Source organism: Lepidochelys olivacea (assembly GCF_965140295.1).
Source record: "Lepidochelys olivacea isolate rLepOli2 genome assembly, chromosome: 27".
NCBI classification, from domain to species: Eukaryota; Metazoa; Chordata; order Testudines; family Cheloniidae; genus Lepidochelys; species Lepidochelys olivacea.
In genome coordinates this window covers 12,624,859-12,767,693 of record NC_140437.1, presented here as the reverse complement: position 1 = coordinate 12,767,693, position 142,835 = coordinate 12,624,859, and the positions used below count along the sequence as shown (strand labels likewise).

Sequence of the window (142,835 nt, the reverse complement as noted above, 5' to 3'; positions counted from 1 at the left end):
AAATTCCCAGTTGACGTCAGTCTGTTGTATGGGCCGGCACCAGCCAGTCACGGGGGCATGTGGCACTGGCCTGGACACACTCCAGTTTTACGCCAGCGTAACTCCATTGGCGGGAGCGATGTTCCTCCAGGTTTACACCCCTGCACGTCAGAGCTGAATCAGGCTCTGCGGGAGTGGAAGAGAGAGAGGTGACCACTTCACTCCTGGCCTTTGCTTGCTCTTACTCACCTTTCATTGCAGGGTTGGCCCCTGTTTTGTCGGGTGCACTCGCGTGGGTGGCACTGCGGGCGGGCAGCCCTGCGCACAATGAGGATCGGTGGTAGGGTGAGCCAGCCCAACAACGGGCGTTATTTACAAACAGCCAGAGAGCCTGCGTGTGGCCCCAACCCAGTGAAGAACAGCTGGGCCTGACGTACTGGCTGCCAACTCCTCCTCCGCAACCTGTAGCATCCAGGGAGAGCAAAGCAGATGTGGAGGCTCTGAACTGCAGGGGGTCCTGCGAGTCTGAAAGCGCAACGTAATCAGGATCCCCTCAGCCTCCATCCCCAGAGCTCCAAGAGCGGGTTCACGACAGATCCCGCTTCCGGCCATACATCTATTTCTGTTTCCTTTACAAAAACACATACGCACGCCCCAGAAACCCCCGCAAAGTCCCTTGCGGAGCCCAGCTGCACGGAGCAGATGTTTGGGAAATGTGTCCTTGTGTCTGGCAGCCCTTCTCCCGAGCTCAAAAAGGCTCTTTTTTGCCTCGACAGTGCTGGGAAGCGGAAACGTCGGCGGAATAAGAGGACGCAACGGTGTTTATAGGCGCACAGGATCATTGTGGTGTCTCATCCACCAGGCTGGAGAGAGCAAGGCCCTTGCACAAGGGATTGAAATTCCTTCTAGGTTTCCAACAACCCAGCCATTGGGGAAACTGAGTGATGGGGCCAGCCAGAGGCCCAGGGAGCGGAGGCTGCAGTGTAGTGCATGTCTGTTCTCATGACCATGAAAAGATTGGCCGCGGGGAGCTCGTGATCAGCTTGTTGAAGGGAATGGGGAGGGGGGCCCTGAAACGACTTTTACAGCCACATAGGACTGGTCTTGTCCCGATCAAATTATATAAAGGGGAAAGGGCCAAGGGGCTAAACCAAGATCACCTGGCTTGGAACTCTGGAGGCCTTGTTCTGATCTCATGCTGGTGAAAATCATTGATGTCAGTGGAGGGTTGCCAGTGGACCCGAACTACCAGCTTAGAAACCCCCAGGAAATGAATAATTGTGGGCTCTCCTGTGGTACCAACTACGGTCCCAGAACAGCTGGGATACCCAGGCTCCTTAAACAATGGGATACAGGGAATTTCTACCTAGCTGTTTCCCCAACAATAGCAACTCATATCCGGGAGATTTCTCTTCACCCATCTATCCTAAGCAGGGACAGAACCAACAGATGCCCAATTCATTCTTGGTGTAACTTCGTACAGCTCAGTGGCGTTTCCCCAGGGATGCATTTGGCCCCGGGCGGTTTCTATCCCAATGTGTCTAATATCGACATCCGTTATGGCGAGAGAGCCAAGGCAATAAACACCAGGAGAGATGCACCCTTTCAGAGGTCTGCAAGATTCACACAGGGCGGAATTCAACCAGTAAGTCGACCTCTTCACTGGGGTGAATTTCAGCCTTTTGCAGTGCAGACCCAAGCGTGGATGTGCTTGTTGGTTCATTTTGTGCGTTTTCACAACCTTTCCAGCTTCCTACGAACCAACGTTTCTTGTTCATGCAGAAATGGCTGTTGTCTCATGGAAAGCCTGGTGTTTTCATGCTTTTTTTTTTTTTTTTTTTTTTGATGCAAAGCCAGCGCTGCTTGGGAACGGGCTTGGGACATGTGCAAAACTCACGGAGCCAGGCAAAAATGTTTGCCTGATTGTCCCATTTTGGAGACATATACAAGGGATGGAATGTGACCTCTTCCGTCATTTTTGTTTATACCCACACGTGTCCATCTCCATTAAACTTGATCCCTAGAAAATTTGAACCGGCTCAACAGAGAGAGAAAAGAAGTCAACAGTATGTGTGCGAACATGCATACACAGACCTCTTTATAACCCCTACGAATGGGGAGAGATTCCTCAGGAAAAGAGCATTAGGGACAGTGATGGACTATACGGGGCTAAGGGGCCAGATCTCAGCTAGCGTAAAGCACCATAGCTGATTTGGATGGAGCTATTGCAGTTGACACCAGCTAAAGGATCTGGCCCATGAGAGACACTCAGACTGCATGGTAATGTGTGTAGGATGGAGGGGATGGATAGATTAGCCAGCAAACACATGGAATAAACCCACTGTGCTGTTTACATTGTAAGCACTTTGGGCTTGAACAGTATTTGTACAACACCTAGTGCATTGGGGCCCCTTTCTTGGTTGGCTCGTCAGCACTGCCGTAATGAACAGGTTAAATAATAATTAATAATACTTAGCTATTTCTCCCATAATATCCCAATCCCAACAAGTGACACAACATAGACAGGAACAAATCCCTGTAGGCTTCTGTTCTGCTCTGTGTTCCTCTTTCTACCCAATACCCCTGCGCCAACCAGGGGTAAAACCAGAGCAATAACTCCCGGGAGGAGATGTCTTCCCAGCCGTTCCTTACCCAACATCCTTATCCTAGCAGGAGAAAGCATCTCACAGGCTACAAGCCATTGGATTTGGACCCATCTCTAATCAAACCCACCCTTATCCCTCATGAAATTGCCCGATGTCCCGGCCAGAGGAGGAGGGGTGGCATTTTCCCGGCTGACATGGTCAGAGCCTGATGCTGTGGTGAGGAAGCGAGAGGTGGGTTGCCACCGATCCGTCATGTTGCAGTCAGCTCCCGCGTGACATGAACGCCTTGACATTTCCGGCAGACTCCTCCAACTGCTGTTCCCTTTCACTGGTTGGTGCAGTGATTGTCAGCAGCATGGGAGCCCTCACCCTCTCTTTCTGTCTCGCTCTTTCTCTCTCCTGGGTCACGATCCAGTGACACACTCCAGAGAGAGCATGGACGCTGTTGTGTTTTCAGCGCCGGCTGGGACGCAGGAAAATGGGCCTATTGTCCGGGGAATATCTCAAGGGTGATTCAGCCAGGACTGACGCCTGCTTGACAAGCTGACACATTGCTTTGTGACCAGGAGGCGGGGTGCTGCGGGGAGAAGCTCAAACATCTCCCATCGCCCAGCGCTTCCCCTCTAACTGGGGGTCACTGTCTCGGGTTGCAGGGGAATGTCAGGTCAGCGCTCCAGCTTTCCATGGGAGAGGGCCGTTTGGCTCGGTGGGCTTGGTAGGGAGAGTTGAAATCTGCCCTCTGGAAGTCGAGGGCCGGAATCACAACACTCTGGTACAGAGTTCAAATGCAGTGCCTTGGCTCTCCTTAAGCCCTGGTTTGAGGCTGCATTGGTTTAAGGACTCATATAATTCATTGCAGAGAGGAAGGCTGGCCTGGTGGTTAGAGAGCCAGCCTGGGATTGGGGAGACCTGGGTTTAATTCTCTGTTCCACCGTAGGTTTCCTGTGAGACTACAGGCAAGTCACTTAGCCCCAGATCCCCACAGGTATCTAGCTGCTTAACTCCCACTGACATCATGTGTATTTTGGTGGGGAAGATGACTCATGACTCCCCCCACACATACACACACCAGCCAAGCAAGGGTTAAAGAACGTTTGTGGTCACAAGTGCCAACCTAGTGCACCTGAATGTTTTTCAGGCCTGGGTGTGGGAGGAAGTCAGTGCAATTGAGGGCACCCTTGGAAGCAAGCAGAGCCATGGCTCCCAGACCGAGGCCCTGTGGTACTAACTGATGGGTGGCTTGAGACTGCCACCCGCCTGAACCCTCTGAGGAAGAGGACGGGCCCGTCTGTTTTGCTGATGAAGCCCTGGCCTTTAGCCACACAGAAGAGCGGGACCCGAGAATGCCTGCAGGGTCCCAAAGACTGCTGCCTTCTCCCTGGTACCAGGAAGAGAGCCCGGTTTCTTGTGGTCCGTGGAAGTATTTTCCTTTTCTTTGGACTGGAGTATGTCCCCTGAAAGGGGGTGGACTAGCTAAGGGCTACAGCCAGGGGTGAGCTGGAGCCGGTTCGCACTGGTTCGTGAGCACCGGTTGTTAAATTTTGAAGCCGGTTTAGAACCGGTTGTTAAAGAATACAAGGAACCAGACACTGTGCTGTGAGGCAACTAGAAAGCTTTTGAATGCTGTAACAAGAAAACACTTAAGCACATGGTTAGCTTATGGCAGTTTTTACTCACCCAGCGGTCTTCGGCAGCACTTCGGCGGTGGGTCCTTCACTCGCTCCGGCTATTCAGCGGCACTTCGGCGGCGGGTCCTTCAGTGCCGCCGAAGACCCGGAGCGACGGAAGGAACCGGTTCTTCAGCTTTAGGCAGCTCATCACTGGCTACAGCTATAGCCCAAGACTGGACCAGAGTTGCTGCACCGTGAAAATGATGCATGAGATAAGCAAGCTGCCTGCCCTCGCCCCAAGGGGGCGACATTGAGACAACCGTTCTCTCTCGCGCGTGCATGTGTGCACACATATACACAAGGGAAGGAATACTCCTGCATTTGAAAGGAGAGGGAGTGAATGAGTCAACAGGACTTTTCCATCTTTAAATTCTACGGGGACTGATTCTTCTCTCACTTACCCTGGGTTTACAACACTGCAAGTCCATTGCTCGCAGTGGAATTACTACTGATTTCCAGTGGTGTGATGGTGAAAGAAGCTCAGGTCACCCCTCACTGCCCCCCAAAAAATAAAGCACCCGGCTTTGGATGCCCATGAACCTGGCTGATGTCAATTTAGCTTATAGGATGACTGCCAGCTCCCAGCTTCGCAGATGTTCCCTTGAGACCTGCTTTGGGGTTTTGGCGCACACCATATAAAGTTACAGAATGGGCCCTCCATTTGTTTGTGCTTGCTGAGTGTCTGTGTTGCGAAAGCCAATTCCCTGGCCAATTGGTAATTAGCCATTACCGCACGATTGATGAGCTGCTAATTGATGTTTGTCTCCCGGTGATATTTGGAAGGTTATGACAACACACGCTAAACCCCGCATTAAACATTAAACTTCTGTGCACCCTCCTGCCATATTTGCAAATCTTCTTTCTCCCTCTCTTTGCCGCTTCTCCTACTCCTTCCTTTCCCGGTCTCAAGAGCTCTTTTAAACGCAGCACCAGATTTCTCAGTGGATCAGGAGTGGCAGTGGGGAAGCTCTCTGCTCTAGGGAGGCTTAATTTGTGCCAGGGCTCAGCCCCGGCACCTCTAGGCTTGGCAGTTCAGAGCCCCGGCACCTGTAGGCCACATCAGTTATTAAAGTTCAAAATTTGCCTGAGCCCTGGCTCTTGTTTTATTACAAATTAAGCGCTGGCTTTAGGTCATCAGCTCAGCCAGCCCAGGGGCCTAATCCAGATTTCAGTGGGAGCCCAGGTCAGTAGTGACCCCCTTGTTTGCCCAAACAGCCTGACAGCAGTTGGTTCCTAGGGTACAGGTGTCCATGTAAACCCCACCCACCCTGACCCGTCGACGATGCTAAACTCTCCGAAGCTGATTTGGCAGCATGTTACACCCACAAGGGGCAGGGTAACACTGAGCTACAACCTGAGTAAATAGTGAGTAAGGACTTCAAGATTTAGTCCAGCAGCTGCAACACCGTACTGGGGTCTCCCTAGCAGCAGCCAAAGATGCACGGGATTGTAGCATCCACTGATCCTGAACCACCCATTTTACCGGGGCTGGGACTTGTGGGTTGGGTGTCTTTGCTTAACGAGGTTGTGGGGCAGCATCTCAGCAGCTTCGGGAGCAATCAAAACCTTCCACACCTTCATTTCCCTTTCCAGCTGGGGGAGCTGAAATAGTTGCTCACTTCAGCAAGAGAGCAAATAGCCCCGCTGAGCTGCGGATCATTTGCTACAAACCCGTCAGCCAGCTTTGTGGGGTTTTGTTTTTTTTCCCATTTAGTTCATCCGTACCAAACCAAACACGCTTTCTGATCATCTGTTCATTGGCAACAAGCACAGCTCTGCGCTTTTCCAAGGAGGAGCCTGTTATCAGAAGGAGCCAACCAGGAGCTAGACAAATCTTAGAGCGATTTTAATCTCTGTCACGGAAGAAAGAGGATATTTTGGTTTTTGATGACAGTAAGCTCTTCTTTTTTCACCCCCTCTCCAGTAGAACATTAAGCCTTTGAGAAAACCCCAAACCAAAAGAATATCTGTGCACCCTTCCCCAAGTACTGACAATGGGATTTCAGACAGATGCGGGCTTGTAAAGCGAGCGGACAATGAATCAGGACTCTGTGTGGCAATCTGGTTTATTTCAGAAGAGACATTCCTAGATGGGGCAAAACCTCAAGTGGACTAAGCCCTGGCCTCGCACTCAAGAAGTGGCCCATTGTGTTTGCGCTGGGAGGCCAGGGCTGCCCAGACTTCTCTATCTATGGATGGAGCAGCAAGCCCCTCGAACAAAAGGCCCCCTTTTTCCCACCATCCAAAATTCATCTCTCTGGGACAATGCTGCCCAGAGTCCACCCCAGGAAAAATTTATGGCATGAAATTTGCAAACTCTGGAGAATTTGAACGCTTGTTGCCAAGTGACCCTGGAGATGTATTTCCCTGTCAGTCAGCTATAAAGACGGTTATTGATCTCTGACCATCTTGTGTAGTGCATCCCACTCTTCACCAGAGCTCTGGCCTCAGCTGGGTGATAATGCTTGAAAATGCTGCTTCAGAGCCAGAGCATTCAAGTGGTGGGAAGACCCTTGTGTCCCGATACGAGGAGCAATGATACTCCAGAAGTGCCAGTTTTTTCGGGTTAATACAGCGCCTGAATCGCTCTGGATATAAGCCTGTTGCACGATGCACCTTGACTGTGGACCGCCCTGCCCACATGGGAATCCAGTTCCCATCCCTTGTGATTTAGAGGTGGTCTTATCCTTGTGCTGGCATACAGCACCGTAGAGGAGCGTCCCCTGGGTGGTGGATGGGGGTAGCCCGTCTTGGGGAAACCCAGAAGGGTCCCACTGAATATTACGCAGTAAAGTGTCAAGAACCAACTGTGCGGGGGAGAAGGGAAACTCTACTTCCAAATGAAAGCAGACAGGGCTCACGTCGCCTCTATAGATAAGTCTGTCTAGGAGAAGGAATCCGAGCAGTCCAACCTTGTTAATGTTGGAAGGCAAGTGGACAAGAGTGGAACCACTGATACCTGTTCCTAGCAGGCTCTGACATGGCATTCCCATGAGCTGCACAGGGTGGATTGGCCTAACAAGCCATTGGCCAAACAAGCCATTGCAATAGAAACAGTTCAACAAGCCAGAGTCAGGGCAACGCTATACTGCTCCCTGTGTCTGTAAACATGCTGTGAGACGAGAAGATTATGCCCTGAAATTGGGGATTTCTATCCCTACTTCTTTTCTCCTCTCGACTGTACCTATGGATGGTCTCGTCAGCTACATTAATTCTTCTGCAACAATCTTACTAAGCGCTTGACCCCTCATCTAGTGGCAAGGAGTTCCACAAGTGAACCAAACGTTGTGCATAACAAGCCTGACTTTTCATTCATATTAATTTTGATGGCTGTCAATTTAACGGAATGTCCCTCAGCCAAGGGTCCGCCCACTCCCTTATTCCCCATTTTCTTGGACCAGAAGAGGAGCCGTGGCCCATTGGTGAGTCCTCTGTCCTAGTGCATTGCCACTCGAGAGTCGACGTCTGGCCCTAAATACATAGTGGTGCTCAGGTGCATTACGTGGCTACTTGAATGGCACTTTGGGCATTACAAGGCAGGCTTTGGAAAATCCTACCAGAGGGGTTGACCTTTCCATGTTCGTGCAAACTCATCTCCCCTGTTAACTAATGCTACTGTTGAGTCCACCTCCCTTACTGAGGTCACAATGCTTTAGAACCTGCCCCCACATGGAGCCAATCCTATGCATCATTCAATGGTCTGTTATGGCTCAGCTGACCCATCCTGGAATCCTTCCTCAGGCAAAAACACCCCTTGAAACCAATAGAAATGTTGTCTAAGTATGCGTTTTAGGTTTGGGCCTTGGAGCCTTAATGCACCACCAAATCCTGCAGGGATGTAGCTCCTAGGTTCTGGGACATCACTACAGGGTTAGGTTCTCGGGTAAGACAGTGGGGTTATAGAATGTGCCTATGGGGGCAGGGGTTAGATTCTAGAGTGAGTTGGATGCTAGCCTAGGCGCTGATTCCGTGGGTGCTCTGGGGCTGAAGTGGAGCAACCAGGGGGGAAAAAATAGTGAGTGCCCAGCACCCACCGGTGGCCCTGCCGATCTGCTCCTCCCGCTCCATCCCAGCACCTCCTGCCCACCACGGCTCCGCTGTTCAGCGGCATACAGGAGGTGCAGGGGGGAAGGGGGCGGAGCGAGGGTAGGGGGCGCTCAGGGGCAGGGGTGAAGCAGGGGTGGGAAGACGTGGGGTGGGACCTTGGGGGAAGGGGTAGAGTGGGGGGCAGGGCCAGGGGTGGAGCGGGGGGTCGAGCACCCCCAGAAAATTAGAAAGTCGGCATCTGTGGATTCTAGAATCTTATGATGTGGGTTAGGTTGTCAAGCATTACTATGAGTCAGGCTTGATCGCATTATTACAGAGACATGTCCTGGAGCATGACTAAGAGGGTTATAGTCTAGAACATTATAATGGAAAGAGACTCTAGAGCATCAGTGTCTTTCACCGTGGGTCTGACCCCAAATCCTGCTACAGGAAAGACCGGCTCAGAAAGTGGCAGTATTACAATATCTCGTGTCTCTTGCTGTCAGAGGAGCTGCAGAGAAGGCGGTGTGCTGACAGGGAACGAAAGGAGGACTCCTTCCTTGAATGGCAAAGAGAAGCAGGGTGCAACCTGCTGGCACCCCAGAATTCCCCGTTCCCCAGACCGGCCTGGCAGGAGCTTTTTTTTCAGTGTTTGTGGCTGGAGGATAAATATAGTTCAGTTGCAGGAGGGTTGAATTGCTGTTATTCAGGCTCCTCTGACTCAAGCCGTCAGCCTGTAATTAAAGCGAATGTTCAAACAGCCTCTTACAACACAGAACAGAACAGCGTCCGCAAGGGAAGCAAGCCTGGCACACGTAGGCAGGAAAGCCGGCGTAGGCATAAACACAGCCGTGCATGAACGAGCACACGGTCCCGTGCCACCAGGTCTGACTTACGCACATGTAGGGACAACAAAAATTACTTGGCACCTTCTGTATCTCAAAGGGCTTTGTGACTATCAATGAACATAGCTTGGGAGATGGGTTTGATTATCCCCATTTTAGAGATGGACAAACAGAGGTGAAGTGGCCTCCCTAGGGTCACACAAGAAGCTTGTGGCAGTGGTCGGGATTATAACCCAGGTCTCCCACACCCCAGTGATGGATTCTTTTCTCCTAATACGATGCTCCCCTTCTTTTTTAGCCCACACATAGGGGCAGCGTGCCAGGTGCAGATTAGAGTCACAGGTCTGGGCCATGCCATGGCCAGCACAGGAGGGACTATTGTAAATTAGAGCAATGCCACGTACACTGTGTGTGTGTAGATGTTAGTGCTGCTTGGTATTTTCAGTGAGGTTTTGAACAGTCCTTTCACCGTTGCCTTTTGGGCAGTTTTATGCTCCATCGGAAACCTGTCGACGTTCAAACCTCAGCTGCATCAGTGTAGTTTTGACTTTTGAAGTTTGCTCACCAATGGGCTTGTGTCTTCTGGGAGACAGAAGAACCCAGATCGTTCTCAAAGTGTGGGCTGCCGCTTTGGCATAACGAGTTCGTAATGCAATGCCTAAAGCTTGAGGTTTCAAAGGAACCTACGGGAATGAAGCAGGCGGTGCCCATTGACTAATGGGATCTGAGTGTCCCCGTTGTGTCTTTGAAAACCTCCCCCTAAATGTTGAGTGCTTTTCTTTTCATTGCAAATAGTTGGCACTAAGGGCTTGCCAACCCACAGAAGTTGCCCTGACTTAACTTAAATTGGTTTAAAAACCGATTTAAGATAAACCGATGCAACTTGGTGTGTGGACAGTCATGCTTACAGACACGAGCTAAACTGCTGTAAGCCAGGTTTAAACTGATATGAGCGTCTGTGCCCAATGTTGCACCAGTGTTTGAGTCACACCTGGTGGTGCAACTGTGCTTGTAGACCAGTCCTGCTAGGATAACTAGCTTCTTAATAGGGGGCCTAAGAGAGAAATTCTCACAGAGAGAGAGAGGCCCCATTGTCCGCATGCCTCATACACCAGCATGTTTTGAAAACCAAATTCCAATTAGCCATAAGTCCTCCATTTGATTGATTGATAGATAAGGGCAAGAGTGCAAAGTCCTGCTCGTAAATCCTCAGTCCTGATTGGCTACAATAGATACGAATGCCACACAACGTCTGTCCAAGTCCTCCCTCCTTCCTGGTTGGCTCAGACTCCAACTGGCTACAGGAGAATGAGGTAGGTTTCATTTCACTTCATGCATCATCTGTGCTCTGAGTGCAGGATTGTTATTACTGGCAAGGCTGTCTGGGGCAGAAAGAACCCAGATGGACTTTCAAATCGCAGGAGAACTGATGTGTATCATTTTTTTGGCTTGTAAGTGGACCACATTTTTATTGAGGTCATGCAGTGGCAAGAACAATGAACCTAATACATTGTCTTAGCTAGCACTTCCCCCCCAAGAATCTCAGAGTGCTATACAGGCATAAACTAATGAATTCTCACAGTCCCCTCATTAGGTTGGTCAACATCATTAAAAATGGGAAGATGGAAACCAATGCCTAAGGTCAGTGGAATAGCTCTGGATCTCTTGAGGTCCACCTTGTTCTTTAACCCCTAGACCAGGGATCTCAAATTCAAATCACCACGAGGGCCACATGAGCACTAGTACATTGGCCCGAGGGCCGCATCACTGAAACCTTTTCACACAGCGATACAAAAATATAGGCAAAAATGAAGAAAATGAAGAGTAATATAGTATGCTATTAAAAGTCAATGTATTCACTTTTTAAAAACTGTAATGCAAAGAGGGGTTTTAATAAAATATAAACACTCAGTAATGCACCTCACTGAAATGACAAAACAGACATTTACTTTTAGAATTACTTCGGTTAAAGCCCCACCCACTCTGCCCCCGGCCCTGCCCCCCTCCACCCCTTCCATGAGGCCCCACCCCTGCCCCGCCTCTTCCCACCCCTTCCCCATTCCAACCCCTTCCCCAAATCCCTGCCCCGGCCTCGCCTCTTTTCCGTCTCCTCCCCTGAGTGTGCCGCATCCCCGCTCCTCCCCGCTCCCTCCTGGAAAGTCCTAAGTGCCGGGAGGTAGGCGGAGGAGTGGGGACGCGGCATGCTCGGGCGGGAGGTGAGGGGAGTTTGGCTGCCAGTGGAGTCGGCGCCTATGGTGGGCTGCAGGAAATAATTCGCGGCCTGCAGCCCACTTGTTGGAGACCCCTGCCCTAGACTATGTTCCCTCTCTAAAGGCCTGATCAAAAGCTTATGATTGAAAGCCTTCTCTTGACTTGGGCTCATTAAGATTGTTTGTATTACAGGAGCACCTACAGGCCCAGATTGAGATGGGGGCCCCATTGTGAAGGGTCATGTACATACACGGTCTGTCGAAGTGGCCATCAGCATGCGCAGAGATACCAGAGCAATCTATCTAAAATAGCCGTGAAGCCACCTGGGTACAAACCCAGTCAGGATACGTACTCGGGGAGCTAGCCTGGGCCATTGCAGCTTCACGGCGGTTTTTAGCAAACTAGCTTACTCAAAGCCGGCTCTGTCTATATGAGCTGCAGTTACACCTTCCAATTGCTTTGCGGACACAACCCACAGCGTAGGAGACGTCTCCTGTGCTGAAGAGTTTAGACAAGACAGACAATGGGTAAGAGGGCGGGTGACGTGCCCGAAGTCACAGACAGAACCAGAAATAGAACCCAGGAGTCAGCACTGTCAGGCCAGTGCCCTGCGCACTTGGACCACGCCACTTCTCAGGATCAAGCCCTCCAGAGGGACCCTCAGACTTTTTGCAGGCTCTTTCCTGGCTCCCCCGAATGCTGCGTCCCCTTTCTAGCTGTGCTCCGTTGGAGACCAGGCATGAATTTCCTGTCTGAGAAGGGCGCTGCAGGTTGCCCTCTATACCAGCTGTCTCTGGCTCTCATCCTCCCCCATGTTCTCATTGCAGCCTTAATCCATCCGCTCTCTGACTAATTGCTTTTTTACCAGGAGTTAACGACTGGTTGGTTATTTAACAGCCAGAGGTAGGGCAATTAACGAGTGAACCCACTGGTTGTTAAGTGCAGCAATGACTAATTTCCAGGGCCTGCAGACACAGCAAAGCCCTGGTTTATAAGAGCAATAACCTATTGTGTGTTTTAGAAAATTAATAGCCACACAGGCTCTGGAGGAGGTGTTTCTCCCCGCACCGCAAACAAATGTTTAAATGACTGTCCAACATACATAGTAAAGAGCTGCTTTCCTTCTCCACTGGAGGGGCAGAGCTCTGGGCTGGGAGTTATTCCTTACATTACAGCCCTCTCTTCGGCTTTGAGACTGGAGTGTCCCAAGCACAGCCACGGTGGCAGTTGGCCAAGAGCTTAAGGGCTGCGACCACTCTGTGTAGTAGGCGTGATGTAGTCCAGTGGTTAGAACAACTGTGGCAGTCTGTATCCCTATGTTCACCCCTTTTAGAAGGGTATGATCAATTTTGTACAAAAGTATGCCTTGTGAGGTGTCATTTGAAAACTCGTAATTTGCTGATCATTATTGTCCTGGTAAAATATGTGTGGCAACATTACATGTAAAGTTATAAGTGTCCTCTGTATAGTCTTACTAAGGCCATGTCTACACTTACAAGCTTACAGCTGTGCCTTTGTAAGAGCGCTTGTGTAGCCGTGTTATGCTGACGGGAGAGAGCTCTCCTGTCAACATAATAAAACCAGCTCAACAAGTGGCGATAGCTATGTCGGTGGGAAAGCATCTCCCGCCGACATAGCGCTGTGCGCACGAGTGCTTATGTTAGCAAAACTTATGTCGCACAAGGGTGTGTTTTTTTCACACCCTTAAGCAATAAAAGTGTTGCCGATGTAAGTGCTAGTGTAGACATGGCCCAAGACATGTTCCAAGTCTGGGGGGAGCAGCCACAAACCAGTTCCCCAGAGACAAAAGGCTAGCCAGACCCTCAGCCGGGTGTCAACAAAATCAAATGGACCATCACCTGGTTAAGGATGTGGGTGAAAATGTACATCTTGGCAAAGAAACAGCTTGGGGTTCCTGTCCACACAGACTTTCTGTCTCCTGAACCTCAGCTGGGGATGATTCTCAAAGAAAAGAAAGAACTGTAAGAAGAGAGAGGAGATGCCCCAAATTATTCCTCCCTTTCTCTGTAAGCACAGCATCCACAGCACCTGAAGAACAAAGGAAAGAGCTTTGCAGTCGGGGGAGGGATCCTGACTGAAAGACATTCAGCCGGGAAGACGGAACATGTGCTTTGATGTCACTTAGCTTGTTAAGCTAGGCATTAGTTGTGTTTTTCTTTTATTTTCTTGTAACTAATTCTGACTTTTATGCCTCATTAATTGCAGTCTCTTCAGATCTATCTTCCTGTAGTTAATTAATGTGTTTTGTTGTTTTATCTAAACCAGCGTGGTTGGGTTGAAGTGCTTGGGAAACTCCATTTGGGATAACAAGATTTGTGCATATCATTTTCTAAATGACTGACTTTATATGAGCATGTGTTGTCCAGTAATGCAGTGTAAAAGGCACCCCAGGTTGGAGAATTAAGGGGACACAGCTATTTATCAGTCCAGATTGTACCATGGGTAATGTCACAACAGCCCCAGGAAGGATGTGTTACCCTGGGACTTAGAAGCAAGGATTCCCTTCCTTGCTCTGCTACAGACGTCCTGTGAGATGTTGGGCAAGTCATTCAGGGCCAGAATTTTATAGGTCTCTAGGTGCCCAGTAAGATTTTCTAAAGGTCCTACTTGAAAAATAGCCCTTCTGACATTCCCATGAGGTGCCCATAAATACGGTTAAAAATCTGGCCCTTCGTCTCTTTGTGCCTCAGTTCCCCATCTGTAAAAAAGCACTAGTGATGTTGTGACAATGAGTACATTAAAGATTGTGCAGTGTTCATATTTGACAGTAATGTAAGTATCTAGGTAAGTAGAAAAGGGACTTGGGAAGCAAGATAGCTAGGGTTTATCTTAGATTACTCCGCCCTCAGTCTAAGATAATTTGGAGAAATCACATTGTGTCTCAGTTTCCCTAGCTGTAAATGGGGTAAATTCTTTGTAGAAGGAGCCATCTTTTCAATTCTCTGTGTGTACAGTGCCTAGCACAATGACTCTTGATTGGTGGTCTTCTCTTGGTCCTACCGGAAGACAGATAATACATATTAATATTTATTTATTTTATTATTTTATTACATGACACATCGGGCCAGTTTCTCATAAGAGCTCAGCACTTGAAAATCTGGTTTAAATTGTATGTGCAGAACTGTCTTCTAGTGTCTCCAAAGCACTTTAAGATTTTTGGGTGAGAGCTGCTGTAGACATTATTACATATACATCACATGTAGTCATGGTATTTCTCTATATCTGTCGTTGTTTGTTAAACACCAATGTGCTTGGAACTGTGTGAGGGGCAAATGAGGATGCAATCCCCGCCCAGAAGCATTTTCAGACTGATGTTTTCTACTTGCATCTTCCTTGAGAGAGGAATAGAAATTGCTTTCTTGGCAGAGTTCACTAGCAATAAAACCCTGCAGCTGCTCGCCTTTTGTCATCCAACAGTTAGTAAGTAAATAAATAATAATAGGAGATGCTAATATGGCCCCCTGTGACAGGAGGAGGAGGATTTTCAAAAGCGCGTAGGAGTTTTAAGTCCAATTTTCAAAAGCGACTTAGGACCAGATTTTCAAAGGTCTTTAACTGCCTAACAATGCAAATGGGTGGCTAGTAGGATTTTCAAAAGCTTCTAAGTAGTTTAGGTGCCTAACTCCCTTGAAATCAATGAAAGTGACTGCATAACATATGCAGTAAAGAGGTGAAGACTTAAGTCAAGTTTGCATCCATCCCTTCTCTCTTTTTGCTGATCTCGCATTCACACACACTCTTCCCCTCTTTCTCCCCTCCTTATGTATATCCCCCTTTCTCCCTCTCCTCTCTGCATCTATCCCTTCCCCCACTCAAGTATGTGTGTAGAGCACCTAGTGTAATGATTCTCGACTTATGGTCTCTAGGTGCTCTCAGAATACAAATAATGAATACTATTATTAATTATATTATAATTATAATTAAATTATTAATTATTATCGCAATAAAGGCTGGTGTCACTGGAACCGAAGTCAATGGAACGTAGGCTCCTCAGTCACTTAAGGCTTTTCAAAAATTTTACCTGAGATCTTTGTAACGTAAAGAATTATGCCTCACAACGCCCCCGGGAAGGAGGTAAGGGATACATAGAGAACACTGTGCCCACCTCTGGGGTGGGACGTGGCAGCGAACAACAGTTCAGGACAGGAAGTGAAGAAGAATTCCCAGGCTACGTCCTGCTCTCCGTTGCACCAGTATAAATCTGGAGCAACTCCACTGAAGTCACTCTGGCTTTATATTAGTTTAGTGGAGCAGAATGTAGCATTACTCGCCCGGAGTTCATCTTGGGTACCGGAGTAGTGACCTGTGGCAGTGCAGATCAGCTGCCTGAGTAATTACACAGAGATCTGGGCAGACTACCCAGCTTCGGTGCTTCAGGATCCGAGCTCACTGGATTATAGCTGGCTCGGGTATGTCTATATTTCCATCACTTGCTGTGATTGAAGCTCGTGTAGACTGAATGGGAAGAAAGTTGGCCGAGGGCCAGTCTACACGCTTACACTGATTTAACTAATTTAGTGAAACCGTTGCAACCCCCTCGTGTGTGGACACACTTATACTCATTTGAAACTGTCTATATTGGTGTAGCTTGCACCCACATGAGCTAAACTGCTATGAACAGTTTGAAACCGGTGTTAACGTTTCCACGTTAGGGATTGGCACCAATTTTACTAAATCACTGATTTAATTAACTTGGGCCAAAACCTGTGTGGCCCAGCCCCTAGGGGATAAAGCGCTAGACTAAGATTTAAGCGACCTGGGTTCGATTCCTACTTCAGCCGCAAACTTCTACTGTGAGCCTAGAGAAGTTATTGCATGTACCTGTTGCCCTCAGCTGTAAAAGAGAGAGAGAGCACTTCCCTGCCTTCCAGGAGCATTGTGAGGTGCTCCCATACTGTGGTGCTGAGAGCTAGCTAAGAAGATAGCTGGAAAGATTTATGCTGGGGATGAATTTGGTCAGGGCACCTGAGTAAACTCTCTGACTTTTACATGCTTCTTGAAAGGGTCCAGGGCTTGATTTTATGTCTCCTCTGAAAGATGGTTCGGCACAGCAATGCTCCAGTACCCTGCCAGGCTATAACCTCAATGCTTATGCGGAGGGAAGAGCGCCCCCTGCTGACCCACCCTGCTCCACCCAGTTGTAGCAAGGAGGCAGTGTCCTGTTAGGATCCTGCAGTTCTTAGGCTGCGCTCTGGGCACCCTGCCTCCGTAGTGGGATAACAGCCTCCTCGCCACCCACACCCACTCCGATGCACCTGCGTGCACTCATGCCACCCTTATATCTGCATCCCACGTGGTTCTGGGGCTGTCAGGGGGAAAAGCAGAGCCCTGTAGGGAGGAGGATCTGGGCCTTGTGTTGCGATAAAGGCCTGGGAGGGAGCCCACGGCATCTGGCTAATATTATTTTGGTCTCCCCACTTTAATGCTACTTCCAGATCCCTATCGCCAGTTAACAAAGTTTCATTCCCCGCAGAAGAGGCCAGTGATCTGAAATTGGCTGCATTAAAACCCTGTTCCGCTTCAAGAAAGGTCCTAATGGCTGGTAATTGTCTGCTGACAGCAGCAAGAAGACCCAGGCTGGTGCTGGCAAAGATTGCAGGTGTCTCCCTTCTGAAAGCTCCCACTCTTCTTTCCAGCTTTCCCCCCCTACCCTCCACTTCATTATCTCTCCCACTCCCTTCAACTGCTAATCTCTCCCCCATCCCTCCAGCTGTTTCTTGTTGCTGATCGATTATGGCACACATCTGGGCCCTTTTGCATTCCCCCACTTCGTCGTGCTGCTTTGGGAACGGGGCTTACTACAAGTGCTGCCTGGCCCAAGGGGTACATGTAAGAGGATCCGGAAGAGCCTATCTAGCGTTAGAGAGAAACAGAGTGGGCAGGTGAGAGAGGGGGAAGAGAGAGCAAAGGGGACCTACACATAGATGGGAGAAAGAGGGGAAGATTATTTGTGTGTGAGAGAGAGAGAGAGAGAAAGACAGACACTGACCACACGGTAAGAATAGGCCATTTGGGGTCCCTTCAGTGTCTCCTTTATAGAAGCCTAATTTTGCACATTGACTTTGTTGGGACCACTTGATATTAACCTCAGTCTGGCACCCCGTCCCCACAAGCCTACAGTCCTTCCGCAATTAACTGCATCAGCGATGCAAACAATCCATGATCCCCGCCTAAGCCATAAAACGCCTGTAAACAGTGCTATCTTTACCACAGGAGTGTCTGGCAATGAGCCACAGGCTTCGATAGCTGGATTTTGCGTTCACTGCCTTCTCTCTCAATGGCTGAATTTGCCCATTAAAGGTCGCTGCCTCTCTCCAGCATGGGGACATGGGTTCCAGTTTTCGATTCGCAGCCAGACCCTGGTTTATCCTTCGGGTGAAGCGTCGAAGATATGCCTTCACGTAGGTCTACGCTGCAATCAGACACCTGCGGCTGGCCCGAGGCACCTGACCCAGGCCAGCTGCGGGTGTTTGAGTTGAGTGTAGACCTACCCTTGCAGGGAATCCCTAGCTCTGAGCGTGTGCAAACTTTGGAGAAGTTTGGATCTGGATCAGAACTGGAGGCCAGCATTAGTGAAAACCGATGGTCCCAAACCAGGGAGGAAGAGGATGAATGGGCAAGTCGTTGAGGGAGTCACCCTTTGTCCCTGGCACATCTCAGGTCCGAAACCATTTGGTTTGGTTATGCTGGAAACTGTGGGGCCACACACATAGATGAAGGGCCTGATTGCGCTGTCACTTCCACAGGTGTAAACCAGGAGTAACCCCACTAAGATCAGGTGGAGCCGAGCCCTGGGGCCGAGCACGCGTGAGTGAAGAGTCAGACCCAGGCATTTATGGACACATCCGTTTATTTTTAGGACAAAGCACAAATGGAGGCCAAGGGCCCAATTCCTACTGACTTTCTCTGCCCTTTGTGTCTTGGGAGCGTTGCCCCCTTTAAGGTCGGCATACCTCAGAAATTAGTATTTTACCCAGTTTTAGCAAATGATCCGTCGCCAATACAAATTCGTTGTTTTCACATTTCACCAAGGGGCAGCGTGGTTCAGTGGCTAGGACACTGGGATCGGCTTCAGGAGACCTGGGTTCTATTCCTGGCACTGCGTTGCTGGGTGACCTTTACAGTTTTGTGCCTCAGTTTACCCATCTGTAAAATGGGGATAATGCTACTGACCTCCTTTGTACCATGCTTTGCAATCTGCTGATGTAAAGCACTATATAAGAGCCAGGTATTATTATGTGTGTGTACAGCAGTTAGCACAATGGGGTCCCAGTCTTGGGTGGGGTCTCTAGCTACCGCTGTAATGAGAATCAAACTGAACTCCAGAAAACGGGTGAGTTTGGATTTTGCACTGGGTGTGGCCTGTGCTTGCAAAGCATGTTGGGAGAGGTGCCTGCTCACAAGCTTACATTACTTTTAAGATATTTTCCTTTTTCTCTGAAAAAGAAAGAAGAGTTCTTCATGGAAATTCAGGTGTTTTTTTTTAAAGTTAATGAATAAATGAACCATAATCATGAGCAATGAACTGCTGACCCTCTCTCATTGGAGGGTACTTTGGATACATTTTTTTTTCTTCTTCAATAAATTTAATGCTGGTGAGATGCACTGGGTAGGATAAGGGAGCCCTCTAGCTAACCACAGACCAGATGGAACCTGGTTGTGGAGGACTCGTCCACTGTCCCCCACCAATACGTCTCACCCACACCCCCTTGTTTTGAGGGACATCACTCACCTGAACCTCAGAGTTCCCTGTACTGCACACAGATGTGTCTTCCCCCTCACTTTTGCTGTGGCCAGTTACTGACACCAGAATCACAAAACTCAGGTTGTCATTAGAGTTATTTACACTCCAGCAAGGAATCCTGGAGCATCGCAAGCTTCATAGACTCATAGTTTGTGAGGCCAGGAAAGGACTGTGGTGATCAGCTCGCCTGATCTCCTGCATAAGCAGGCCCAGAGAATCTCACCCAGTGAGGCCCATGGTTGAGCCAGAGCATCTCGTTTAGAAAGACATGAATAAAATGTTTGCATGCAGCGTTGTTGTAGCCGTGTTGGTCCCAGGATAGTAGAGAGACAAGGTGGGTGAGGGAATATCTTTTATTGGACCAACTTCTGTTGGTGAGAGAGACGCTCGCTCTCTAAAATGTTTGTCCATCATTTAGAACGATGGTCAGACATTGTAGGCCACATTTGGGCTTTAGCAGGTTGATGATGATGATTGCACCCTATTGGGCTAGGTGCTGTCCAAACAGAATCAAAAGAGCTTACAATCTAAGTACAGTATAAGACAAGAGCCCATGGGGGGCTACAGACGGATGGATGGGGGAGAACAGTGAGCCAGGGCAGGTCAGCATGATGGTCTCCGCTCACCCTGCTGTCTCACCGTTCTCTGGTTTTTTGTAGGCATCCCACCAAAGGCTGGTTTGAAGGAGGACAGTGAGGTGGAGAGAGACGGTTTCATACTCTGATCTGGACACGCTACTTCTAAAGGGAGTTCAGTCTCCACAGCTCACTCTGCTCTTGGCCTCTTTAATGCTTTTGCTGCTTGTGGGTGGGCGCTTCCAGGATGGGTGACCGGCTTTTTCAGGTGGCTTCCGGGTAGAATGTAGCTTTCCCTTGGTATAGCCCTTTCTGGGAATATTCAGATCATCTCTCTCTCTCCTAGTGTGCGTGGAGGCTGGGGGAGAGGTATTGCGGGGTCTGGATGATAAAAAAAACAACAACAACGCATCTTTCCCTTGCCTGACTCGGATTCTTTTGTCAAGTAAATGAGGGTTTGTTACTCCATCTGCAATTCCAGCATGGTTTGAAAACCCCAAGCTAATTATTAAAACGGCCTTCGTGAGAGCATCAGGCAGCTGGGACTGCAGGAAGAAAACAACCCATTAAAGAGCACAAATGAACTCGGCGTGCAGGGATGGGTTGGAATCAATGGCTGTGCGCCGGCGTTCATGTTATATTTATTCCTCACTGCACTCACGGCTCAGCCCCCTTTGGAAAGGGACTCTAATAGCATTTCCATTTGTAGCCAGAAAGCTTTGGAAGCAAGGCAGCCTCTCCCAGGCCGGCCCGCCAGTGGCGAGGCAGGAAGCCGAGGCCTTTCCTTGCCAAAATATCATATCCCCCGCTTGTGTCTGTCCGATTTGGTTGGGGAGCCCGGGTGGGTTTCTTTGGTCCGTGGTGGCGGCTGCCTGGAGGCCCCTGTGCACTGATTGGTCGTGGTTTGCTGTGCACGGTGTCGATGCCGTGAGCAACACCATCGTGGGCAATGACTAGGCTCCGCAGCCTTTGCATGGCCAGGCTCCGCAGAGAGGCCACGGAGACTGACCCCGTAACGAGATCCCTTGATGGCCGGGCTGGGCCCTCTGTCCCCGTTCTGCAGACAGAGCACTTCAGTCTCCCTGGTTGTCGGTCTGACACCTTTCACCAGGGCTGCTTTAAACCCTTCCCCCACAAAAACCCCTGAGAGCTCCACCCTGCAAGGGCTTTGGCCCCGAGCCTTAAAGAGATTTAGGTGCCTAACTCATTGAAAGCAGTGGGAGTTAGGTGCCTGAATTCCATGGAGGAGCTGGGCTTGAGGGCCTTCAACTCGCACGGAAGTCGATGGGACTTCAGGGCCCTCAGCACGTGCAGGATTGGGCTGCATTTGCTCACAGCCAGATTCTGGGATTCTTACGTCCATTGTGATTTCAGTGGGACCACTCATGGTCTGTGGTACTATTCAGTGTCAGCAGGGGAATGAGAGCCTGGCTCCTGTCCGCTAGGCAGAGCAGTTCAACATGGACCTGTGCTCAGTCCTCCCTTTAAGTTTCAGTGACCAGTGCACTTTGGGACAGGTGTCTCGATTGATTAGTGCGTATCCAGGCACAGGGACAGGCGTCTGCCTAGGGATCGGTGCGTATCCAGGCACGGGTACAGGTGTCTGCCTAGGGATCACTTGGTATCCAGGCACGGGGACAGGCGTCTGCTGAGGGATCGGTGCGTATCCAGGCACGGGGACCTGCATCTGCTGAGGGATCGGTGCGTATCCAGACACGGGGACAGGCGTCTGCCAAGGGATCAGTGCGTATCCAGACACGGGGACAGGTGTCTGCCGAGGGATCGGTGCGTATCCAGGCACGGGGACAGTTGTCTGCACTGTGATGGGTTTGTATCCAGGCACAGGGGCAGGTGTCCGTATTGCATGCCTGTGGCTTCATGAGATAGAGTCCTGCTCTTGCCCAGGTTTGCTCAGTTACTTCACACGAGCTATCGGAGAACTTTGCACTCCCCATCTGTGACTGAGATCCTTTTGGAACAATGGCACTTAAGTCTCCACTTCCCTCACAACCCGCAGCTGGTCTGAACACCCAGCCATGCCCCTGTGACCCCTCCAGCACTGAGGACTCTCTCTCACTGTCAGGCTTCCATCAAAGATGCTAGCCGTAGGTTTCCTCTCTTTCAGTCCAACAGCCCCATTAAATCCCCCAGGGCTCTTTATGACTAGGAACCTTTTACTTGACTGACAGATGCATAGACAAACCTGACTGCCTGGATGGGTGGCTGTTTCCATGGTAATAGCAAGAGGGTCAGAGAGAGGTCTGGGATGTTTTAGTCTTCCTGTAATATCCTTAATTGCCCATTTATTTAGTGCAATTAGTCCCAGGTGCTTGTTCTTGTCTGTGTGACCCCTAGCGAATGCATCTTCAGCCCTGCTGGGCTATTCTGAGCTGCCCTATCGATCAGTTTCCTGCCAAGGTGGCTGAGTCTATCAGAATTCTAATTTAGGAATCATGTGATTGTGTATAGTGATCGTGTGCTTGAGTGTGCATGGGCATATACATCTCAAGTGCAAAACCACCCCTAAGCAGTGAGGCCTTGTTACATTTACCCCCTGCAATGTCAGCAAGGCCCTGTCCCACATCCTGTATATTTTACAGCATGTACATTGACACCGGACCTTCATGCAACTTTTGCAGATTGTCACAAAATTTTACCAGCCCAGATTCGTCATCCAACCATCACCGGCAGGTCTGGGGATAGTGTAGCAATGACTGATGATATTGTATCCGCTGTACCTCAGAAGGACATTGCTCACTTTAGTCCCAAAATTACCTACATGCCACAATAAATCTCCTTACTTCTGTTGTTGCATGTTATTTGGATCTGAAATGAAGAATCATAAAACTGTGGAACTTATGCTGGGCCTGACAGGACCAACCCAATTTGTCCCAGAATCCTGTTTCCATCAGTGGCCAGAAGCTGATGCTTCACAGGAAGGCATAAGAAACGCCTATAGATGGCTGATGTGGGATAACCTGTCCCTTCATCAAGGCCTCGACTTATCCCTAACAGTTAGAGGTTGTCTTAAGCCCTGAAATATTAGGTTTTATCTCCCTTCTGATATTTTTTGTTTTAGGTATTATAACTCTGGATGTTCTTGTTATCCATATAACTATCCCGAACCTCTCTGAATCTTACTAAGTTCTTGGCCTCAATGACATCACGTAGCAGGGAGTTCCACAGTCTAATTACATGTGTGGAAAAGTATTTCCATTGTCAGGAACTCCTTTTGGAGTTTACAGAGGATGTCATTCACATGAATGGAATGAATTCCAACGTATTTTAAGTTTCCTCCCTGAATAATTTTGGTGGGTCCTGTCTTTTAGGTCTTCATCCACATTATGTCCCACACTTGGCCCTGGTCAGATTAAGAGGTTTGCAATTTGCCCGTGGTGAGAATTGCACAAGGCTGCTTTAATGGATTTCTTGTGTAGATTTTAAAAGGAAATCAGGAAGAGATACTACTGCTCGGATTGTAAGATCTTTGGAGCCAGGTACTATCTTTTAGTTCTGTGTTTATACAGTGCCTAGCACAATGAGTCCTGGTCCGTGACTGGGGTTCCTAAGAGTTACCCCAATACAAATAATAACTACTGACATGAAATACAGATGAGCTGGTTATGTGGACACAGCCATGGTTTTTTCTAGTTTCTTGCCTTTTGTGTGTTTGAGTTTGTTTTTTTTCATGTTGCACTAGTATAGAGAGGTTTTTTGCATTTCATTTCCTACCCTTTTAAAGCAAAAGATGAGGAGGAAAAGGAAACAAAGCAAAACAACAAAATCCAAGAACTATTTGATGTAGGGAGCTTAGAAATTTCCTGAGCTAGAATTGTCCAGCTAATGATGCTTCCTAAAATCTCTCTGTTCAAATGGCTCTTTACTGTTTCTGGTCAGAACCGGAATTTCTGTTCCATGGGAAATTCTGACGTTCGGTGGGGTGGGGTGGGGTGGGGTGGGGTGTGTGTGTGTGTCATAGTTTGGAACAAAAAGCAACATTTTGAAATTTGCTATGAAATGAAAGTTTTAAAGAAATGGTTTTGCGTCAATTGAAACATTCCACTGTGATCAAATTGAAACGTTTTGTTTTGATTTAGACTCTTTAAACATTTTTTATTATACTATAAAATAAAAGACTTTTAGAAACAAAACCATCAAAATGTTCTGTTCTGAAAATATGGACATGATCAAAACACTTCGCTTGGGATTTTTTTTTTCCAAATGAAATTTCATCAGCCAACATGTTCCCCAGAAAAGTTTTGATTCTGATGAAATTACATTTCCTGACAGAAGAAGGTACAGCTGGAAAATTGTTAAATAGCTCTCCTCTTTATCCTGTATAGCCTAATCAACAGAATAAGGTGTCCTTACAAACCATCCTGAGTACGGGTAGACTTGGCCAAATTAGATTTTTATTTTATTATAGTTTTGATGGGTAATATTGATGTTAATTTGTAAGCATTTTTTTATTTTTATCCATTTAAATTTTCACGGTCATACAAAATTATAGGTTTTAAGGAATTTTTTTCTATCTTTGATTTGAATGTTCACAGTTGGGGGAAATTATGGGGGGGGAGGGGGTCAGACAATGGTGGAGGGGCATGCAATAATTACACATACAAATAAAATCCAAGCAACACACGAGTTGAGGCAGATTAGGGGTTTGTGGGGCCCTGGGCCAGAGCAAGTGGGGGCTGCTCCCCAACCCCTTCCACCTGCAGCCCCCCCAACCCCCCGGCACTCCTGCTGGGGAAAAGGGGTCGGGGCACGGGGGGCTTGCCCTGCCCCCGCCCAGTACTCCTGCTGGGAAATGGGGTCGGGGCATGGGGGCTTGCCTCACTCTGCCTGCCCAGCACACCTTCCGGGGAGCAGGGTCGGGCCATGGGGGCTTCCCTGGCAGGAGCGCTGGGTGGGCGGGGCGGGAAATTGGCCCGGGCCCCTGGGCACGGGCCCCGTTGGCCCATTGGCTAATCCGCGACTGCACATGAGCAGAGAGAACACTGTGACCGGCTGCTAATGTCGGTGTTGTAATTTCAGAGTAGCAGCCGTGTTAGTCTGTATCCGCAAAAAGAAAAGGAGGACTTGTGTCACCTTAGAGACTAACCCATTTATCTGAGCATAAGCTTTCGTGAGCTACAGCCCACTTCATCGGATGCATTGCAGATCGGCCCCGTTTACCACATCCCTTCTAGGGAGCAAGAGCAGCCGGGGAAGGTCTAAATTGGGCCTTCGCTCAGCAGAACTGGAAACTCAGGCGGGCAAGCCTGACACGGCTCGTTTGTTGTTGTTGTTGATGCGCAGGGGCCGATGCGCCGACAGTTCTCGCCGGCTCCTAGGAGGAACAATCTGGGCCTTTGTGGAGGCTGGGAATGTCATGGGAAAAGAAATCTCCCCCAAATGGCCAGTGATGTCACGAATCATCTGGGCTCCTTTTGTCCGGCGGGGCGTTGTGCAAGCTAGGCTGCCAAGAAGCGACGGGCACAGTTCACCACAAGGGTCTTCCCACGCTGTCTTTGCGGTGGGCAGGGGGTGCGTGTGGTGTGGGAAGGGGGGAAAGGAGCTGCAGAAGCTCCCCGCTTGGTCAAGTTTTATTGAGGGAGGCGGCGAGAGGCGCTGAAATGGACGGAGCTGCATGAGTCAGCGCCCGGGGGGCCGGGCAGTTATCTGAAAGGGCAGAAATAAGGCTGGGTTGCTCCCTGGGAACAACGCAAGGGGAAGTGACATTATCTAGCCCCGCGCTGAAGCCTGCCCCCCCCCAGGGGACCCCATTCCCACACCTAGAGTTCTTGCCTCCCCCAGCGCGGGAGATCAGGGAAGGAGGCAGGGCGTGGCCAAGTCGGGCTTGCTGCCTGGTGATTCTGCACCCCCGTAAATCCCCATGGGGCTCATTGAACCAGGGGTGAGATGCCTCAGCCCTCGCTGCCCCTGAATATGGGAATGGCTCCACCTACCTCCCTTTGAATCCGCCTCAGTGAGTCCTCCTGACTCCTCCAGCATGGCGGGATGGATTTGCCCCCCACCTCCTCCGGACAGGGTGCAGGGCCCTCACGGATCCCCATCAAGATCCACCCAGATTCGGTGTCGGCAACAGGAGGACACGGCCCCACCATTCCTCCCAACCAGCTTTGCGTCTGTCTTCCCAATGATCTGAGCGGCTGCACTCAGCAGAGCGCGACGGGATACGTGGCAGAAAAGGTGTGATCCAGGGCCAGGAGGATTGTTATTGTTCTTAGTGACTACACAGGGACTCGGGGGAGTCATCCTGCTTAAAGGGTCTGAGGGCAGCTGGCATTGATCAGCTCTGTCCAGAAGCCACACATGTTCCTCCTCCGTCCCCTTTTCAGGCTGCTAAAGTGATTCCAGACCTTTTGTTCTCAGCGTCCAGAGAGATTCTCCGAGCAGCTTTTTTCAGTTGCCGTTGCAGGTCTCCACGGCCCTCTCAAGGTCATAACAGCAGCTCATGTGTCGTTTGCTTTAAGAGAGAGAGAGGGTGAAAATATGATGTTGGCCACGTCGATGAGAGAGGGGTCCTGAGTCGTGGCTGTTTTTCCCTTCCCCCCGCGTTCGACACATGATGGTGAGAAAGAAGAAAACCTTGCAAAAGCCTCTGCTGGAACCAGATAGACGGGCGCTCAGTGATGCAGAGAGCGAATATAAATAAATCGCAATGAAAGATTGGGGAAGTTGTCACGGCACACGGAGCGCCAAGACTTAGAGCGGAGTAAGAGGGGCGATTTGGAACATCTGGTTTTCAGACCATGAAGCTCCAAAGTTTTCTGGTGCGCTGGGCTCCGGGATGCTGCTAACCCTCGCCTCACGGCGTCTGCGACAGTGTTGTCACATTTGCCGGTCTCTCCCCCCCAGTTTTAATCCTAGAGGCCGGGCACCAAGGCCAAACTTTTCAGACGGGATTTGGAGGGGCCTCCATTTCCAAGTGCCCAACTTGAGACACCCTCCAGGGGGACTGATGGTCAGGTGCTCAAAAATGCCTAGGGTGGAATTTCACACCCTTGCTGCCACAGGCTGATGTGGGGCCAGGAAGAAGCGGAAGGTCTGCGTGGCTGGAACATGAGCCAAAGACTCAGGTTCTCTTCCCTACTTTGCCAGAGCCTTCCTGGGGCACGTCATGTGATCTTTTGGTGCCTCAGTTTTCCCATCTATAAAATTGGGATAATAGCACTGGCCTACCTCACAGCAAAGATTCTGAAGTACCCCAGTACTATCCTGATGGGGGCCAGATAGGTGCTTAAGATGGATGGCTGCTAAAAGGGGGCTTGGGGAGAATTCCGTGCATGCTGTTATGGTCATCGTAGCATGCCCCAAGTTATGAGCAGCCCCGGGGAGGCTGTTGTAGCATAGAGCAGCCACCTGGGCTGCTCCAAGTTACACTGGTTGCCATTTTGTCTTCCACAGTAGCCTAGCATTATGAGGGCAGAAAAATGGTGTAAAGCCACCTTAGTGGGCAGAAAAGTGGTGTAAAGCCACCTCCCTCCCCCAGGGCTGTCCCAGGAAGGTGCTGCCTAGAATCTCACCCCAGTGTTCACAAGCCACAAAGATGGCTTTTAGGATTTGCCCTCTCTCGTCACCCAGCAGCCTTTACTCCTCATCCAAACAGTCACCATCCTTCTTTAAGGGCCTGCTCCTGCTCTCGTTCAAGTCAATGGGATTTTTTTGTTGCAATTGATTCAAAGGCGGCAGCCTGGGTCCCTAAAGGCAGCAAAGTTAAGTGCCAGGGATGGAGCTGTTTACAGCCCTGTTCTTTAACTCTTAGAGCTTCTAAGAGGAAACCAGGATTCTCTGCCAAATCCACTTCCATTGGTCCCCAGATATTTCCTCCCCAGTATCTCCACCCCAGCATCTCATCCGTCTGCATCTTTCCGAACTCTGGCACTGACAACAACCGACAGATCTTTGAGCTTAAACCTTTTTGCTGCCTATTCCCCCATAAACCAATATTTCAGTGCGCCTTAATTGTCTGCCAGTTGATTGCCTAAATTCCCTGCTGACACACATAATCATAGAACATCATAGAATATCAGGGTTGCAGGGGACCTCATATTGGGGACGAGGCGACACAGGGGCTGGATAAGCCAATCTTTAACTCATCAAGTCTCAGAGTTCCAGCCTGAAAGTGCACTTAGCGAGTCAGAAGAAGGCTGTTTAGAATAGACACAATGTCATTATTTTTTCTTTCTTTCTTTCTTGTTTTTTTTTTTTTTGCACCGATTCCTGGATGGTTAACTTGCTTGTTTGCAGCAGTAAAGGAAGATGCACAATATGGTTGACCGCGGGGCTCCTCTTGCACACTAGGGCCAGATTTTCTCAAAAGTCTAGCACACCTACCTAATAAGGGTCTGATGCTCAGTATGCAGCAGCTCCTAGTGTGACCCAAGGGCTCCGGACACAGCTCTTCGGAAAACCCACCACCTTATTCTGGGGCCTAAATGGGGGCTGAGCTCTTTCCAAATCTGGCCCATAACCACTTCCCTGCCCATAACTCTGCTTTTAAAATCTGTCCAGCTATGTTTGTTTTCAGTACCCCTTTACCCCTGCCGGCAAGGCTTCATTTCTACCCAAGGGCTGTTGTATCAAATTTCCTTCTCAGTTACGCCAGTGTAAATGACAAAAGGATTTGGCCCATTCTTTGGGAATCCAAGCTCGGCTGAGAGCAGTACTGGGGATAAAAAAACCTAACTTGTTCCAAGGCTGAGCTTGATAAGTATATAGATGGGAGAGTGTGATTAAGTTGCCTACAATGGCATATGGCCCATCCACGTCTGCTTTGAGCAAATATCTCCAATGGCCAGAGATGGGACACTAGATGGGAAGGGTTCTGAGCTACTACAGAGAATTCTTTCCCAGGTGTCCAGCTGGTGCGTCTTACCCGCACGCTCAGGGTCAAGCTGATCACCATGTTTGGGATCGGGAAGGAATTTTGCACCAGGTCAGATTAGCAGAGACCCTAGGGCGCGGGACGGGTTCGCCTTCCTCTGCAGCATGGTCACTTGTTGGTTTTAACTACAGTAAATGGTGGATTCTCTGTAATGTGAAGTCTCAAAATCAAGTTTTCAGGCATGGGTGGCGGGTATTGTAGGCAGGAGTAGGCTGTGCCTCCCCAAACAGCCTAGCATGGCCCCACACACACTCCGCCCCCCAGGCCAGGCCCCCTCCTGCGATTCCCAGTGCTCTGCCCTGGCTGTCCCAGGCTGGCTGGGACTGGCTGGCCTGCCTCCCGCAGGGACTCAGGGCAGTTGGTGCTGGGGCCACGCCACTCAGAGCACCGGGACTGGGGGCGATGCCTGGTTGCCCGGAGCTGGGGGCACCGTCACCTGGTGCACCAGGGCTGGCCGCGCTGCCCGGCCACCCGGAGCACCAGGACTGGGGTCTTGCCCCCTGGCCAGCCGGCGCTGGGGCCGGGGGCTGCAGTGGGGGTGCTCTGGGCTCCTGCTGGGGAGGGGGGCAGAATGGGAGGGGGAGAAGAGGGGCCTTGGGCACAAGGGGAGGGAACTAGCCTCCCACAACGGCACGGTCACCGGCCACCCATGATCAGGACTTCAGTAACGCAGCCAGAGGTGATGGGCCTATTGCAGGAGTGGGTGGGCGAGGTTCTGTGTAGCCCGTGGAATGCAGGGAGTCAGACTAAACCAGAGGTTCTCAACTTTTTTCTTTCTGAGGCCCCCCCGAGATACTATAAGAACACCACAGCCTAGTTGTGTCACAACAAATGTTTTTCTGCATCAAAAAGCCAGGGCCAGCATTAGGGGGTCGCAAGCACGGCACTTGCCCAGGGCCCCATGCCACAGGGGGCATCGCGAAGCTACATTGCTCAGGCTTCAACTTCAGCCCCAGATGGCAGGGCTCAGGGACCCGGGCTTCAGCCCCTTGCGGTAGGCTTCAGCTTTCTGCCCTGGGCCCCAGCAAGTCCAATGCTGGCCCTGCTTGGTGACCTCCCTGAGACCTGCTCAAGGCCCCCTAGAGGGCCCCAGACCTCTGGTTGAGAACCACTGGACTAAATTATCCTAATTGTCCCTTTTGGCCTTAAAGTCTATAAATAATAGGGTTTTTTCACTTTGATGGCAATTCTGGGGGCAACAAATTGTTGCGTGTCAAACCAAAAATGAAATTTTTCTACATTTTTGGTGAATTGAAAAACCATTTCCAGCTGAACAAAATGTTTTATTTCAACTTTGAGCATTTTACATTTTAAAGAAACGAAAGGACATTCTGAAGCAAAAAGTCATTGTGAACAGAAAATTTGAAATGTTTCATTTAGAGAATGTTGAAATGAAATGTTTTGATTTTTTTCAGGTTTTTTTTCCCCTGACCAAAACAATTTGGTGAAATGGACCCAGATGCATGAACTATTCCGGTGTTACTGAATCTGCATTTTTCACAGAAAAATCATGTTGCTCACAAAATTTCACCCGTCTCTATGACAGCACCAGTTCAACCTGGCAAAATCTGAATGTACTTCGGTGAAACTGGCACGCAGAGCCAAGTTTACAGCAGTGGGTAAAGATCAGAATGTATCCAACTTCAAAAAAGGGTAGGCAATGCCCATCTTGCCTCCCCTAAAGGTTCTGCTTCTGACTTGGTAGGCTGGGCATGTCACTTAACAAAAGGTTATCATATGTAATAGAATATTGTCACCCCTGCGCTGAGTGGTAGCAGTTGTTGGGGCCTTGTAATTTAGCTTCGCATTGGAACTGAAATCAGTGACACGGAGTCTGGGTATATTTTTCATGCAACTTGTTTATTTACCCTATGTACACCAGTCCTGGAACAGAGGTGGTCACAAAGAGCACACAGGCAAACCTTTCTTTCAGGGATTGCAACTTAGGCACCAATGACTGATTCCCAGGGAACAACTCTGTCTCTGGATTAAGGCAGAAAGCAAAGTCTCTTGAAACTTGCCACCGTTCCCTGCACAGAATCTTCACAACACCAAAAGCAATATCATCAGTTCTTCAAAGCCTCAAAACTTGCTTGCACACTAAAGAAAAAGTTCTTGTAAGACTATGTGTAACAGCACCACCAGGTGATTCCTGCCATAACAACAGGAAGTGCTGGTTCTGAACACAGCACCAAGACCTTTGCTCACTCACTGAAAATCAAGCAAACCCCCAAATTCCTATAAAGTCAGTATATGTTTTAAGTAGGTCACATATTAGTTTAGGTCCAGTAGTATTTCTCCAAATCTATGTAGCTGCTCATTACAATCATTAATGAATTTATCCTCACAACAACCCTGTAAGATAGGGAATTAAGATCCTCGTTTTACCATTTTGATAAATGCAAAGTAATACACATTGGAAAACATAATCCCAACTGTACATATAAAATGATGGGGTCTAAATTAGCTCTCTCAAGAAAGAGATCTTGGCGTCATTGTGGGTCGTTCTCTGAAAACATCCACTCCATGTGCAGCGGCCATCAAAAAAGCAAACAGAATGTTGGGCATCATCAAGAAAGGGATAGATAATAGGCGAGAAAATATCATATTGCCTCTATATAAATCCATGGAATGCCTGCATCTTGAATACTGCATGCAGATGTGGTTGCCCCCTCTCAAAAAAGATATATTGGAATTGGAAAAGATCCAGAAAAGGGCAACAAAAAATATTAGGGATATGGAACGGCTGTCATATGAGGAGAGATTAATAAGACTGGGACTTTTCAGCTTGGAAAAGAGACGACTAAGGGGGGATGAGTTAGAGGTCGATAAAATCATGAGTGGTGTGGAAAAAGTAAATAAAGAAATGTTATTTACTCCTCATAACACAAGAACTAGGGGACACCAAATGACATTAATAGGCAACAGATTTAAAACAAACAAAAGGAAGTATTTTTTCACATAATACACAGTCAGCCTGTGGAACTCCATGCCAGAGGATGTTGTGAAGGCCAAGACTATAACAGGGTTCAAAAAAGAACTAGATAAGTTCATGGGGGATAGGTCCATCAATGGCTTTTAGCCAGGATGGGCAGGGATGGTGTTCTTAACCTCTGTTTGCCATAAGCTGGGAATGGGCGACAGGGGGGTGGATCACTGGACGGTTACCTGGTCTGTTCATTCCCTCTGGGGCACCTGGCATTGGCCACTGTCGGAAGACAGGACACTGGGCTAGATGGACCTTTGGTCTGACCCAGTGTGGCTGTTCTTATGTTCTGTATGAGGAGAGATTAAAAAGACTGGAACAGTTCAGTTTAGAAAAGAGACAAAGGGGGGATACAATAGGGTGCTACACAATCATGATTGGTGTGGAGAAAGTAAATAAGGAAGCATTATTATTATTATTTACCCCTTCACATAACCCAAGAAATTAATAGGCAGCCGGTTGAAAACATACATAAGGAAGTACTTCTTCACACAACGCAGAGTCAACCTGTGGAACTCCTTGCCAGGGGATATTGTGAAAGCCAAAACTGTAACTGGATTCAGAAGAGTTAGATAAGTTCCTGGAAGACAGGTCCATCAATGGCTGCTAGCCAAAGTGGTCAGTGATGCAGCCCCATGCTCGTGAATGTTGTACGTTCACGAGAAGACCAACTGCTGAGATCCATCCTTTGCAGTCCTGCAAAGAGAACGCCAGGGCAGGTTGCTGTCCCAGGACAAATGCTCCTGTTTTCCTGCCCTGCAGAGATGCCCTGGAGTACCTCCTGGCATTTCACAGGCAAGGTGTGTGTGTGCTGATGGCAGTTCCTGAATCAAGGTCATTGAACCAATTTCTCCTGGTGTGGGGAGCAACTGTGCTTGAGCGAATCACCATCACTCCCCAGTACAGCCTTAGCTCCCATTCCTGCTTTTCTCTGGGGGACCTTGACTTCAGGGTGAGGAGCAGCGGGGACTTGAATTCCATCTCCATTCAGCAGAGACTACGGTGACTGGGGTGGGGCTCCTGCTCGCCTTTGGAAATGGAGCCAACGCTTCAAGAGCCCCTGCACAAGCTCCTGGAGATGCCACCATCATTCCCACGTGGGCCTTCAGCACCACTGAGATGCATGTGACTTCAAGAATGGGATGGAGGAAGCGTATGGCACAAAGGAAGTGAAATATTCTGGAAGGGATTCAGCCTGCACTTCTGCAAAGAGAGGCCATAAACACTTTTGGGTTGGGGGAGACACTGCATTGTTCCACCCATGAGCCCCAACAAAGGGGGCATAGGAAGGGTGGAGCCAGGAGTGGACGGGGTTATAACGTGGCATAATGACGCTGGGTTATGGATGCCTTCAGACTGTGGAGCAGTCCTCGGGAGGCAGCTGTCCATTTGAGCAGTCCCTGGCTGCAGGCTGCACCAGCCGTCTGGAGCAACCCCAAATCCTCAGGGCACAAAGACTGTGGAGGAGCCCAGAATCCCAAGGCCCTGCTCCTCATCACCCTCGGCCTACACCTTGGCATAGCGCAGAATCTCAGCCGCTGTGTTTGCATGTAATCAGCTGGGTGAGGCGGAAGGTCCTTGTTATGTTACTGTCTGATTTAGGTGGATTATGCTTCAGGCCAAGGCTCTGTTAGGAATTCTTCTCCAGGAGACACAAAGTTTGTGCCCGGAGTCTTTTCATGAACAGCAAGGAGGTTGAGAGGGGACATCTCTCCCAGACGGGACCTTTCAGCAGCCTATTAGAGAAAGCGGCAACAGTAACAATCAGAAATAATGAGCTGCCGATGAAACAAAGATGAAAAAACAGCTCGGTTAATGGCTGAGCACAAAGGGGACTTTGAAGTTTATTGGAGCCAGACCCAGAGTCCCTCTGACAGATAAAGCGACCCCAGGATGGTGGTTTCCTGATCCCTCCAACGGTGAGTTTTGGGGACTGACTGGAGATGTAACAATCTTGGATTCATAAAAGGGAATTAGAGCAGGGCAGCTCCATGGGGGAACAGCTCAGGAGACCCCAGCTTGAAGAATCATCTCTCCGCAGAGGTCAGCTAGTGTGAGAATTATGATGCATGAGGGTTCGGTGCAGGGCTGGATTAACTCTCCCATGGGCCGGAGGCTATTTGATTTTGTGGGGCCCCTGGGGGTTTGGAGTGGGGGAATGGGCTCGGGATTGGGGTGTGGGAAGGGGTGCAGCTCCAGCTGTGGGGGTGGGCTCTGGGGTGGGGCCAGGGATGGGACAGGGGGTTGGGATGCAGCAAGAGGTTCGGGGTGGGAGTTTGGGTGCAGGAGGGGGCTCCGGGCTGGGGTAGGGGGCTGGGGTGCAGGGTGCAGGCTCTGGTCGGGCTGCGCTTACCTCAGGCGGCTCCTGGATGGCGGCACAGCGGGGTTAAGGCAGACTTGCCTGCCCTGGTTCCGCGCTGCTCTGCTCCCCGAGGTGTCCAGCATGCCTGGCCCCTAGGCAGAGGGGCCAGGCCGCTTTGCATGGTGCACGCTGCCCATGCCCACCCCCACAGCTCCCATTGGCCGCGGTACCTGGCCAGTGGGAGCTGCGGAGCCGGCCCTGGGGGCGGGGGCAGAGCACAGAGATTCCCTGAATGCCCCTCACCTAGGGCCCACAGGGGCACATCAGTGAGCCGGTGCTTGTGGCTCCAGCCCCAGGGAGGCACCAAGGCTCAGGGACCGGTGCCCGGCCTGCAGCGCAGAGACTTGCCGTGGGCCAGATTAAAAGAAGCAGTGGGCCGCATCCCGCCTGCGGGGCCCCCATAGCCCAAAACCCTGGGCTGCAGCCCCTGCATTAATCTGGCCCTGGTTCAGTAGCAAGGTTGGGCCCAGATTCAGTTATGTTATGTTGGTGTATGTGGTTCAGTCAGTTATGTTGGTGTAAATCTGGAGGAAAACCATTGAGTTCAGCAGAATTACACCAGTAGAGTTTAGGCCACTAATTCAGAAGAGCTTCCCAAGCAGGGGACTAGAATGGGCGTCCAGATGCCTGGGTTATAATCTCAGTTATGCTGCCCATCAAGTCACTTTCCCTTTCTGTGCCTCCCTGCTTCTGTCTTGTCCAGTTAAACTGTAAGTTCATCAGGGCAAGGACTGTTCTAACTCTGTACAGCACCTAGCACCATGGCCTGAATGCCACTGATGCCTAGGCGCTACTGTGACATTACTTCCACCACTAATAAGGTATGAGCAGATATAAATTCCCAGGGCAGAAGAGGACTGCCACCATCTCCTGGGCACAAGAGAAAAAGAGTAGGCCAGGAATCCTGTGATTTCCGAGAGGCTATTTCATGGTGGGGCAGCGTGGAAGTTGCTGAGAAATTAGCTAATAAAGACCGCGCTTGTGTCAGATAGTGAGCACCATGAAATCTTTCACAGTGTAATGGGGAGGAGGTATCTGATCTGGATTTGTGTGCCCAGCTGAAACGGGACTTGAGTACAGCTGATGGGAAGAAAAGATCCCCGCCTCGAATGAGGCTCCAAGTGCAGACCCTGGAGAAGATATACCTGGGTATGGGCTCTGGATATTACTAACCCCTTGAAGAACAAGATGCTTCTGAGCTGAATTTCTCAGCCTATCCTGGGATGGACTCAGGGTGCAACATCCACGGGGAGAAAAGACATCTGGACGGGATTCCTCTACGATGAAAGCCAGGCTTGACGACTCCCAGGAAAGGGAGCAGAGGCTGGAAAGAGATTCGGCGCTGCCCTGGAATTGCGTCTGTGTTCAGCACCCCCAGCAGGAGGGGTGGGGAGGAAGATTTCTGTGCCCACCACCAGCACAGTAAGAGAAGGTGGCTTCATAGCTGTGAGATGGAGGGTACATAGAGGAGCTCTTGGATATATGCTGAAAGGGGAAGACAGTGTGTGTGGGTGGGTGTGTGAGACACACTCATCCACCTGCCCACCCCTTCTCTCTACCTCCCGTATTATGGCTGCTGCTATCTGCACTGGAGAAGGTACATGTGGTGTAGCTATCACCATCCATGAACTGGCAGTTGGCCCTGCGCAGGATTTATTACAGTGTGATTAGAACAGTTCATGGCAGGCTCCTTCCTAAGCAGGCTCCGCATTAAGGCAGGAGCTCAGTTTTCACACTGCTGCTAACTGAACAATTTGCCAGGCTAATGGGAGAACTAATGAGGCTGGCAGGAGGGGTGGAGAAAGCTGGGGGCTCCTTCCTTTGCAGGTGAAAGAGAGCCATGACATTTCCATGTGCTCCTCCGACCGACCCGGGGCCTTTCCGGAGGCAGAAGCAGACCCATCAGTTTTCCAACCTTAATCTTTACACACTCCAGACTCAGGGACTAGGCGCAGCCTTTGCCAGGAGTGTGGGATCAATTTGCAGGGGAAGCAGCCAGAGAGAGAGAGAGAGAGCGTAGTTACTGATTGGGCACATTATTAATTTTACCGAGATCTGATAAAAAAAACAGGACACCAATTTCAAAGTGTCCAAGTTGTTTCCCTTTTGCAGGGGACCTGTTGTCATGCAAATTGTTTTTGCCATTTTTTTCATTTGCCGGCATCTGTTTTCAGGAAGAAAATGTGGGTTTGCTGTGTATAAAAAAAGTCCGTCATTTTAAAGCAAATTTTGACAAAAGTGTCATGGGAAATGTTGGTAATGTAGAATTCTTTTAACAGAAAGTTTCAGGGTTTGGGGTGGGCGGGGGGAAACACCATGTTTTGATTAAACAACTTTTCATGGCTAAAATGTTAACCAGCTCGGATTCTGATCAATTCCTGGGCTTTTCAGAGAGAAACATACTTTCTTCCTTTGCAGGATATTTCTCCCCGGTTCACTGGCCAAGTCTTCATTGATCACGTTATGGGTCATGCAGTGCTAGGAGAGGTGGATGAAAGCAAAGCTGGGAGAATGGGTGTGAGTAATATTTTTTTATCTAGATGTCCCCACTTAAAATGGCTTGCTTTGGTGGCCTAGTGGCTAGAGCACAGGGGTGGGACTCAAGAGATCTGGTTCTTTTCCTGGTTCTGCCACTGGCCTGCTGGGTGAGTCATTTCAATGCTCTGTGACTCCGTTTCCCCATCTGTAAAATGAGGCTAATGACACTGCTCTTCTTTGTAAAGCACTTTGCGTTCTACTGATAAAAAGCAGTATATAAGAACTAGGTATTATTGAGAAGGAGAGTGGTCTAGTTCTAAAAGGAGGAGGCTCTAAGATCCAGGTGGTCTACATGCTATGCTTTTGCCCCCCTCTAAGACAGGAATGTGGCCTCAGGGCTTATGGCTTTGTGCTATGCGTCTGGGTTCCAGCCCTACCTCCGCAAGGGGAAATATGCTTTACAGTAAGGACTTCCAGATTCTATTTCCCCCTCTGTCCCTCCAACCTTGGTCAAATCGCTGACTCAGTTTCCCTACCTGTTGTGATTTACCTTCCCTTGCTTGCAGCAATGTTGTGACACTGAATTAATTAATCCTTGTACAGGGATCTGAGGAATTCTGGAAGGAGAATATATTAGACTGCTGCCGACCTCTCTTGCAGTATACTGTTCAGACAGCAAAGAAATCTGGGATGGGAAAATTCTTGTTTCATTTCCAAGCCCAATTCTAAAACAACAGAGGTTTGGAAACACTAACCTGTTCTCAGTTGCTCTTTATTTTAATTGTTCTTTTGCGCCAAGGGAAAGCTCCTCTTTTAGCAATCAGGACCATGCCCCCCTGGTCGTACAGCAGACGAGACCTGAATCTCACCTTCACTCACTTGGACCCAAAGGGCAAATCTGGGAGGGAAGATGCTCTGATTCTCTGGCTCCCTCTGGGATTCTAAAGGTCAGGGTGGCTGGCAGCTCTCATTACATGGGCTAGAACCAGTTAATTAACTATTTTTCCTTTGAGTTTCTTGGATAAATTCGAAGAGAGACCCTCAACTTTCTCCCCACAGTTCCTGGAGAAACATGATTCACATGCCCAGGGGGTGTGAAGGTCAAAGTGTGGAGAGAGGCTTGCGGGAGGGTGGATCCAGAGTTCAGGCACAAGTTATTCGAGCTACAGCTGGGCGGAAGGGGCACTATTGCATTCCCAGTTAAGTTTAGATTCTGGATTTGTTACTGCGCCAAGTCTAAGGCTTGACTGGTAGAGACAAGGACCAGAGCTAGGATTGGGTGCAAAGGGTGCCGAGATACTTGCAAGCTGCCCTCATGGACTCTCATCCCCTACTGGAGGCATCTCATGATAGTGCCTGACCCCATGGGATTCCCTCCATGTCAGATGGCAGAGAGCTGACGTGATCAGCTGTTCTGATGAGTTTTCTGCCAGCGTGGGCCAAACACATAGAAGGGATATGGCTGCATTCCAGATCACAGTTTGAAAGCTAACCCTTCTGTGATGGGGTGTTCACCCCACACTAGCCTAGAAGGGGTTAATGAGGCTGAGAAGGGGGCCAGTGAACCAGCCAGGCAACAGCTGAGGGGAATTCGGTAGCCTCTGAATGATGATGGAGCCCAACTGAGAAAGAACAGGCAGGGCTAGTATAAATCCAGGAAGCTGGCAGAAGAAAAGGGCTGCAGAGAGGGAGTCTGCAGCTACTGTCTGGCTGATAGAAAGGGAAGGAAACAAAGCAACCCACCCAGTAGAAACCGCTGGGGATCCAGGCTCTGAAGGAAGGATTTATCCTGAAGGGTGGTGGAGTGAAGGCTTGAGAGAAGCAGAGTGAGAAAAGGTCTCAGGGAAGGTCAGCAAGGTGGGACATTGCAGAGCTCAGTGGCTGATTAGAGGGTCGCTGAGCTGGAACTGGAGTGGAGAGCAGGCCTGGGTTACCATACCAGCCACTGGGGAAGTAGCATGATCTGGGCAGTGAATGGGAAGACTACCTGAGACCGTTTATGTGGAGAGACTTTGGTACCCCCAGAAGGGAAAAACACACAATGTGGCCAGAGGGCTAAGCCACAAAGAACACCCAGAGAGAATCATAGAATATCAGGGTTGGAAGGGACCTCAGGAGGTCATCTAGTCCAACCTCCTGCTCAAAGCAGGGCCAATCCCCAATTTTTGCCCCAGATCCCTAAATGGCCTCCTCAAGGATTGAACTCACAACCCTGGGTTTAAGCAGGCCAATGCTCAAACCACTGAGCTCTCCCTCCCCCACACTGAGAGAGGCATCAGTGTGCATGTGCAAGTGACAGAAGGGGGCATTGCTCCTGGAAAGAGCTAAGCCCCAGAGCAGCCAGCAGGAGGTGCCCTAGCAGTAAGGGTATCTGGTGGCACCTTCTGAGTTAGGATAGAATCCAGAAGCAAAACCACAGGTCTCTGTTTAGATTGGGGATTCACTCTCCAGGCTGTGCTGAATGAGGGGAGGGACTAAAATGCCCTTTGATAGGTAGCGGGAAAGGACAAAAGAGATGAATGGACTGAACGAAGACCCCAATTCATTTCACATCAAACGACAAGGGCTTTTATTCCCACTACAACCATAGGCAGAATTTGAACTAGCAATGAGTGGGGGGTGGGAAGGGGAAGAAGCACCATGTCCATCTAATCTCCCTCTAATTACTAAAATTCACTAGCCAGCAAAGTTAAAGTAGGACAACCTGCTCCTGGGAGAGTGAAAGCAGTGACATTTATATATTGCTGGAAATAGTCCAGTCCTGCATTGAAGGAGCACAGCGCCCGGGTAGTGTGGGGATGGAGAGGATAGCTGTCCATGCTTTCATGTTGTAGAAACTAATTTATTGTCATTTATATGAGCCCCTACTTGTGTTAGGCACAGTACAAAAAAATCAACAACGAGGCGTCCTTGTGGCACCTTAGAGACTAAGAAATTTATTTGGGCATAAGCTTTCGTGGGCTAGAACCCACTTCATCAGATGCACGGAGTGGAAAATACAGTAGGCAGGTCTAAATACACAGCACATGAAAAGGTGGGAGTTGCCTTACGAAGTGGGGGAGGTCAGTGCTAACGAGGCCAATTCAATCATGGTGGATGTGGCCCGTTCCTAGCAGTTGTCAAGAAGGTGTGAGTATCCACATCTACCCTAATTGAATTAGGAGAAAATGTGTGACTCAGGCCGACTTAAATCTCCCATGGATGCAAAGCCTGAGACTAGTGCCCTCTCCGCTAGATCACACTGCCCCTCTTGGGAAAGGAGAGGACTTCAGTCTCCTGAGTTTAGCAATGCAGCAGACTTAAATACAAAAAAATCCCCAGTCATCTTTCTTATCCCAACTCCTTTGTTTGAGGAAATCTGCTACTTTGAACATAATCTCAGTCCTGGATGCTCAGGGAGTCGCCAATCCCACCCTAGGAAAGCATGAGGAACAGAGTAGGAACCCAGGACTCATGGTTAAAATCAGTTCCCTCTCTCTGCTCCCCTCTGCCATCTCTGACTGACCCCTCCTGGTATGGTTTATGCATCTGGAGACTTGGTTTTCTCCAATAAAAGTTCAGTCGATATGGTGCAAGTTTCCTAATGCTGACAATGAACTGGGCCGTTTGAAACAGCCTAGGATAGAGAGAGCAGAACGTGGGGCACAGAGAGAGAGATTGAGACTTAACAGCGAAAATGTAAATGGCTCATTTCCTGTACTGCTCCATCTCCAAAAAACAAGATTATACAGCTGGAGAAATAACAGGGGCGGTCGAGTGGCGAGGGCTACAAACAGCAAATGAACATCCAGTCACATGCTCAGTGGACCCTTAGCTTTATTTTGTGGGACAGACATTTAAAGGTGGAATTTTAAGGCTCTGACAGGGGCAGGTCAAGCTTAACCTCAGCCTGACTTGCTGAACCCCTTCAGAAGGGCTCGGGGTAAAATCGACTCCCTACTTTCTGTTGATGTGCAGCACTTCTGGGATGCTCCATCCACCTTTCTCCTACACAGCGGGGGGAGGGGGTTCGGGGGGGGGAGAGGGATAATAAAGGCTCTTGTTGTATCCTTGCGGGTCTAGGGAAGTTATCTAAGGTCTGTCGTGATGGAGATGGGGCCAGACCTAAAATCCTGAACCAAACACTTCAGGCTTTGGGGAACTTCGGCTTTCTTCTCCTCCCTACCACCTTTTCTATTTATATATCCAGCATTGTGTCCCTCTGGCCTTTTGAAGTTCTTGGCTGGTCTTTCCTCCTCCCGCACCAGGTATGGAACCTCTGTGAGTGCTAATACCCTGGCCATTCCATTTCCCTACGTCCACCAAACCTCCAGGAGAACTTCTTGAGAAGTAAGGTGGTTTGTCTTCATATTCAAGGCCCATCATAGCCTATCCCTATCATCTCTTTTGCTATCAAGATGTCTAGTCCTGCCTCCGACCAGCCCCTGATCCCAGCCTCCATCGCCCACCTGTTACTTCTTCAAACAAGCCCCTTTGCTTTGCTGCCCCCCAGGCTTGGGAGGCACTCCCTGTAACCGTAAACATGTGCAAAATGACCTTCCTTCAGATCCTTCCTTAAAACTCTCCTGTGCTGTGAGGCCTACAAAAAACTTGACAACAGCTAGGCCTCTGGTGAGCTCAGACCACTGCCCGTCCTGCTGACCAATCTTGTCTCATTGTTTCCTTATACTCTGTCCATCTGCATCCATCCGTTGTCTCTTGTCTTAGACTGTAAGATATTTGCGGCAGGGACTTTTTGTTGTGTTTGTATGGTGTCTAGCACACTGTGATTAGGACTCCTTAGAGCAATACAAATAATTATAATGGGAGAAACCAAGTGAAGTGTCGCATCCCATCACTTTAAGGACACCAAACAGTTGATGTCTGCATTGGGCCTGGATATGCATCCCAAGAGATCTTTTGATAGCCCCAACATATCACCAAAATTGCCCCGGGTTCTTTGACTGCCTCACACAGACGGCTCCTACAATATCTAGCTTGGGGCTATGTGTTCCTAACGCTATATCCTCTCTTCCACTCCCTGAGCTACGGGACAAGCCCTTAAATAATTTAATTCAATTGGGCCTTATGGTCCCTGCCAGCGAAGTTGACTGATTGCAAGACCTCTGCTCTCCCCTTTCCCCAAAGGCTGATCTTTCATTTAAAGTGCTTTTCCAGGTCTGTTACGGAGGGAGGATGTGGAACATACCAGCCCTGATTAGCAAGAGAGCAGCTGAGAATGAAAACTTCAGAGCTGAATTTTAAACAACCCCAAAGGTTGGGGGCAGAGGGCCCAGATTCTGTGCTGCAGCCCAGAATAAACAGCGCAGCGTGCTCCGGCCATTCCTCATCCCACCTCCCTCTTGTCCTCTGTGGCCAGGCTGCATGGGAGGAAGTTTGGCATAGAGAAGCCTATGCCAGCCACATGCCACCTGTGAACTGGATAAATTCCCTGGGACACTATTCAACCTAGTTTACACTGTGGAAAATTCATCCTTAAAAATTCCCTTTTCATTAACATGGTCCAAATTAAGTGTTGGCTGGACTGTTCGCAGAAAGCAATGCACAGGGGTTTCTTCTTATCTACTACACTACTGGGAGAGTAGTAGGGAAAGAGAGTTAAACTCTAGTTCACAGGCATATTTGATCCAGAAGCAAGTTTGGATCTGCCTTTATTCAGAACCAGAGCTAGGGAAATAATGAATTATAAAAAATTGTTTCAGGTCAACCCAAAAATAATTTTTTTTTTTGTGGTTATGTTCAGCATATCAGAAAGTTGAAGACAAATTAGTTTGGGCTCAAAGTAAATGTTTCATTTGACCCAAAATGAAACATTTCAACAGTGAACATTTATAACGTTTAAGTATTTTTAAGAATAAATTTAAGAATGAAAAGCTGTTTTGAATTTAGACACGGAAGTGTTTCATTTAGCAAAAGTCAAAATGGAACATTCTGAGTTTTTTCCCCCGTGACCAAAGCAATTTGATGAAATCAGCACAAATTTGCACAATGTTTTGAGGTCACGGTGGTTAATTAAATCAACTGAACATGAGCTCCCAGTGCTATGCTGTGGCCAAAAGAGCTAATGCGATCCTTGGGTGAATAACCAGGAGGGGGTTTGAGTAGAAGCAGAGGGGTAATTTTATTGCTGCTGGAATCCTGTGTCCAGTTCTGGTGTCAACAATTCAGGAAGGATGTTGGAAAACTGGAAAGGGGTCAGAGAAGAGCCACGAAAAAGATTAAAGGATCTGAAAACCTTCCTGACCGTGATTGACTCAAGGAGCCCAATCTGTTTAGCTTAACAAGGAGATGGTTAAGGGATGACTTGACTAGTCATTAAGTAGTTACATGTGAAACAAATATTTAATAATCGGCTCATCAATCTAGCAGAGAAAGGTAGAACATGATCCAATGGCCAGAAGTTAAACTGAGACAAATTCAGACTGGAAATAAGGTGTACATTTTTAACAGGCAGGATAATTAACCACTGGAACAATTTATCAAGGGTCGTGGTGGATTCTCCATCACTAGCAATTCTTAAATCAGGGTTGGATGTCTCTCTAAGAGATCCGCTTTAGGAATTATTCTGGGGAAGTTCTCTGGCCTGAGTAACACAGGAGGCCAGATGAGATGTTCGCAATGGTCCCCTCAGGCCTCGGACTCTATCGTGCAGTACACAGGAAACACCACAGCAGCATCTGGAAAGCCTATGCGATGGTTTGTCCCATACTCAGGATTCGATCACTTGCAGTGCAGGGGATTTGACGTCCTGCAGCATGGAGCTATTTATCGCCGGGGCAGTGTTAGCGGGAGGTGGAATGGATCTCTTTCCTTTGCCACGCTACAAACATTGTGTCCGTCCCATCAGGACTTGACCACGTTTTTCTGTTTTCGTGCTCATTTCTCTTTATGTGCCTCTGGTGACCCAACGCAAGCTGTAACCTTTCGTCTCTGCTAGCACGAGCCGAGATGCGGTGGCTGATGTTCATTAACACACTTCTGCCCTTTTGTGTTACCCCAGGTTGGAGCATGCCTGTGGAATGTGTCTCCACATCTCTCTTGGTCAAGTGAGGAAGGGATCCTACTGGATTATTAATAAAAACAGCAGCGCGTGGGGGGAGAACTGGCAGGCAGGGGTGAATGACTGAAGCAAAAGCTCTTCTGCATCGCTACAGAGATTTCCCATTCTATAGGCTCTGTATACAAAGGATGGTTAAGGCACTGGACTGAGCTGGGAAGCCTGGGTTCAAATCCCGAGTTTGATTTTCTTGAAGAGGGGGGAACGCCAAGCATTCCCAGGGCCTTGGCTGAACTGGGGGAGTGCTAATGAAGAGCCCGGCAGTAGGGGCAGGGATTTTAGGTCATAGAATATCAGGGTTGGAAGGGACCTGAGGAGCTCATCTAGTCCAAGCCCCTGCTCAAAGCAGGACCAATCCCCAATTTTTGCCCCAGATCCCAAAATGGCCCCCTCAAGGATTGAACTCACAACCCTGGGTTTAGCAGGCCAATGCTCAAACCTCCCCTCAATGCTCAAACCTCCCCAGTGTAGCTATCCCTCCCCTCAGGTCTTTGTTACCCACAGTTTTCGAAAGAATTTAGCTCTCATTTAAGGTGCATCTACACAGCAGTTAAACACATGTGGCTGGCCCGGTCTGCTTACTTGGGCTGCGGGGCTGTCAAATTGCTGTGCCAACATTTGGGCTCAGGCTGGAACCTGAGCCCAAGCCTTGCAAGCCGGAGTCAGCTGACCCAGGCCTGCTGCAGCTGTGCCATGGGTCTTTTATTCCAGTGTAGACATACCCTTAGGCACCTCGTTACAAGTCAGGTTTTCACAATGGGTCAGGGCCCACTGTGCATTTTATGGCCAGATTTTCAACACTGCTCAACTCCCAACATGCTAAGCGCCCATGAAATTCTGAGCCTTAGCAGCTGGGCCTCAGTTTCCCCATCTGTAAAATGGGGATCATTGTATTTCTCCTCTCTCAGACTTTGCCTGTCTAGTCTATTGAGACTGAAAGCTCTTGGGGGCACGGATTGTTTTGCTATGTCTCCATACAGTGCCTAGCACCATTGGGCCTCAATCCAGATCGGGGCCCCAGGCACCGTTGAATTAGTAACGATAGATTTACTTAAGAAAAAGCAAACTTATGGCTAACACTCCCCACCAAAGGAACCTGCACCCCAAACTCAAAACAAACTCTTGGAAGGATAAGAAAAATGTGGTTCCATTTTTTCAAGCATATTGTTTTCCCATTGGCCTTTTCACTTTCAGTCCCCAGTTTGAATTCCACAGTCAAGGCTGTTCTTGTGATGATGCATAGAGGTTGGAGCGTGAAACCGGGAGCCAGAGGGGCTGCGAGACCTAATTTATTAATGTTTATAAAAACACTTCGAGAGAGAAAAGTGTTTCTGGCTGGACAGAAAGCAGGAAGTGCTTTAAATCAATGGAGAAATCCTGTTCTCAGATTTCTAGTCTGCCGAGTCTGCCTAAGGTTCGGAGCAGTGTGTCACCTTTGTTTGATTATTGTTTGGTGATACAGTTCCTTTCACCCATCTTTAGCATGGTGGCCCATTGAAGACAAAGCATCATCCCTCTCTACTGGTGGCAGAGGTGCCTTGGCTGATGGTAGACTGATTCATGGAAGCTAGATAGATTCATGAAGGATAGGTCCATCAATGGCTATTAGCCAGGACGGGCAGGGATGGTGTCCCTAGCCTTTGTTTGCCAGAAGCTGAGAATGGGTGACACAGGATGGATCACTTGATGATAACCTCTCTGTTCATTCCCTCTGGAGCACCTGGCATTGGCCACGGTCAGAGGACAGGATACTGGGCTTGATGGACCTTTGGTCTCTCCCAGTATGGCTATTCTTATGTTCTTATGTCCCTACCTATTCAAGCTTGAAGAGACATGACTGGGCATTTCACTAGCTGTTGATCTCTCTCACCCAGGTGGTTCCATAGTTCCCCAGCAGTGGAGGGCACATGGATTGTGAGTGGGTTATTATGCTCGGCTGATGCTACAGGGCAGAGCCACAATGGACAGTGCAGTGTGACTAATTGACAACATGCTCTCAGAGGCTGTGGCAGAGAGAGAGAGGACGGGAAGAAAGAGGCTCTTTCCTTTGCTTTTTAAACTGCTCAGGCTATGAGCAGCGGCTTCCCACTCGCCCTGCTGTGTCATTCCTGCAGGACCCCTGCAGCATTGACCTTCTCACTTCCAGCAGGATGCTGGTGGGGGCCTGGAAGTGACCCCCCTCCAGCCGTTGTTTGAATGTCCAGGATGTTTCCTGCATGGATGGGCTTTTAAGCAGGACAAGACAGAGCTTGAGCTCTTCCACACTTGAGTTGTCTTGATGCCTCGGCGAGCAGCTGGTCTTCGGCACATAAAGGATCCCAGATACCACTGGGCCCGCGTCAGCTTCACACACAATGGCTGGGTTGTGCTGAAGCATGAAAGGCTGTAAAAGGGGCGGGGGTGGGGGGAGTGGGAGGGGAGAAATTTTGGGGTGGGGGGTGACTCTCTAGTGTCTGTGTTGGCATCTTTATGTAGACAGCAAAATGGTTTAAATTAAAGCAGTTAAGTTAATAATAAAAGCTGAAGATTAGAGGGAATTTTTGCCCTGGTAGGATCTTGCCCCCTGTTCCCCACCTCCCAAAACAGTTTGCATGACAAAGCATTCCCCCATGCGGATTTTATTCCCTTCCCCCCGCAATGTCTCGGAAGTCTGGGCTGCAGCATGTTTGCTCCCTTGGGCCTTTGAATGGAGATTTTATTGCAGCTAATAAATGTTATGATTGCAGCCTTGCAAAATGCCACTCGCCCATGCGCTGGGGCTAGTCTCTGTTTTGATGAACGGGTGAAATATCACTAATCTTCTGATTGCCCTCTGGGGGCAGAGCAGGCGCGTAGGTGGGGTACCAAGGTTGGCGAGTTTGCAGGCCATTACTGGGGCAGATTCGCGTGCCGGTTCAGGGAGGGAGAGGAGGCTGTTTGGTCCCAGTGAGGATACAGTAGGGCTCCTGGAGCTGCCCCTAAATTGTACCCCTGTTATAATTACCCTGGCCTTGCCCCTCCTCCAGCCTGACCCTACCCTACCCTCCACTGCCAGCCCACTCTTGCAAGCTTTGGAGTTGCTATGGAGGCAGGGCAGAGCCTCTATAGTCCTGGGAAATCAGGAGACCTGGGTTCTGTCCTCGGGTCTGCCATGTAATCATGGCCAAATCACTTTGTCTTTGCTTCCTCTCCCACCCTTTGTCTATTTAGACTGTAAAGTCTTCAGGGCAGGGACTGTCTCTCACCATGTGAATATTGCCCAGGGAGGTTGTGGAATCTCCATCATTGGGGATTTTTAAGAGCAGGTTCGACAAACCCCTGTCAGGGATGGTCTAGATAATACTTAGTCCTGCCTTGAGTGCAGGGGATTAGATTAGAACAGGGGTTCTCAAACTTTTTCTTTCTACGCTATAAAAACTCCACAGCCCAGCCACAGTAACTGGTTTTCTGCATGTAAAAGCCAGGGTCAGTGTTAGGGGGTAGCACGCAGGGCAATTGCCTCGGGCCCCACGCCACAGGAGCCCCCACGAAGCCACATTGCTCAGGCTTTGGCTTCAGCCCTGGGTGGCGGGACTTTGGCTTTCTGCCGAGGGCCCCAGTGAGTCTAGTGCTGGCCCTAATTGGCGAACTTCCCTTTCCCCCCCTCCCCCCCGAAACCTGCTCACTGAGGACTACTGGATTAGAAGACCTCTTGAGGTCCCTTCCATGCCTACAATTCTATGTGCAGTACCTAACACAAGAGCACCCTGATCTTGTTTGCTGCTACTCTGTTGTAAGCCACAGTCTCCCAAGCCTGGCTTCATGGGAAACTCCACGACGGAGCCTGCTTTCCTCTGCAGACCTGAGTGTCAGTGGTCTTTATTCCTTTATACAGCCCTGTGAATGCACGTGGGGCTTTATCATAGAAAATCAGGGTTGGAAGGGACCTCAGGAGGTCATCTAGGCCAATCTCCTGCTTGAAGCAGGACTAATCCCCAATTTTTGCCCCAGATCCCTAAATGGCCCCCTCAAGGATTGAACTTGCAACCCTGGGTTTAGCAGGCCAGTGCTCAAACTACTGATCTATTCCCCCCCAAAATTTATGGAGGCAGCTAGAGACAGACTCTCTTTTGCTGCTTTTGTTTCTGTTTTCACTCAGATCCAGATCTGAACACAGCCCTTGCCCCCCTCAGCTCCACCCCCCCAATCCCTATGTCAATTCTAGTTTCTCTCAGCCTTTGAAGGGGGCCCCTGGGCATAGCAAAAATCCAGAGCTCAGCACAGACTCGGTATAAAATTAATAGAGGACAGCAATTCCTTCCCTGCTGCCGTCCCACATGGCCCCTTGTGGCAGGGACACATCTGAGGTCAAGGGTCGGGCCCTCCTCTTGAACAGAGGGTCAGATCCTCAGCTGGGGCAAATGGGCCAGGCTCCACGGATGTCAAAGCTCGTGCTCACCAGCTGAGGCTCTGGCTCATTGATGTGAATGAAGCTCTGCTGATTTACACCCTCTTGGGCCCAGATTCAGTCCCTGAAAGGGTCTGGGTTAGCGGGGGTGAAGGAGCTCTGGGTCAGCCCTTAGTCTGCTATCGGGCCAGGGAAGGGTAGGCACCTTTCTCTTTCTAGAGATTTTACAGAATCTCCCTACCCTCGAACGGCCGAGACACATTACAGAGAGGCGGGGACAAAAGCTGCTGCTTTTTCCACCAGATTCCTCCCAGCCCTTAATATCTTTGGGAAACTCGCCCTTGGAAGCAGATTTTCCTGAAACACACACAACTCTGAAACTCTATCTGGGGAGAAAATTCTAATTGGCCATGACAGAGAGGCCCTTCCCCGGTGCTCTGGGTGCGCATCAGCCTTCTCTTGTTTCGGAGCATGTTTGTATTTGGTCTCTTTTGAATGTGTCTTTTTTCCCAAGGTTTTCTGTTTTATTGAGTCTCCTCGGACTGTTCCCCTGGGTCCAGGCATGCTCGGGTTTATGGGTTTTCTTGCGACCTCGAAAGCAGCAAGGGCCAGCTGGGCAGCTGCTCAGTGGTAAGAGGCTGATTTGGTAGAGCAGGAGTTGTCCACTAATTATGGGCCATGGACTTTCTAGGCTTTATTAATAAACTAAATTCTAATGGGGGCTGGTGGGGAACTCTCCATCCTTGTCCTCAAAGGAAATCTGCGCAAATCCTTCATAAGATAAGCCTGGGCCATTAAATTCATAGATTTGGCTAGACCTACCTTCAAAATACTGCAATGGCGCAGCTGCTGTAGCTATGTGGATGAGAGAAGCCCTCCCATCGACATAACCCTGTCTACACTGGAGGGTTAGGTTGGTCTAACTGCGTTGCTCAGGGGAGTGGACTGTAAATTTGTAGTGTAGACCTGGCCGCTGCTAGACACCAGAAATCATGGGCTCCATAGCAAGACTGGTTTTGTCTCATTAAAACAATCTGTAACCCACTTGCTCTCCTTTGTCCTGTGACTGCTGAGGTGTTAATTGCCCACTTCGTTTACTCCTTGTGCTTGCTAATCTGTTCCACCCTGACACCCTGCGACACCCTGAGGCCTAGTCTACAGGAGGAAGTATAACAATGTCGCTCAGAAGGTGTGAAAAATCCACACCCTTTGAGCAATGCACTTAAACAAGCCTAACCCCCTGTGTAGACAGTGCTAGATTGACAGGAGAATTCCCTTGTTGCTTTCACCAAAAGAAGTTGCTTTGAAAAATTATATTACCTCAGGTTTCAGAGTAGCAGCCGTGTTAGTCTGTATTCGCAAAAAGAAAAGGAGGACTTGTGGCACCTTAGAGACTAACAAATTTATTTGAGCATGAACTTTCGTGAGCTACAGCTCACGATGCGTCCGATGAAGTGAGCTGTAGCTCACGAAAGCTCATGCTCAAATAAATTGGTTAGTCTCTAAGGTGCCACAAGTCCTCCTTTTCTTTTTATATTACCTCACGCACCTGGTCTCCCTCGTATCTGGGACCAACACAGCTACACCAACACTTCACGCAACTTTGTGTGTGGTCAGTCTGAAACGGAATTAAACCTGCAAGTAGTTCTATTATCTGGGCTTAGCATTCGACTGTTTAATGTTACCCACGCAAACTAAACCGACCTCAACTTCGTTTCATTTGAGTTGAGACCAGCCACACGCAACGCTGAATGCTGGGCTGAAGAGCAGCGCCAACCACTCCACTGCGCAGGCCTAAGGCAACTGTCTACCATTAGGAGAAAGCTGGTCTGAGCAGGAGATGGAGCCTTCTCGGGGCTGGTCCAAGACTGGAGTGAACTCCCCTAGGACTTACGCACCCTCATAAACCTCTCCACCTTCCACTCCATGGGGCTGGTGCACTTCTCCAACTGGCCTTCGCCAATGGAAACACAGAGCAGCCTGGACAATCCCCTGCCTCCTGTCACAGGGCGTATCCCTCGCACTGGTGCTGAAAAGGAGAAGGGAAGCTGGAGAGCTCTGTTAGGGCAGCTGGTTGTATCTTGAGGGTGGGCCAGGCCCAATTAAAGACGAGTCCTAGCTGAGGAAGGGGCTGGGTGAGAGGGAGCCCAGCTGCAGGGAGAGAAGGAAAACTACGGTCCCTTTCATGACAGTAGGGAGACTGGCAAGGTCAAAGAGGAAGCTCAGGGAACCCTGTCCTGGGGAACTCTGGCAAGAGGCCAGGAGAGAGATGGGGAAGTACTGCCCACACAATTCTCCTCCAGGGGAGAGGGTGAGAGAGCGAATGACCCGTATGTGATAAATGCTAGTCACGTCCCTTAACGCACAATTGCAAGGTGCTCAGGCATGACTAGGGCTCCGTGGCAACACAAATCATATCATATTAATACAAATCATAATACACTGATGAGAGCAGTATAAGAATCCAAATAGAATCAAAGCTAATGTGACCAGTTTTAAACCAATGGAGGAGCGTCCGCACAGGGATTTGCACCAGTTAGCTAAACAGGTTTATACACTGTTTGGTTTTTTTTTAAGTTAAACTGGTGCCATTTATGTGTGGCCGCAAGCCCTGGGAATCAGGCCCACAGTAATGCAGAGGTGGGAACATCAGAGGAATAGCTGGCTCCCATGCCTCAGGGAAGAGGACAGACAACGAGAGGTTTTGTAATTAGCACTGGAGATACATTTTTCAAAGGCAGGGAGGCCTCTTCAGCAGTTTGGGGGAGATTAAGCAACACAAAGGTATGTTTTGATTGTATAGATTAGGTGATACCATTGGCAGCATTTCACAGGAACATAAAGAAGGATCTTAACATTTCAGAAGATCCAGAAAACCTTGGGCTGAACGCAAAGGAGCATTGAGAGAAGGAACAAACTTTTTTTTTTTTTCCAGGTCTTATATAATATTTACCTGGAGGGAGATGACTCAGCTGTTGTGCCATCTGGCCAGATTCTTTCTACACAGACAATAGCATAGAGAAGAGAAGCACTCCATCCCAAGATGCAGGCCAGGGAGTTGGGTTGGGAGGGATAATGGGATTTACAAAATCCTCACGTGGATGGAAATGTGTGATAGATTTCTTTAAAGGTGTCAGTGAAAAGGCAAGCTGGGGGCCGGGGTCGGAGATGTATTTCAGTCTCCCCCTGTAACAATGGAAACTTGACTTCAGTAGGAGTTATCCCTCAGGGAACAACTGGGCCCACTGATAATCCATGTGGCTGCAACTATGGGTCTCATCACCATTGTATCTGGGCACCTCCCAGCCACAAATGAATTTACCCTCGCAGCAGGCCTGTGTGGGAGGCCATTTTACAGATGGGGAACTGAGGCAGAGCAAGGTAAAGCAATTTGCCAAAAGAGTTAGTTAGAAGGAGTGGAGTCCAATCTGACGAAACGCTTGTTCACAGCTTTAACCACCAGGAGCCAACCAGCGGACCGAATTCGGAGATGAATCCTGGTCACGTGTCACCTGAGGCACCATGCGCATCCGCTAAGAAGACCACACAACCATCCTTCATGCATAGCTAAACCCCTGCAAGCTTTAATGGAGAGAGAGAGAGGGAAAGACATCACGTGGCCCGCTGTGGCTGGTGCACAAACAAAGGGTAAGGCACCTGCTATAATACCTGCTGAGGGAGTTTTCCTCTTGCTCAAGTGTCAGAGACTTGTGTCTTTGAAGCTGCTCCCAGCATGGCAGGGACACAGGCGCATCTGCTTTTTGCAGTGGACAGGTACAATGCAGCGTTGCGTGGCAAATGGAGAGAGCGCCTGGGGAGCGTCCCTCGTCTTTCTTTGGAATTTGAACGGCTCAGGGGGCTGTTGAGTGGTTACAGTTCACGGGGTGGGGGGGGGCAACAGGGAGAGACTCCCCCCCCCCCCCGCAGCAATCTCAGTGGACCCAGCCCTTCGTGCTGGCTTAAGCTGGTGCAGGTCAAGAACGCGCGAAAAAGGAAAACCCCCCTCACATCTGTAAACCGCTGCAGGTGAGGAAAGGGGAGCTCGGCTCCCCCTTGGAGCACCCACTCAGGGCTCACTCGGCAGGAGAGGCACTAGCCGAGGAGGAAAACCCACCCAGAAGCTGCTGCGGCCAAGAGGCATCCACGTCTCAAAGGGTGCACCTGGCCCTCGGCTGCTGGCCTGGCAGGGGAATGCGCTTCACGCCTGAGCGGCACGGAGGTTGCTCCCGGTGTGCTAACCCACCCTGGCATCTCCTGGCTGCAGCTGCGGATGGGCGGGGGGAGTGATGAGCCTGTTGCAGGGGGATTTATCGTAGCGGGGCTCCTTGAACGTTAGCATAGCCTTCCCCTCCCTGCCCCCAGGCCCTAGGACAGCAGCACATCCACCCTGCCCTCAAATATTTGATGCCCAGCTGGGGGGGGGGGGAGCCATCTGTCGGCCAGAGCACTCGAATAGGAAGCTGTAGTCTCTTCTCAGCGCTGCAGCTGACCTGCTGCGTGACCTCAGGGGAGTTTCTTTACCTCGGTTTCTCTTTCCCGGCCCTTTATCTGTCTGGGCTGGTTAGACTGCAAGCTCTTTGCGGCAGGAACTGTCTCTGACTGTGGGAACACCGAGGCTGCGAGGCGATATTAATAATAAAGAGCAGGGCTGTTGCCGACTCCTGCGTCAAACTAATCCAGGGTAGAAAACAGGGGTTCTCGGCCTTTTCCATTCCAGGACCCTGCTTCATTTAGCAATGTGGGCTATGACCCCTTGACTCCTCTTTGCACCGCCTCGGGAGTCATGGCCCCAAGGCAGAGAACCCCTAAGATAGAATATATATATATATATATGTATAAAGAGAGAGATCTTTCCTTCTCCCTTCCTTGCCATTTTCTCTGAGCTTCCTAGCACCCCAAGAAGAAGAGACACCTCACCGTCGATTCCAAGAGAGACGGCTGTATCTCTCTCTACACGTCCAAATTGGTATTCCTACCACCAGTCTCTCCTGATACATTCAACTCTTGCTTGCTCTGTGTTTGCACACTCACTTCCCCAGGGCAGGAGGATCTAATGCTCAGAGCAGGGGACGGGGAATCAGGGTTCCCAAGGGCTAGTCCCAACTCTGCCACGGAGCTCTCTTTGTGGCCTCGGGAATGTCATTTCATCTATCTGTGCCTCACTTTCTCTGTGTGGGGGAAAATAATATGTAGCATTCTTTGCAAAGTGCTTTAAGTTCTTTGGCTCTGTAAATCACCCAGACAGAGAGCGATATGTACTGGACATCTTTCATTGAACAGAAACGCCGCAAGATCAGTGCATTTGCTGTTATGGCCGAGGGCTGTATGAGTGCAGGCTTCTTGCTTCCCCTGGGCATCAGCACTGAGGGGCTGATTCTCAGTTGCCCTGCACCTTGCATAGTCATTTGAGGCATTGCAAAGTGGGGGGTAAACTGATCCCATTCTGCTTGGGTAGCATTTTGCACTGGTGTAAATAATCCCCCTTGTTCAGGGCCAGGGAGATTCGGGCCCAGGGAGGTGATGTGGCAGCAGAATCAGCGAGATTAATGTTTGTACCTTCTCCTCCTGCCATCTGAAACATTTACTCTCCGTCAGCCTGGCTTCCGACAATTAACTTAATCCCTGAGGAGCAATCTGTTACAGCTCTAAAATATAACCACCTGTTTTGACCTGTAGCTCCAGGTGTTGCTCCTGCCAGCTTTACAGACTCACTCAACATGGCAATGGCTTATGGGCAGTGCCCCACACCTCCTGTACCCATTGGTCTAACTCCTAGGCTAGCTGCTCCTAGCCCAGGTCCCTTCAATCAATCATCTGAAGGAGGTGCTTGTAGAAGGGCTTCTGGGTATGTGTCTAGGTTCTTGCGTGGTGCTCATCTCTGTAGCATGTCAGCACCTTGCTTGGAGACATTAACAAACTGAGCTTTGGTGCCCCGACGAGATCACTCTTTTTTTCATATGGTGCAGGGACAGGTAAGTGCTTGCCAGGATCAGAGAAGGAGACTAGAGGGGACCCATGGTCCAATGGTTTGCACGCTAGCATGGCGCTCTGGGGGCCTGGGTTTACTTCCCTGCTCTGCCACAGAACTCCTGTGTGACCTTAGGCAAGTCCCTTAGCCTCTCTGTGCCTCATTTGTGCCGGGGGATGATAGCGTGGCTCTGCCTCACCAGGCTGTGGTGAGAGGAAATACGTTAATGACTGTGAGGTGCTCAAAGGCTGTGGTGATGGGGTGAGAGGCTGAGATCAGAATCCAGATTTCCTCCTGAGACTACAGGGTATCATCCTCCCTTTGTCAGTGGCCGGGGCCCTTTCCATCGGGACTGAGCAAACACACACAGGCACTTGGAAGCTGGTAGTTCTCAGCCTGCACTGGGGTCCAAGTCACAAAAAATAGCCCCACAACTGATCATTTGGTCGGGCACCTCATCAGAGAGATGATGAATGGGCTATGGAGACGGAAGTGTTCTCTAGCAACGATGGGACACTCACACTTGCCAGAAAGAGTTCAGAGCACTACTGCACCGATCAGTTAGCACCCTAGGGTTGGGGATAGGGCACAGGGTGAATACCCCTTCTGTCAGCCTCCCCCCCCCCCACAAAATGCAACTCAAACTCCATCCAGGGAGCGTTTTAAAGTCATAGACACATTTAAAGATCTGGGGGGGGGGGGTCAGAGAGGAGATTGGGGTAGAAAGGGATGGGAGAGGAGGTGGCAGTGGGGGGAGAAGATAGGGAGTAGGAAGGAAAGACGGGACACTTGGGGGGGACAGGAAACATCTCTTCATTCTTGTATTTGTACAGCACCTTGCACCGCAGGGTCCTGGTCCGTGACTGGAGCTCTTCATGCTATCGCAATACTAAATGATGATGATGGGGCTGTCAGCAGAGGAGGGGGAAGGGTTTCTTCCTCCTCTTCCCCCTTACATCTCCTTCCCCCATTCTCCCCTTTGTTCCTTCCATGAATAAACGCTCCTCTGTTCTGGAGGCAGTTATTCCCTCCCTCTCTCCCTCCTTCTGACGCATTATTACTACCCCATCTCTCCCTGTAAAGTCTTCGCTGCGTGCTCTGACAACCAGGAAATATGGCACAGTGAGCTGAGACCCCAGCAGCTGCCACTGACTCCTTCCCCGCCATGTGCCTGATGTTAAATATTGACTGGTGGGGCCCCCGAAGGGATGATCATTAAAATCCTTCCAAGGCCTGGATGGCTCAACGAAATCAGCCAAAGGAAAGGAAAGCTCAGGAGGTTTATGAAAATCGGAAGGTGTAGCAGTCATTTAGCTAAGGTTAAGTTTTCCGTACGGAAGAATTAACCGGCGTGTTTGTGAGAAGAGGCAAGAGACCACATGCCACGCATGGGAGCCGGTGAGTCAGTGTGTCCCCCCTCACCCCCTCAGCACAGATCTTCCAAATCTGATCTGAACCTCTGAGGTTCAAATAAAGTTCAATTTTTGTGCATCATTTTTCACCTGCCAGTTGTGACTGGATAAAGAAGTGAAATAACATCATGGGAAAGGCCGTTTCCTTGCTGGATCAGAAGCAGGAAGTCTTCCATTTCCCAGTCCATGCAGCTAACAGATACTTTTCAGCCCAACAGACTTAATTTAGACAAGAAGAGCAATGAAACAAGAAAGAACAAAAGTAAAGTCTCCAAAAGAGAGCACAGTGTTTGTTCCACATCTCTAACTGTCTGCACTGAACCAGACACAAAATGGCTGCTGATCTCTGCAGCCAGCATAGGCCCCAGAGATGGAAGGGCACAGTACAAAGAAATAGAGTTGTCTCAGTCACGTCGTTATATATACCACAGGAACTGCTGAAGTTCTGGCAATAGAGGCTGCTCTTGGGAGAATTCCAGCCCAGAAACTTTCCTGGCAGCCTCAGCACAAAGAATATTTCCTTCCGTGTCTCATAGTGGAGAAATCACTCCCCAGCTACGCCTGCAGTCAGTTTCCTGAGGAGCTTCCAACCCATAATGTGAGGCTATTCCTGAGTCAATACCAGGGAAAGGGCAAAATGTCTCTGTAATTAGATTTTTCTTGAGACTTCATGTTTAAAAAAGTATTTTTTATTCTACAAACTGCAAACAAAAGAGACACCCTTTTAGATGACTTCTATTAGATGTCTTTTCTGAAGACGGTCCCCGGATGAAATTAACCCCTGTGCAGAGGAACAGCTACCAGTTTGGCCAAATACCAGTGACTGATCTGGGGAACCTCCAGACCTAATATAATGAACTCCTACCACTTGAGCTAAGGAAAGAAACCTATTTAGCTGGGGTTATAACAGAAGCATCTCCTCTGTAGATTGGCCACAGAGTGGGAGCCTAACACACGCTCAGTAGTGGGTTTCATCAGCCGTAGCCGATGTATTTAAGGTTTATAGGGCTTGACGCACCACAAATGTCATGCTTATATCTTTCAGAGAGCCGGCGGATATTTCTTCTGATGAAAAATTATGGTTTCCTATAAACTATCTGTGGGAGAATATCAGTGCCAATGGCATGTTCCAAAGCTGCATTTTGAGCCAAAGCGCTGCATTTCAACCGCAGTTCAACTTCCGCTGTCATTTTCACCTGACATGGCCATTGAAAATGAAACATTTTGGTTGCAGTCAGCATTTCGTTTCCATTAAAAACCGATCAAACTCTTTTGATCGAAAATGTTCAAATGGTTTGTTTCGACATTTTTGAATTGAAACGTTTTGGACCGTTCCGGTTTGCAAAACGTGTTTCGACTCTTTATCCCAATTCAAGATCAAAATGAACATCGACGTTATTTTCCAGCGCCAGTCAAATTTTCGAAAGAGCTGAGGTACAAGTTTTAAGGGCTCGGCACCCTGAACTGGCCCTGCATTTTCAAAAGACTTCAGCTCCCACTGAGACACCCAAACAAGGGCCAGATTTTCAAAAACACTCAGCACCTAAAGATGCATCCAACATTCTGAGCTCTTTAGAAAATTCGGGCCCCAGGAGTTAAGTGGTACCTAAGTGTTGTGCTGGCCTTCTTCACAGAGGTGAATTTCACACTGAAAACATTATTTTTGCTCACCCAAAACTTTAATGGAATGGGAGTTCTGGGGTGCACAAGGAGTGCAACGTTACAAATTATTGTGAGTCTCATGATAATTATTGTTTTCCTTAAAGCCCCAGCTGCTGGAGTCAAGTGGATATGTGATTATTTCAGCCTTCATTCTTAAAGAAAAATTAAGTTTCTATCCCTTGTGGCTGTGGAGAAAGCTTCAAAATGTGACCCCAGGGCACCCAAAAGGCTCAAAAAGCAGAAGGCAAATAAAAAGAGCCCCACATCTATTGTTTGTACATAGTCTCATGATTGTAAAGCTGATCTCGTGATTTTTGGTGACATGATTTTGGACCATTTGGGGTTGGCAATACTGGGATTGCAAGATTGGTCCCTTATTGTGGAAGTATTTCTTCTTTAGGAAGTATTTCTGCACACAGTGTACAGTCAACCTGTGGAACTCCTTGCCAGAGGATGTTGTGAAGGCCAAAACCATAACAGGGTTAAAAAAAGAACTAGATAAATTCATGGAGGATAGGTCCATCAATGGCTATTAGCCAGGATGGGCAGGAATGGTGTCCCTAGCCTCTGTTTGTCAGAAGCTGGGAATGGGCGACTGGGGGTGGATCACTCAGGGTGATGATTCCCTGTTCTGTTCATTCCCTCTGGGGCACCTGGCACTGGCCACTGTTGGCAGACAGGATACTGGGCTAGATGGACCTTTGGTCTCACCCTGTAGGGCCATTCTTATGTTCTTATTGTGATCTGAGGCAGATCTTCCTTATTGAGTTCTCACCAGACTGAGGGCTAGTGAGAAGCCCATAGGGATGTGTGTGAAAGGTGACGGTCGGTTCCTCCCTGCTACCAGCAGGAGTCGCTGTCAACAGAACGAGGTGCTTTGAAAGCCCTGTGAAAGCGGACCATGTATGACGGTGTGCGTGTGGAAAGCAGAAGCATCTGGTGCCCGTAGGAGGTGCTGTTGTAGGGTTGCATGAGACATTTCAAGGCGGAGAGAGCAGAGTGGGTTGCTGGGAGGGATATGTCTTATTTAAAGGAAGGGAAGATCTGGCTTTCTTGGAATGCTCGCAATTTTTTCCTCGCTAATCTTCAAATATAAAAACACTCGAGTCTCCCCGGTATTTTTTCATCCCTGCTACCCCGTTATCTGTCTGTGCAATATGCTGGCAGCTCCAGTTCATTTGTTAAAAGTCGAGGCTGGCGACCGGGCTGATGGCACGGTGATGTGTCTCTCCGAAAAGGGAGCGGTAAAGGGGAGACAGCTCCTGATTCCTGCTCCGGCTCTGAAGTGAATTCCATGTGGGGGAGAGAAGGGAGACAGCCAGCGCCATCAATTAGCCTCAGTGTTTCCTAATGGGACCCTGATTTATCTTCTGCCTACTGTCTGAACTAATTGAGTTCATTCCACTGGGTGATTCATGCCATGGAAATGGGTTCCAGAGAAAATGGGACCTCAAGCCACTTCAGCAAATCCCCAGGTTTATTAGCCAGGGAGCCTTAATGGTTTTAAAACCAGAAGACTTTCAAAAGGCACATTCGACCTGGAATCAATCAGTCACTGACAGTGGCCACAGCTCAGGTTTCAACCGAGCTGCGGGCGTGGGGGGAAGTCTTGGTGAAAGTTTTCCCAGCTGCTGCTGACTGTGGCCTTGAAGGCAACAGGAAGGGTTGAACGAGGGTGTTAGAAACGGGTGCCTTTGAGATGGGGATCCACGGATAATGAGAACGCCTGGGAGACATGGGGCGAGATTTTCTAAGAGTTTAGGGCTGGACTTCCAAGGGCTTGGCACCCACAATTCGAGCTGGATTTTGACAACACCCCTTCCCTATAGCAGCTCCCGGTGGGATAACAATAGCTCGATTTTCCAAAATTGCTCAGCTCCCATGAAAAATGTTTTTTCGACCAAAACTTTTTTTTTTTTAACAGACAGTTATTGCTTGGGTCAAAATGTTTCAGGGTTTCGATCTCCTCACCCCGCTTTCCTGCTCGTTTCCCTGCCCCGCCCCCACTAACACCACCTCTTTCCCCCACCCCTTTTCCTGTAGTGCCCTGGCCGAAGGGAGTTTCGTCCGTTCCTGTTTAACTTCAATATGTGCCCGATTGGTTTGCAGAATCAGGGCCTGTGGTAAGAAACCCTGATGCTTAAAAGCAGAACTGTCTGCTTATAAAACTTAGCAGGCCCCTAGGGTCTGTTCCTGTGGGGTGCTGAGCACCCCAAACCCCCATTAGTAGCAGTGAAGTTGAAGATGCTTAGCATCTAACAGACCCTTTACCAGGATAAATTGTGTCAGATCAGACCTTTAGCATGCACCAGCAGATTATTGCATCCCTACCCTTGACTCATAAGCTTGTGGGCTGACTGCTCCCATCCTCCAAGATATTTAGATACCTAACTCCCATTGATTTCATTATGCCAATGGGCATTAGGCACCTACATATCTTGGAGGATCGGGGCCACGGTGTCTGTGCAGATTTGTTTGTACGCACTTGTGCACATCTGCTTCAATCCCATGCTGGTTTGTGTGCATACACGGGGGCACCAGTGTCCCATTTTGTTCACACCTGCCATATTTGTGTTTGTTTGGACACTGGGCCAAATCCAAGGAAGTGCCTATGCAGTCCTGGTGAAATCATGGGGCATTTTGCATTAGAGTATAAACATCAGGATTTCACCCATTTGAGTCTTGCAAACCCCAGGACACTTGATCCATGGTATTTTCAGCAAATCTTGCGGGCAGCTCCGTTTTACATATCCCCTCTTACGTCCAGCTTAGCCAGGAGTTAGTCATACAGACCCAAACTTGTCATGAGACTAGGACCAAACTGTCAAGTCAGGATCAAAGCAATGCATGAATTGGTCCATCTAACCCAAGATCCTGTCTGTGTAATTGGCCAGCACCAGATGATTTAGACAAGAGGAAGGTGCAAGAACCCTGCGGCAAGCAGATATGGGATGATATGTGGGAAACCCCCACATAGGTCTCATCTTAACCCCTACTAGTTAGAGATTGGCTTAAGCCCTGAAACACAATCTCCCTTCCAGAACTCTTGCAGTTAGCATTAATCATGGATATTCTTCTTATCCATACAAACATCCAATCCCTCTTTGAATCTTATTAACTTTATCCAGACCCTTCACAAAAACTGGAGTGCTTCACAAAACCCTCATGATCAAACTTGCTGGTCTTGGGGGAACCTCTCTCTGAGCCCCGCTCTGTTTTGTTATCCCCAGACCTCAGTCGATTTCAGCTGCCGGTCCCCCAAATTTCCTTGGCCTTTGTTACGGAGGGTTGACATAGCGCCACGCCCTACGTGCTTGTCTATGCATGGATCCCATGTGCATGTATGAATATTCATTCATGAATATCTACTACATGTGCATAGGAAGACAACTTTGCCAGAAGCTGGGAGTGAGAGACTGGGGATGGATCACTTGATGATGACCTGTTCTGTTCATTCCCCCTGGGGCACCTGGCGTTGGCTACTGTCGGAAGACAGGACACCAGGCTAGATGGACCTTTGGTCTGACGCAGTAGGGTCATTCTTGTGTTCTTAGGTTCTTAACTATGTGTGTAAAATCCTTGGGCCAAATTTGGCCAGTGACTTAAGTGGTGCTGCCGCAAGGGGTTGCTCGAGGATGGAATTGGGCTGCTTGTTTGTGAGATTATTTATTTGTCTGTGCATGCATTGTGTTTGTGGGAGGGGGCAAAGCAGGCTCGTGAGTGCATATGGATGTGTGGACATGTACGTTTATGTTGTGATGGCCTGAACGAGCACAGGGCAGGGCATAGACTCATAGACTGTAAGGTCAGAAGGGACCATCAAGATAATCTAGTCTGGCCTCCTGCACATGGCAGGCCACAGAACCTTGCCTCACCCACTCCTGTAATAGGCCCATTACCTCTGGATGAGTTACTGATGTCTTCAAATCTTGATTTAAAGACTTCACGTGACAGGCAATCCACCATTTGCACTAGTTTAAACCTGCAAGTGACCCGTGCCCCGTGCTGCAGAGGAAGGGGAAAAAAATCCAGGGTCTCTGCCAATTTGACCTGGGGGAAAATTCCTTCCCTACCCCAAATATGGCGATCAGTTGAACCCTGGGCATGTGGGCAAGACCCACTAGCCAGACACCTGGGAAAGAATTCTCTGTAGTAACTCAGAGCCCTCCCCATCTAGTGCCCCACCACCGCCCGCGGGAACTGCCCGCGGGAGATATTTCCTGCTAGCAGTTGCAGATTGGTTACATACTATTGTAGGCAGTAATGGATAATGGTTTGCTTGCTTTCATCATGTCTCAGGGGTCCCAGCGGAGTCTGAAGGCTTGGCCTCCTATCCCATGTATCCTGCCCCTGCTGCTATAACCAATCTCTGAAGGAGGAGGGTGTGACGGTGCAACTCCTCATGGAGATCCTGCAGCATTCACACCATAAAGAGTTAAAGCCTTCAGCACCGACATCAAGGGAGGAGGGAGAGCCTCCCATAAAGGCATCACAGCACTCAGCACGCTGCCCACTGAGAATCCTTAAGGAATCTCTAAACTCCCTGCACGGCTAATGAAGAGTTTTTACTGAAATCTCAAAATCTCCGAACATTGCTAATTGCAAAACAAATAAACACTCTCTCTAATCAGGCCTCCTGCCAAACAACTGACCAATTTAGTTGCCTCTCTCTGAACATTTTTTTAGTTCAGTAATGTTCTCATTAAGGGTGAGGTGAATAGGATGAAATGACTGTTTCAAGGTGACCAGGATGGGGTGTAATGGCTGTTTCAGTGTGTCCAGACCTGAATGCAGTAGCTATTTTAAGGTCAACAGAATGAGAGGTAGGTTTCTGGACATGGATCTACCTGGGATACTATAATATTTTCTAATTTATATCCCATTGTAACGCAACCTGTTCCTGTTTGCCTTTGGCAGCCATTGCACATTGAGCAAACCCAAATGAGTTCTCATATTTGGCACTTACATTTTGCCCAACTTGGTTGGCCAGTCACTCACTTTGCCTGAATTCTTTCGAAGCCTCCAGTGACTCCGTCACTCTTCCTCTGTCACTCTTAACAGCTGCTTGGTGTCATCTGAAAACATAGCCCTTCAGAGAGGATAGAGGAGAACTTCCAACACTGATGCCCAAGGCAGCCCCACTACAGAATCTCTCTCATTCCATGTAATAGTAATTAAGGTCTCATCAAGCACCATGAATGATTTTGAGGTTGAGCACCTGGCTGCAATACAGAAACGCAATATAGGTGCATATGGGATCTGACCGTGTCCTTGAACTTGTCACTCCAGAAGTCCAACGCGGAAAGAGAATCCAGGAGCACTGTTCAAACGTGGTTTCTTCCTGTCTAGACTGATAGTGCTGGGCTTTGACCTATTCTAGTCTGTTTGGGTTCTTATAATGCCTTCATCACCGTAGCCAAGCACTTTACCCGATCCTCATGTTATTGCAGCATTAATGGGACCTTGTTCCCACCCCGATCGCTCACTTTTATCGCTTCTGTACTCCGTGCTTCCCCCAGCACTTCAACTACTACTCACCCTGTGGTTGTTACATTTCTGTAACAGTGTCATGTGAGGGATCTTGCTAAAAACTCTCTGGCGTCCTGAGTAATTTACATTCATCCATTTCCTCATTTGTTTCCTTTATTTATTTGAGAATTCCAGCAGGGTTAAAAGGCAGGATTCACCCAGCAGAACCATTGCTGGCTCATCCCCATCCGTTTATTTTTATCCAATTGGTCTTCATTAAACTGACCTTTATAAAGCTCTCAACCAATTTCCCAGAGCTGAAAAGCAGTTTATTGGCCTATCATTTCCTAGGTGCCCCGCCCCATTCCCTGCCATTGCTGTTCTCTTTTATATTGGTACATAAATCCCAAATTAAATACAAAGCTAATAGGGATTTACTGCAAAGCTCCAAGGTTTACATGGTACGCTTTTGGAAAGTTTATTAAAGAGATCTTGCAACTTCATCTGGTGGTGGAGTGGGGGAAAGATTCTCAACTGCAGAGGTGGATCAGAAGTCAAACCCCATATTTGGTCCCCAGGGTGGATTTTTAGGGTTAAACAGAAGTGCATTAGCAGACATGGAAAGGAAGTTTGCAAACCACCTTGAACCTTATGGTCCCAAGAAAACTGGATATTTCAACTCTGGTGAACTGGTGGCTTCTGGATCAGATACTAGTGGACAGGTTCCGCATGGCTGAACCCCCACCCCCACCCCAATGCTGCTAGCTGGTCCCCTTGATGGTAGAGGAGCCACTAGGCGAACGGGCCTCAGAGACACTTCTCTACTCCCGTGCCAGTTCAGGGGTGCGGTACAATGGAGGGGGAGTGTGGCGTGAAGAAGCACATCCCGCCGCTGCTGATCCCATATTTGTCCTTTGGGAACACAGAGGATTCAGTCTTCAGGGCTGTCAGTCACCTTTTCCCAGCACTAAATGCACTTTGAAAAATGAAAGGGGGAATAAGATCTCTTGTGATTCACAGCTGCCCGTGGGCATCGCTCATTTTCCAGTCCACCTTCTGACCCGACTTTTAGTTGCCTAATATGGGGACAGCAGGGCACAGGGAATAGAACCCAGGAGTGGGGCATCAGCAGACCTGGGTTCTATTTCTGACTTGGTCACTGACCTCAGGCGAGTCATTGCTTGGCTCTGTGCCTCAGTTTCCCCATTTGTAAAATAGTGGTGGTGGTGGGGGGTAATAATAGCTACCTTCCTTTGTTATTACTTGTATTGTGGCAGTACCCAGGAGCCCCAGGCTTCCTCATTGTGCCAGACACTGCAGAAACACACAACAAAAAGCTGGTCCCTGCTCCAAAGAGCTTGCTCTGTAACCAAAGTAAGCTAGAGAGAGTGGGACCCATAAGGTAGCTAAGAATTATTACTGGCCAGCAGCAAGCCCAGCATGTTCCACTTTAAATTGGGTGGTGGCAAGTGTGCATCCACTCCACGGCTTTTAGGGGTAGAGGTCCAACCTGCTGGTGCTCAGATGTGCTTGTTAAGCTTTGCCATTCGCTTGTTCCATAAAGGTGCTTTTCTCTTTGTTCCGGGGGCCAGCGTATGCCTGATTTGCATGAGGAATGAAGGCAGCTATTAGTGTACATTTTCTCAGCAGACTGGGAAATTAGCCCCATTAGGAGTTAGTCACAATTGCTGGGAAAATACTCAGGAGGTGCGAGAAGCCCCCTAGTAGGAGGCATCAGGAGCTCATCCGCTGAGCGGGGCAGCAGCCTGCAAAGCAAGAAGGCTGGGAGTTGTCTCAGGGATCCATATCCTTCTCCAAGTGCTGTCACGCAGAGGCTCATTCACCTTCAGACTCTGGGGATTGACTGGTATCCAAAGATCAAAGTGTCCAGGTGTCTGGTTTTTGACTGGAAAGCCCGGTTGAAAAGGGACTCTGGCGGCTCCGGTCAGCACTGCTGACTGGTCCATTAAAAGACTGGTCGGCGGCGCAGGCAGGCTCCCTACCCAGCTCTGCGCGACTCCCGGGAAGCTGCTGGCATCTCCCTCTGGCTCCTAGGTGGAGGGATGAACACGGGGGTTCTGCACGCTGTCCCCGCCCCCAGCGCCAGCTCATCTGCTCCCATTGGCCAGTAACCGTGGCCAATGGGAGCTGACTGGGTGGTTTCTGCAGACACGGGCAGCGTGCAGAGCCATGTGGTCGCGCCTCAGCTTAGGAGCCGAAGGGAGATACCGGCAGCTTCCTGGGAGCTGCCTGAGGTAAGCACTACCTGGAGAACACATCCCGCATCCCCTCCTGCACCCTAACTCCCTGCCCCAGCCCGGAGCCCCCTTCTGCACCCCAAACCCTAGCCCCACCCCAGAGCCCATACCCCGAGCCAGAGCCTCCATCCCCCCTGCACTGCAACCCCTTCCCCAGCCCAGCTCCTCCTCCTGCACCCTGAACCCCTCATTTCTGGCCCCACCCCAGAGCCCGCAGTCCCCAGCCCAGAGCCTGTACCCACAGCCGGAACCCTCACCTCTACTCCCACAAACCCCAACCCCCTGCTCCATCCCAGACCCCTTTCCCACACCCTGAACCCCTCACTTCTGGCCCCAGCCCAGAACCCACACCCCCTCCCATATCCCAATCCCCTGCCTCAGCCTGGAGCCCCCTCCCACACCCCAAACTCCTGCCCCAGCCCGAAGCCCTCTCCTGCACCCCAAACCCCTCATCTCCGGCCCCAGAGCCTGTACCTGCAGCTGGAGCCCTCACCGCCACCCCTGCACACACACTCCAACCCCCTGCCCCAGCCCGGTGAAAATGAGCGAGGGTGGAGGAGAGCGAGCGACGGAGGGAGTGGGGTGGAGTGAGCAGAGGTGTGGCCTCAGAAAAGGGGCGGAGCAGGGAGCAGGGCAAGAGTGTTCGGTTTTCTGCAAATAGAAAGTTGGCAACCCTACCTACATCACAATCCATTTCAATGCAATTACTCCTATTTTGCCTGTGTAACTCCAGATTTCAATACCGTTACTCCTGGTACACAGCTGCTACTTCACATGCTTAAAATTAAGAACATGCTCCAGTACCTTCGTGAATCAAGAGACCTGTGTAAAGACTCACAGCCAAGTCCACTTTTGACCTTGCAAGGCATCATGACACAGGCATGTTGCATTCACATACATGGGTTCTCTGCCATGCCCGGGAAAAGAAACAAGCACTGGAGAGCAGGTGCTTTTGTTTGTAAATGCTTAACCTCACCATGCAACCAGCTGCCGTTTCTTTGCCTTCTCCATAGGAACCACTAATTCTTCCTGAAAATTTATTTCCCTGCATGGGAATATTAATGAATCTAAAAGGAACCCAGGAGCCCCCTTCCCCATTAGAGCTCTTGTTATCTTGACCTTGATGAACACTTCATTCCTGAGTGTTAATCGGAGTGTCTTCTCCACTTCAGGGAGATGGATGGAAATGCATTTACCAGAACCACATGGCTGCGAGATAATGCATCTAACCAGGCTCTGAGAAGGACCCGCCACGTCTCTGAGGCTCCAACCTACAGCTCTTTTACGGGGTGGAATGAGGATCTTGTGGGTTTTCTGGAAATGTAAACCAGGAATAGTATCCTGATAATGCTGAGAAAGCTCTGGGTGGGATCAGGAGAGTGTTTTAGGCTCTGAATTAATCTGCAGGGATTTCTCATCATAAATGTAACACCAGCAAAAAAATGCAGTTTTTACCAGCATCGAGGTATCTTCTTTGTGTGTTATTACTGTTCACATGAAGACTAGTCTGAAGCTACCCTTCTCAACATTGCTTTATATCTCGGGCAGATCAGTTCCCAGTGCAAAGAGAAAATGACAATAGAATTGTCATACCATGGCCAGTACGCTAGGAATTGTCTTGAGCAGCTGTTCTCCAGCTACAGTTCATGGCCCCCCAGTAGAGCCCGTCAGGGCAGACTACAGAATGAGAACCCAGCTTTGGAGGATTTGGGGGTTGGAAAAATGAGGTGGGTCCACTGAAGCGTTTTGTCCCTACAGAGTGGTCCAAAGAATGAAGATGCTGGAGAAGCAAAGTTATAAAAGGTCTAATGTTTGTGGAATAACATCACACAAAGGAGGGAAAGTCCAAACACTCCGGAGTGTGAATTTCATTAAAAAATTTTTTTTCTTTTGTCCTGACTTAGGATGAAAAACCAAAATTTTGGTTTTATTTCTGTGCTACAAAATTTTTAAAAAAAGTTTTTTTCATTCACGGTCCATCAAAATATTTTACCCTTTTTAATTGTTAAAAGTTTTAAAATGTACAATAAAGTAAATTTTGAAATGAAAAGTCAATTTGGAACGAAAAATGGAAACTTTTCATTCTGAAAATGTTGAAACTTTTTTTTCCCAATTTTTTAAAACAAAATTTTGTCCAAATTCATACAATTTGACCAAAAAAATTTGTTTTTTGTCAAAACAGCATCTTCCGACAAAAGATTTTCTACCAGCTCTTCTGGCAGACTCAGGGAGTTCAGTCTATTTAGCTTAACAAAGAGAAGGCTAAGGGGCGATTTGATTACAGTCTGTAAGAACCTACCTGAGGAACAATTATTTAATAATGGGCTCTTCAATCTAGCAGAGAAAGGTATTGCATGATCTAATGACTGGAAGTTGAAGATAGACACATTTAGACTGGAAATAAGGTATAGATTTTTAACTCTGAGGGTAATTAACCACTGGAACAATTTACTAAGGGTGGGGGCAGATTCTCCATCACTGACAATTTTTAAATTAAGCTTAGGTGCTTCTCTAACTGGAATTATTTTGGGGAAGTTCTATGGCTTGGGTTATTCAGGCGGTCAGAGTAGATGATCACATTGGGCCTTTCTGGTCTCGCAATCTATGACTCTGTGTTCCCCAAAGGCAAGGCTAGTCAGGGCAGGAGAAGCCCATGCTTGGATGGTTCAGGAGGTGAGGGCCAGCTTTGCCTTTTTTTTCAGGTAGAACAAGGAGAATCCCAGTGCCTGGTGGTCCCTGCTACACACTTGCTAGTTGCAGTCACTTGCCGTTACATCTCCCCCTCCAAGGAGGGCTTAGCGTGCCTGAAATGCTGTTGCGACAAAAAGAGAACGTTGAAAACAAAGGGACAAATTGTCCTCACAGTCACACCAGGGTAAATCCAGAGCACTCCACTGAAATCAATAGCTACACCAGACTGAAACCATCATATGGGAAAGCCAAACCCTGAAGTCTTTATTAACACAAAACTCAGTGGGAGGAGTAAACACGCAGTGAAGACTTCCGTATTTGGCCCTGAGACCGACACTGGGTCCAAAACCTCCCTCAGAAGTTCATGGGATCTTTAGAAGAAAATGCTCCCGAGTTCTGGGTGGAGAAATAACCCTACAGGGTACCTCTGTCCCCAACGCCCCATCTCTGACCCAGCCAGCATAACTTCTGTAAGGTTCTCTAGAGATAAAGAGATTGTGGGCTCTTCTTTCAGTCCCAGTGATTGCTGGTGTGAAATGGCATCTCCCCCATCCAGCCTCCCAGGCTTCTCTCTTTACCCTCATGAGGCCTTCTCTTTGGCCTGAACCTGTTGGAAGACCCAGCCTTCTGTGCCACTGAAGCATGGAAAAGGAGACAAAGGGAAGAGGTTGCGGTAGAAAGCAATTGCCATGGGGACAGTACCTCTGAGTGGCAAGCAGGCCTTGTTTGCTATCTTGCTTTGCTTGCCTTCTTATGTATCCCTCTTCATATCTTTTGGGAGCTGAATTCATTGGTGCTGCCAGATCTGGAGTCCCGGGGCGCCGGTAACCAAATCTTCCCCATCTGGCATAGCGGGGTTCTGCTGGCCGGTGTTAAATTGATGTAGCAGGGCCAGGACAGAGGGCGTCAATGGCTTGATAGGAAACCCCTTGCCTTGATTAAAGCTTAGAGACAGCCACACAGAGCCAGTCAGAGGGGAGTGGATTTGACAAATGGGGCGAGTGGGAAGGAGAGAACGGAGTAAGGAGGAGGCAGGGAAGGGAAATGCAGACAGACAGCTCCACAAAGAATGGTACCCTCTGATGAAAGGAAGGGAAGGGGGCTGGAGCACCAGAGAGGGGAAAAGGAAATCAAGGCAGACAGCCTGCAAATGGGCTGATTAAAGGGGAGAGTTTGGAACCAGCCCTAGTGCCCCACCAAAGATTGATACTGATGGCAAGTTAACCATCAGCAGGTTTGAGGGTTGGAAGACCCAAAGTGAACACACTCACCGTGTCCCATGCACAGAGGCGCATAGTCATACGCAATGCATGTTTCCACTAGCAGTCACATGGCCACATATACAGCCATAACCAGTTGCAAGAAGGTGGATGAGCACACGCAAACACAAAGCCACCCCTACAGATATCCTCTGGCCTACGTGGACAGTCATACATGGTGGCTGGGATTTTCAAAGAACCCTAAAAGAATTCAGGGGAAGTTGGGTGCCTAATTCCCTTGGGCTTGTTTGAAAATTCCAGCTAGAGCTGGTCGGAAAATTTTCGTTGTGCCAGGTTTTCACTGGGAAAGGTTGTTTTAACCAAAGTGAAAATGTTTAGAAAAAAATATGTTGATTGAGGGTGGAAGTTTGTTTTGGAAACACCCTCCCCTCCCCTGCACCCAAAGGGTTTCAATAATGTTGCCCTGGCCCCTGGGCCAAAGCAAGTGGGGGCCCCTCCCCATCCCTTCCATCTGCAGTCCTCCCATCCTCCTGCGCGGGAAATGGGGTCAGGGTTCAGGGCTTGCTCCGCCCCAGCACTCCTGGCGGAGTCAGGGTGTGGGCGCTTCCCCCGCTCGGAGGTAGGAGGGCTGGGTGGGCGGAGCAGGTCAGGTTGCGGGGGGCACCCATTTTTCCAGAGCCCCCCAATTGAGCGGGACAGCACACGGAACCCCCGTGGATGTCCCCATGCCTAGGAGCTGGACATGTCGGCTGCTTTAGGGAGCCGTGCGGAGCCAGGGCAGGCAGGGAGCCTGCCTTAGCCCCGCTGCGCTGCTGACCAGACTTTTAGAGGCCTGATCAGTGGTGCTGACCGGAGCTGCCAGGGTCCCTTTTTGACTGGGCGTTCCAGTCGAAAACCAGACACTTGGCAACCCGAGGCACATAACCTTCTCGTCTCTCGTGAGCTGTCACACTTTGGTCTCATTTCGGTTGTTGGGGCTGGTGTGCGGTGCTTGGTGGGGTTCATGGCCTGCAATATGCAGGAGGTCGGGCTAGATGATCTAGTGGTCCGTTCTAGCCTTAGACTCAATGACTCTTTAAGGCACAGAGGAGCAGAGGGCCTGCAGGATGGCACAGGGCAGCCTGGAGAAGAGGAATGCATGGGATGTGCAGGGAAAAAGGGGAACACAAGGAAACCCAGGAAAACATGAGGGATTGTTGGGGAGCACAAGGGAACAAGAGTGGCGGAAGCATCCTAAAAGTGCGGGGACCACAGGAACCCGAACTGTGGCCTTGCGTCCCCCCCATGCTGCCCCTTTCCCCTGAGGCCCTGCCCCCACACAGCCTCTTCCCCCCAAGATCCCACCCCCTCTCGCTCCTCTCTGTCCCTCCCCCATCACTTGCCCTTATGGCAATAAAAAGGGAGGGCTATGGCCTCCTGGCCCCCACCCCTGCCAGCCCCCCGTTCTGGTGCCCCTGCAAGGGAACATGGAAGAGAGCCGGAAGATGGGTGTCAGGGGGTGCTTGGTCCCTTAAAGAGGGAGTGGGGTCCAGTGCTCCTGTGACTCGTCAGCTGCCTCCCAGTTGGACTTAAGAGAGGGCACCTGGGCCATATAAATGAGAACAACTGGGGTAGTGGCAAGTCAGTTAGGACAGGGGTGGGTGAGAGGTGCAGAGACCCAGGGAGAAACAGGAACTGCGGCAGGGAGCTGGTACAGAGAGCGCTGGGGAAGGAGAACAGGTGATGACCATTGTTGGGGAGGACTGGCCCGAACCCCCTGCTGATTTACAGGAGCGCTCGTGCAGAGGCCTGGGGACAAGGGGAAGAACGGGCCTGGTTAAGGGAAACTGAGTCGACGTTGGAGGGCTGCTCCCAGGAGCAGGGGTAGGAACCCCAGGCAGGGACATCTGGGTCAGTTGTGGGGTTCTCTCATGGGAAATTTGACTTAGGGCTGCTGGCGAAGTGTCCAGGGAAAGAAGCGAATCTGGCAGCTCTTAGGCAGGAGCTCTGGGACATGGGCCAAAAGCCTGCAAACAGATTGGCTCTTGGGAGGGGGAGATGGTCAGGAAGTCGCAGGCTTGGGGTGCGGAGCATGAGGAAGGCAGGGTCGCACAGGCAGAGCCAGGGACCATGGGGAAAGCAGGGAGAGAAGTAAGCAAAGGGAGTGCAGGGAAGGGCTGGGAGGGAGAGGAGCCTGGGGGATCACAGACAGGGCACAGGGAGACTGGGAATCCGTTTCATTTATTGAGCTGTTCTCTTGTCTCTCCGTGGGAATAAAGGAAGCTCCCTTTCCCAACCCACACCTCTGTTTTCTGTGGGCTGATAGCAGCTGAATGGGCTTTGCATGGGGGAGACTTACACAGGAATCACCCTCGTTAAAGTGGCCTTTTCACCCAGAAATAGAGAGCAGGCCATGTCCATGAGCACTGCTTTACCTGAGATGGTTTGGCCACTGGATGCCCATAATCCAAGGGTTGTTAACCTGCAAGGGTAGAACAGGTGCAACCATCTTCCCTTTCTTTGTAGCTAAATGGGATGGGTGGATGTCAAAAATCTCTTTGGTTGTAACAGGAAATGGTTGAGAACCATCTGGGTCCCAATGTGACAATATCCTGCCTCCGTAGGAAGTATCTTGCTGCCAGATACAAGAGCTGGCCACGGAGCAGGAGCCTTTCTAAGCAGCTCCCCCATTGTCAAGGGAACCTCTCTCCGCGTTAGTCTCATTCCAGGGTCGCCTGGGGCCGGGTAGCAATGAGCCAAGTCCAGTGACAGAACAAGAGGAAGAGACGGAGCGCGCGCCTCTGAGCGACCGTCTCCTCTCTGGCTGTTGTCTCCCAGGGCTGGAAATGACGGCTTTAAACTCAAAGGCACCATCTTTTTTGGTTCAAACCTAGGGAGATAATTAAATATTTAGAGGATGAGCTAATTTGAAAATGGTTGCCTTCTGCTGAAAAGCACTCAGCCATCAGATGGGATATTAAATCCCTCGGCTCTGGCTCTGGTCTGTCATCAGAAATGTTTTAAGCTTCTAATAAGGAAGTAATATGATAAACTTTATTACAAAACTTAATTGCGAGGAGAAAATTGCAACGTCACATGTGCTACGGTGCAGGATCACTTTTTAAACTTCCTGACACAAGACATTAACAAGGCCGCAGCGGGAGAGAGGGGAAAAGCCATACACAGGGGAAAGTGGTGGGGGAGCCAGCCAACGATTTCTTTCATGGCCAGGACACTGCTTTTCCATCTCACTGGGGAAATATTTCTTGATTTTTGAGTTGGGCCCAAATTAAAATCCTGGATCCAGACACCTCTGTTCTTCAAGGGGGGTTGAAATCCAAAGCTGGATCCAGATTGGCCTCCCAGTTCCACCGAAGCTAGTGGCTAAAGCCACGTGGACCACAGTGGGGCTGGAATTCAGATCCAGGCAGCAAGGAATTCAGATTTAAAGACCCTGAATTTAGGTTCCTATGAAATCTGCATCGAAATGGCTTGATTCTCTGCTGCCTTGTGACTCTTATGAATTAGTTTATTATAGTCGGACCTAGAAATGCCGGCTGAGATCAGGACCTCATTGTGGTGGGCGCGGTACGTACACATAATGAAAGACAGGCCCTTCCCCAAAGAAAAACAGCCACGCTCACAAAGCAGTTCTGGGACTAGAACTCTGGTCTTCTAGAACCCAGTGCACTCACCTTATAGGTCACATGGCCTCCTATAGTGCTACCTTGCCCATTGTGTTGTCATTTATATTAACGCAAAGTCAGAGTGGTAGCTATTTGCAAAGGCCACAAGGTCTGAGGCGAAGGAGCATCAGACTTGGAGCACCTGTGCTGAATCCATCACAATGTCATCTGTAAAGCAACTTTCCCATGCATTGTATGAAGGGACTGAGTAATACATAGGCCAAATGGGGTGGAAACCCTAGAGCAATAACATTGGCAATAACTGCAAATATATATATTTTTCTGCGGAAAAGGACCTAGGGGTGACAGTGGATGAGAAGCTGGATATGAGTCAGCAGTGTGCCCTTGTTGCCAAGACGGCCAATGGCATTTTGGGATGTATAAGTAGGGGCATAGCGAGCGGATCGAGGGACGCGATCGTCCCCCTCTATTCGACACTGGTGAGGCCTCATCTGGAGTACTGTGTCCAGTTTTGGGCCCCACACTACAAGAAGGATGTGGATAAATTGGAAAGAGTCCAGCGAAGGGCAACAAAAATGATTAGGGGTCTGGAACACATGACTTATGAGGAGAGGCTGAGGGAACTGGGATTGTTTAGTCTGCGGAAGAGAAGAATGAGGGGAGATTTGATAGCTGCTTTCAACTACCTGAGAGGTGGTTCCAGAGAGGATGGTTCTAGACTATTCTCAGTGGTGGAAGAGGACAGGACAAGGAGTAATGGTCTCAAGTTGCAGTGGGGGAGGTTTAGGTTGGTTATTAGGAAAAACTTTTTCACTAGGAGGGTGGTGAAACACTGGAATGCGTTGCCTAGGGAGGTGGTGGAATCTCCTTCCTTAGAAGTTTTTAAGGTCAGGCTTGACAAAGCCCTGGCTGGGATGATTTAATTGGAGATTGGTCCTGCTTTTGAGCAGGGGGTTGGACTAGATGACCTCCTGAGGTCCCTTCCAACTCTGATATTCTATGATTCTATGATTCTATATATGTGGATGGGTGTGCGGGGGCATAAAGGCCCCACCCTGGCAAGGAGAGGGTTAATGAAGGCCTGTGGCCCCACCTGGCCCAGCTCTGCTACATCTGCATCAGATGTCAGGTGTGGAGAGGGTAGTTAAAAGGAGAAGGCCCAGCCCAGTTTGGGATTGACCAAGAAGGACAACACACCTCTGCTTCTCTTTTGGTGAGGGAAGCCAGGTTTCAGCCAAGAGTCAGAGCCCACTTACTGCCTGGATGAGCCTCTGATGCATGGGATGACCAGTCCCAGGGAGATCACCCACAGGATTGGCTGCTTGAAGACCAGCTCTGAGTAGGAAGGTGGGGTCTTGCCAAAGACTCCTCAGATACTCCTCAGAACTGTTTTGGAGTTCATACCATTCCTTTCCTTTTGAACCGTAATGCCCTGGCTAATTCAAGCATTTCATAGCCAGGGGAGCTAAAACACCACTGCATTGGACCCTGTGAGAAGCAGCATCTGCCCATCAAAGACCCTGTGAGAGGGTGAGTAGGCATTAGGTGCTGTACATTTGTATTGCTCTTAGGTGTATTATGGTCGCTCCTAGCCACCCCACTCAAGGACCAGGGCCCCATTGTGCCAGGTGCTGTACAAACACAGAGCACGAGCATGGTTCCTGCCTTGAAGAATTTATAATCTAACCCCAACCGTAACTCTGCTTGGGCCAAATCCTGTAAATCAAAAGCATGCAGCACTGGCCTAAGTTCTGCGCCGATCAATGTCAGTGATACAAGTCCCATTGACGCCAGGGGGCAGACATCAGCCAGCGCTGAGCACTTGTGAGAATCCCACCCCTAAAAGCGGAAAGAAGGTCTCTCTCGCAGTGTTTGCGGAAGGGTGTTTCTCTAGCTGGGGGCCTGGCCCTGCTTCCGTTGAAGTCAGGGGAGGTTTAGCCCCTGGCTTCGGTTGGAGCTGAATCAGGGAGGGCATAAGCGTGAAGGAAAGCAGCTCAGGATTGAGTCGGGTGGCTGATCCACACAAGGATGGCAGGTTAAAAACATGAGTCTATGGCCCCTGTTTTCTGTGCACTCGAGGAAGCGGCTGTTCTTTGGGATGGGCCTGAAATAACATCCCCCATGGACGGTGGGTATCGTAACACAGGCTATGCCTCCCCTAAGCCAGACCATGGCCCCACCTATGCTCTACCCCAAGGCCCCACTCTCGCTCCTCCTCTCCCCGAAGCTGGTGGGGGCTCTGCTCTAGCTGGGGGGCAGACGTGGCCAGTGGCAGCTCGGGCCAGCTGGCAGCCCAGGGGTCAGGCTGGTGCTCGGGCCGGCTGGGGTTCCTCTGGCCGTGGGGGGGCTCAGGCTGCCGGGGGAGGGTCTTGGGTGGAAAGGGCAGGGCTGGGGTCTAGTCTCCACACAGGGGAAGTTCACCTGCTACCCTTGACACCCCTTCTCCTCCCCGCCCCCCACCCGCAAGTTGGGATGTGGATCAGAACTCGGCGTCACTCCCATGCCCCGTTTCTCCCTCTCGCACATATGGTGCCCTGACCTGGCTGCTTCTCCAAAACAGACAATCCCACTTTGCTTGCCCCGGATGTCACAGTGCCCACATCAGAAATGCTTAGAGGAGGCAATGAAGCGGGAGCAGACAGGGAAATAAACCTGATTTAAAGAGAGGGAACCATGGGGCCAGTGACCCAGCAGCGAGAATGAGTAATGGACGCGGAGTCAGTCATATCCATGAATCTTGCTGTCTGGAAACTGCTGCGTTGCAGCGTTTCTGGCTATGTCCAAGCAGCAGGCGGCAAGCGCTCTGCAATATACAGCTGTCCATGGAAAGATGGTGGCCTGTGATTTAATGAATCTTGTAGTAAACGATTTCAGAGCGGGAGGATGGGAATCTCATTCCAAACTGGAATCTAAGCCATTTCCTGACAGCCACTGAAGAGAATGCAGGAGAGGGCCCGCCTGCTACTAGCTACTCTTCTCCCTCCCCCCCACCCCCATCCTCCTGGTAGCAGATGGAGAATCAGTCCTGAGCAGAATGAAATGTCTGTCTAGAGAGTGGTAAGGATGTGGGATGGTGCAAGGAGGAACAGTTTTCAGAGCAGATGGAGGGAAATACCAGTCAAGTGAAACCAGCTGCCGGGGAAAGTCCAAGGAGGACCAAGCTGGACTCCCCTGCTCCCTGCCAAAGGGCTGTTAAGATGTAACCAAGCTCAAGGATCATGTGTAAGGTTATTTCCCCAGGTGTCAGTTGAGATCTGGTCTTTAACGAGAAAATGACTCCGTGCAGGGCATCTGCGGGGGCTGATTGGGGTCATTAAAGCAAAACACTCCACCTGATAAAAGGGTGCAAAGCCCAGAAAAGGGATTAGAAGGAGAAGCCCAGGGCTTTAAAGGCAGTATGTCTCGGAGGGCTGCTGGTGGGAATGAGAGGTGCTGGATGGTACTTGGCACCTGGCAGGGTTAAAAGCAGAGCTAAAGTTGGGCTCAGGAGCTCCTGAGTTGGGTCGGGAAGGGAAAGGTGTCGCCTGCCTCCTGAGAAACGCGAGGGTCAACAGGTCCATGGGGGCTGGACGCAGCACAGCAGATGGAGTCAGACTCCAGCTTCCTGCTTCTTAGAGCCACCACGGGGCCTTTGGCTTAGCACAGAGGACCAGGGAGAGAGAATGCACAGAGCAGACCCCAGGCAAAGCCACGCCGGGAGCAGCCCAACGGAGAGGGGAAAAACAGATGGCTAGGAAGGGTCTGTCTTTGGTGAAGAGTTCCCCTGAGTTGTTAGCACTCGGGTTGCTCCCCCTCAAGTTAGCCTAGCTCGAGCCAGAGCAGCCCCACTGCGAGAGAACGCTTGAGCTGCGCTCACTCGTGTGCGGTGCTAAGACTTCTGGGAGCACATCCCATGGTCCTTTGTGCTGCAGCAAGCTGACCTGCTCTAGGACTTCTTTCCCAGTGAAGTGTGGGAGACCTTGTCTGTCCTTTCTGGGTGCATAGGGGGGAATTGTGGGAAGATATTGGAGGACTAGCAGCGCTCGAGTAAAGCTAACCAGCATCCATGCTGTCAAATGATCATGTTAGCAGCTGACGGGTTGTGCTCATTTGAGTTTTAGCCTATACCCCCTTACGGGCCACCCAAATCGAGCTAAAAGCACCCCCACTCTCAGGGGAAGAGTTTCTGTTTGCGGACAGGACTCCAGTTAGGAGAGGCAACACTTGAATTACCTTGGCAGTGAAAACAAGCCTGGTAAAGGGTACAGTCCAGAAATGGGAGGCTGAAAGCACAAATATGCACATTTCTGTCCACTTGGAGCAGAATCCCAGAGAGCTGTTGAGGGCTGTGCTGTCTAGTGGTTAGAGCAAAGGACTGGGAACCAGGAGGACTCTGAGTCATTCTTGGGTGCTTAGCTACCACGGCAATCGGTGCCTTAGAAATATCACAGATGACCTGGAGCAAGCCTCTGTGGTTCTGGACACACTAGACAGAGTAAAAGGCAATTTGAAGCTGAGGTAGTTTGAAACTGGTTAGGTCACAATGATGCAACCCCCATTTGACACATGAGGAGGGTTACACTGATATAGCTTTACTGGTGCACCTATCCCCTGTGAAGACAAGCCTTTCCAATTAAACATAACCCAAGAACTAGGGGTCACCAATGACAATAAGAGGCAGCAGGTTTAAACAAACAAAAGGAAGTACTTCTTCACATTACACACAATCAATCGGTGGAACTCCTTGCCAGGGGATGTTGTGAAGGCCAAAACTATAATGGGCTTTAAATAAGAATGAGATAAGTTCATAGAAGATAGGTCCATCAATGGCTATTAGCCTAGATGGCCAGAGATGCAATCCCATGCTCTGGGTGTCCCTCGCCTCAGACTGCTAGAAGATGAATGACAGGGGATGAATCACTTGATGATTGCCTCTTCCGTTCACTGCCTCTGGGGCACCTGGCACTGGCCTCTGTCAGAAGACAGGATACTGGGCTAGATGGACCTTTGGTCTGACCCGATATGGCCGTTCTTGTGCTCTTATTGGATGGTAGAGACCAGCGCTGGTCCCTGTGCCAGATGGAAACCCCCTCTCCATCCTGCCTGAAAATACTTTGGATCATAGAATATCAGGGTTGGAAGGGACCTCAAGAGGTCATCTAGTCCAACCCCCTGCTCAAAGCAGGACTGATCCCCCAACTAAATCATCCCAGCCAGGGCTTTGTCAAGCCTGACCTTAAAAACTTCGAAGGAAGGAGACTCCACCAGAGATTCTACTTCAGAGACAAAAGAGAACAGCATAGTAGAGAACAGAGCAAGCAACATCTTGATCCCCAAACTGAAGGGACAATCATGATTTAGAGCAAGTAACTCCAGATTAATTAATTCTACTCTCCCTTTCATCCCGGGCTCTCTAAGCACTTTGTAAACGTTCATTAAGACTCCCAAGAGATCTGCAAGCAAGCCTAGTATTATCCCCACTTTACAGATGGGGAAACCATGACACGAGAAGCTAGCAGCCAAAATGTCAAAAGTGGCCACTGATTTGTGGGCACAGTTTGAAACCCTTTAGGTCTGATTTGCAGAGATGCTGCCTCCCTCTGCTTCCAGTTTGAGATGCGCTTGGCACATCTGAAAATCAGACCTCAAGGCCTCTCCCATCAGGTGAGAAACTGAGGCCACCAAAACCAGAGGTCACTATTGAAAATGTAGGTGTGACTTGCCCAAAGTCACGAGCAAAGCCAGGAGCAGAACCCAGGAGTCCTGACTCCATGTCCAGCACCTGCCTTTTTCCTTCATATCTAGGCAACAAAGGACCTGAAGTTCATTTCCTTTCACTTGCAGAATTCCTGGTCTATCAACAACATAACTGAATCAATCAGTTCCCAAAACCTGGGCCGGTGAGAAGAAAGCCTGCCATGCCCTTGGCATGTGGAATCGATCAATACCTTAAATAGAAAAATATTGATAATGCAGTCTCCAAGCTGCTGCAGCAGACATATTTATGCCCCTAATTATAAGCACCATGAGGAACGTCCCCTGAATTAAGTATGTTGTTTTTGATTTTGTAAACTCTTGTTGCTCAGGGGGGGAAAACTTGTGTTCTATTTTTATGTCTCTCTATTTTCCCATTGTTCTAGCCCGTTCACGGCTCATCTTTCTTGGACATTGTCTGTGGTCCTAGCAGACCCCCATTCTTTCTCCTTATAAGGAACTGAAGTTTCATTTCATGCACTAAATGACTGCCCCTCCCCCCGGCTATGCTTTAGCAATGAATCTTCATGAAAGGACAATTTATAGGAAACAAAGGGAAGATGGGAAGCCCTGAACTGAAGAGATTAACAAGTGAAAAGGGGGAAGCATTAGGAAAAATGATAGGTCTGTCTAATGAGAACCTAAACTGGACACTCTGACATTGATGGAAATCAGAGTTTTGTTAGTTAGGGGAATGTTAGACCCCATTTACCTCCCCAAAGTTATGGGTACAAATTGATCTCGCTCTTGTTGTTCATCGCATGATAGGTACCAGCTTAACTGAAGTCCGATATTTATCCCCAGAGAAGCCAGCAAGACATCCCAAGATTCAGCACGTGGTCCCTCCTCTGCATCTCAATCTTGATCTGCAGAGACCATCTGTAGGGGTGGGAGAGGATTCCTGTCTGCCTCCACCTTCTTTATGCAAATCCAGCAGTGTATAGGTGCTGGAATCCGGGCTGATGCAGGGGGAGGTTTCCCCAGGCAGCATAACCTCTCTTCCTCATAACCCGTGGAACCAGGGGCAGGAAGAGGCATGTTGGAGGTGGGAAGGGGTGTGTCTGAAGCGCTCTAAACTCTGGCTATTTTGTGTTGCTGGACAGCTCCATTGGGAACCATTGGAGGCAGCGTAAATTAGACCAGCTCTTTATAACAGCCAGACAGTCCCCAGCCAAGCCCAGAATTTGCTTAACTTTAAGCACATGCTTAAGTCCCTTTGACGTCAACATGTGTAACTTATCAGGGCATATATGTCATTTTAAATTCCTTGAGCAATTCAGACTGTTCTGTACCTACAGTATGCAGTGCAGTTGTAGCCATGTCAGTCCCAGGATATCTCTTATTGGACCAACTTCTGTTGGCGAGAGAGACAAGAACAAAATAGATTTGTCTAAAACATCAGGCAAAAAACCCTCACAGGTTGTGACTTCAGAATGCAAATACTTGTGCTGCATAAATTGGAAGGCTGCAGATGTTGGGATTTGGGTTATAAAAAAAGAAAACAAATAGGAGTTTTGTTTTGTTTTTTTTTGCAAATTGTCACCTCATAAAACACATCCCCATGAATAGTCCTGGTGCCATCTTCTGGGGTTTTTTTGGATAGTTTATAGAAAACCAATATTTCTAAAACCTGCAATTTTTGTGACATCTGCATGATCTTTATTAGAGCTAGATGAAACACTTCACGTGGAATGTTTTCCTTCTGGAAAATATGGCTTTGTTAAAACCAAAGTTTTTGGTGGGGGAAAAATGAGTCTCCACCCCCATATGTTGTATGCAGTGTTCCCAGGATATGAGAGACAAGGTAGGTGAAGTAATACCTTTGTATTGGACCAGCTTCGGTTGGTGAAAGAGAAATTTAAACTGGTCCAATAAAAGCCATTACCTCACCTCCTTGTCTCTCTGTCTTTCCCACATGAAATTTCAAAACTGAAAGTTTTTCACTTGTAATTTACTTCACGTGTTATTTCTTTCTGGTTTAAATAGGCGAAAGCAAAACAAGAGTTTTAAACTAAGTTGATTTGAATCAAACTTGTTCCTTGAGTCAGTTTGAAACTTCCTCTGGGAAACCAAATTTTGAACAACAAATTTTCATGGGGATAAAAACTGGATTTCCAACTAGCTCTTGTCTCAGTTACAGATATATTTAAAGAAATGACTGGGTGTAGACAGATACCAAAACAAAGTAGTAGACCATCATAATTTAGTATGCATTTCTGAAAATGGATGAAAATTCATCTAAAAGCATCAAATTAAATTTCTTTCAACTCCAGTAAGTCACAATAAAACTGCGTTTCTGTCATTTTTAAAAAAATTGGAACAGTTTAAAATTTGTTTTTCCAAATATATTCAGTTTAAATAAACAAATCGGAAATCCTGTTTTTTACAATATAATTTGAAAATCAAACATTGTAATGGAGTTACATGTTGATACCATTGTAATGTCTGTGGGAGCAGAATTTCATAGATTCATATTTATTCTTTGTATTTAGTCAGTACCCAGGGACACCAGTCTTGCACCAGAACCTCAGTGTGCCAGGCGCTGTACAAACTCTCACTCCCTCCTTCAAAGATTCATACTTGCAAAGTCAGAAAGAATAAGATTGACCTTGGGCCTAATGCAGGCCAGAGGCAAATGCTTTAATTTCTTTTCTCTTGTTAGCCTCACAGCCCCACAAGGTGGGGGCTTGACTCTAGGACCTTTAACACCAAAGATCAGCTTGTTACCACTTGGGCTAAACCAATGAGTCCAAAGATAATGACTAATTGTGGGTACCTCAATGACTGGGGGGCCATTTGAGACACCTTGGGCCTAATTATTTTTTCAGAGTTTTCCATGACTTAGAAGTACAAATCCCATTGATCTGTCTGCTGAAGTCAGATAGGCCCAGATCCTCAAAGGCTTTTAGGTACCTAATTCCCATTGGTTTAAATAGTAGAGGAGGGCTAGACACGTGAATGCCTTTATAGGATCTGGACCCTAGGTGCTTTTGGAGATCTGGAGTGTCTAAATGGGAGCTGAATTCTTCTGTCTATAAATGGTCTCACTCTCACATGTACAATCTCAATGAGGATGGAAGTGAACCTGATGCCAAGCAACCCAATTTCATTTCAGCCCCGGCTGTGCATACTCTGGGTAGTAGTGTTATCTTTTTCCATGTGTGTCTATATATTATTTATTCATCATTATTTATAACTGATTGTAATGTTTTACTGTCTTTGTCGGGCCTATAATTACCTACTGCTTTTGCATAAAATCAATAAAAAGTTTGAAGGCAGGAATTCACACAGTGTTTAACGCTATCTATTTCTGGGGGGGCCTCTGAGTTCACAGGCCACTCGTGCATGGTGGGAGGAAAGCAGGCCAGCATTTTACCCCTTGTTGGTGTCTGGGAGCAGAGCTGGCTTGGATAAAAGCTAAATTCAGAGAGAAAGAACACTCTGACGAAAACTCTCTCCAGGTTCACCGTGCACTTAGGCTCCATCCTTGAGAATTGCTTAAGAGAGCACTTTGTACGTACAAAGCCCTGCATAGGCATTAACTAATTCACCCTTAGAATACGCCTATGAGGTAGGTGTCTGTGGGCTTGTCTACACAGGGAGTATTCCTGAATAGCTATTCCAGAATAAGGGGCTGTCAATAAATGATGTAATGCTTTAGGGGGTGAATGGGGCCGTAATTCTGGGTGTCTGTTTCAGTGTTACAAGGGGATGGATTGGTCTTGAAAATCACCAAAAAAGGTTACGTAATTTATGGACAGACTCTAACTCCCTCTGAGGATGCTTTATTTCCAGAATGAGAGACCCTTATTTCGAATTAGTTTACCCTAATATTCTGTACAACAGTGAAGAGTTGTTGTTGTTGTTGGGGCCCAAATTTTGCTCTGAATTACACTGAAAGCAATGGGATCACTCTAGATTTATGAGTGGAACTGCCACCAGGATAAAACCCAGCATCTGGCTGTCTTGTAGGCACACAAATTTAGCCATGATTTCCTGATGTGCATCTCTCTAATCATCCGGTCTTCTGTCTTCTTTCTCCTCCCCTTTCTTACTGCTGTTTCATTCTCTCTCTGAACCCTGCCCTCTTATCCCCTCCCTGATGGATAAATGCTGACTCAGTAGCAGATGAATTCAAAATGTGATGAGCCCCACATACAATTCTTCCTGCTGCAGCACAGAGGGGCCCTGCAGCTGGATTGCCACAGCGTGGCTGAGCTCAGCCCCTGACACTCCTTCCTTGAAGCAGACAGAGTCTCTCTCTGTGTGTGTCTCCCCCAGGAAAGCTGGCTAGGAATGACACATGGCTCATGCAAGATGAAGGAAGGGCTTCCCCTCCTGTTAGAGAAACACACAGACACAGACAGCCCAGCTGGCTCGTGAGCCGCACAGCTGAGCTGTTCAGATTAGTGTAGTCTGTCACTAGGAAGTGTTTTATTCTTGCATGATAAAGGAATGTCCCAATCCTGCTGTGAACGGGCCCAACTCAGCTCCCCTGAGCCAAACTCCCTCCTGAGGCTCAGGGTGTTACAAATCTGTGCCTGAATTTTGCCGCTTGAACTAATTTCAATTGAACTGTCTAATTTCAATGGGACCAGCAACAAACACCTCCCATAAAACTGGATCAGTGTTCAGCACCTCCTGCGTGGGTTTTCGTCCTGCAGTGTCCCTAGAGCGAATTATTTAGATGTAAATGCCCATATATAAAGTTCTGGGGGGTTAACAATCACTTAGACCTGCAGTCCCATAAGGATGACTACCCAGTAGTATAAAAATCACAGGCAGGGACTAATGAGCTCAGCCAATCAATAAATCAAAGCAACAGCAAAGCCCCTTTTGCCCTCAACTCCTTAGCAATGTCCCACTAAAACCCTAGCAGATGGTTTTTTGCAGCATGCCCAGAGGGCCATCAGCTTGGCAGCTATTTCAGACCAAGGGCATGGAGCATGTTCCAGAGTCCCTCCTCTCTCCAGCTAGCATGGGGCTGGAGAGATCCAGAATGGGGGGGGGGGCCACTACCAAACCTCTGAGAGATGGGGCTTGAGCAGATGGCTGGAGAATTTTAGTTGTGGCCTTTGAAAATGCACCTCAGACCTGGGAAGAGTCACATCTCTCTTGTCTATCAGCTTCCCTGCCCCCAAAGTAGTCTCCATACTGGTTCCTCCCTGCCCTATTTCTGACTGCCCCAGCCCAAGAGAGGGTCAGGAACAGGCAGTGAAGCCAGGTCATGCTGGGGGTTCAGGGCACAGGAGGAGGGTAGTTGTGGTGGCAGGAAGGTGGGGCGGGGCAGGGCAGGGCTCACTCCAGTGACTAGAAACCCTCCCTCTTTTTTAGAGGCCTCATCTCCTTGGAGACCAGATATGCTGGACCCTAAACCTTCCCCCTTGGCATGGAGTCCCTTGGGCTCCCGCAGGACCCCAGGAAGTCAGCCAGGACCTGGGTGTTAACCCTAGGAGGTCAATCTCTTAAAGATCAAAGCCCTGAAGTTCCTTGTGGACCAGATGCTCCCCGCACCCTCCAGTCATTAGCTTCCATTGTGTGGTGCCCCTTGGCCTGTACGAGGAGCTTTGTCGTGACACACAGCCATCAAGGGCTGCCAGCAAAACACATGACGGGAGCTGATTCAGCGGCCCTAGCTAACGCGGTCAGCAAAGACGCTGAAGGTGGTTACAGTGGGAGCAGAAGATGTGACTTACCATAGCTGTCTCCCAGCCCAACTGCAGATACAACCCACCTGACGGGGTGTCTGTCTGCCTGACTCTGCTTTACACGACCATTATATTCCTCCCCGTGGGCCAGTTGCTCCATCCATGTCAGGCAGTTTGCTCAGGGCTGAGCAGAGAGCAGTATGTGGGCCTAGGAAGAGGCATCGGGCTTTTGAGGACTGAGTATCCCTGGAGAGTAGAGCATATGGGGGCTGGGGGGAGGGGAGATCACAGATCTAACTGCATGGGGCTCCTGCTTTCTGCACGTTCTGTAGATCAACCCCACAGCCTGTAAGCCGGGGCAGGCAATGCCTGAGAGGGGGGTTATTCGAGCCCAGAACCCTGGAGCGGAAAGTGTTAGCCCACGGTTAATGGAGACAAGAGGCCCAGTTCTCCACTCGCTCACTCCAGTGTAATTCCCTTGACTCCTGATCTGCATGGGCGTGAGATCCGAATCAGGCCCAAAGGGTTGAGTTCCAGAACCCCTGAGGTGGAGGGGTTTCCCTATGATTTCCACTGTAACGCAGTCCGGACCCAGAGCTCCTATACAGTGGCTTTTCCAGTGCCTGTGTTTGGGTCCCTCAGATTTGAAGGTCAGAGTCAGAGGGGATGCCTCAGTTACAGCTGGGGAAATGGAAGTTCCTTGTAACTTACACACTGTGGGGCAGGGAGGTGGTAGGAGTTAAGAGGAGGAAAGATAATTTAACTGACACTTTCCTGTTCGCTTCTTTCCCTGAGGTGCTGCTCATGTCTAGCCCTGGAGCGTGGCAATTACACCAGTGTAGCCCCACCTTGCACATCACCTCTGAATGGGGGCCTTTGAGGATGTGGGGGTTGTTTCAGGGTCCATGACACCTGGAGTCGATTTGTAAACTCCCCGGAGTTTGGAAGGCATTCCCAGGGAGCAGCAAGGGACTTGTGTATTACTAGAGAGAGGAGTGGGAAGCACAAGATTAGTCGACTCCTTGTTCTGGATCTCCCCCATTGTAGCCACACCCCTTTGCCCTACAACCAGGTAGATCTCCCCATTGCAATCTTCTCAGCATTAGCAAAAAGAAAAGCTTGGTTTGTCACCACTGCTTCCAGCTCCAAGGGTTTGATCCTTGAGTGGGCACTGCGCTCATGTCCCAAAGACCAGCTCTGCCAAGTGGGTACTCAACTTAGGACCCTGCTCCCAACCTTCACCCTGGACAGACAACTGAGCAGAGCCAGCAAACCAAACTTCAGATCCTGCCCTGGTGTGGGATGCACGTGTGATGCTACGTCTGGCTGATGAAGAACAAACCGTATCCTTTGTTTAATTTTATTGGACTTGAGCGAAAGGCTCTGAAAGAGGGACCTTCCTAGAGATCCTTTGTAGCTGCTCATGACAGCAGACTGAGCTGCCCAGAAGAATACAGCTGCCCCACTCGTGCTGTTTGACCCCATCCGCTTTGGCAGGTCGATAGCTCGCGTTTGTGAGAGGAAACGCAGCCTGAACCGATCAATATGACAAAGTCCTTACTCCAGCAGCAGGAAGGCTAGCAATGGCAGGAAGGCAGCCCAGAGCTGTCTGCGGGGAGGTACCACCTCTTCATTACAAGCCGGTTAAGGAAGGGTATTTAACATATGGGTGAATGCCCATCTGCTCTTAGTAAGGTGAAGCCCGTCACGCTGCATCTCGCAGCAGAGCAAGGTGTAGTAACGAGGGCTATAAACCAGTGCTACAGTCATCATCTGAAAAACACACCCCGCAGTCATGCTCCTGCCTTCAGCGGTGGACGCTTCATTGCCAGGAAGATAGATTCAGCTGGAGGCAGTTCAAAGGAGAGCGTCAAAAAAAAAAAAACAACCAAAAAACCATCGGGGAGCTTCAGGGCTTGATTTGCGAGGCAAGATCAGAAGAATTGAAATATCTTGGCTGAGCAACTGCTCTGCAAGACCCTGGTCTCCGCCTGCAAATGCCGGAAGGGGGCGGAATGCACGAGGTTTAATGAGGCACAGCGGGATGAGCAATGGGGAGGAAACCGGCGAAGGACAATAACGCGCGAGTGGGGGGATGTCTCTTGGGCCTGGGGTGTCAGAATGCTGATGCCGGGAAGCAGTGAAACAGTCTCCTGGAGCGATTGAAAACTAAACTGGGGCAATGGATTGGAGACTGGAGGGAGGAGGGGAAACTCCTGCACCAGCTGGGGGTGGACCTTTAATTTCTCACTCAGGCAAAAGTCCCACAGCACTCACCTAGGGGTGGGAGGGTTTGGCCTTCTTGGATGCTGCCAGGTTGTGGGTCCTCGCCGGAGAGCAGGACGGTATCTTAATTAAGGCCATTCTCCTCCTTTGGCTTGGTTTTTCATTCACCCATTTCCAGCGAACTCCAGAGCTGGGCCAGATCCTTAACTCTGCTTTCCTAGGCCAAAGTCCCATTGTCTCCCAGTAAGGACTGGGGAGGATTGGGTACATAGGTTGGGGGTGCAGAAAGGAAGTCACAGCGCCCCCCTCTCCTCCCCCCTCACGCAACACCCCCCCCCCCCTTGAGTTTCATCCTAATTCTGCACTTAACATTAGAGAACAGGCTCACGTTCCCCCATGCCTTGCCCTGCCAGCTGCTGCTGGAGCCATCTGGCTTTGAGAGCTCCTTGTCCCCCCGGGGTTAGGGGACATTTTGGGAGGGGCAGGAACGCCGAGGCCCAAGAGAAGAGCGCCCAGCCAGCAGGAGGCTGCAGAAACCAGGTCTGTGCACAGAGGAGGGAACTTGCTGCCAATCAAGGAATCAACTCACTGTTTTCTTTCTTATTATGTGTATTATTGTAGCACCTACTGACCCCAACTGAGGTCAAGGCACCTTTGTGCTCGGTGCTGTAAAAACCCAGAGCAGCAGACAGCCTCTGCTCCAAACAGCTGGCAATCCAAACAAAGGGAGCGTTCTATTGCACCTGTGTTACAAATGGAGAAACTGAGGCAGGGAGTGATTTTTTTTTAAGTGACTTGCTCAAGGTCATATGAGGAGTCTGCAGCAGACCCTTGGAAATGAGCCCAGATCTCCTGAGCCCCAGAACAGTGTGGTAGCCCCAAGACCACCCTTCCTCGCTTGCAGTGAGGGACAAGGGGAATTTTACCTTAATAATAACAACTGCACTACAGTGTTCTCCAGTATTGTGTCGTTACAGTGTTTAATTAGTACAATACACAACCATAATCTCTCCACACACTATGGTAGAACAGGATTCTTCCGATTCTCCCCTGCAGCATGGGCCCAGTGACCCTAATGCCAGCATCCCTGGCCAGGATAGGGGAATTGCTTGCCCCAGTATAGGGCAATTCTCTGGAAGTTAGGGCCTGGGTAGTTCCTCCTCGGCACACCCCTTCCTGCTGCTGATGTAGGGACAGGGACTGGAGGGAAAAGGAATGTGACTGACTGGCAGTCCCTGGTTGATGTATCAGCCCCCAGGGACCGCCAGCAGCTGGGCTCGTTTAGAGCAGCCTTCAAGCTGCTCTGAATTATGCCGCACACCCGAGCTGCACACAGCTGGCCTAGTTTCAGGAGGGGCAAAAGACACTTCCTTGCTCCCCTCTCTGCCAAACTGTACTGGACGCGTCTCCACTGTAACGGAGGGTCTGGCCCAAACATTGTGGACCATTCTTGTAGAATACTATGCTCGCTTTTAAAGAAGGGACTCTGAGGTCTTTGGGGCCCCGGGCTGCACAAGGGCAGCCTCCAGTCTTCATTCCCATCTGGGCAGCCCTCTCCACCCCAGCAAGCTCTGACTTAAAAGAGGACCAGTGGGATGGGCAGGTGAAAGGGGGAATTTAGCCTGCAGGTCATCTTCCTCTTCGGGCTGCCTCACCCAGGGGCCTCAACCCGATGGAGGTTTCTGGGTGCCGCTGTACCACAAATAAAGACTAAAATAGACAGGAGCAAAGGTGGACAGACAGATGGGGGGGGAAGGGGGGAGGGATGCTGGGCTGTGGGCTGGGTAGATGGATTTGGGGGAGGGGGGTAGGCATAGGTGGGTAATACAGAAGGACCCCAATGAAAGCAGTCCATCGGCCCTGTGTGTAGCCCTTCTCCTGAAAACCCAGGCCATTTAGCTGCCATTCAGCGTTTCCAGGGGCCATGCATGGCAGCTGGCGAAGGGGAAGGGAGCTGGAAGTTGCCTGCTGGTTCTTGTCAGTTTTGTGCATTTCCCAGCTAAACTGTCTCCCAGGCTCCTTTCCAAAGAGTCTCTGGCTGAGCAGGCAGATGCCAGCGTGTGTGTGTGTGTTACAATATTCCTGGGGGTGGAGGGGAAGTGGGGGGCGGGGGGCGGCGGCACAGGGAGGAGGGGCTGCTGCAGTGACTTGGGTTTTTGAAAAGCCACCCAGCCAGTGGGAGAGCAGCATCGATCGTTTTAATGAAACGGGGCTGAGCTTCGGGCTCCGAGGCAGGTGCTGTCCCGCAGCCAGCCGGGCTGCGTCCCTCTTCCGACCTGAGCCCGCCGGGGAGGTGAGGGGCTGCAGGGGCCCGGGGGGAAGCGCCGCTCGCTCTGCCCCGTCGCGCCCCCGCCCGCGGGAGGGACCATGGGGAAGAAGCTGCTGCTCTTGCTCCTGCTGCTGGCCCCGGGGGTGAGTCAACCTGCGGGCTCTGGCGGCGCCCCGGGCCCGGGGAAGGGGAGCCGGGTCCCGGGGGGGACCGTGCGCTTGGAGGGCCCCGGAGGAGGAGGCAGCCCCGCGCAGGGCGGGTGGGGAAGGGGGCAGGCGGGCAAAGGGAGAGAGGCGGGCAGTGTAGCGGGACAGGGGACGGGTGTCCGGGCACAGGCGGGACGGGGTGGGGGGAGCAGCCGGATCTAGGGATGGAGACAAGGGGTGTAGGGGGGCAGAAGGGCTGCGGGGGGTACCCGGGCACAGGGGGAAGGGGGGTGGTTGAGGGGGAGCGGTGCGGCGGGTACCCGGGCACAGGGGGACGGGGGAGCGGTTAGGGGGCAGAAGGGCTGCGGGAGGTACCCGGGCACAGGGGGACGGGGGAGTGGTTAGCGGAGGAAGGGGTGCGGGGGGTACCCGGGCACAGGGGGACGGCGGAGTTAGTGGGGGAGCGTTGCGGGGGGTACCCGGGCACAGGGGGACGGGGGAGTGGTTAGCGGGGGAAGGGTTGCGGGGGGTACCCGGGCAGAGAGGGAAGGGGAGGTGGTTGGGGGGGAGCAGTGCGGGGGGTACCCGGGCACAGGGGGACGGGGGAGCGGTTAGCGGGGGAAGGGGTGCGGGGGGTACCCGGGCACAGGGGGACGGGGGAGCGGTTAGGGGGCAGAAGGGCTGCGGGAGGTATCCAGGCACAGGGGGACGGGGGAGTGGTTAGCGGGGGAAGGGGTGCGGCGGGTACCCGGGCAGAGAGGGAAGGGGAGGTGGTTGGGGGGGAGCAGTGCGGGGGGTACCCGGGCACAGGGGGACGGGGGAGTGGTTAGCGGGGGAAGGGGTGCGGGGGGTACCCGGGCAGAGAGGGAAGGGGAGGTGGTTGGGGGGGAGCAGTGCGGGGGGTACCCGGGCACAGGGGGACGGGGGAGTGGTTAGCGGGGGAAGGGGTGCGGCGGGTACCCGGGCACAGGGGGACGGCGGAGTTAGTGGGGGAGCGGTGCGGGGGGTACCCTGGCACAGGGGGAGTGGTTAGCGGAGGAAGGGGTGCGGCGGGTACCTGGGCACAGAGGGACGGGGGAGCGGTTAGCGGGGAGCGGTTAGCGGGGAGCGTTGCGGGGGGTACCCGGGCACAGGGGAGCAGCGGGGTGGGGGTACCGGGGTACAAGGGGACTGGGGGAGGGGTTAGCTGGGGGGAGGGTTACAGGGGGACGGAGGGAAGGGGGTTAGCCGGGGGGAAGAGGGTTCGGGGAGGGGTACCCGGGCACGGGGGGAAGTTAGCCAAGGGGTGCGGGGGTGGAGGATGGCCAGGCAGGGGGGTGCAGATGGCCAGGCGGTGGGCAGCTAGGCACAGTGTGTGGAGGGGCACAGAGAGCAGGGCTGGGCTGTGACCTTCTCCCCTCTGGACCGGGCACTTTGCCTGGAACATGCTCCGTCCCCTTCCCTACGGCTGAGCCCCGCCCCGGGGGCTCCATCCAGCCAAGGAGCTGAACGCCCACAAAGGGATGCTGAGGGGCTTTAAATCAATGCACGCGGCTGGGCTGGGGATCATGCGGCCAGACTGGCCCCTGTGATGCATCCATCCAACACCCCTTCCCTTCTCTTCCCTCCACCCTCTCCATCCACCCACCCCTTTCCTCAACCCATCCACCCACCCCAGCAGCCCCGTCCCCTTCCTTTCCCGACCCCTCCTCCCCACTCACCCGCCTGTGCCCCTTTCCAGACACTCCCCCACCTATCTCCCCCTCCCCTGCTGCTATCCCTTTCCCAGGGATGGGGGTGGGGGCAAAATCTCTCCAACACCCTCAGGCGTCTGGTTGAACGGCCTGGCAGCTTCCAGTGTCCCTGCTAGGGGTGCTCCAGACACCCATCCCAAGCAGAGAGAGGGGAAGCCCCAGCCCAGGGAAGGTATCAGCCAGCAGGCCCCTTTCCACAGCTGGCTCAGTTCAGCTAACCTCACCCTTAGTCTGGATGGCAGCCCAAGTGCCCGGACCCCTGTGACCTTCACACATAGCAGAAGGGGCTAGCAGGGGGCCAGGGGTTTCTCCTCTAGTCTGGGGCCCCCTGAGGGCATCTGCCCCCATGAGATCTGGGCTCCCACCCGAGCAGGAGCTAAGGAATCATAGAGCAATTGTGCTTTGATTGCTAAAGCACCCCTCCCCCGCCCTCCCTGGGTTCTTGTGGGGGCACCAGCCATTCAAATACGATAGGGGACAACCATTAAAAGCATTGCATGGGGGAGAGTGCGAAAGGCCAGTGAAATATTCACAAGCCAAAGGCAGTGACCGAGCAGAAGAAAAGGCCCCTAGGCAGAGGTATATTATAGATCCCTAGGAACAGAGGAATTGCTAGCCCCACTCAGATCCACAGCTTGGGCAGGAGTGGATGTTTCTGTGGATATCAGGACTATCCAGAATTATGAGAGTTACTGCTGAGCACATTTTGGAGGGGATTTTAAACCTCATACTTCAGGGCTTGAGCCAACCTCATTTATTTAAAACCATTTTGCACCTCCTTAGCCCACAACTTGATCTACAGAGCAGAAACAGGCCAAGGACCCCCAGTGCTCTCCCTGCTCAGCTGTGACCCGGAGGGATCACCTCTGGGGCTCAAAGGGGTGTTCACTTGTACCCTTGATTCTCTGCTGAGACAGCCAGCCAAGGGGCGTGTGAGCGGGGGGGGGGGGTAGGCAGTTGTGGACTGCAATGAGCACATCTGCCCCTAGAAGGTAGAGAGACACCCATCAGCCCACTTCACACAGACCACCGAACAGATGGAAATAACTTTCAGTCATCACCGAGCTGCACTGGATTGGAACCGCTTGCTTAGAGCCGAAAGGCTCAGTGTCCCGTTACCAGCAGATAAACTCCTTGGGAGGAATAGGAAGGGAAGGGGAAGGGTCTTCAGTTTGGTCAGCGCCGTTCTCAAGTGGCAGGATGCAGAGAGAAACTGCCCATGTGGGGCTGTGACTTGCGAATGACCCAGGCTGTAGAATTCAGATCCAGATTTCAGATGTCCCCAAAGTGTGGGGGTTGTTCTGAGCTGGCATTTTGGTTCTGCTGGTTGTGGCCAGTGAGGCTAGTAGCCATGGAATGTGAGAAGCCTGTGGGGCAGTATGGCTCCAGGATTTTGGGCCCATCTCCAGCTCGAAGTTTGCCCCAGGTCTCCTGTTCAGGATGAAATCTTTTTCATGCCAGAGATTTACTGGTAATGTGCCCTGCTACCATGTCCTACATGTATTCCAGGGTTTATGATCAATCATCCTCTTCCTTAAAAAAACAAAACAAAACACACACACCCCACCACAACTTAAAAAGCAATTAAAAGCTCATGGAGGTGTCACTCTCCCCTTCTTGTTCCAGCTGTCATAATGCTTTATGGGGTTAATACCTGTGGCTTTGTCAACAGGAGTTGTGTTAATAACATGCACATTTTGCTGGACTAATGTAGACCATGTGCCCTCCTATAAATGTGTTAATCTTTATGGGAGTTTTCAGTGCTCGGGATGCAGAGCGGAAAGGGAAAGGCAGGCTGGCAGGGAGGCTGGATTCTGGAACCTGGGAATGGAAGTTATATTTTCCACATCATTTAGTAGCACTGAGGGGAGGGATTGCCAAGGAGCAGGGGGGCATTGCTCATTTCTTCTTACCTTTCCTGGCAAGAATTACAACAGGGGATGCAGAGTGTGGGCTGTCAGTCAGTGGCCCCCGCCCCCGGCAATCAGATTGCGAGGGATTAGCCATATCTCACAGCTGCTCTCTCCCAGCAGGGGGCACTGCAGGGAGTACTGGCCGCAGGAAAGCCTGTATATTTCACTTCTAGCTTCTAGGAACCCTGGCAGAGGCTGGGATAAGAGCCTGGCTATACTTTGGTTTCTTTTCAGATCATATAAATCTTTCACCTTTTACTACAGATTTCTGTGGAGAGGAACATTTATGAGTTTCTACCCAATTTTTTGAGGCTTCTTGGTAACCCACTTCATTCAGTCCTTGCCGGCCTGAGCAGACTGGGGCCGAAAGCACAGCTGCTTTGGTCCCATTCGTTCCCAGAGCTATTCATAGTAAGAAATGTGAGCAGCTGGTTTGTTACTCGAGCCCCAGCCTCTGGCAAGAGGAGTCACTGCCGGAAAGGATGCAGGACAAGTCACTGAATGTTGACCCACCTACTGCCGTCCTTGTCCCTGTCATCAGGGGTCACTGTGGGGTGATGCAGGAGGTGAGTAGGGTGACCAGATGTCCCCATTGAATAGCGACAGTCCTGATATTTGGGGCTTTTTCTTATATAGGTGCCTATTACCCACCACCCCCCATCCCAATTTTTCACACTTTCTGTCTGGTCACCCTAGAGATGAGCTGGGTGTGATGGCTCTTAAAGCAATTTCATCTGGAGTCATTTGGGAATTTTTTGATGACACTTCCCCCTCTCGTTGTAGCCTTTTGGCGGAAATTTGCCGGTTTTAATTAAACTTTCACCAGGAAGATTCCTTGGGTCAGGATGGAATTTCTGAGCAAAACGAGAGCAAGCCCCTCACCATGTGATAGCCCAGTGGTTAGGGCACTCAGCTGGGCTGCCGGGGGTGACCCGGGTTCAAATGCCTGCTCTAAATCAGGTAGAGGGAGACTGCATCTGAAGCTGGTGGAATCAGGCAGAAGAAAGCCTTGAGTCAGGGTGTTTCTTTGCCCTAGTCACAGGGCCCTTGGCTTTTCTCTCTCTCTCATGTTTTGTGGACAGGTTTGAAAGGTTTTGGTTTCCTTCCGAGGCAGAATGTAAACACATTTTGAACCCTCAATATTTGGGATTATTTTCTTCTGGCCAACCCTAATTTAATTCTTACCTTCTTCCAGCAGGGGGCACCGTGGAATGCTGTAACCGCCCCCCCCCCCCCCCGCTTCTCCAGTCCCAACCTCACCCAGCAGAGAGGCCCTAGACCCGAGTTTCTCAACCCCGTGGGTCAGCACCCGACATTGGGTCGCCGGAACGTGTCAAAGGGCCCCGAGGCAGCTCCTGTGCTGTGGGGCTGGCTGGGCTTGCCTCCCTGCTCCAGGCACTGCAGCCTCTGGGGTCCCAGTGTGGCGCAGGCTGGCCGAGCCGTCAGGCTGACAGGAGTTCGGGTAGACTAAATTTGAGTGAGTGGTGCTGCAACCCCATAAGCCAGGTCACAGCTCCACTCCCACCAATTTGGTCCAGTCAGGTTGCAATGCCTGGAGCAGGAGAGCCGAGCCCAGCCAGCCCCACAGCACAGGAGCTGCAAGAGCCGCCACTGTGGGGTGAGTGCTGGGCAGGACCCAACCCTCTCAGGAGACAGAGTGCGACCGAAACCACCCCAGGGCCTCCGCCCCCAGACTATTTACTGGGTCGTGACAGGCCATAAGCACCTACAACTGGGTCCTGAGCCCCGAAAGGTTGAGAACCACGGCCCTAAAATAATGATACAAGAGCCTGTGAGGAGCTTGTAGTTACTACTTTACTTACCAGGGACCCTTCTTAGCCTGGATGTGCCGGCTTGAGCATGAAGCCCCATCTCTTGGGGTCACTCGTGAGATGCAACGTTTACAAGAGGGTATGTGTACCCGGCAAAGAAAAACACCGCGGCACCGAGCATCAGAGGCTGGGTCAATTGACTCGAGGTTGCGGGGCTTGGGACTAGAAATAGCCATGTAGACATTCAGGATCGGGCTGGAGGGCAGACTCTGAGCCACCCCCTTCACGTGGTTTCAGAGCCCAGGGTCCAGCCCAAGTGAGAACGTCTACACTGCTGTTTTGAGCCCCGTGAGCCGGAATCACTTGATCCAGCCTCCAAGGCTTGGTGCCGTGGGTCTTTTATTGCAGTCGTGCCCAGAGAGAGTCATCCCAGGCCCTCACGAGTTAACCGTGCTGCCGAATGCAGTGCCAATGCCCACATGCTCTCAAGCGCCGGGTAATTGGAGCCCTTTGTCATTCAAATGCCTGTAATTGGCGCGCCCTTGTCTAACACCAGCATCTGTAATAGACAGAGCACAGAGTTTATCAAATGGACACTGGGAAAGGAGGCAGAGAATTGGCCGAGGGAGGTGCCCGCTGTGCAGGGAGCTGAGCTGGCTTGCGAAGGCACTGGGTTCCTTCACTCAGCTCGTCTCCCTTGCGTGGCGAGGGGCGGGTGGGCAAGAGAAATTGCCAGGAAAGTGTCTTTCCTGCCTCGTTTTTTTTTTCCCCTGGCAGGGTTTGTTTTGAGAGATTTTTTTCAATGCTGTATTTTCATTTCTGGCATGAATTGTATTGCTCGTGAAAGGTGCAGCAGGGAGATGCTGCTTTAGAGTCCCGATGGGCTTGATAACTGTACCAGACACCTACCCGGCACAAGAGTTAACCTACTAGTTAGAGGCTGATATTATCATAGAATATCAGGGTTGGAAGGGACCTCAGGAGGTCATCTAGTCCAACCCCCTGCTCAAAGCAGGACCAATCCCCAATTTTTGCCCCAGATTCCTAAATGGCCCCCTCAATCATTGAACTCACAACCCTGGTTTAGCAGGCCAATGCTCAAATCACAGAGCTATCCCTGCCCCCAACTATGGAAGTCAAGAGGGGGTGTGGTGGTGAGAATCCAGAAGCTCCTCTCCCAGTTTCTGGGAACAGGGGTGGGACTGGGATTCCTTCCAGTGATGCTCGCCCTAGACTCTGCTCCATCTTGTGTAGCTGCTTCTGGCTATTGGTGGCAGATAAAGGTGAACTCCCTATGTTTGCTGGAAGGAAGGAAGAACTTTTTCTCTCTTCCAACTCCTCTTAACTATTCTTCCCATACTCTACTTGCTGCTGCTGGAGAGGTCAGATTTCTGCTACTCTACCCATCTCCAAGTGACTTTTTCTTCATGAATAACTCCAATGCTTTCTTGTGTTGCTGCCCAGAGCAGCAGACTAAAACTGACATGATTCTTGTTCCCAGAGGCCATGAAACTGACCAGGCTTCTAGGTTTCACTCTGCTGCTATTTGAAGAAGCGGTAAGCAGCAGGCAAGCTGTCTGTCTGCAGACTCAGGAAGACAGTGCTGCATACATTCCCCTTTGGGAGGTTTTCTTCGGAAACCTAAAAGCTAGAAACACAATTAGTTAAAAAAAAAAGTGAATCTTAAATTGCATAGAGATTGATGATTTATGCCTCTCATTATCCTCGCTCCCATAACCACATTGGTCATTGGGGCACCATCATTGATAAGCAATCAACCAATTGTCTCCACCCCTGATGACTGTGTATCAGTGCTTGAGTCTCTGTGAAGTCCATTCCTGTCCACTCTTTTATGTTGCCAATCCATCTCTTCTTCTGTTTACTTCTTCTCTTCCCCTGTACTGTCCCTTGGAGGATGACCTTGGATAGGCCAGATGAGCTTGTTACATGTCCGTACCACTTCAGCTTGTGCTTCTTCACGGTCGTCAGGAGGTCTCCATATGACCTAGCGCTTTGAGTGATGATGTTACAGACCTGTTCGTTAGTGATGTGGTCGAAGTAGGAGATGGTTATCAAAGGATTAATTCAGAGTATTATGAGTTGGAGCCATGTTCCACCTCGCCCTTACTTCCTGTTTTAGTCAATGGAAGCTTCCCCTCTCCACTCTGTTGTGATGCAGTTCAATAAAGTAGCAAGTTCCCAGCCTGCAGTGCTGTGAGCAGATTTATTTTTGTTGCACTGGTGGTCGCTTCATGAAAATACCCCACCCCCAGGAAATGTTTCCCATTCAGCAGTAGCCAAGAGCATTGTTCAAGTATAGCTGTGTTTGTCGACGGCCCTGCGGGACCACTGCTCAGGACAAGGAGAGAGGTATTTCAGTCTCTCTGTCCCGTGTATTGCTGGGCCTTTCTGTTGAGACCGTAGACATGGTTGGCAGTTAGTGCCAGTGGCGGTCGGCTTGTGACGTGCAGAATGGAAAGTGGCGTGATGCTGCCAAGCTCATTTCATGCAGAATGCCAGATAGCACCTTTTGGTCCCTGCCTGGGCTAGTTTTGCACTGGGGCCCAGAGCCTCAAAGGTATTTAGGCGCCCAACTCCCCTTGGTGGAAGGCTCTGAATCTCGTTACCATGCCCTGAGCCATCCAATTCTCCCCTTCTTCTTTTTGTTACCACAGCTCATACAAAGCGGCTGGCTGCTTCTACCGACAAGCATTGCAGCGGGGAAAAATAATAGCCTTTGCAAGACGTAACCTTTGCCAACACTCGGTCTCTTCTAGGGAAGCAGATGCCGCGTTGCTAAGGAGGGTGCTTGACAGCAAGAAGCACTTTATGAAGTTAAAGCACCCAGCCCTCCCACTTCTCAGGAAGGTTGGCCTCACTCATCTGCCGTTTACCAAACCCACATGATGCATATGCAGCTCTGTCCTAACCGCGCAACTTGTGGCGTGTTATTGCTTCCATACGCCAGGGCAGGATTTATTTAGAAAGCAAATACCGTTGCTTCCATTAGACAGTCATATAGCTGAATCCCTTGGCACCATAATTACCAAGCACTTCAAAGCGTGCGCTTCCATTATCAGGCCTCGGAATTCAGTCCTGGAGCTCAAGCAAACCACGGTGCACTAGGCGTAGGGTGACCGGATGTTCCGATTTTATAGGGACAGTCCCGCTATTTTGGGGCTTTGTCTTAGACAGGTGCCTATTACCCCCCATTCCCTGTCCTGATTTTTCACACTTGCCGTCTGGTCACCCTAACTGGGCGAGGGTTTGGGATAGTAGGGTTTAAAACTCAGTTAGCTTTTCAGCTCTCCCACTGGGTGGCCGCAGTGACCTTGGGCAAGTCTCTGAGTCTCTCTTTATTCCCCTGCATCCGTTCGACGTCACAGGGATGGTTGGAGGGTTAGGTGGTTAACGATTGCAGAGTGCTTTGAGATCCTTTGATGAAAGGCTCTATAGGAGTGCGACTAAGGAGTGCAATAGGCACCCAGAAGAACCCAGCCTCCCCCTCCCACAATGTGCTGTGCCGGCGGAGGGCGGAATCCAGACACTTGGTTGCTCTCCTTGCTGATCTCACTCTAATGCTTTTGGGGGCTTTATTGGGGAATGGGAATTTGGGGCAGCGGGGGGAGGAGGGGAACGACACTCTTTAATCCCTTTCTTCTCCCAAGTCTTTGATGTTAATAATAGTAGGTAGGTGAGCTCATCTTAAACCCAGATGTTTCCAATCAAGTGCATTTTAGGCTGGGGCGTTTTGATCATACTGGACACCCCTCCTGCTGGTGGGATTGAATTTATTTGGTTACTTATTTCCTCACCCACCCCACCTGCACAGCAAAGAGACTGACCCGATCATTCTGTTTCCCTCCCGTGGCAGGGGCCAGCATGGGCTGCGAAGGAGAAGTGTCTCACCAAGAGGTACACCACCAGCGGGGAGTGCTGCAAAGCCTGCAACCTGGGCGAAGGGGTAGCGCAGCCCTGTGGGGTGAATCAGACGGTCTGTGAGCCATGCCTGGACAGTAAGTAGCTTGTGCTCTATTTCACCCCTGCAGCGAGCTTTGGAGGTGGGGGGAAAACCGCCTGCTGCCTACTGCACTGGGGATAAAGCTGGGGGCGGGGGGTGTTGTGTTCCAGTAGAGGGGTGAGATGGCTGCGTGGAAAAGCCCTTGGGATCACTGGGTGCGTATTGTCTTCTCATGACTACAATACACAGAGCACCTAGGAAAAAGTGGGTATCCCCTTTGCTCTGTCATCCCATTTGGTACAGTCCTCACTCAGGTATCTGCTTGCTCCAGACTAGCGAATTGCTCTCACCTGCAATTTCTAATGCGCCCATTACTATGGTATCTGGTCTCCCTTTATATCATTTAAACCCATTCCCCCCCTCACAGCAGGTGGGATATAACAAACAGACCATACCCTCCACAAACACGATAACCACTGTCACCGAAGCCTCTCAGCTGCAGAAGGCCGCTATGGCCTTGCGGTCTGATCAAGCCAGCTCCCCGTCTGCATGTACCCACTAACTTGCACATCCAAACGGCAAAGGGGTTTCTGGGCTTTCTCCCCCTGAGCCCTCCTCTGAGATACCAGCCCTTTGCGTTTTCTTCTACCGGCCATTTGTTTCATTCCCTCCTTCCTTGGGGTCTCTATTCCTCTCCACACCCACTCAGCCCCTTCCCCTGGGCTTGCACCGGCTGATGGCAGTTGCTTGGTTCTCTCAGACGTTTGGGAAATTATCTCTGTCTTGCTTAGCTGTACGGTCTGCCCAATGGGATGTTTTCCAATGAGCCTCCAACCCGGGTCTTTTACAGTATAATAAGAAAGTGGAATTAGACCGACCATTCAGCAGGGGATGAGAACAAGGTAGCCCCAGTAGGACAAGGAAACCAGCTGTTTGATCACAGATGGATGAAGGCATTTTGTCGCCATCAGATGCTTCATATGTGGTAGTGATCTCAGTGCACACGAAGTGATGAAATGATTGAGCGATTATTTCTGTAGTGCCAAGGCTGTGTACGGTGCTTTGCAGAGAAAATAAAAACACCAGCCCCCCCGCCATCCTCCACCACCAGGGCAGTTTGCCCTGCAAATCTTTACTATGGCAGGAAAGTGCCGAAATGCTGCTGGTTCCAACCGTTTGCAGCGAAATCCGCACAAGCCAAAACGCTGTGGTGAAGGGCTGCGTGACGGTTTGTTGCACAATTCTTATTTTGACCCAGAGCAAAATTGAAAATGCTGCAGGGGGAGAAGACCTCCCTGAGGACAAGGCTTCCCCTGTGGAGGAGAGATCCTTGGGGAGAGTGTCTCCTGAAAACAATTTTTGGAAGAGAGGGGACTGGTGCAGGAGAGGGTGCTGACTGGGAGGGGGCTGTGGGCAGGTGATCTGACTTGTTAGAGGAAAATGCTCCATGGCCTGTCGTCCCACACCGGCTAAAAATATCAACCTTCCTGCAAAATCAATGAATGCCACTTACCCTCGGAGTGAATGGCAGTAAGGACTCTGGATATTGAATACCAGCCCCGGTGTCTGACCTTGGAGGAGAAGCGTGTTAGCACCCTGCAAAGCAGCTTCTACCAGGGAGCAAACCCTGCCCCGAGAATATGCTGGTAACTCTCTTTAGGTCTCTCACCGGGTAACTACCTGAGCAGGGATTCCATGCTGATGCGCCTTTACAATCACGCAGAGCAAATGCTGCATGAATCAGGTCCCAGGGAGACATGCCAGCTCTTCATTCCAGAAGGAAATGTGGATTTGGAAGAAGATAATTCCCACCCGGGTAATGGAGGGAGTGCGTATGCAGTAAATGTTGAGTGGATGTGAATGGGAGTGAACATGTCCTTGGATCACACTTGTTTGTGCGGGCAGATGGGTGTATCATGACTCTGGCTCTGTACTTGCACAAGTGTGTGTTGTGCCCCCCCTTCGAGGCTTTTTCTCTGAAGGTAACAGCCTACTACTGCTGCTGGTTAGTGATGTTCCTCCCTTAGCTCAAGTCTGTGCTATGGAGCTACAGGTTAACCACTCCTGGGGATGGCTCCGTGTGCAAGTGTTTGCATGCTGTCTCTGTGGACCGTAGCTGTATTTGTGGCGGGCATGCTGTTGGCTTTGCCATGCAGCGGCAGCTTTGTGCGCGTGGCCTGCTGGAAGCCAGGCTCCCAGCCTCTTTCACAGATGACGGTATTAATCCTCACAGACACATGTTCGGTCTCCACTCTGGGCTTTCGAGTCGTTTCCACTCTCACAACCTCAGAGTGGGGACATGACATTTTTCTGCAACCCCCCCCTCCCCTCCCCCGCATCCTTCCGGCTGGGACGCATTCTCCCCTGCGGGATGGAGCCATTCCAGGCTCATCATGTGATTCCCTCCGGGAATGTGTGCGGAGGGCGGTATTGAGAAAGCAGGATCAGAACTCGGGTGCAGCCCTAGAGCGTCTGTCCATTAATCTGCACGTGGGTGGCTGTGTGTATAAATACACGTGTTTCTGTTTTACGTGCCCAGCTGACCTTGACATGTCTTTGTATAGCTGGCGTGTGTATTCCCATTCTGCTGCTAGGACTGGGTTTGCTCTCTGCTTTGTCACACCGGGGAGCTGAGCTACACAACCAATCACTCATCAACAGGGTCTTGAGGTGTCCCCTCTCCCCTACCCCAGTGTCACAAAGTAATCCAGAGGCAGGAGTGGCTGGGGGTAGAGGGACTGCATGATCTAGCTCAGGGGTTCTCACCCTTTTTCTTTCTGAGGCCCTCCCAGTATGCTATAAAAACTCCACGGCCCACGAGTGCTGACACCACCGGTTTTCTGCATATAAAAGCCAGGGCTGGCGTTAGGGGGTAGCAAGCAGGGCAGTTGCCTGGCGCCCCATGCCACAGGGGCCCCCATGAAGCTAAGTTGCTCAGGCTTCGGCTTCAGCCTAGGTGGCAGGGCTCAGGGACTACCGGGCTTCAGCTCCTTGAGGTGGGGCTTCAGCTTTCTGCCCTGGGCTCCAGCAAGTCCAATGCAGGCCCTGCTTGGTGACCCCCCTGAGACCTGCTCGCAGCCCCTCCCTCCCCCCCCCGAGGAAGCCCTGGACCTCTGGTTGAGAACTGCTGATCTAGATAATAGGGCAGCAGGTTGGAAAATAGAAACTCTGCCACTGACCTGCTGCATGCCCTTAGGCAAGTCATGTCACCTCTCCGTGCCTCAGTTTTCCCCGCCCTTTGTTTGACTTGCCTGTTTAGACTGTAAAATCTTCAGGGCGCGGATTGTCTCTTACTATGTGTTTGTCCAGCACCTAACTTAAAGTGGCTTCTTTAATGGAAATAATAAGGAAAAAACTATGATGAGAAAAGCTAGAACTTGGAGGTCACTTTTTAAAAAACCCAGAATAAAATACGGGTCGTCTCAGAGCCAGGGGTGGCAGATGGGTCAGCTGGTCACTCTGCCCGCCTCAAGGAGGGAGGGGCTCAAGGTCATCAGGGGAGCAGATGTGCTCAAGAGGCGCTGCTGGTGAAAGGAGAAGAATGAGTGTGACCCAATGGGGGTAGCTAGGAGCAAAGGGAAGCTGGGAGGCAGAACTTGCTGCCGTGAGCTCCATCAAGCCGTGGGACAGCCTCTCCAGTGCTTGGGGGCATTTGGGGGCATTTAAAATGAGAAAACACTTGAAAAGATCCAGTAGGGACCAATCCCCTATTGTGATCCCTCGAGCGATGGATTGGCTGAGCTGCGGTAACAGCCTTGGTCCGTGTCTGATTGGAAGGAGCCCTCGGCCTTGATTCTGGTCTTGCTTGCACCTCTGTAGATAAGGAGCCCAGGGGCTATGCCAGTGTAAGGCTGGTGGACGGCCCTGCAGAATCAAGCCCCTCGCCTCTCCTGTCCCAGATTCTGAGCCCTGCTCCCTTCCCTCTGTTCTTTGTGAAATATCGGCAGTGTGGAGCAATCCGGTCTGACACCGGCGCTGCTCCACGTGTGAGAATCCCTTGGGCTTTCATAGGAGCGTCAGATGGCTGCAGAACCCACAGGATTCACCTTAGTGGATCGTAGCACAGGCGTTTCAGATCCACTAACCTACCGCCAAGCACTGGCTCAGACCATCGACCCATCAAATCCAATCTCCTGCCCCTGGCAGCTGCTACTACTTGGTGCTTCAGAGAGGGGGTGAGAAAATGGGTCTTCTGCAGCCTAGCCAGTTGTGAAAGGCTGTCCATGGTGTGGATTGGGTGAGACCGTTCCTTCTGGGCCTCAGCAGGGGATTGCCTTACATCCCAGAGCGTGGCATCTGCCGCCCCTCGATCACAGCATCCAGAATAATCGTGCAGTCGCTGGTCATTAAATGATGGAGCCCTCTAATAATCCAGCCCCACCGTTTGGCCCGGGTGACTGCCCACGGTTGCGGATTCCTCCAGTTTGCCCTGAAAAGCCTTTCCTTTGATTTGCTCCCAACTGGCCGGCCTCATTTATTGCAACCGATTCGACAACAGCAAGGCGCAAAAGACCATCAGTGCAAAACTCAGCCTGTGGAGGTGGAGAAGAAAACATCACTGGCTGCTGGGGGAAGTGGGGGAACCAGGTCTCCTTTCATGTTGAAGTTCAACCCCTGAGTCCTGCATTAGCCCAAGCAGCTGCATTCCCCCGCCCTGCCACCGCCAGCCTCTCCCGACCGCTGTCTCATGATTTATTTATTCATCTCCTCAGCATCCATCATTACATGGGGGCCTGCTTGATTCTCAGCTGTAATTGTTCAGCTCACCTACCCGGCTGCCACTGAAAATGTGCCCACTCAGCCGATATGCTTTTCCGGTCCAGCTCCCCGGTCTAATGGCGTCCATCAATAATTCAGAATAATGTAAGGAATTAACCCAGGTTAATGGGAGCTGTGCACTCCGGCGTCTGACGGGGAACTGCGATGCCTTGGTTTGCTCAGAAAGGCAAGGGAGGTGATGGGGGCGGGGGGGAGTGGGATGGGTGAGAGGGAGAGAGAGCACAGGTTCATAGATATTAAGATCAGAAGGGACCATTATGATCATCTAGTCTGACCTCCTGCTCAACGCAGGCCACAGAATCTCACCCACCCACTCCTGCAATAAACCTCTCACCTATGTCTGAGCTACTGACGTCCACAAATCGTGGTTTAAAGACTTCAAGGTGCAGAGAATCCTCCAGCAAGTGACCCGTGCTCCATGCTACAGAGGAAGGTGAAAAACCCCCAGGGCCTCTTCCAATCTGCCCTGGAGGAAAATTCCTTCCCGACCCCAAATATGGCGATCAGCTGAACCCTGAGCATGTGGGCAAGACTCACCAGATACCCAGGAAAGAATCTTTGTGCCAAGCTGGTGATGGGGTAGGGGTGGGGGGCTCATGGGGGTCAGGGCCTGAATAAAATAGATTTGGGAGGTCTGATCTCCGTTCTGTGCTCAGTTACGACCACGAAATTGGCGGCCGCAGGAGAAGCCAAGAAAGCAGAGGTGGGCAGAGAAGAGAGAGCTGCTTCTGGGATGGAAAACTCAAATTAACAGATTTAGGAGGAGAAGAGGAATGCCCCCACCCCCCTACACACCCACACCCACTCCTTGAGGGGCTAAGGGGCCGGAGGAATGCAAATGATCTGCCGCTCAGCGCTCCCCGAGCTGGCTGGGACTGAACCGAGCCAGAGAGGATGGGAGTTGGCGAATGGCAACGCCCTGGGGTGCCAGGGTGTGTGTTTGGGGGTGCTCTCAGCCACAGAGCAGAGGATGGAAGCATCTTTCAAGGACTAGCAGGGGCAGCGATCTACCCCCCCACCACCACCACGGCACACGGTACAGCAGGAGAGGATGGTGGGGAGAATGGCAATACCTGGCCAGTGCCAGCAGGGTGGTGCATGATATCCCTGCTCAGGGAGTTACCCTGGCATGCTCACCTTTCGGGATGCTCTGACCCGGCTTGGCGCTCCCAGCACAGTGGGGGGACAGATCGAGGTCGCTGCCAGGAACACCCTGTTCACAGGCACCAATGTTTTCCCTTAATAGCCAAGCTAATAGTGATCAGCTGCTTTGGGCCACATGGGGACCCCGTTGCCTTTCATCGCTAGCATCATCCTCCCTGTGATCCTTCGACACCGAGAACTGATGCTGCTGAATTATTGAGGACCTTGCCTAAAATAGCTAAACACGGCTGCTTTCCGCACCTCTGAACCGGCGCGCTTTCCTGCCAAAAGAAAAGCTCTCCAGCTGCATGGAGATGGAGCCGCTGGGGCTTGACCGGCTGCCCCACCCTTTCCCGGACCTCCTGGCAGATGGCTGGGACAGCTCCGAGCTATTCACTATGGCCGAGGAGCCTCAAAGGTGCCTAACTCCCATTGGTCCTGGGCCCAAACACCAAGGCCTAGTGGACACTACGGAATGTCACCGTGTTATGTTTATTGACATGATGCAGACCCTGGGGAAGAGGAGGGGCCTGTTATGGCCTGTTAAATTCTGTCCAATGGCACGTCCGTGAGAGGAAAGATCAGCCTGTGATAAAGTCACTGGTCTGGGACTCATGTCACCACCGAGTTACACGCCTACGTGGGTCAATGGGGAGTCTGTGGCTACCATTGTCTTCTCCCGCAAGGCACTGCACATCCTACCATGGAAGACATGTCTACCACTCCCTGCCAATACAGCATAATGCCACAAGCCCGTGAACTAGCCACCTCTCCTTCAGGGCCATACAGCCCTGTCAGAGAGGCCTCGGCTATCCAGTACTCATTGCTTGGCACTGACTATCTTGCCAGCTCCCGCCCTGTATCGAGTCTTCCACATCTGGTTGAGCTTATGGAAAAAGGTTGGCGTGAGATCTCCTTGCCAGTCTGGTTATTGAGAGAGACAACTCCGGTGGATGATCTCCCAGCAATGGGTGAACAGGAAGGACTGAGAGCATTAGATTTGTCAGCCGCCTTTAACCCCACTGACCACGAAATGTCACTGAGCAAGGGTGGTCCACAAGGTGCCCTCCCTGAGAGCTCCGGACCTTTGGAGTTCACTTCCTGCCAGCCTGAATGGGTCGGCCTTCAGGGGCCTACCTTTTCTCCTGGCTGGTGAGGAGATGAGCAGTTGGTAGGGCTGGGTAGTCATGGGTGGGACTCTGGGGAACGTGTGTGATATGTTGTCATGGGGTTGTTTCATTTCCTCAGTGGGAATCATAGAATATCAGGGTTGGAAGGGACCTCAGGAGGTCATCTAGCCCAACCCCCTGCTCAAAGCAGGACCAATTCCCAGTTTGTGCCCCAGATCCCTAACTGGCCCCCTCAAGGATTGCGCTCACAACCCTGGGTTTCGATTGTCAAGAGCACTGGATGGGCTGCTGCCTTCTCGAGAGGAAGGGTGGCCAAGTGGTTAGGACACAGGACTAGGGAGACCTGGGTTCAAGCCCAGAACTTTGGGCCTGTCACTTAGCCTCAGTTCTCCATCTGTACCAGGCATCAGCGGTGTTGTGCGGCTCAGTACATTAGAGATGGTTAGGTAACATGGCAATGGGGCCACCTTAGCTAGATGATAGTGCGTACAAATCTCAACAGATACATCTCCTTCTTCCTCAGCCCCACTTTGCCTTTATTCATAGAGGTTCAGGCCAGAAGGGAGTCAGTCTGGCCTCCTGCCCAACACAAGCCAGAGAACCTCATGCAGGAATTCCTACATCCAGCTAATAATTTCTGTTCTAGCTTCATAGCGGTGTGGGCAGGATGTGTCATCCCACAGAGATCTGGCTTGTTCCTCTTCTCCCTTCGTTCATGGCCTCCCAGTTCTCAGCCCATGATCTAGCCACCTCCTGTCTCCTCCTGTGACCCCACCATGACCCCCTAGTCTCCTTACTTGAATGCCCGTGCTCTGCGCTGGTAAGAAAGGCTCAAAGACCACAGCCCCTTCCCCAACTGCTTATTTTGAATGAAGCTGGATTCAGATCCCAGCTCTGCCACAGACTCCCTGTCTGGCCTTGGGCAAGTCACTTAGGCTCAGATCCTCAAAGGTATTTAGATGCCCAACTCCCATGGGACTGGGAGTTAGGCGCCTAAAACCATTTGCAGATCCAGGCCTTAGTTTCTCTGTGCCTCAGTTCCCCATCTGTCCTGTGGAGATAACACCACTGCCCTGCCTCCCAGTTTGTGGGAGGGAAAATGCATTAAAGGTCATGAGGTGCTCAGAGGCTACAGCGCCGGGGACCCTAAGTTCCAGCATGAGACAGGCAGCTAGCAAAGGGCAGGTTTAACCAAGACTCCGGGAGCAAGGCGGCCATGATGGCAGCATTCAATCCGAGCAGAGCACTTTGCGTCCTGTCATTCATCGGGATAATTGCTGTCTCCCACGAACGTCCTCGGGAGATCGCCCAGGTAATTAAAGATTACTACACGGATGGATAACTTTCAAAATGAGGGGGAGGCTGAGCCGAGGATTAGGGTTAATCTCTCTGACACCTTTCTCCCCTGAAGAGGGGGGGAAGATTCGAAGGCCCGGAGAGAGGAACGAGGTCGGAGGCCCTCGCAGGTCAGAGCGGAGGAAATGAATTCAAAGGACGTAGATGAAGAGACAGTGACTGCAGGCCCTATAGGAACTCCTCTTCCCCGGGTTAAAAATAAACTTCAGACGCTGGGGCTCCTCCCTGTAGCCATGGGGGCAGGGTGGGGGCCCCCAGGGCTCTTCTCTCCCCAACCCGCAGGGCCCCCCTCTGTCGGGCCAGGCTAGGGACAGGGATAGCAGAGGACTTGGAGGGGAGCAGGCAGCCTATGCCCTGCGACAGTCAGCTCAGAGCAACCCATCGCCCAGCTCCTCTGCCCAGCAGGGCCTGTAGGCCAAGCCAGCCCTACCCCAGCACAGCACTGTAGCCCTTTAAAGTAGCCCCTGGCCTCCAGCCTGCTGCACCTCCAGCGAAGTCTTTCTCGTGTGATTTGAGTTCAGGAACTCAGCCAGAGGTTTATTACAGGAGTGGGTGGATGAGGTTCTGCAGCCTGCAATGTGCCGGGGGCCAAACAAGATGATCATGACGGTCCCTTCTGGCCTTAAAGTCTCTGAGCCCAGGAGTCTTGGGGGTGCTGGGGAGGGGAGAGGGAAGACAGCGTGGGATACGTGTGGGGGAGATTGATTTATGCTGAGGAATCAGTTCTGCAGGGTGCCGCTGAAACCGGAGACCAAGGAACCAAGGCTCGGACAAGAGTCAGCAATTAGCATCGTACGCTCGTGTTTATATTGGGCTCCTGCATCTTGATTCTCTCCTGTTTTCCATCAGTCATTGATGGGAAACAGATGCAGCTAAACCAAATGGGGCGTGTGGCCGCTGTTTGGGGAAAGTGGCTGTTCGGTGGGGGAATGGAGGGCAGGCAACGCCCCTCAAAATCAGCCCTGACAGGGCAAGGCGGAAAAAGCCTCAAGGGTGTTAGGAGAGGAAGGTTGGCTTTGTTGATAAGGCACCGGGCTGGGATTCAGGAGATCTGACTTGGATTCAAGATTTAAATTATAAACGCTTTGGTGCAGGGACTGTCAATCTGTTCTATGTTTGCACAGAGCCCACCACAGTAATACAACTTGTGTAACATAAGAATAATTCCGGGTTCAAGTCCCATCTCCGCTAGATGTAGATGCCTTGTATAACCTTGGCCAAGTCACTCAGGCTGAGATCCTCAAAGCTGTTTAGGGGTCTAACTCCCATTGATTGATAATGGGAGTTTGGCGCCTAAATAGCTTTGAGGGGCAGGGCCTGTTTTTCTCACTCAGTGTCAGTTCGGAGCCTAGCACAACGGGACCCCCAATCTCAGTTGGGGCCCTCAGACACTAATATAAAGAATAAGGAGAATGCCTAGAGCACCTCTGGGATCACAAAGCACTTGACAGGCTGTATTCAGAGGGATCCCTTAACAGAAGGCGGGTGGGCAGTTCAGGGGTGGAACACAGCAGCCCGTCAGTGCCATGTGACAGCAGTCACCCCCTACATCGACATGCTTAGTGCCAGCTGCTCCCCTGCCCCTGAGGCTCTGGATGGATCCAAGCCCACAGCAGGCAGCCTCTAACAACAGGGCCTGCAAAGTAATAAGAGGTGGACTCCATAGCTGGGGAGGGATTAGCCGCTGTGGGGGGCAGGTTGGCTCACAGGATGGGGTGTCAGCATTTGGAGGGGAGCAGGATTACAGGTACTCCACTTAGGAAGGAACAGTCAATTGCACACATACAAACTGGGAAATGACTGCCTAGGAAGGAGTACTGCGGAAAGGGATCTGGGGGTCATAGTGGATCGCAAACTAAATATGAGTCAACAGTGTAATGTTGTTGCAAAAACAAGCAGACCTCATTCTGGGATGTATTAGCAGGAGTGTTGTAAGCAGGACTTTTGTGTTCGGTTCTGGGCACCACGTGTCAGGAAAGATGCAGACAAATTGGAGAAAGTCCAGAGCAGAGCAACAAAAATGATTAAAGGTCTAGAAAACAAGACCTATGAGGAAAGATTGAAAAAATTCGGTTTGTTTAGTCTGGAGAAGTGAAGACCTAGAGGGGACATGATAAGTTTTCACGTCCATAAACGGTTGCTATAAGGAAGAGGGAGAAAAATTGTTCTCGTTAACCTCTGAGGATAGGACAAGAAGCAATGGGCTTATATTGCAGCAAGGGTGGTTTAGGTTGGACATTAGGAAAAACTTCCAAACTGTCAGGGTGGTGAAGCACTGGAATAAATTGCCTAGGGAGGTTGTGGAATCTCCATCATTGGAAATTTTTAAGAGCAGGTTAGACAAACACATGTCAGGAATGGTCTAGATAATACTTAGTCCAGCCATGAGTGCAGGGGATGGGACTAGCTGACCTCTCGAGGTCCCTTCCAGTCCTATGATTCTATATTGTGGTGCAGTAGCAGGAGAGAGTGGGCACCTGGGGGGTGCTGGTGGTGGGGTTGTTGGGGTGGGCTAGGCAGCTGCGAAGGGGGTGAGTGGACCCTTCTGGGGTAGCAAGCCATGGACTGGCAGCTGGAACACGGGCACTGCCAGACTGAATCAGAGCAGGGACCCCTCTAGCCCAGGGCCCTGTCTCTGACCATGGCCAGAGGGAGGTGCAAGAAACCCCTGCAGCAGGGTGTTATGGGATAACCTGCCCTAGGAAAAATTTCCTCCTGACCCCCTGCCCCTCCCGCCAATAGCCTCCCCCGCTCACACCCTGGCATAGAATCATAGAAGATTAGGGTTGGAAGAGACCTCAGGAGATCATCTAGTCCAACCCTCTGCTCAAAGCAGGACCAACACCAACTAAATCATCCCAGCCAAGGCTTTGTCTCGGGCCTTAAAAACCTCTAAGGATGGAGATTCCACCACCTCCCCAGGGAACCCATTCCAGGGCTTCACCACCCTCCCCGTGGAATAGTGACACCACTTCCCTTCTCCACATGACCCTCAGGGAGGCAGACCTGAATGAGTGTGTGCAGTGAAACACTCTTTCACGCCCTCCCATTAGCAACACGTGCTAATTACACGGCAGTTATGCCAGAGATTAGCTTGTGGCTATCAGTCCGGGGTCTCCCAACGAGGCAGGAGTTCAGAGGGCCTGAGTTAGCGAAGCCTGGGGCTGCCCCTCTGTTTGTGCGGAAAATTGTTCTGCTCTGATTACAGGGTTAACAGCAGCTTCCAGCAATCCGTTGTTAGGGTGAAGGGAACCCGGGTCGGTTTAGGCTGCTGTAGTTAGTGCCTTTCCCTCTCCTGAACTTCCCCTTCCTTATGGGGCTGGGTGGGTTTCGGGGTTTGCTATCGGAATCCCGAGCTTTTCCCCACTAGGCTGCTGATTCAAATCCAGCCAGAGGGAATGGCTTGTGAAATGAGCCACTGGTCTCAGTCCAGTGCCCTCTGGACAAGGAGCGCTATCATCCCCTTAGCACCGATGAGCAGGCTGGGGACTGGATGGGCCATGGAGAGTTAGGAGCCTCCACATCTTTGAGGCTCGGGGCCTGAGCTCCCGGGGAAAGGCAGGACAATGCGGGGCCATGATCTGGGGAGAGGGGACGTGGGTCTCCAGGGTTGTCAGTCTGGCACCTTTCACCAATACCAAACACGCTTCCTAATAACAAAACCCCTAATTTCCTGGGTTTTTAAAAGCTTGGTGCTGCAGCTGCAGAGGGCTCTTGAATCTCCTCTTGTTCTAGTCGGGTAACAGCCACGTACAGCTAAAGAAGTTGCCTGCACTAGGACACGACAGAGCCCCAAGTTTTTCTCCTGCCTTTGGCCAGTTTGCATTGCCACCAGTAGCTCTGTTTAGAAGGGGACGCGATATAGTCTATAGGTCGGTGTAGGAGCAACGGTATCATCCGTTGCAGGAGCAGGGGAACACAGCTGCGGCAAAGATGGAACCAGGAGCAGCTTGAGCTAAAAAGCCACGGCTGCCTAGTCGGGGCAGTAACAGACTCCTATCCTCTGCGGATCAGCACAGGCCTGTAGCACTTGCTCCCCAGGGGGTTACCCACACACTGATCTCTCACTCGCGCTCTCTCTCTGCTCCATTGCAGGTGTGACCTACTCGGACACTGTCAGCGCCACGGAGGCATGCAAGCCATGCACAGAGTGCGTGGGCCTGCAGAGCATGTCGGCTCCCTGCGTGGAGTCGGACGACGCCGTCTGCAAATGCGCCTACGGCTACTACCAGGACGAGGGGAGTGGGCAGTGCAAGGAATGCGAGATCTGCGAGGTGGGCTACGGCCTGATGTTCCCGTGCGGGGACACTCAGAACACCGTCTGCGAGGAGTGCCCCGACGGGACCTTCTCCGATGAAGCCAACCACATGGACCCCTGCCTGCCCTGCACCATCTGTGAGGAGAACGAGGTCATGATCAAGGAGTGCACCCCGATATCCGATGCCGAGTGCAGAGGTAATATACCCCTGCATCCCTGTTCTGTGGAGCGTGGATCATGGTCGTTCAGATTAACACTTTAGGACCAAATCCAGCCCCATTAAAGGGCAATGGGAGTTTGGCCCTTAACTTCCTTGGGTTCACGATTTGTCCCTTAGTGACTTTCAGGTCAAAGGAATAAGTCACCCAGCACACCTTCCATTCCTACCTCTCAAAGCATTTTATCAAGGGTAGGTCAGGAGCATTAGCCTCACCTTACTGAAGGGGAAACTGAGGCACAAGGAGGGTGAAGTGATACGTTGATGGTCACACAAGGAGCCAGTGTCAAAATTCGAGGACCCAGGAGTCCTGGCTCCCAGTCCCCTGCTTTGATTATGACACCGCTCAAACAGCTGAGCAAAGAACCCAGGAGTCCTTACTCCCAGTCCCAGCCCCTAGACAATGTGGCCTCCAAGCAAATTGGGACCACCTCTGCTCCCCACCTTTCCGGGATGTAATGGTAAAGCAGGATGTGCAGGGTTTGATTGTTCCATATGGTTCCATCTGTCCCTCCAGACAGATCTGGCTTCCCCAGCAAGGTCGCCGTGCCAATATAGAAACAGATCCCAGACGAGCAATGGAACCAGCCACGATGTTCTCTGACTCTGCCCCCACTGCACGGCCTTGGCGGCTGTCCCTCCAAGTCAGAGAGAGCTCCGCCTCCCGCATGCTCCACCACCGAGCCCACCCCAGCTGCTTCCCGCATCAGAGGCAGGGGAATGGGCGTACGGAAGCTTTTTCATATGGAAATTCTTTGGCAGCCAATCTTTGTTCACCTGAGAGGCCCAGGGATTAGATCAGGGGAGTGTAAGCCTGGCCAACTCCCGTAGCGTCTTTGTGCCTCGGTTTCCCCTTGTGGATAAAGGGGATAATGGTGCTGCATCCAGCTGGTTATGGTGCTTTGGGATCCTCCAGTGAAAGGTACTCTAAATGCAAAGCACTATCTGTCTCCGCTGTATCCCCGGGGCTGATACTGATCATCCATCAGCTTAATTCACTGCTGAACATGATGATTAAAGCTGCTACACACAGTAGAGAAAGCAACGTGGATCCTAGGCGGGGGCCACTGGAACGCCTGGGGTCAGAGTGCTGGTTCTAGACAGTGGTGTCGTACACATCAGGGTAATAAAGCAGCAGCCCCCAAGGCTAGCAGGAAAATCAAGGATGCAATACTGTCTTGGTTGCAGCCCTGGGCATTTCAGGGGTTTGACACTTAGTGGGCAGATTCCAGAAAAGCCAGCACATGTTCTAACCATGTGGCTTTGCGTCTGCTGCTTCAAGCTCCCAGGTGGCTTGCAAACATCCGCCCTGCACTGGTGGTTGGTCTGGTGTGTTTCCAAGGGGTCTATGACTTCCCGGCAATGGCAGCCTCTTGGCTCCAAGGTGAAGCCCGGCTCATGTGGGGAGGGATATGCCCAGAGGTCTCTGCTGGCCGTGTTTAAAAATAATCGGCCTGCCTGGTAGGTACAGGAACCTGGAGCAAAGGGCCGACGTTTAATAGCTTCAGACGCTTTGTTTGTGGCAGTTGGAGCCTGGCAGTCCTGGCCTTCTGTAAAATGGAATTTGGCAGCCAGCGGGTCCCTAATGGGAATTAATTGAGGCGTTTCGTCGCTGACAGGCATAGGGACTGCACTTCCCCAGGAGCGCTAGTGTGCTTCATTTTGGGGGTGTGGAGTGGACCCAGACCTTCTCTGAGTTTCCTATGGCACAGGGGATCTTGGGGCCTGGGCCCAGTGTACGATAACCCTGCCTGTTTTCAGAGCAATATGTGCCCTATGGGCTGCCCAGAGGCTGAAATCTCACCCCCGTGCAGAGAGCCGGCACCAGACCTAGGTATCATGCAGGACTTCAGTGCGGCTTCAGCCTCATGCACAGGGGTTGGAATTTCACCCAGTGCAGGGACTGTAATTGTCCCTTGCCTGTGCATGCGGATGTAGGGGTGGGGGAAGTCCCCTGATTCCTGCTCTCCCTACCCCCCTGCCTTGCACAAGGCCCAGGGACAACCTCTCCCTAAAATCCTACAACAGCCCCGTCTAGTGCAGGGCCTGCTGGCTCCAATGAGGCTCTGTGCCTGGCAGAACCAGGCCTGTTGGCACGTGGGATCAGTGACTGAGTTTCACGAGGGCTCTCTGCTTCCTGAGGCTCCGCTGTGCCACCCCACAGGAGGGGTGGCGGGGCCAGGCTGCATTTTGCTGGGGAATTGTGTTTAAGAAGAGGGAAATAAGGAAATCGGGAGTGGGGGACAATGGTTCAATTTTCCCCTGGGATCAAATCTCAGGATGAGGAAACAGGCCAGGGTGGGTGAGACAGAGCAAATCCACACAGCCCTGCAGGGAATGGCAAGCTCTGGCCTGCTGGCTACAGTCCTTCTGCTCCGTCGCTGCTTCTTCTAATGCCCGTGTTGAGTTCAGGACCTGGAGTGTCATGTCAGTGGGATCCGGGATAGGGACTGAGCTCTAGGGTAAGGAACAAGCCCTCGGGGCCAGCTGGGGATCAGCTGTAATGTCAGCTTGGGACTTTGCCTCAGCCCCCTCAAAGGTTTTAAGCTCCTCACTTCCACCGAGGCACTCTGGGCAGAGAAGGGGTAGGCTCGGGCCTGGGAAGTTTATGGTCCAGTGTAACCCACCGGTGGGTGTGAGCTACCAGTCCCGGGTCCCAGAAGAGGTGAGTCTGGTATAGCCCTAGCTAAGGCGTTTGGGCTTACACTACAGCAGCTTATGGGGTTTGTTTTTTTAGCTCTGGAGGTTCCTGGTTCAATCCCCCAGGGTGCCAGCCACTCCAAATTACATGCAGATTAGCACTGTAATAGTTTACACAAAATGTCACCTGTGTAGGGAAGGGACTCCTTTGTTAGAGGATCAGATTCTGTCATCTGGCAGTAACCCCCTGTTCCCCAAAGCTGAGTCCTCTGCCGCCCCAGCCACGCTGATGACACTTCACAGCGAGGCCCTGGTCCCCAGGGGATTTCCCAAAAGGGGCAGCCCTTTATTTAGAAAGCTCATTAGCAGGATGAATGGCATGATGGGCTGGTGGCAGGGGTGGGGGAGGGCACCAGTTTCCTCCTTTAGTTGGAGACGTAGTTATTTGCCCTGCCTGGAGCACAGAAGTAGAGAAGAGACCATTGTGCCATGGGCGTCTCTGATTCACCGCTGCAAGGCAGGGGGAGTTCTGGGCAGTCCTTTCTGGCTGATCCCTTTACAGGGTTGAATAAATGGAGCCAGAAGTCAAGGCACAAAGGGTGGGCTTTGTTAGCCGGATTTTATGCTTGGGGGCATGAGGGGCGGGATCAGAGCCCAGCAGAAAATAGCCAGGAAGGCCTCCCCAAGGCTTGCTCTGAAAAGGCGGCATGGGTTGGCACAGGAGCCGTCTGTTCCAGCCCAGCTGAGGGCGGTGTGCGGAGTAGGGGGGGCTGCCAGTTGCTACAAGCCGTTCTTCTGAGCCAGGAGCAATCGCCAGCCTGAAAAACTACCTCTGGATCTGGGTTTGCTCTTGGGCCAGGCCCCGCGTGGCACTCTAGTTAGCCTGTTCCTATGGCAGGGGTCGGTGCCTCGACAGGCTGCATGGCCCTGCTTGCGCCGTGGTTCTGGAGGGGATGGCAGAGGGGCCTGTGTGCGCATTCAGATGGGCAGGGTTTTTTTCCAAAGGGTCTGGACAGGCATCACTCCTGGAGCAAGGGTTCATCTGCAGTGTGTTTCTGACACGGCAATCAGAGGGCAGTGTGGCACGGGCGCGCTCTGAGCTGGGCATGGCAGAGCAGGAACTCAGGCAGTTTCCAGAAGGGGACTGCTGAGGTCTGTCCTGATTTAGAGCGGACGAGCAGCCTAGAGTGAAAGATACCAAAGGTCTAGAGCTACGGACGGCATCATGGAACATTCCAGATGTCGGCCTTAGAACCCCAGGCCACGGCATGGACCATTCCAACTGCTGGTGCTAGAACCCCAGGCCGCCGCGTGGACCATTCCAGCTGCTGGTGCTAGAACCCCAGGCCGCGGCATGGACGATTCCAACTGCTGGTGCTAGAACCCCAGGCCGCAGCGTGGAACATTCCAACTGCTGGTGCTAGAACCCCAGGCTGCGGCGTGGACCATTCCAACTGCTGGTGCTAGAACCCCAGGCCGCGGCGTGGACGATTCCAACTGCTGGTGCTAGAACCCCAGGCTGCGGCGTGGACCATTCCAACTGCTGGTGCTAGAACCCCAGGCCGCCGCGTGGACCATTCCAACGGCTGGTGCTAGAACCCCAGGCTGCAACGTGGAACATTCCAGCTGCTGGTGCTAGAACCCCAGGCCGCGGCGTGGACCATTCCAACTGCTGGTGCTAGAACCCCAGGCTGCGGCGTGGACCATTCCAACTGCTGGTGCTAGAACCCCAGGCTGCAGCGTGGAACATTCCAGCTGCTGGCGCTCGAGCCCGCAGCCTGCAGCCTGGACCATTCCAAATGTCAGTGCTTGAGCCAGAAGGTGGATCACTCCCTACTCGCGTAGTGGGCAGCGTGAAAAGCCAGGTCATCAGGCAATGGAGAAAGCAGCAGATTTGGGAGGGTAGGTGGCACCAGGGAGAGTTAAAACTGAAGCCGAAGCGTCAGCTCAGCGGTCACGCTCTCCTGGCAATGGGATGCTGTAAGCGTCGGAGACGGTTTCTTGCTAGGACTATAAAATCACAGGCCCCCAGGCCTTGCCTTCGCCTGTCCTGCTCTCCCCCCCGCCACCTTTCATAACCTCCCTGTGACTTTTCCTGCCTTTTCCCCAGCAACAAACGGGTAGGACCCTCCCTGCTTCACAGGCACAAGATGAGACACATTTTCTTCACCAGGCATGCCTAGGTGCGGTTCTTGGCTGAAGACGGGGAACCAGCCAATAGGCAAACATTTTCCTCCCCTCCGGAGCTGAAAGGACAGGGTGTGTCCCAGAGCAACGGGGCATGCATGGAGGCTAGGAGCGTCTGGGCACAGAGGGGAAGAGAACAAACTGGGAACGCCGCTGCTCACTGACTCTTAGTGACTCGTGCCATTGAGCTGGAGGGAGGGGATCCAGGTGAAACAGGAACACCTCGATGTTAGCAAGGGACGACCCTAGCTCCATGCCTGACTCCATGCATGTTGCTGAGACTGCCGGATGGCTGTCCTGTGTTTGCCGTGCAATAGCTGTGTCTACAGGTTGCATAGCACAATATTCCCGTGTACTAAAATCAATGTGACTGTGAGCCCTAATTGAGGTTGGGGCCCCATTATGCTAGGCCCTGTACAGACCCAGAGTAAGAGACTCCTTGCCCCGATGAGCTAAGGGTCTGATCTGCAAAGGTATTTAGGCACCTAACTCCCATGGATTTCAGTGGGGAGTTAAGCACATAACAGCTTTGAGGCCTACAGCCTAAATAGACAAGGAAGACAGAAGAAATGGTATTATCCCCATCATACAGATGGGGAGCTGAGGCACAGAGAGAGGGGCTCAAGTTCACAAAGGACAGTCTGAGACGGGGTAGGAACTGAACCCCTCTCTCGAGTCTTGGACCACTATCCATAAGCCCATCCTTCCTGTGCAGGATAAGGAGACGTACATGCACAGTGCAGCACCCCGGCAACGTGGGGCTTCCATTGCCTGGGTGGAGCTGATCCACCGAACAGCCCCACGGGTCAGTTACTGCTGCTGCCACCCAGCCGGGCTCCAGGCGGAAAGTAGGGCTGAGAGGAGGAACAGCAGAAAGAACGTCTCTCACCTCAGGCTCCGATCTCGTCAGATTTCATCAGCAAAGCAGGGTCGGGCCAGGCCAGCACTGCGGTGAGAAATCGCGCAGGGAAAAGCCTGGCCGTTCGCGATAATCACACGTGCTGTGGGTACATCTGCCAGGAGTAGGAGATGGGATGTTACCCCGTGTTCCGGCAAACCTCCAGTGGCAGGCACAGAAGTTTAATCTCCTGCCCTTGCAGGATTGCTCCCGACAGCATCTTCTAGTGAGTCATCCTGCCTAGATGTCTATATCTCCGGGGATGGAGCATCCATTGGAAGACTCTCACCCAGTCACATAGATTCCACTGTTGAGGGTGTTTCTCTTGATATTTATCCTGCATCATATTACTTTTTTTTTTAAACCATCCCCTTATTTCTAGTTACAACTTCTTGGACCATTCTCTTTGATATTGAAATAGTTGTGGCTTTAGGTGGCCTGTCCCACCTTAGTTATTACTTATTCAAGAGACATGTGTTTGGATGAGTATAATCTGATACCCTAAATTCCTTCTCTGGGTTCCCCTGGCAATGGATATTCTTGGTTCCTCTCGTCCATAAATTGTAGGCTAGTATTGTTGTATGTAGCCAGCTCTGAGGAAGGGACTGAAGGTCCGGAACAAAATCCATTTTTGCCATAGACGATTTGTAAAAAGAATTCATTCTGAGAGGTAATGTGAGGAAAATTGGCAGATCTGATTTCTATTCCCAGCTCTGCCACTTACCTGCTGGGTGACCTTTGGCAAGTCACTTCCTCTTTCTCCTTTGGCATGTCTCTTTAGATGTAAGCTCCTTGGGGCAGGGACTGTCTCTTGTTAAGTGTCTGTGCACTGCCCTGCAGTGGGGGGCTCTCGCCTCAAGGCAACTGAAATACAAATAATAAGAAGAACATAAGAGCATAAGAACAGCCACACTGGTTCAGAGCAAAGGTTCATCTAACCCAGAATCCTGTCTTCTGACAGTGGCCAGTGCCAGGTGCCCCAGAGGGAATGAACCGACCAGGGAACCATCCAGTGATCCATCCCCTGTCGCCCATTCCCAGCTTATGGCAAACAGAGGCTAAGGACACCATCCCTGCCCATCCTGGCTAATAGCCATTGATGGACCGATCCTCCAGGAACTTTATCTAGTTCTTTTTTGAACCCTGTTATAGTCTTGGCCTTCACAACATCATCTGGCAGGGAGTTCCACAGGTTGCCTCTGCGATGTGTGAAGAAACACTTCCTTGTGTTTGTTTTACATCGTCTGCCTATTCATTTCACTGGATGACCCCCCTAGTTCTGAGCCTGAACCAAGGTTAATTCTAGGTATGTTTGAGGTTGGAGCTGAACGCTTTTCAGGCCACTAAAAAGCGGCCTCATCTCAGTGATGAGCGAACAGCTTCCTGTGCACATGCTATACGGCGATGGCCATTGGACGAACCGTGCTCCATAGACTGTCCCACGCTCTTGCTAAGAATCTGCACTGCTCCGCGCGTTCTGTTAGACCTTCCGACTGCTTGCTTCTTCACTGCATTCAGCCTTCCTCAGTGGTGACCCTTCCCTAGGAGGGAGGCGATCAGGTTACTGCAAACCGTGCTCAAATGAGCATCACAGCTGCCTGCCCTGCTTTTGATCTCTTCCCTGACGTGCTTCCCCCCTTGCCTAGCTTCATCTACACGGTCTGCAGTCCCCAAAGCTCTGATTGCTGCTGTCTGGTCCTAGTACATCCAAGTGGGATGCATCTGCTTTGCTGATGAGTGTTGGTATTTGACAGCAGCGCTGCGTTTCTGAAACCCTTTGCCCTTTTCGATTTGGTTGGTGCTCCAAATTTCACGCCCTTTAGAGAACGACAGGTCAAAGCCCCACAGTCCTTGACCATCAGGAAAAAAGCCTCCAATAAACAAAAACTGGTAAAGAGCAAAGGGCAAAGATGGCTCTGAGCTGGCTCCAGGCAGGGTCAGCCGTCCCAGGGTGGAGAAAGGGTATGGAAAAGATTCAGCTCTCTCTGGAATTTCATGCCAGCATACAAAGGCTGCTACCTGCAGGGATATGTGACACTGGCCTGCTGGAGCTAATGAGACGGACTAATGAGAAGGAGGAATGGGAGACACAATTCACACCGAGGGTGTGCCATGTTTAGGGTTAGCAGACAGTGGTTAGAAATGGGTTCTGGCTGCAGAATTCGGGGTGGGGGGGTTAGGCTGTGGGCTTCCCATGTGAGCCCACCTCTGCCAGGAAGTCCCGACAGTCTTTGGGCAGGTTTAGTTACCCCTGAGATAAAGGAAAGGAGGACTTAGAGACTAACCAATTTATTTGAGCATTGGCTACTCTCATTTTGAGCCCCACTAGAGAGAGTCAACAGTGGGGACTGTGCAGTAGCTGTTTTCATAGCGCTCACCCGTCCATGTGGCATGGTGTGGAGAGATGGCTAACCCTGTTAAGGGTGCCAGAGGGGTGTGTCTGTGTGAGGAGGGGCGGGGCCTCGTCTTGGCTCCTCCCCTGGGAGCCAGCACGGCTTCACTGGGCGTGTGCTGGCTACAGCCTCCCAAAGGGTGGCAAGTCTCACTGCCCGGCACCTCTGGAGGCGTTATGCCTCGCCTCCCCCTTCCCTAGGGTGCCTAGACTAGTCGCAGCCATTACTGAGCGCTCGAGAGGCGAAAGGGAGGCGGGGTGAATTGCTAACTCGTTTTTATTCCCCTTGGCAGATCTTCACCCGCGCTGGACCCCAACCCTGCTGGGCTCTGGCAGCCCCGTGCCGTTCACCAAAGACCCGTACGATACCAAAGGCATTGCCAGCACTCTAGCAGATACAGTCACCACCGTCCTGGGTAGCTCCCAGCCAGTCGTGAGCCGCGGCCCTGCCGATAACCTCATCCCTGTCTACTGCTCCGTCCTGGCAGCCGTGGTGGCGGGGCTAGTGGCCTACATTGCTTTCAAAAGGTAGGCAGGGGCCAATGTCCTGATGGATTCTAGGAACGGAGGGAGGGCTCCAGGAGTGGGGGAGGCTGCCGGCCTCAGACTGAGGCCCAGGGCCATTACTGCCGCATCGGGCAGCTTTCTCTAGCAGCATCTGGCCGTCTTGGGACCTTTGGTGATAATGGAGTTATCAGATTTGGCTTCGATTTACACTTCGCACCGGTATAAATGACAGCACCGGAGGGGCACATTTGGGAGTTGGGCACTCGTCTCCTATGGAAGGCCAAGGGGAGTTGGGCACTCACATGCCCTGCAGTGCAGAGCAATGGAGAATTGAGCCCTATATGGTCTCTCTCACCTATCTTGTTCTTTCTTTAGCTCGCTCATTTCCCTTTGGGGGGTGCTTGTAACTCCGACACATTCTGCAACTGCATCACTTTCAGTGTCTTGCACCCTCTCACCCGCTTTGTGCTGGGAGTTGCACCTGGTGCCTATGCAGGTTGCAGCTGGTTCAGTGTTTGAACAGAGGCTACGATTTCTCCACATACCAACGTGCTGGAAATAATCCCTAATCACTGTTATTCCCAGGGAGGAGGCTGAATTCTCTGCTAAGAAAACTCCAATTGACTAATCAGTGATGCCAGCAGAGGTGCACCCCCCCCAAAGACATTCCCATGTGCACACCCACAAGCGTGTTCACACATGCACCCCACACGGTTCATATGTGCATATTCTCACCCAACTACCTGTGTGTACCAAGTCACTGCATTCACATTCCGTTGCATGTCTGCACACAATCCCATGTGCCTTTGCATATCGCTCGGTGCAGTGATTCACACATACACACAGGCCCACATGCTGTTTCACAGGCATTTCCACGTGCACACCAAAGCATATAAACACATGCATTTACGTGCGTGGACCCCCGGTTTGACGTGCATTTATATGAGCCCACACAATCACAGATGTATTATTGATCAGAATGCAGCCATTTGATTAGCTCTACACTCGTGGTCCATCATTAAAAACATTAAAGAGCTCAAATCATAGACCTGTAAGACTGGAAGGGACCTCAAGAGGTCTTCTAGTCCAGTCCCCTGCAGTCAAGGCAGGACAACCTTATGACCAGCCTCAGCCAAGTTTATTGTCTAAAGACAAAGTCGTACGATACAGAAAGGATGTTTATGTACCGCTCCCTCTGGGAAGCTGCTTCTCGCAGCAAGTGCTTACAAACAGTGGGTTTGCTTCTAAGATTGTGCCCCCCCAAACTAGCTATTTTTATAGTAGACCCATTTACAAGTTAAAAGCATTCAATATGACACCCAAGACTAAAATTCACCCATCAGCATTTTTACCTGTTTGTCCTGGTACCAGGGTGTGCCCCTTAGCTCCTTTTGAACAAAGCACTCCATTCCACGCCATGAAAACAGTCTCTACTTTGTACCAGAGCAGAGCACTCATGTCTCTTGATTTTGACAGGATTTATGCTATATCTAGCTTTGCAAGGTATTGTGGGAGATATCGCGCGTGGGCAAGCCTGACCCTAATACAACTCAGTGCTAACATTCATATATAATGTAATGTATATGATATTAATATGATGGATACTACATAATACGGTATGCAATACATATCACCTATACATTGGCTAACAGTATGCACACGGTCCCATACGTGCACAGACTCCAGTGCATAAATGCACGCAGACTGGTTTTCATGTTCGTTAAAAAAATATTTGTATGTCTAAAGGAAAGTTTATGTTTACAGGAAACGCAGGTCTCCGGTGGTGCAAATTGGCACTGAATTCAGTGGAGCGGTGCCAATTTACACTGTTGGAGAGTTTGGCCTATCGACATCAGGAGCAATGCAGTAATTCTCCCCTGAAGGACGAATGCTGGCTTTTTAGTCAGCCTGGCTAAACCTAGGCCGCCAAGCAAACTAAACCAGTCCTGTCCTAATCACAGTGGACTCATGCAGCCTGACTCAGTGGCCACACTCACCTCTGTAACACTACTGATTTCAGTGGAAGAGCTAGCCCTATGCTTAAAAGTTGGGTCGGCCTAGCTACATCCCTCAGGGCTGTGAAACATTTTGTGCCCTGTGCGACGTAGCGTAGACTGTAGATGTGGATAGGTTGGCAGAAGAATCCTTCCGTTGACCTAAGTACCACCTCTCGGAGAGGTGTATTAACTACATCGCGGGACAAACCCACGCAGGAAGTGTCTACGCTATCGCGTAGGAAGTGTCTACACTACGGCTGCAGCCCGGTCACCGTGCCGTTGGGAGTGTAGCCATACCCTTGATCCTCATTTATCCCTAGCTGAGACTTAGATGGCAAGCCCTTTGAGGCAAGGACAGTCTCTTTGTTCTGGGATTGTACAGCACCTAGCACCCTGTAGGGGGTCTTGATCCGTTACTAGGGCTCCTAGGTGTGACTGCAATACATCCTAGTAATCACTATCAGGATGCTGGAGCCTGGATCTCTAAGGACGGCAGGTCTGGCTCTCTGCTGCTTTGCCCTCGTATCAACATTTATAGCAGCAGTGCCAAGGCAGACAGGGCACAGAGGGGCAGGGCAGGGAGAATGAGGCTCTGTGACTCTGGCTGACTCACAGTGAGATCCAGGTAAGAGGCTGGCGGATGTGGCTGGATTTTGGCTGTTTCATTCCCCTCCGCTGGCCCCTTCTGCAGGTGGAGCAGTTGCAAAGAGAACAAACAAGGCGCCAACAACCGCCCTGTGAACCAGCCCCCCTCTCCGGAAGGAGAGAAGCTTCACAGCGACAGCGGGATCTCCGTGGACAGCCAGAGCCTCCACGACCAACAGCCACCGACACAGACCGCCCAGGTGCAGGGTAAGGTTTATCCACCAAGCCGGGCGAGGGTGGGACCGGGGCTGGGGTGCACTGGTGGAGCTGGGAGGGTCAGACATGGCATTGTGGGGAAGGGGAGCTGCGGGTCAGGATTGGGGTAGGAGTGGCTGGACAGGTTGGGACAGAGGGGAGCCCAGGACTGGAACAGTGGGGTGATGCTGCAAGCCCAGAGTGGGGAAATAATACACAGGAGGGTACAGGCCATAGGCATCCCCCGGTTTGTCTTGGGAAGCTGCCCGCCCCCCAATCCTGGGACTCTCCTGGGCTTTCTGACCCCTTCTGGTTCAGCTTCATCTCCCAAAGGCTGCAGTCACCCTGCTCTGTTCCTTCTCTTCCCTGCACAGCTCTGAAAGGAGACGGGAACCTCTACACCAGCCTGCCTCCTAACAAGCAAGAGGAGGTGGAGAAGCTGCTCAACAGCTCCCCCGAGGACACCTGGCGTCATCTGGCGGGGGAGCTGGGCTACAAGGAGGATCACATAGACTCCTTCACGCAGGAGGAGTGCCCTGTCCGGGCCCTGCTCTCCGACTGGTCCAGCAAGGACAGCGCCACCATGGACGCCCTGTATTCCGCCCTGCGCCGAATCCAGCGGGGAGACATTGTGGAGAGCTTGTACAGCGAGTCGACTGCCACGTCGCCGGTGTGAAGGGCGGGGTGGGAGAGGCGCTCCCCAGCCAGCCCCTCTGCGACCCCACAGAGATACCAGCCGGCAAGAAGATGTGAAGGAAATGGGGTTCCAGCCTGGGCCCCCTGCTATTTACGAACAATCCTGTATGCACTGACCTCTTATTTTCAGTATTGTCCCCTTTTTTCTATCCCCCTTTCTCCGGCAGACAGGCTGATGCGAAAGCAGAAGGGATATAGCCAAGGCAAACGGGAGCTGTGGCCTCCTTCAGTCTGGCTGGGACCTAGGAGTGCTTGACGGCTTCGGCACATCCTGTGTGAGCAGAACAATCTCTTGTGCCCCCCCCCCAACCCCAACAACACTTCTTCAGTAGCTGCAACAATGACCGCGTTTGCTCTCTCAGGTCTCTCCTCTTTCTTTCTCTGTCTGCTTCGTTCCCCCTCTTCCACTCCCCCTCTGAGGATCTTCCTCTACCCCACCCCCCACAATATCCACCCCTTCCTATTTGCCCCAGATCACCAGTTACTCCCCCTTTGAATTGCATCTGCCAAGCCAGGAAGGATGGACCCAGCTGAATTTAGAGAGAAGAGGGTGTATTTCAAGGCTAATGGTTGAGTGAAGATGTTATTAACAGGGAATTGGGAGGGAGGGTGGGGAGCAGAGGGATATCATTAGAAGGAGCTACCCAAGGATGCATCATGGGGGAAAAAAGGGCTTCCTCCATAGAAACACACATTTGTGCCTCTGCACTGTCTTTGGGAGCGGTGAGGGGTGGGAGGACTTTGTTTCCAGCAGGCAAAATCTACACTGTGAATCATGAAACATACAGCGTGCATGTTGGAGACAGAGATCCACATGCCTCCACAACACGCACATGCCTCAGGCTCGGAAGAGTTTGCCTTGGTCATTAGCAGCCAGGCTGCCTGACACGTTAAGAAACAATCTAGTCACCTGTGGAATAATGTCGTTTGCCCGCCTTGGATGCTCAGCGGTCAATAGCCAGCACCTTCCCAGGCACTGATCTCTCCAAGGCAGACATCACCCTTGTTAGAGCCACCAAATTCTAGTGGAGAATAGCAAACGGCTAATGGTGCCTGGAAAAGCAGGAAACAATTGCCATCCATCACGCTGCAAGCCCGGTGCTGCCATGGAGATCTGGGCCAGCTGCAAGGCCCCTGACTCAAGCTGTCATCCCAGACCCATCATGTATTGTACTGGTGAGACACTAGGAGAAAGGCTCTGTGCCCTTCCTCGGACCAGTGATCCACCCACTGTGGGCTATAACGTAATCACGCTGCTGCATTAGCGGCCGATGAGCAAGGGGAAAGTGGGTCTGGGCAATGTTAGTGATGGAGTTGATTCTATTCTATATGGGCTCATAGACTGTGATCATTACCGCAGTATCTGAGCTGGTACGGATAAGGCTCGAAAGGGTCGGAGGGTGATTTGGAAGAGCGCCCAGAAGCTCAGCTGTCTTCACTGTATTATCTGAACCTCTCGGTCTCTGCAAAGCTGGAGACATCCCAAGAACAGGCTCCTTTGGGTATTTTGAGGCTTCCAGGGAAGACCCGGGTGGTAGAGAGGCAGCTGCAGCAACCTGTCTAAAGGAACAGGGCGTGGGGAAGTGTGTTCAATGGAGTTTTTCCCAGGCTCAGAAATGGGTTTGGGGGAAAGATGGTGTTGGAGGCGGGGGAAAGATGGGTGAAAATGGGTTTGGGGGAAAGATGGTGTTGGGGGCACATCAAAAAATCTGGCAAAAGAAATTCAGTTCAGGTCGAAATATTTCGTTTCGATCATTTTGAAGCATTTTGTTTTAATTTTGACCATTTGAAGTTTTTTTTTAATGGGGGGGGTACTAGAATTAGCTTAATTTTTTAAGCAAAAAGCTACTTTGAACTGGAAAACTATGATTTTTCATGTTGAAAATGTCAAAATAAAACATTGACAATTTTGACACCCTCCCCCCCCCAATTTGGGGTAGGAAACTTTTGTCAAAATTGACCCTTTCCTGCAAAAAAAAAAAAAAAAGTTTCCATTTCAAAAAATCAGCGTTTTCCAGTGGAGAAAAAAAGTTTCTTTGGAAAATTCCTCACCCGCTCTACTATTCAATGCAAGTAAGAATCCGGCCTCAAATGTCTCCAGTTCTAGAATATACCCTGCTTCTGCCCTCACAACACAGGATCAAATCTCATTTGACTGGTAGCTAGTGAAGAATTGTAGCAGAACTGGGGTGGGAAGGGGAGCCCCTCACCCTTCCTCCTTTTCTGCCTCTGGTCTGGCCTCTTCCTCCAGTCCTCAAGCCAGCAAGTCCACAGCGTATATCCATAGAGCTGCTAATTCATTAACGGCCTGACTCTAGTCTCCTTGCTCAGACAGCATTGCCTTGGAAAGCAGTGGGAGCGCTGTCAGAGGAAGGAAGTCAAGAACAGGGCCTGCAGTAGCTGAGTTTTGGTGATGGTCATGAGTTCACAGATGAAATGAAGTCTATGGGCCACGTTCATCTCTGCTCCAATTCTGGGGGAGCTCCAAAGGGGCCGAACTTGTCCCTGAAAAGGGAAATCTGAGAGACTGAGCTACGTAAGTGAAGGACCTGCTGTTTGCCTCCCAGCTCCGCCAGAAACCTTGTTATTAAATGAGGAAGAAGGGGGGAAAAAAAACCAAATGAGACAACTAAGAATTAATTGTAAATAATATTGTCTTGTTTTACTCACTGCTAAATGTTTCTAAGTGTGAAGTGGATTACAGTGCTGAAGAGCAGGAGACCTTGGCTTTCTCATCAAGGGCTTCTGTTCAACGCTGCCTTAGCATGGGGTCTAGCTGTTACCCGTTCTTCCACAAAGCTATGATAAGTGTTATAACCAGTGCCATTCAGCGCCAATGAACTGACTGGCCTCTCAGCGTCTTCCTGATGGACAGTGTTGTGGCAAAGATCCGTTTGCTCATGGCTCTGTGTTGCAGATTGAATTTTATGTTACCAGCCTTGTATTTGTTACAATAACCTTGATTCTGGCCTTACAGAGGGAAATTGACATATGCACACTTTTTTTTTTTTTAACAATGATGATGATGATGATGGCAGTGTTGAATGGCCATGCGAAACTGATGAAAGCAGAGAGATTAGATCCAGGATGAAACTTCAGGCCTTTTTAAAGGGACAGGTTGAAATTTTCAAAGGTACCCATAGTTATTAGATGGCACCCAAATCCCACTGAATGTCAGTGGAAGTTAAGCACTTAACTCCTTTAAGTGCTATAAATTTCACCCATTATGCTTTAAAATATGGGGGTGGGGGAGTTGCTAAGAATTGGGCTTCTCGAACAGGATTTACAAAAATGTCCAGCTACCATCATACTTTTGATTGATTTAGGAGTACATGCCCTTTCAGTGGGGCTTGAGCTTCTAGGTCACCTAAGATGCTTTGGAAAACCAGACACCCATGATGACCATATGTAGGCATGTAATTAAATGGCCTGATTTAGGGGTGAGCACTCAGCAAGCAGCTCCCTATGAGGTCAGTGAGAGAAGAGCACCTCTGAAAATCAGGCCACTTAACCAGGTGCCAAAATATGGACTTAGGAACGGATCATTTAGACCCCCGTTTCCGAAAAATGTTGCCCGTTTAGATGTATATTTTTTTAAGTTTTAGAAAACTTAATACGAGTAGAAATGTCCCAAATATTTTAAGCCAAAAAAAAAATGACAATGGAAACGGGAGGGATTGGATCAAAACCTTCCTGCTTTGGCGCTGAAAATGTAAACACAATGGCTATGGTTTTCAGACGTGACTAGTGACTTCAGGTACCCAAGTGAGGGCACCTTAAAAAGGGGGCTGATTGTCAGAGGGTGGGTGCTCGGCTCTTTCTGAAAATCAAGCCCCTTTAAGGTGTCCCCAGATAACAAGCCACTTGCAAAATGCTTGGCCAGCAGCATTGGGCTAATGCATGAGAAGCAAAAACTGAAACTTACCCATCTAGGTCAAACTGGGAGAAAGATAAACAAGCAATGAAAGACGAGAAACAATAAAAAAGGCACATTTGAGTCAGACGGATGTTATCTTTAACCATCTATATGGTGTTGTTAGTAATGCAGGCAAGGGATTTTTTAAAAATATGTTAATAGTGACCTTACCACTCATTTTTTGTATTCAGGCACTGAAGCATCATGTAAGAAATCAGGTATTCTTCACAGGCCCCAGGGGTGCTTAGATATTGTACATGGAGAAACAGCTTTAATTTTTGAGTTGCCTTATATATGTGGAAGGTGATCGTAGTCGTAACATCCCTGTGTTGTGTTCCAGACAAAAATGCCTTGCAGAGAACTCTGAAAAGCAAATTCATAGATACTACAGTCAGAAGGGACCATTATGATCATCTAGTCTGACCTCAGGCCACAGAATCTGCAGACTCACAGCTATGTTGTCAAGCTGGTTTACATTTTTCGAACTATTGGTTCCCACCGGAAGATGAGGTTTTCCTCAAAACTGAAAGTTATCCCAGGAAAATTTAGTTTTTTCGGTGAAATTTTATTTTCATTTTCAAGGGAAATTTCGGAACAAAAATATTCATTTAGCTTCATTTGAGATGGCAATTTTTGTTTCCATTGCTGAAAACCGAAACAAATTGAAAATTTCTATGAGCATCAAAAGGAACATTTGTATTTGAATCGGAATGAAATAGACATTCTCAGGTTTTGCTTTAAAATTTCCTGCAAAACATTGGAACGAAACTTTAGCTGAAGATTTTCAACCAGCTCCAATATTTTGGATTCTCTCCATTTTTGAAGCGCACGGAAACTTGCATGAGAACAGGATTAGATTGGGGTTTTGGCTGGGATTTGCAAAGTACACACTGAAAGTCAAAGTCTGAGGTACTTATGACAGGTTTCAGAGTAGCAGTCGTGTTAGTCTGTATTCACAAAAAGAAAAGGAGTACTTGTGGCACCTTAGAGACTAACCAATTTATTTGAGCATGAGCTTTCATGAGCTACAGCTCACTTCATCGAAAGTTTATGCTCAAATAAATTGGTTCGTCTCTAAGGTGCCACAAGTCCTCCTTTTCTTTTTGAGATACTTATATTGTTCCCATCACTGTGGTATCTGTGCAGGAATGGTGTCCCTAGCCTCTGTTTGCCAGAAGCTGGGAATAGGCGACAGGGGATGGATCACTTGATGGTTACCTGGTCTGTTCATTCCCTCTGGGGCACCTGGCACTGGCCACTGTCGGAAGACGGGACACTGGGCTAGATGGACCCTTGGTCTGAGCCAGTAGGGCCATTCTTATGTTCTTATCTGATCACCTCCCACTCTTTAAGGCAGGGAAGTGCTATTATTCCCACTTTACAGATGGGGAAAGTGAGATCCGGGGAGAATAAATGACTTGTGTCAAATCAGAGAGAAAGTTTATGGAAGAACAGGGGAAATAAACCCAGCTCTCCTGTGCTGCAGGTTAGCATTTTTCCATCCTGCTCCCCCTGCAACCACACAGACCCTGTGCTATTTCTCTCTGAGGAGTGATGTATATGTTCTGATGGCTAAGGAGGACTCTACGAGTTAATGTTCTTCCAGCTTCTTAAAAAAGAAGTTACTCAGTACCACAAAGCAATATTTGATCATATTATTTGCACTGTGAATCCTAAAAGCAGAGAACAGAACAAAAGCATCCTCGTTAATCACAGATCTCCAAATAATTCACCCCCCGTAAATCCTTAGGAGTCACACGGGAGAAACATTGTGTTCCTTCCCTTCGGGGTGAAAGGGTTAATTTAAAGCAAGGCTCGCATTTACATCCCCACCCCACCTGCAAAAGCCTGGCCCTTGCAGGAAGAGAGGACAAAAAAAAATAAATGGCCTGCCAAGCAAGTCAGGGAGGGTCATCTGCTCAGGGGCGGCCTGCCTGCAGTGGGAACAAGGGAGAACTCAGGGGTTATTTAGGGCACAGTGTGGGAACAAGGAAAGATCCGGCCTGCTCTGCAAAGAGAGCAGGAAAGGATGGGGCAGCTAGAGAGCCTGGCCGAAGAGGTGGGGCTGGGGAATCTCTAGTGGAGGAGGGGAAGAGAGACTGTGAGGTGTAAGGGATGCCTCCCTGATATGGAGAAAGGCTCAGGGAGCATTGTGGCATCAGGAAGTGGGGGAGATGGCGTCTGTGTGAGGGGGAAGGCTCAATGCAGCGTGATGGCTCCAGTGGGCATGGGAGGACGGGCACTTTGGCAGGGAGGGATTCAGCAGTGGTAGCCACGGCGGCTCCTGCTTGAGTAACAGCCTCCGTCTCACCCAGCAAACTATAGTCCTCTGCTTGCCCCATCCCAGTGGGACACAGTGAAAAGTGTCAGAGGCAGAAGCAGGGGAGGGGGGTGTCAGGAGGAGGAGGCGGCTCAGTGGAGGATGAATTTTTAAGCCCTGAAGAGTCTGTGTTCATGCCAATCTCTCTGTAGACCAGGCAGAAAGACCCATTCAAAGAAAGAACCATTTCCACAAGGCATCAAATGCGGATGGCCTTAGCTGGCAACTGCGCATGCAAAACCCACCAGTTTGGAGAATTTGTTCCAGACTCTGAGCCCAGCCACCCTGGCGTAAATCCCAGTGCAGTCCAATGGAGTTCGCCTGAATGTGCAAATCCACTGACATTGGGACGACTTTGGATTTATGGCCCGTCTACACACAAGTGGCACTGGTTTAATTAAAATCCATTTCAAAGCTGAGCTGTTTTCGTGGCTATAGTGTAAACATACCCTCAGCTCAGCTTAAACCTGGCTTCCAGTTTTACTTGCGTTGTTAAATTTACTGGTAAAAATTAAACCGCTACACATTAGATTTAAACAGATTGACGAGCGGCCACATTTGGTTTTTGCACAACTTAAACTAAATCGGTTTAAAGTCACGCTTTCATTTAACCGGGTGCAATTCAGTGTGCAGAGCAGGAGCTCCTGAGCTCAGAAATCTCTTTCTTATCGCCAGAGCAATATTGCTAAGTGCTCAGGTCCTAATGGCCATGTAGGAGAAGCCCCTCGGTGCATCACCAAATTCCATGCTGACGCGAGAAGCGTTCAGTATGCAAAGAAGGACTTAGGGACACTTCACCTTCTTGTTCTGAGACAAAAGTACCAAGGAAAAAAATAAGCCAAAGTTAATGATCTTGGAGATTTTTGTTGCTTTTTATAATGTTTTGTTGTACAAAGACAGCACGTTCCTCTTGTTAATACCTGTTATTATCCCGGCCCCTCGGGTTTCTCTGTAATAGGAGTAATGCCAATTAGAAATTCTTACAATGAATAAATATTCCTGTAATTCAACCACCCAGTTAGTCCTTTTGCTGTGATTGGTGTCAGCAGTGGGCGTTTGGGTGGATGGCTGACATGGCCCAGGATCAAAAGGTTGTGTTTGTATGTCCGTGAATGAACATGTGCTTGTGTGGGCAAATAGCCGGGTGTATTGTTCAGCCGTGAATAAGCAGCATACAGCGCTGCTGTGTCGTGGATGTATTTAGTGTGGGATTGCTTTTGCCTTCACTGGCGTGTGATCGTGTAGTTGTGATTGTTAGCATGCACGTGTGAGTACGTTGGTGTTTCACACTGTGTGTGTGTAGGCGTGTGTCCTCACGTGTGTGTCGCACAGGAATTTGGGACTGTGTGTATGTGTTTGCTGGACTTTGTGTTCGTGTTGCTTGGACTGTGTCTCAAGATCACGTTTTTTGCTCCGGATGACTTGGGAACACCAGGATTTAGCTCACGAAAGCTTATGCTCAAATAAATTGGTTAGTCTCTAAGGTGCCACAAGTACTCCTTTTCTTCTTGCAAATACAGACTAACACGGCTGCTACTCTGAAACCTGGATTTTAATTGCTGTTCTACCGCTGAGTTTATTCTGAGACGCCAGTCAAGTTGCCTTAGCAGTCTGTGCCTCGTTTGCCGCAGTGAGGATGATGGTCGTGTTATTGGGGTAAATTAGTGAAAGGTGGCCTTCAAATGATTTTTAAATAGTGGGAATCGCACTCTTTCCCTACCATGTTTATGAAAGAAAAAGGGATTTAAGAGAGTTTTTAAAGGTGGGGGTTTGTTTTAGTTTTTTTCCCCTGCTTGATTTTTAACCTTAGAAATATCAGAAGAATGAAGTCTGATCTTCATTGATTTGGAGAGAGGATGTCCTGGGCTTGTCAGATGTGTACTGTGGGAACTCACGCCTAAATTAAAGCAGCTGGGTTGAGGACTCTTTAACAAAGACTTCTTTTCTCCCAATAGTTCATTGGACAGAAGGGCTACAGAGATCATACCAGTATCAGCATCTGACCGAAGATACTGCCCTCAGGTTTCAGTCTTGTGTGCGCTCACAGTTTCACTAGTTAGCTGATCCCCAAAGCATCTTCCAATGCAGACAAGACCTGGATTTCTAATGCTTTAAAAAAGAAAAAAGAAAGAACGAAGAAAACATTTTTCCTGCCCCCAAAACACCTTCCAGCTGGTCTTTAGCTAAGAAAAAGGAGCGTACATAGACACAACCAAAATTATTATTTTGGGGCATCTTTTAGATGTGCCAGGTGCTTTGACCAGCAAGGACCCCATTGAGGTCAATGAGCCCAGAACTAACCTGATAAAGACAGAAAGGGCAAAGTTTAGTATTTGTTATGGTCCAGTTTTCCAAAGAACCTAGGGCCAGATTTTCAGTGGCTTTCTGCTCCCATTTAGACACCTAAATACGGGCCAGATTCCCAATGCTCAGCAACTACCATGCCTAAAGGGGCTTTAGTAAAAGCCACGGGCCCCATGGCAGACAATATGCCCTTCAAATAAAGGCAGTGCTTGGTGCAGAGTGTGTTTATAAGCACGTGGCGGTAGGACTGCGCATGTGTTTGCAGAGTTGGGGTGTGGATCTATACACACAGGTTGGGGGGGGACTACACTACCCACTTTCCCACACTACCCACAGAAGCATGTACGCAGCCCTGCTCCCAGGGTTGTAATAGGAGTCTTGAATGCAGGTGATTTTATTTTCAGCTGCCCCAGTTCCCTCTCCTTGGTGGGTGTTGTGGTGAAGCCCAGGATTATAGATGTGTTACTCCCCTCCGCTTGCACCTTCCTCCTGGCACGGCAAATAACAAAATGGTGAATAACTGCAGTCGGTTCATTATTTTAACTTGCTTCCCCTTAATCCCCTAGGAAGGGGGTGGGAGTCTTTGAGAGGCCAGGGGTGGGTGGGTTGGGTTAGGCCATGAGCTGGATTGCCTTTGTCCCAAGTTTCAGGGTGACAATACCACCTGCAAGGTTCCAAGTGGGGGTCGTGGCATCCTTGCCTCCTGTTTCTCTTCCCCGGATTCAGAGCCCTGTTTGGGAGAGGTGGGGGGGCTAGGAGGAGACTCAGCAAGGTGGTCTTGATGTGTGGGAATGGCTGTGTAATAAGCTCCCACCTCCCCCAGGAAACGAAACCGATTTATGGTTATTGCAGAAGGAAAAATATTAACAGTAAGGTCTGGAAAGGAGCCTGAAGTTCACATTGCTGTGGTGAGAGGGACTCGGACAACTTCCTTTCTGCTGTTTACAGCTCCCCGAGGAGCGAGAAATTGGCCCCTGGCTCAATCTCACATGTGCAGTAATGAGCTCCAGCAAGCCTCGCGTCAGGCGACTGATGGAATTCATTCAGGCAGGTGGGGAGGGCAAAGGGGGGGCTGGGGTGTGGTGGATTGAAGCGCACGACCCCGACCGAGCCACACCCCCGACCCTTTATTGACGCTCTGTTATTCGCTGCACCCCGTCAGCTCCTAAACCCACCAGCCCCCCACTCTGTGCCTCAAACAAAATCCCCCCCCAGTGGTGCCCTCTCCTCCCTCTGCTCTCTTCAGACCGCCCTGTTCCATTCCCTGTCCCAGACTTCCAGGCTACAACCGAGATCTGATTTCTCAGATCCCCTTAATCGTGTCCCAGTCCCTGCTGCGACCCTACATCAGATCATCTGCCACCGCAGCCCCTCCCCAAGCTCTGCGTCCCCAGTCTCACCCCCAACCAACAGAAGATTCCTCCTACCGTCTGCCTCTTCGCATGCCTCTTCCATCCATGCTCTCTCCTACTCACCCCTCTCAAGGCATTCTCCATTCACCCCTAGCCCCAGATCCTTCTCTACCAATCTGCCTGAGCCAGTAACCCTTAGTCCATTCTTCCCACCACCAGCACATATACCAGGTGAAATCCAAGCCCCCATGCCATCACTGTTAGAACTTCCATTTGACTTAACAGGGTCAGGATGTCACCTTTTCCGTTGCTGTGTCCTCTGTCATGTCCCTTAATTCAACTTATGGTACCGTTCTCTCTAGACACCTGCCACCCTGTATTTCCCAGTTCCCATCTGCACCCACCCTATTTGCCCAGTCCCCTCACCCATCCCAGAAGCAAAGATCACAGAACCTTCTCCCCACATGCACAGCCCAGCTGGTGGTAGTGACAGAGGTGGGCCCAAGCCAGGACCATAGATGACCCCTCTCTGAGGAGAGATGCTCTGGCTGATGATGCACTGGGCAGGGAGTCAAAAGATCTGGGTCTAATTCCCAACTCAGCCACCAACCCCCTGTGTGACCTTGGACAAGTCACTTAATCTACTCTGGGCATAATGCTTCTCTACCTCATAAGGATGCTGGGAGAATTAAATAAACTCCATTACTAATTAGAGGGTGCTCAGATAGTTTGCACTTACCTAAGCACTTACCTAGCCAGCTAGGAATGAGGGCAGGGGATGGATAAAGTGGGACCCTATTCTGGGCAAGTCCCTCTCACTTTGGTTCTGTGAAACCATTAAGCCCCAAATGTTCAAAAATTGTGAGTCAGGCCTGAAAATATCATGAGATCCACTTAAAACTCATGCGATTTTTTAAAAAAATGACAATAGAGGTTCTTTTTGTCTTCTGGTTCCTGTGCCTTTAAGGTGCACTTGGGTCCCATTTCCAAACTTTCCTCCTCCAGGAGGGCTAGAAATGTCCTTTTTCTTTTTAAATGAAAGCAGAGATTCTCTCAAAAATAGCAGGACTCCAGGCGCTGGGGCTTTACGAATAGAACTTTCTATGGCGAGGCTTGCGAGCAAATTGCATGAGTTGGCAACATGGCTTAGGGCCAGAGTTTTGCAAAGCACAGCACCCCCATGCTTTCGGTCCTGCTGCTGGCTCCCTCTGTTCCTGGAGCTGGCCGAAGCGTCTGTGTCGGTCCCTCTCGGCACGTTAGCACTGACTCATGTGCACACTCAGATGGAATATACAGCAACTCTGAGCTGCCCCAGAAAGCGGTGGCACCAGCCGAGATTCACCCCTGGTCTCCAGCACGCACATGGCCGAGCTCAGCTCCCGACACCCAGGTGATGGTAGGAAGCGATTTGTAATCAAAGGCAAAAGGCCCCCGCTTTTCCTCTCCACAATGAGGCTATTACCTGGTTTTGCCAGAGGAAAATGGGGCACGGGGGTCAGAGGCTGGAGCAGAGCAGCCTGGCCTCCCCACCATGCCCCCGGGCACAATCTGTCTGCCATATGTGGAGGGGAACGCACATTCCCAAATAATGCAAAGCAGGTCGCTTGCAAAGCCAGCAGTGGCGGCAGCGTGCCAAATTCGAGTCAAACTCCATCCCCAAAGGCCGGCTCAGTGTCTTATAAACACAGGGGCTGTGGGGAGGAAGGCAGGATTGATGTGATGAAAGAGCAGCATAGAGAGAGGCACATTTCCTTCTCCACTCCCCCTTAAACTCTTTTACATCCATCTTTGCTCCCAGTCCAATGGGGCCACTCGTTCTAATCTAAAGAACCGGATTGAAGGGGGTAGGCAAGAAAGGGCCAAGATGCCCCAAGGGAATTGCAGAGCAGAACCATCAGAATAGGCACATGCCAAGCATTGAGTTATTATTACATGGGATACAGGAGCAACCAGAAGCTTCAGCGGAAATCAGAGCCCCGTTGGGTTAGGTGTGGAATAAACACACAGGTACGGCTACCCTGCAGTCACACCCTCTGACAGCTCATGTACACAGACCTGAGCTGTCTTTAATCTAGGTCCGGGAGCTGGGAAACGGCAGCGCCATAGTGGGTTGTACAAGCCCACCTGGAACTCTGGGTAAATACTTGGACAGCTAGCCTGCGCGGGAGCCTGTCCTGTCACACCTTCCCTGCTCCAGTACCCGAGCGAGCTAGAATAAAGCTGGGCTGGAAGTGTAGCCATACATATACTAAGAGAGTCCCTGCCCCACTGAGCTTACAGTCCTAATATCCTAGGACACGGGCAAACATACCTGAGCTCTGCCCCAGGTGAAATCTCATCTCTATGACTGTCAAGGGCAGTTTCAGTCTGCATGGCCCCTACGGTACTGCTCCCAGCAGCCGGGAACGCTCTGACCTGGCACTTTAAGATCAACCTGGGTGACTGTATAGAGGTGTCTCATCCCAGTACAGACCCAGGCCACCTCTGGGTAGCTTGAGAGCCAAGAGGGTTACCTGGCACAGCCTGACCTTGAACACGACTGCACGGCAAAGGGCTACCTATCGCTTCCGCGGTTGCCATTATCTCTGCTCTGAGCCGACTGTGTCCAGGAATGCGCCATGGTGCTCTGTCCTACCAATCTTCCCTGCTGGTCCACTCCTACCCCTCGCCAATGAGCATCTGGGAACATTAAATCTCTCCCACTGCCCCTATCTGAGCCTCCAGCACGGCTGTATCCAGTATAATAATCCCCATCCCCTCCCCATGCCGGTCTCATCTGGCTAGATCAAGGGAAGCACCTGCGTCAGCTCCCCTGTTACCCCAAGGTGGTGGCTTTCAGGACTGTTCTGTGGCCGGGTGAATGCCCGGGTGAATGTTCGGCATGGCCCCGACTGTCCTCTCTGAGTGCTAGTGTGATCATATCTGGGAACATCTCCCCCTCATCTCCCCGATGCTCTGCCCTGACACCCAGCCTGAAACAACGTGAAATGAACCACGGGGAGATTAAATTAAAAGGATCTAAACAATCTCTCCTCCCCCTATCTTCCCTGCCTCTGGGGAGGCTGCGTTTCCGAGAGCTGCCTGGTAGCCCCATAAATGCCAAGGCCTCAGAGCTGTTCATGCCAAATGCCCAGCGGGGTAGGTAAAACACAGAGCATGACTCAGCTGCTGTGAACGAAAACAAGAGCAAAGCAGTTGTGAACAGTTTCCCAGCTTCAGCTCGGTTTCTCCTTCCCCGGGCTGATAAGAAAGACAGGTTAAAAAACCAAACCAAACTCCACCGCACAATAGCCCACTCTGGTATGTCAGCTACATGGGCTTATCTGTGCTGCACTAACCCACAGGGGCGAACACTTTTCCCTTCCAAAATTTCAAAATTCATCTTCCCCATATCTTAATTGAGCGTCACCAGATTGCTGGGAAGCTGGTGTTATTATCCCCGTTTCACAGATAGAGAAACCGAGGCACAGAGCAGGGAAAGGACTCACTCAAAATCCTGGAGGGAGCCAAGAATGGAACCCAAAACTCCTAAATCCCCACTCAATGCCTTAAACCCAGGACCCTCCTGACCCTAACTCAGCCAACCTCATGGTGTCCCAAGACCAAGCTAACATGGCCACAAGTTCCAGTTTCTCTACCCTACAGTGTTTCAAAATAAGGAAACAGTGCTGGCCCACCTGAATTTGCTGCTGGCTCTCAAATGTACTGATCTGGATGGGGTTTAGTGTCATCTCAGCCCCAGGTCGAAGTAACGGATGCTGCCCTCGCTGGAAACCGAATCACCCAGACAGTCTTTAAGTGGGGCTTTAATTAAGGATAACACACTAGGGAACAGCAATGAAAATAGTTGTCTCAGGGCAATAGGCTTGATGGAAGGGGCAGGAGTCTGAACAGACCCTGTCGCTCTGTGAAATACCTCCGGGCTGAGCAATTCTGGGACAGGCTTGGCAGCAGTTCCCCGCCTCAGAATTTTAATCATTTCCTTTCTTTTGGTTTGGGGAAAGGAAGGGATTATTTATGGAGGTCGGGAGAAAGTGGTTTCCTTCCAGCCAGAGCCGAGGAGAGAATCCCTGACAGCAGACGGGAGACGTAATGCTCCAGTTCAGTTCTACCCCTTCAAAGCCAGGCTAGCGCAGCCGGGGGAGTTTTAGTCCCAGCGAAAGTAAAGTACAGAATTGATCAGAAAGGCGAAAATGCAGCCAATCATCGGCCCTGCCATGAACCTCTGCTAAAGCAGGATATTGCTCCTTCCCAGAGGGACACTTCCAGGTCCCCACCATCTATTTTGAAAGAGCACAGGGCCAGGTTTTCAAAAGATCTTGAATTCCATAGATTCATAGTTTCTAAGGCCAGAAATTGTGATCATCCGGTCTGACCTCCTGCTTAACATGTAGGCTCTTAGACCCAGATCCTCCAAGGTATTTAGGCCCCTAACTTCTATTTAAATCAATGGGAGCCTAAATATCTTTGATCATCTGGCCCTTATAGATTGTGATCAAGTCACCTCTTAATCTTCTCTTTATTTAGATAAACAGATTGAGCTCCTTGAGTCTCTCACTGTAAGGCAGGTTTTTTTCTATTTGCGTGGCGGCTTCAAGGATTGGCAAGCATCCGATATAATGCTAGACTCAGGCTGGATCTTCAGAAGAGTTCAGCGCTCTTGTGCAAATCTGACCGTCAGCGTCACAGCCGGAGCTGTTGGGTGTTGGGCATTTTGAGAGCTGATGGGGACCGGAACAACTAGGTCCCTTGGAACTTTTGGAAACGTCACCCCTGGAGCACAGAGCTAAATATGAGTCACTGGGTAATTTTGGACATTGCTTTGTGACTCAGTTTCCCCACCTGCAAAATAGAGCTATTCTTCCTACATACTGGTCTGTATCCTGTTCTGCCATTACCACACAGGGATAGCTTCAGGTTTAATTTTTTAATGTCTGTAAAGCCTTAGGCCTAATTAATTAATGTTGGCAGGGTGCTTCCAGATCCCCAGGTCTACCTTGTTTGTACAAATGCCTAATATTGTTATGGTTTGATGCAGGCCTGGGTTGTGGTAGCCCAGCCATGGAATGGGAAAATATGGGACGACTGAGGTATTTAACACCCAAGAAAAGGCAACTACTGCAGGCGAACAGCAACATAACTCTGAGGCTGGGGCTGTCAGGGGAAAAATCTAACATTAATGGAGAGCCTTGAAAGAGATCCGCTGTGCTAGGATGAACTTCACCTACAGCAAATACAGCCTTCGAGCTGGTTCTTGCAGTCTCTATGCAGGGGAATCCCAGCGGATGTCAACGGGAGTTTTGCTTGCATGAAGATTGCAAGATTTGGCCATTGGGAATGTAACAATTTTCTGAAAGTGACTTTTTTTTCTTTTTTTAAAGCAAAAGACATTGGGCCAGTTTAACACTGAGGGGTCAGCAAAACAAAGATAAATTCATCCCCCGGAAGCCAATGGACACGCACACCAGTGATGACCTTGGTCTCATGTCTTTGGGTGGTGTGTTTCACAGGTGGAGTATCACCTGATCCGGTGGGACTGTGTGAAGATCAGATTTTATACCCAACAGGTAAGCCAAACAGCTTTCAAAATACTTAGCTGTATACAACCAGCCACCCTACACATAAACACAACTGGGAGCTGAATCCAAAACAGAAACAACGGAGAAGTGGAGTAGTTAGCTAGGATTGAGTTCCCACTCCCCAGCAGGAATGGAACAGCTCCTTTTCCCCAGAGATGCAATCTGCCTTGAAGCTCATGGAAACACAAAAGTGCATCCCACACACACATTTGTTTTTCTCGAGCAGCTGGACGGCCTTTGTTCCATTTCGAATCGCTTTAAATCCTGCCTTTTTGTCCAGCAGAATTAGTGCAGGCTCTGCAGAGCCTCTTCAGTGTGGTCCTGGAAAAGCCCCAAAGCAAAAATACAAGGTCAAAAACTAGAGCGTCTAAAATAGTTGGCAACTCACGCAAAGACAAACACATAAACCTGCATACGCAAGCTAACCTAATACATATGCCCAAGCTGGGCTTTTCAAGAGCCCAGGGAGCCAGCTGCTGACCGGCCCTTGGAAAATCCCTGCCCCCCTTCTGCAGTTCTGCAGAAAAGGACCTAGGGCTTACAGTGGAAGAGAAGCGGGATATGAGTCCGCAGCGTGCCCTTGTTGCCAAGAAGGCCAACAGCATATTGGGCTGTATTAGTAGGAGCATTGCCAGCAGATCGAGGGACGTGATTATTCCCCTCTATTTGGCACTGGTGAGGCCTCATCTGGAGTATTGCGTCCAGTTTTGGTCCTCTCACTACAGAAGGGATGTTGACAAATTGGAGAGAGTCCAGCGAAGGGCAACGAAAATGATTAGGGGGCTGGGGCACATGACTTACGAGGAGAGGCTGAGGGAACTGGGCTTGTTTAGTCTGCAGAAGAGAAGAGTGAGGGGGGATTTGATAGCAGCCTTCAACTACCTGAAGGGGAGTTCCAAAGAGGATGGAGCTAAGCTGCTCTCAGAAGTGGCAGATGACAGAAAAAGGAGCAATGGTCTCAAGTTCCAGTGGGGGAGGTCTAGGTTGGATATTAGGAAACACTATTTCAGTAGGAGGGTGGTGAGGCACTGGAATGGGCTCCCTAGGGAGGTGGTGGGATCTCCATCCTTAGAGGTTTTTAAGGTCTGGCTTGACAAAGCCCTGGCTGGGATGATTTAGTTGGTGTTGGTCCTGCTTTGAGCAGGGGGTTGGACTAGATGACCTCCTGAGGTCTCTTCCAACCCTAATCTTCTACGATTCTATGACAGGGATCACTGAAAAATTGCTCTGTTCTATTCATTTCCTCTGAAACATCTGGCTCCGGCCACTGTTGGAAGACAGGATACCGGGCTAGGTGGACCCTTGGTTTGACCCAGTCTGGCTGTTCTTATGTTTGCGTGAGCTGGCAAAGGACACGTGGCAGTCAGTGAATGTGTATGTATTTTGGGGTCATTCTCTCAGCAGGGTGGTGGGATTATGCAGGAAAATACAGAGAAGAGAAACAAATGACAGCGAGAGAGAGATGGAAACGCCCATAAAAAGAAAGCATGCGCCCTTCTCTTGGGGTACGTCTATACTGCAGTCGCAGGAGATGATAGCAGCTTGAGTAGACATACCTGAGCTAGCGTTACTCTAGCTAGCTCGGGACCCAAAGCAGTGATGTTGTAGCTGGATTCAGCGTGGGCTTGCTAACAAAGTAATTACCCAGGGTTCTGGACAGCCCACACTGCTGCAGCTTCACTGACCCAAACTAGCTAGATGAAAGCCAGCTTAGGGAAGTCTATTTGAGCGGCAATCATCCCCTGTGATTACAGGACAGATATACCCATCAGCTGCAAATCCAGCTGCATTCTCGCCAGGCCAGTTTGAGTGCCGCTGATGAGATGTTTTTTCCAAGCCCCGGCACATTCCAGACACCCCCTTTCCAGCCGGGCGGCTGACACCTCTGACTACAGCATGTCCTGCCCGGCCCTGCACTGACATGATTCTGATGGGAAAGGGAAACACCTCTCATCACCTGATGCTGCATCTTGATCAAGCTAGTTAATTGCCGTTGGAGGAGGAGGTTGGGAAAGACTTGCAAAGAGCAGTCAACCATTTGGGGCTTGTTTGGTGTCATTGAGCCTGGGGCATGAGAGCTAAACATGCCCGATTAGAAACATACAAGTCCTGGCTGGTGTCTGCAAGTGGAAGTTGGGCGCCTTATAAATCAGCCTCCAGTTAAAGAAAACCATTTTATACTTAGGACAGATTTTAGGGTTGCCAACCCTTCAGGATTGTCCTGGCATCTTCAGGAATTAATGATTAATCTTGAATTAAAGATGATGTCTGTGACGGGTTGGATCACAGAAACCCTCTGGGAGCTGTCACCTGATGGGCCAAGACTACTTCTGCCCCTGCTTTCCTGCCCTGGCAGTTTAGGACTCCAGCACCCAGCCTGGTTTGAGCCAGACCCGCTAGCTGGCTGCAAACCCAGACCCAGGTCTGAACCATGTCACCTAACAGCCATAGGCTTAACTGAAAGCAGCTTACAGAAGCGTTCCTGTCCTTGACACTCAGATGCCCAACTCCCAATGGGGTCCAAACCCTAAATAAATCTGTTTATACAGATACAGCTTATACAGGGTAATATAAAACTCATATATTGTTCACCCTCTATTACACTGATAGAGAGATATGCACAGCTGTTTGCCCCCCCTGCAGGTATTAATACATACTCTGGGTTAATTAATAGGTAAAAAGTAATTTTATTAAATACAGAAAGTAGGATTTAAGTGGTTCCAAGTACTAACAGACAGAACAAAGTGAATTACCAAGCAAAATAAAATAAAACACGCAAGTCTATGTCTAGTACGGTAATAAAACTGAATACAGATAAAAACCTCACCAGTTCCAGTAAGCTTTCTTTTACAAACAAGTCTCCTTCTCGTCTGGGTCCAGCTATCACTCACACCCGCTGTAGTTACTGTCCTTTGTTCCAGTTTCTTTCAGGTATCTTTGGGGATGGAGAGGCTCTCTCTTTAGCCAACTGAAGACAAAATGAAGGGGTCTCCCAGGGGTTTAAATAGACTTTCTCTTGTGGGTGGAGACCCCCTCCTCTTTCCTATGCAAAGTCCAGCTACAAAATGGAGTTTTGGAGTCACCTGGGCAAGTCACATGTCCATGCATGACTGAGTTCCTTACCAGCCAAGCCACATTCCTGGGAAAGCCCAGATGTGGACTGGCGTCTCCAAGTTCATTGCTGGTTTAAGGGCTTCTTGATTGGGCACTTACTGAGAATAGTCTTTTCTCAGGAAGCTGATCAACTGCTTCACTAAAACTACTCAGAATCAAACAAGTATGCAGCCAATATTCATAACTTTGAATACAAAAATGACACATGCATACAAATAGGATTAATAGATTCAGTAGATCATAACCTTTACAGAAATATGTTACATGGCATATGTAGCATAAAACACATTCTAGTTATGTCATATATACATTCATAGATATATTTCCATAAAGGCTTATGGGGGGGGCACCGTCACAATATCATACAATGAAACCTCCAGGAATACGTCCAACCAAAACTGGCAACTCTAACGCATTGAGAGAGGGCTAATAAAAGATGAACGGAAGCCTAAGCATGTGACAGACAATACTGCTCTTTGAGCACAGAGCACCATCCATACAAATTGTTGCTCTTTTTGTCTTGAGGTGACACCTACGCGACCCAGCCAGGGCTCAGAGCCTCCAGGTGCTAGGCACTGAACACGCACAGCTAATGAAAAGACAACCCCTGCCCCAAAGAGCTTACAAATTTAGTCCGTCACAAGACACACCAGGGCAGGTAGCTACAACCACCACTCAGAGGGGAGGCAGACGGCAAGGCGACTAAAACAAGCGTGGTCACCAGAACACGCAATTCCAGAGATGCATCACAAGCCAAAAGCAGGGGGAGATGAAAATTCGGAGCTGTAGGTAAAGCAGGGGGAAAGGGAGGTTTCCAATGGGATTTGGGAAGAGAGGGAGAGAGATACGGAAAAGCTGCTTCCAGGAGTAGCATACGGGGAAGTTCTTGTGCCACCATATGGGGTAAATAGGAAGACACAGTCAATGCGGTCGGACAGAGAAAGGTGAGGGACTAGTTTAGAAACCCAGTGAGGGCAGCTTCCCACTGGATCCTGAAGCAAAAGGGAAGAAGCAGAGATGCTTCGGGTACACAAGAGGTCCGTGGTGGACCCAGGCACTGAACCCGGACCAGGCCAGCCCCTTTGCCACAAACCCGTCTTTCTCCTTTGCTACAGCCATTTGGATGCCTCTGCAGTGGTGTTGCTGCAGGGGACAGGCCCATTTCTGTAGGCTGCAGTAGCATGAACGGACACTTATGTGGGACATTGCGTGTGTCTCCTTGGGTTCAATCCCTCGCCCCATATGGTAAGGAGAGGACAGGGCTCTGAGGCTGCGCATCAGCCAACCTCTCCCTCCCCCAAACCCGCCCACTGTGGGGAAGGTGGCTAATGAGCCCCTCCAGATGTCGGCTTACCTCCCTTACACAGCTGCGGGACACGGGCACAAGGTGTCCCCAGGCCGCAGCCGGGGCTGAAAGAGAAACGAAAGGCAAGGTGAACTTGATGGATGACATGACATGAGAGTGAGCTCTGGCATGGAGCAGGGTCACGCAAAGCCTGTGGAGGGAAATGAACTCCCCCCCCCCCCGCCCCGTGCAGAAGGGCAAATTACATTCTGTATACACCCTGTCTAGTTGAGCTGTCCTTCACATTACTGCTCCTGTGTGAACCCTTGGGCAGCCCAGTCAAGGATCAGGGCTGTCCCATGTTAGGGGTGATACAGACACCTCAAAAAGACATTTCCC

General features: G+C 50.4%; 1 protein-coding gene and 1 long non-coding RNA gene across 2 annotated transcripts; both read left to right on the top strand.

Annotated features, from left to right (window-relative positions):
• The first annotated feature begins 36,335 nt into the window (after window positions 1-36,335).
• On the top strand, window positions 36,336-66,015 carry LOC311513641. The gene is made up of 3 exons (XR_014709759.1): window positions 36,336-36,435; window positions 51,270-51,467; window positions 65,761-66,015. It is a non-coding gene; the product is annotated as an uncharacterized lncRNA (long non-coding RNA).
• A 21,886-nt stretch (window positions 66,016-87,901) lies between these two features.
• NGFR (nerve growth factor receptor) lies at window positions 87,902-129,815 on the top strand. The gene is made up of 6 exons (XM_084615872.1): window positions 87,902-88,144; window positions 97,440-97,581; window positions 110,030-110,389; window positions 118,820-119,054; window positions 121,722-121,882; window positions 122,245-129,815. Exons 1-6 carry the CDS (start codon window positions 88,100-88,102, stop codon window positions 122,544-122,546), a joined length of 1,245 nt encoding a protein of 414 aa, XP_084471998.1. The 5' UTR covers window positions 87,902-88,099; the 3' UTR covers window positions 122,547-129,815.
• The last annotated feature ends 13,020 nt before the right edge of the window (window positions 129,816-142,835 follow it).

What these genes read in the sequence shown, in the direction of transcription:
- NGFR (XM_084615872.1), top strand. Translation starts at nt 88,100, where the DNA reads ATGGGGAAGAAGCTGCTGCTCTTGCTCCTGCTGCTGGCCCCGGGG. An exon ending in CTGTGAGCCATGCCTGGACA is followed by an intron (nt 97,582 to 110,029) that starts GTAAGTAGCTTG and finishes GCTCCATTGCAG; the next exon opens with GTGTGACCTACTCGGACACT. An exon ending in GCCTACATTGCTTTCAAAAG is followed by an intron (nt 119,055 to 121,721) that starts GTAGGCAGGGGC and finishes CCCCTTCTGCAG; the next exon opens with GTGGAGCAGTTGCAAAGAGA.